Raw genomic sequence first — 141,964 nt, 5'->3', positions numbered from 1 at the left:
GACGTGACTGAAGTGCCCAGCTGGAGACAGCACACCCCAGGACCTGTTCATCCAAGAAAAGACATCAGCAAGTGGACCCATCTAATCACTTGGATTAAAGGTTTTGAAACGAAGACCCCTGGCCTTTCAGCAAAGGGTCCCAGCTGGAGGTTTGATGGTGGCAGGAGCTGTGCAAAGGGGCACCTTCCCCACTGCTCAGGTGCCTGTGGATTCACCCGCTGTTGCTTTCTTAGAGATGTGCTGTGAAGCCTGTAAGCAAAACAAGCCTGGAGTTCAGTGGTTGTCCGTGGTTGCTCTGCAAAGACACTGCAGGTCCTCATGGTCCTCTGTCGTTGTAGGACACGAAAGAAAGATGAGAGACTCCAGATATTTCAGAAGGCAAAGAGCATAGAAAAAAGGCTTTATTGTCTAATTCTTACTACTTTTTACAAGGTGTTCCCATACAGACTTAACATGATCAGTGAATAGGAACAACACCTCTCTGACACCATTGGTTAAACCAGAGAAAGAGCAAAACACCACCTGGAGAAAGATTGTTTTGAGAAAGGAGAGTTGTTCGCCACGATTGTTTTGAGAAGAAGCTTTCTTGAGAAATGTTTCCTTGGGGAAAAAGTTAGCAGCTGCTAGCAGGCTAAAAATCTCTCAGACCCAGAAATATCAGGCCCACAGTCCTCCCCTCCCTACGTGTCTCCAAATCGTGCTCATGCTAATGAGTGTGATCCTGGCCCCTACAAAAGGAGTATCCATTGCACGGACTCCATTAGGCTGTTGGGCAGCAGTGAGGTCAGGGAGGCTGGTGGGAGGTGAAGCTCCTTCATTTAAAAATGCCCAAGGAAGGGTGACCCCGGCAGCGCCGCTCTGCTCCGCGATTGCTCCAAGGACGGCGGCGAGGTAGAGACGAGCAAATCAGCTATGAAAATTATACCCTTGCCTTCCCACTTAGGAGAACATTATCCCTGCACCCTGGCAGAGAGGTCTGGCTGATGATAAATGGGTGCTAATGGGAAGGAGGGAGTAGATCTGCCAGTCATGGTTTGTGTTACCCATCCCTTCCCCAGCTGTGCGGGGAACCTCCGTCCTCTCCATCACCCGGGTGAGGAGAATGAGAGGCACACCTGGGCACACAAGGCCCCCTCTCATTCCCAGGGAGCTCCTGACACCACGGATTTTGAGACCTGCGTTTTGGATGCAGCTCACCTAAGCGCAATTAAGCTTTTTAATTAGTAAAAGCTCATAAGCAGCAGTGAAGGAACATGTCTTTGGCATTTGCTCGCAGCGTGGTTTGTGTGTCTGTGCTTTGCAGCTCAGCCTCGCTGGGGTTTTGGTTCCCTTTCTCTGCATGACTACAGCAGTATCTTTCTGCAAATTAATCTATTTTAGTGCTTTTTTTTTTTTTTTTCTGGAGAAATTCTCAGCATCAAAACAAACGTGGTGTGTGGGTAAGGGAGTGATGAGGAGTGAGTTCTCTCAGATGATCCTCACCGTGAGCAGAAAATGCCTGAATTTTTGTACAGTTTTGGTCCAAATCTGCATCTCACTTTGGATGGGATTAGCCAAACCAATCCCTCCAATTCCAGGACAAGTCGTAACTCACTGAAAAAAAGAAAAAAGGAGCAGTTACTTTTTTCCTTTCTCCTTCACTAAGCATGCAAACCCCATTCTTTTAACAATTAGTCTCAAACATGTTTTTTCTCTTCCCATCTATTATTCCTTACCTGAGTAATCTCCATCTGCTGTGTGGTGCTTCTTAGATCAGACATTAATGTATTTCTCAAAGGTAATCTTTAAATACCCAGGCAGATTTTTGTAAAGGGGAAGATGTTACTGGTCTTTTCTAAATAATTTGTTTTGAGAGAGGAAAGGTTGTATGTATTTATTTTGAAAATGCAATAACATTTTAATGAGAAAATACAGCGTTAAATATATTTCACATGTGTTTGTTTCTCAGAAAACTCATATTGTTCAGTCCTTGGGTGGAAGCCAAGCACTTGTAACAGTTACCTGGCATGATGTGGCCCCGTGACAGAAAGTCTAATGAAGACTTTCTTGATAGGAATGTAATTGTAAAGAAAAAAAAATGATTAAAAAATTGGTTCCAGTGCTCTGTGATCCAAGAGTTCATTTGTTTCCTCATTCATGCACTAAACAAGTCCCTAATTAATCTTGAACCTTGGAGAAAGGAGACTAGATTGGCATCTTCTGAATACGAACGTACTTCTCATTTTGGAAAGTTTGAAGAGGCTCTTAAGCATTCTCTTTTAATGGTATTTTTGCAAGGGTTTAAAGTGGCTTCATTAGCCTGCCAAAGCCACTAATTGCATTACCATATTTTTAAACTTAGGAGATTCCTTTAAAAAAAAAAAATTAGATTAATTTGCTGGCTGAAAGCGCCTGAAGTGTTCAGCGACTGTCACGGTCCTCAGCTGGAACCAGCATGGCACTGAGCAGTGTGTGGCTGCTGGGGCTGTCCCCAGAGGTGCCACCCCTGCTGTCCCTCCTGGGCAGTTCAGGCAGCAGGATCTCTCACCCCGGACACGGTTCTGCCCATGGAAACCTGTCTGAATTCCTGCCAACCTCGGCACCCGAGCTGGGCAGGAGGAAATGCTTGTGCAGGGGCAAAGCTGTGCTGGATCTGTTTGGGGTAGAAACGCAGAACCAACTGATCCCTTCTCCCACATCAGCTTTAGATGGGGAATAAAGATCTGATTGTGTTTTAACCATCTCTTTTCCATCAATGGGGGATTCTCAGCAAAAGCCCCCCCAGCTCTGGGGGTGCAGCCCACTGCTGAGCGCTCACCCTTCCATGTCCAGTGGCCAAAACCCTCCTGTAAATCCCTTTTGGAGGGAAAGTGGCGGCGCTGATTAACTCCGGCCCCTCCGTTCCTCTGTGCTCTGAAGTGTGAAAGGGATCGAGTCAAAGCCTCAGATGGAAAGTGCCAGCCAAGTTCAAAGTGTGGCTGTGTTAGTCCAGCTGTTCTTATTACAGTAAATAGGCACCTGAACTGTAATGAGGTCACTCCCCTGGATCTTGCTTGTGTGCGGCCCCAGGTGGCTTATCTAAGGTAATATGAATAATACGAACAAGATAAGATAAGGCTGTTAGCCCCAAACAATATTATCAGCCTGTGATTTTAGCTGCCTACCTACTCCATCCTGACAGCGAGGGATAAAAGAAAACCTAAAACCGCAGCCTTGGAGACTTACAAAAGCCTTGTTAAAGCCCGTACAAGAGCGAGAGCTCCGAGAAGAAATATTACCCTGTCTGGGGGAAGGGGGTGGAGGAGAATCAAGGGCACCAAGAAGGAAATACAGCTCACGGTTGAGGGAGTTGGGTTTTTTTTGTTGGGTTTTTTTTTTTTCTTCCTTTGCAAATGTGTTCTTGCTCATTTCATTGTGAGCACCACAATATATTATCAGCTTTCGCGGAAGTGAAGAGTCGCCGAGGTTTCATTAGTTATGTTTATGCCAATAGAAATAAATCTCTGCAGTCATCAGAGCAGGTTTGTTCATACACCCGGGCCTGGCTGGGGAATTTCACTGGCCACATCCCCGTTGTGCTGGTGGAGCAGATATAGTTTGAGATATACTTTGGCCTTATTGATTTGAAGGCTTCTTCATTACTTCTCCAGCACTGCAGATCAATAGCCATGCCTAGAGCAGCATAATAGATTTTTTTAAAAAATCAATTAAACAGAATATTTTTAACAGGACCTAGTGCAAAATTCTGTTGCATTTCGATATGTGTGTTTTAAGCCTTGCTGCGTTCACCTGCAGACCCTGATGCCTTGCTAAGGAATGGGAGTCTTTGTTCCAGCATCCCTGTGCTGTGGTGTTCAGCCTCCAAAGGAGGAGGAATGACTCAAGATTAGAAACAAGAACCACCCAGCTTTTCTCCTTTGAAACCCATATTCATCACTGCAGCCTCACCAGAAAGTGAAATAATGTTTGTGGTCTTGGCTCAATCCCCAGTGGACAATAATTCAGTTAAAATATACCAAAATCTGTCATGCTTTTTCCTTGCTCCGTGTCTCTGAACACCAGGAGATGAGCTCCTCTTAAATTAGCTTTCATGCTCGAGGGGTTTCCTTGCGCATGCAGAGCCTGATCCTGTCCCCGCTGGGGCTGGTGACAAATTCCCTATTGATTTTGGTGGCCCAGGACTGGGGTCAGGAAGCAGAGGGGCCGAGGGCAGCCCTGGGTCTTGCTGCCATCCCCGAGCTGGGAAAAGCAGCTGCTTCTGTCCTGGGGGACTGTGGAGGTGCTGCCTGGCCCTGGGACTGGCTGGGAATCTTCTGTGGCAGATTTTTGCAGCAGTGCAAGTGGTTAACACGGTATAACAGAGGCAGGTAAATCCTTACAGGAAGGAAAACACTCGTATTTCAGAGTCTTTTCCCCAGCTGAAGGATGCAATGAAGGATTCCGGTGATGTTCTGAATGGTGATGCTCAATAAGAGCTTTTCCCAGTCACAGGTCCCTCAGATGGGGACACTTACGGTCACCTCCCAGGCAGCCAAAACCAAATCTCCCCATCGTTATTCCTCCTTCTCCCTCCTTCCCACATTTTCCAGCTCCACACCAGCTGCTCTGGGCTGCCTCAGCCACTGGCCACTCTCCCACCGTTTCTCCCTAAACCCCAGGTTGAATTATTTCTTCTAATCATTTGCATGGCAAATGACACAGGTGGGTATTTTCAGAACTGGCCTTGTCACATCCCAGCACAGCAGCTGCAGCCACATTGGGTTGGTTTGGTTGGAGCCTTTTTCCTTTGAAAAATGCAAATATTTGTGGCCATGACCCCTGATGCACTTGGAGCCGCAAGCTGTGAGGGTTTCTCAGCGATCCAAGCCAGGTCTGCGCATCGTGGACACTGAGGGCGAGGTGCAGATCCCCCTCCCAATGCCTGAGTCCATCACCAAGCCAGGCTGCTCCAGCCCCATTCCCAGGGGATGATTTGGAGGAGGCAGAGTACTCTGCACTGCTGTTACAGGAACAGCTTGTTGGCCAGGCAGGGAGCTGAGAGAGGCCCATCGGATCCAGCCAACTCCTCGGATGTCTGCAGCTGGGAGGTCTGGAAGCCTCCTGGTTTTCTTCTTCCTGTCATCCACTCGTGTGGGGGATGTGAGAACCACTTCCAGAAAGCCGTGTCTTTCCCTCTGCTCCCATGGCTTTTGAGTTTAAACATCTCATGCAGTCCAATCAGCTTAAAAACACTGTTTAAACCTGGAAAGGGGAGAGAGGCAGACCCTGAGCACAGGGGTTGGATCCCACCCAGCCCATCACAGCCCAGACAGCTCCAGTGGAAAGGCCAGGGAGGTGTTTTCTGTGTGGATGTGAGCTGGGGAAGAGGCAACAGGGACAGGGAGCTGCCTGGGGCAGTGGTGGTGGCCTGGGGGCTGCGGCAGGGCTGGGCTGTGCCAGGTCTGGGCGGCAGCGCTCGCACACGCACTCTGTTCATTCATTTTTCATGCCTCATTTTCAGACCTGCCTGATTTATGGACCTCATTCTTCCTTCCCCTTGGTTTAAATTTATCTTCGGAAAACAAAGCCGGCGTTTAGAGCAGACCTTCCCTTCCCTTGAGATGGAGAAGCCTGAGCTGGTTTAAGGCCACCAGCTTTAACCAGGGCACGAGGGATGTCCTGGGGACCTGGAGCCTCCTGGGTGAGCAGCTGCCCCCAGAAGTGATGATGGCCCTGCTCCAGGTCCAGAGCAGAAAGCCACCCCGTTTGCCAGCAGCTGGGCTTCCCTGGGAAGCACCAGAGCTGGAATCTGCGGTGGGCTGGGAAACCAGGCAAGGAAAGGCAGTGAGACAGGGAACACGGAGACAAGGGGGGTGGCTGGGTGTTGTGGGGATGAGAAGTCTCCTGCCCCACCTCTGACGCTGCTCCCGCTGTCCCGCCAGCCTCTGCTGTCCCCACTGACCCTCAATAACCCAGCAGGGACATCGCAGGGGCTGCCCCGGCCCTTCCCTCCCACCGCCAGCAGGGCAGCTCCAATTCCTGGCCGGTGCCAGCAGCTCACTTGGATATCCCGCCCTGGCACAGCTCCTCTGGAATTGCCCCATCAGCCCCTGGACTGGGAACAGGCACACATCACCCACCTTTAGCCCTCATGTATGTCACACAGACATCCAGGGAGCAGAGTGAGGAGCCGAAGGGCTCTGGATTAGAGGGAAAACACAGCCCGTGGGGCTGGGAGGGGACTTGCAGCCAGTCTGTGATGGTGGCATTGCTGGCGCTGAGCTGCTCCCTGGGCAGCCTTTCCCTGATGGCTCAGGGCCACCTGGGGTTTGCCTTTTCCACGCTGCAGGGCTGAGTGAAGTCTCCGGCCCTTCCAAGGGTCACCGTGATCCCACAGCATCCTCCTCTGCCGCCAGCTGCAAAGGTGTCAGAGCTGGGGACAGCAACTCCCACGGTGGCACTGCCCTGGCACAGGTCCTGGCGTGCCCGTGCATCTTCCGCCGGGCATCACTGACCTTCCCGTGGCCTCAGCAGCGCCAGCACTGTGGGTAATTACTCAGAGAGCTAAGAAAAGACCTTGTTATTAGGAAGATTTTTTTTTTTTCCCTCTCCCAGTTATCTTTCAGCTAATTTTTCCCCAGTTCTTAATTTGCGCCTGGCTCCTCGGAGCCGTTTCAGATCTGTCAAGTGCTCTCGGTGAAACGCTTGTTTTTGTTTGACTAACACGTTCTGGGGGAGGGGGCCGGCGCTGCTTTGGAAGAGCCGGTCTGTTTGCTTTGGTGATAGCAGTGATATTTGGGAGAGACAGATGGAAGGCACTTTTTATTTTCTGCAGACACTTTATGATCCAAGCTGCTCATATTGTATAAGAGAGGCCAGATGCCTTGTTAATTCATAGACATGTTTACAGCATGGAGCTTCTAATAGGTGAATATGAATACTAAATAGTGATTAGTGCTTGTCTGACAGACGTCTCCCTCCTGACTGAAATTGGATCTAAGTTTGACCTTTGGTGAGGGAGGAAGGTATTCTGGTATATTACAAGCCTTTTTTTTTTTAATATAAATATCTCTTCTCTGCATGTAGAAAGACAAATCCTTCACAGACAAATCCTTTTTCTTCCCACTGAAGGATGTATTTGCCCTAAAGACACGCCAGGCTGCCAAGCTGGCCGTGCCCCCTGTCCCCTTGTCACTGTGGAAATGGAGGGGGAACCCTCTGGTTGAGTGTTAGGAAACTGTGTTAAGTGGAGGGCGTGAGTCCAGCGGTGCTTTAGTGCCCTTGGGTGACACTTTGGCTTTCTGAGAGGGACTGAGGAGCACCATGGCTTTCCTCCTGCACTACCAGGCTTTTCTGGGATGCTCCTGGTTGGACAAAAGCTGGTGCAACCCCGTTGATGTCTGTGCAGGAGGAGAGGCTGGAGCAGCAAACCAAACACACAGGATGGAAGGGTTATAGACAGGAGAAGGGAAGGGCAACGGGGAGAGCAAATGATTAGCCAAGAGACTTATTTTAAGAACAACCCCATCACTGCTGGTGGAAGGGGCCACCAACTCTTTCAGAGTATGGACCAGGGTGCCAGGACTCTGTTCACCTCATCCAGGGAGCTTCAAAGCACCTCCCTGCAGGACCCAGAGCTTCATGCACAGGGAAAACCCTTTGAGGAGCAGCACCCTATGTATGTTAAACTGTCCTGGATGTGATGTGACATCCAAAAACAAGAGGGTGGCCAGCACCCCAGAATGGGAGCGATGCTCTGGCATGTGGCTGGGCTGCTCCGGAGGCAGCAGAGGTGGGGGAGTGGAAGAGAAAGCAAGGAAAGAAGAAACAGGTCTCAAAAGCAGGTATTATTTTGGTGAACTGCTCTTTAAAGACAAGCAAGCACAGACTTCTCCTCTTTCCTTGAGGAATCGCCCCCGTTTGGGGAATTGCAGACTGTCTATGGGAGGACTGCAAAGCTGAGGGAGAGCTGCAAGGGGCTGCCAGCAAGGTCCCCACACTCCGGGGCTGTGTCCCTTCTCCCTGGGGACTGCTGCAGTGGCACCAAACCCACGGGACCTGGGGGACACAGCAGGGCACCTGCACAGCCCCAGGAATGCCCCAGGTGACCCGTCCAGGGCTTCCCAGGAGCACCCCCTTGACTACCCCGCCTCTGTTACAGGGACCAGGCACTTCCCAGCCTGCTTTGGCTGGAAGAGCTTTGTGATGCTCAGAAACCTGGTGGGGCTTCGGGAAGAGGTGAGGGTGCTGGGGGAAAGCTGGGTGTGCAGCAACACAGCTTCCAGGCTTTATGGCTGTGCTGAGCAGCCGTGGTGAGGGGCACTCCTGTGTCACCAGCTGGGCGCATCCAGCTGGAGAGATGGTCCTGAGCCAGCAGGAGAGCAGAGGGAGCCTGGAGAGCAGCCAGAGTGTGGAGTCAGGGAAGAGGGGTCAGGCCCTACATTCCCAGCCCGGCTTCCCACCCCCAGCCTGGATCGCTTCAGTATGGTGTCCCTGCATCACCAGAGCATCCTTTAATTGATGTAAAATCATCTCATGGCCAGTCAAGGCACTTTTAAGGCTACTTTGGGACAGAGGGACCGGGTATGGATTATCACCCAGGAGCCACCCCACTAATCTGAGTGGGGCTGCACCCAAGATAAGGGAGACTGAGCTCAGTCCCTCAGTCACCCAGGGTGCTCCAGCTCCTCCCAGCACACAGCAGATCCCAGCTGGGGCTGCTCATTGTTTTCCACGGTTTCCCAGGTTCTGGTGGTGGCAGGCACGGGCTCCCACTGGCTGTGTGGGGCAGAGAAGGGCCTGACTCCTGCCACAGCCCCACTGACTGAGAGCACATCAAGGCAGAGCTGCTGCTTCCTCTGGAGATGCAGCCCCAGCCTGCTGCCTGTGATCACGGCTGGGCGCAGCGCTTGCCTCGACTTGCTTTCATCCCTTTCCTTTTCACTTCACCCTTAAAATTAGATATTAAGTTTATTCCCCAATTAGACCAGGAGAGGATAAAATGTTTGGTTTGGGGGATTTTTAGTTTTATTTTTTCTTTTAAAAGCTTGCTCTTGCTGTGAATTTATTGGGTATTGCTGACAGCAGAGGAAATCCTGCGGTTTTTGCTTTCCCTGCTTGTTGTTCAGATGTGAAGGTACAGAGGATGCCTCAACCCTTGAGTGAGCTCAGCTCTCACACGAGGCAGAGAGAGCACAAGCGACTGAGCAAAATCAGTCCCTGACTCTCCTTTCTGATCTCAGCCTCCCCTCTGCCTGGACTGGGAGCTGAAGCAGGAGTGTGGTTTCGGCAAACAACCTTAAAAAGTAAATTGCTTGCTCTGTGGACTGAAAATCACACTCCTTCTCCTCTAACCAGCTTCTCTCTGCAGGGAAACAAACTGATAAATGAACAAGGGAAGAGACCTGGCTTCGAGAGCTTAGCAAAGCAAGAAAGTAGCAGGTCATGGAAGCTGTTCCTGCAGGTTGGTGGGGCTGATGCTCCTGCCCTGCTCTCACCCCAGAACCAGCCTCTGTCTCTGGAGAGGAGGAGAAAAGGGATTTACCACATAAACCACCATTAAGGACTTTGCTTTAGGTACCAGCTGAGTGCACTTTGGTGGCCATAAGCCAAATGATGTCTATCTATTATGTGTGCATGTATGGAACACAGATAAGCTTGTTGCAGGTTCTCTCAAGGCAGGCTCTGCCTCCTCCCAGCTGGAAGGGAGGGAAGGAACCCACAGCCTCTTGCACTGACATTAGTGCCTGTCCCAGAGCAGGCTCCGTGGGCTGGTGTGGGGCTGGTGCTGCCAGCTCAGGAAGGTCATGCTGCCTGCTCCCATCCCAGAGCTGCTTTGGGTCCAACCCACACCCCTTCCCAAAATGATGGTCTGGCAAATTCCAGCACTCAGCTGGATGGGACAAGGAGGGTCTGGCTCCAGGGCAGAGGTGGCAAAGGGGCTGCAGGTCTCGCAGTGATGCCCTGCATGTATTTAAACCCCCCCAGTCAGCAGGCAGGAGGAATATCCTTTGCCTTACCAAAGCTCAAAGTGACTCCTCCATTCTCTGCCTGTGACATTTCCAGGGGGGCCCTGGCTGCCACGCAGGGCTCTGGCTCTCAACTCTGCCAGAAAAAATGATGGTGTTTGGAGCTGGGGGTTTGGCTCAGACCCATCTTGAGCAATATTGTTTCTCTTGTTTTCGAAACCATAATGCACTGCACTTGGTGGTGATGTCAGGTACTTGTGGATTGTAATTACTGTGTAACCCAGCAGCCTGGAGAGGGATGTCTCAGGAGGGGCAGCCTGAGGGGAAGGAAACTTAGTCCTTTATGAAATGCAGATGTTTTTAAAGGGCTATAATTAACTGGACTAGATGCAGAGTATTGCAGACATAAAAGTTTAACAGGCTTTTGATTTTAAATATTTGCTGTGCACTTCCAGGGGTCACAGCTCTGTAGTGCACGAATTCAGTCCTGTCCGCGCTGCCCTCAGAGTCACCCTTGTGCTTCAGGTTCAGACCTTGCCATGGTGGTTTTTCTCTTCCACCCAAAAACTGAGGAGCACCTAAACTCTCTGTGCAGGGCTGTGTCCCTCAGCTCCATCCCTCGACATGGCACAGGCTGGAAACTGCCTTCAGGATGATGCAGAGAACCAGGCAAGACGGGCAGCATGGAGAAGAAAAACAAAACCCCCCAGCGCTCGTAGCTGAATAGGAGCGAGCTCTCCAACCCCAAGTTATGAATTTTGTCAATGAAATTAGCCAACAATGTTTGGGAAAGAATAAAAATAAAGCAGTGAGGGCTCAAAGAAAAACTAGCCGAGCCCTGGGAGTGAATGGGGGCTTTGTTCGGGCTCTGGTCCCTTCAATAGGCAGCCTGAAAGCCGGTGAGTCACGGCACTGCTGCCCGGGCGCGGGGCCTCCCGGAACGGCCAGGGGGAAAATCCGCCTCGCTCCCATCCCACAGGCTGACCAGCAGCAGAATAAAGTTAATTTACTGTTAAAGTTAATTTGTTGGGCGAGAGAAGGGAAACGAGAAGCGCGTTATAATAAACGCAGCAGCAGAGAGGCTGCGGGAAGTGTGTCCGAGCGAGGGCTGTCCCTCGTGCCCGGATAACGGGGTCCCTTTGTGGCTTTGGGTGTCACTGTGCTCCAGGGCACAGCCCAGAGATCCCAGGAACACTCTCCGCAGGGAGAAACCACCTGAACACGGGAACGCCCTGGCACAGCAGCGGCGTGATGCCGGGGAAGGGACGCGTGTGAGCCCGGCCACATCCACGGCTGCGCTTCCTGGTGACAGCCCCGAGCCTGGCACCCGAGCCCCAGCCCCGTGTCAGCCCCAGCCCCGTGTCAGCCCCAGCCCCGTGTCAGCCCCAGCCCCGTGTCAGCCCCAGCTGGCCGCCAGCCCCGAGCGTGTTTTGGGGGCTGCAGCGCAGGCAGGGGCCGGCAGCACCTTCGGCCACGGCAGCTGGGTGGGCTCTGTGGGGCTGCGCCAAGGGGCGCATTCCCAGGCTGTGGTTTCATCCCCGTCCCTGGCCACACACCCCAGCCTTTGGAGAGCCAGGATGTGCTCCCTGCACAGAGCTGTGAGGGCGAGGATAGCACGGGGAGGGGGGGAGCAGGGACCATTTTGTGCCAAACCGCTCCTGCACATAACGTGGGGTTCTGCAGCGCGGAGCCCTGCGCGTGGTTTGGTGGGAGTAGCTGCTGTTTCCAAACAAAGGGCTCCTTTCTTCCCAGCAAGCAGAGGTAGCTGGTGTGAGCTGAATACAACCTGCCTCCAGCCTTTGTTCCGTGCTACCTCGCCCATCCCAGCACTTGGTGCTTGGAATTGGAGAAATGTAGAGCAGGAAAGAGACGGTCCATCCCCCACGGGGCTCAGAGGAGCTGTCTGGCTTTGTCCCATCACTTCATCCGTGGCCTTTCCCAGAGCCAGGGATGTCCCAGCTGAGGGTGGTGGCCTTGCAGGGTGAAGGACTTCCCCCCTGGCACTGGCTTGCTGTGCCGGCAGCCGTGCGAGCACCTGCCCTCAAGCTCCTGCCCTCCCCCCGTCGTGGCCCTGGGCACGCCGCCACGCTGCCGTGCTCTCAGACAGGCACAGCTTGTCTTGGGAGGCGGCTGCTGAGCAGGGGAATTAGGGCATTGCTGGGGCTGCCCGGCTGGAGACCGGGGCTGCAGCGGGGGGAGCGCGGCAGCGGCACCGCTCAGCCCTCGGAGGTGGAAAGTGGTGCCAAGAGTCAGTGCCATGGGCTGGTGTGGATGTCCAGGCTGTGACCCTGTGCCATGGACTCGTGTGGATGTCCAGGCTGTGAGCAGTGCCACGGACTGGTGTGGATGTCCAGGCTGTGACCCTGTGCCATGGACTGGTGTGGATCTCTGTGCTGTGAGCAGTGCCACGGACTGGTGTGGATGTCCAGGTTGTGACCCTGTGCCATGGACTGGTGTGGATGTCCAGGCTGTGACCCTGTGCCATGGACTGGTGTGGATGTCCAGGCTGTGACCCTGTGCCATGGGCTGGTGTGGATGTCCAGGCTGTGACCCTGTGCCATGGGCTGGTGTGGATGTCCAGGCTGTGACCCTGTGCCATGGACTGGTGTGGATGTCCAGGCTGTGACCCTGTGCCATGGACTGGTGTGGATGTCCAGGCTGTGACCCTGTGCCATGGACTGGTGTGGATGTCCAGGTTGTGACCCTGTGCCATGGGCTGGTGTGGATGTCCAGGCTGTGACCCTGTGCCATGGACTGGTGTGGATGTCCAGGCTGTGACCCTGTGCCATGGACTGGTGTGGATGTCCAGGCTGTGACCCTGTGCCATGGACTGGTGTGGATGTCCAGGCTGTGACCCTGTGCCATGGACTGGTGTGGATGTCCAGGCTGTGACCCTGTGCCATGGACTGGTGTGGATGTCCAGGTTGTGACCCTGTGCCATGGGCTGGTGTGGATGTCCAGGCTGTGACCCTGTGCCATGGGCTGGTGTGGATGTCCAGGCTGTGAGCAGTGCCATGGACTGGTGTGGATGTCCAGGCTGTGACCCTGTGCCATGGACTGGTGTGGATGTCCAGGTTGTGACCCTGTGCCATGGGCTGGTGTGGATGTCCAGGCTGTGACCCTGTGCCATGGACTGGTGTGGATGTCCAGGCTGTGACCCTGTGCCATGGACTGGTGTGGATGTCCAGGCTGTGACCCTGTGCCATGGACTGGTGTGGATGTCCAGGCTGTGAGCAGTGCCATGGGCTGGTGTGGATGTCCAGGCTGTGAGCAGTGCCATGGACTGGTGTGGATCTCTATGCTGTGAGCAGTGCCACAGACTGGTGCAGATGTCCAATGCTGTGAGCAGTGCCACGGACTGATGCAGATATCCAGGCTGTGACCCTGTGACCCAGTGCAGACTTCCAGCTTTGACAGGGCTCTCCTGTGGTCCAAAACTCAGGTGTCCATATTGCTTCCTCACCATGCCAGCCAGTATCTAATGAAGCAGAGAGGCACCAAGATCGTTTCTGGCTGACACATCACTTGGGAGGAAATTTTAATGGTTTGTTACAGTGTTTTAAAATCTGGGTTAAGCCCAGAAATGGCACAGCAGAGGTAGATGTCAAGCAGCAACAAAACGGTGCCATCTCCCCTTCCCAGCTGCACAAGGCCATGTTGTGACCAAAGCAATCCTCCTTTCTGCTCCAACCACCTTTCCGGATTTATCATTTTAATGTTCTCTGGGCCACCAAGCCCCACAGCTGTAAATTAATTTTTAAAGTAATACAGGTTTTAAAACTTCCATCTGCTTTAATGAGCTTGGGGGAATCCTGTTGTATTAAAAAACATGCATGCAATTATTTTTCCATCTTGGGTTTCACCCGTTCCCAGCACCACTCGGTGATGACATCTTCTTCCCCTCTCCAAAGTGTTTTCTTGTGATAATGTGGCATTGTATCCTGATGGTGTGTGTGTTTTGCTGCACGTGGGCAAGGCTAGAGAGGACTTCTCTAAGGACGAAGCAGTATCATTAGCAGGTCCCTCGGTGGCTTCCCAGTCACCTTTCCATTAATCCAGTTCTGCATCACAGAATTACGCAGCGGCTAATGAACAGCTCCAGCGCCGGGAGCCTGGAGGTACCGCATTAACCGGACGTCTCTTTGAACTGCCTGATTTCTGGTGGGAAAACTTCATGGAAAAACGAGACTGTGTTTGTTTTCACAGCCTTCTGCATCTGTTTTTAAATATTTGCTCACAGTAGTTCTGGGCTTTTCTCTCTCTCTCTCTCTCTCTTTTATTTTTTTTATTAGCAATTAGCCTAATAAGGCACCTTTTCATTGCTTTGCATGTAGATTAACCACTTCAGAGAGTACAAAATAAACATTTTGCAGTGCATGCATGTATCTTCTGGAAAAGATGAGTAACTTGCTTCCACTGAGACAAAGTCCTCTTAACATCAGGGTTTTGCTCTGATCATTAGTGCCCGAGATTTTTTTGTTGTTGTTGTTTGTTCCCCTTTATTTCCCCTAAGACAATTCCTTACAGCGCCTGTTAACCTGAATTTTTAACACAATTAATTCTTATTTAGCCAGTGCATTCAAAATTATGTTCTTTATAAGTAAAAAATAAGTAGCCTGAGATTGTGCAACTTCCTTCTGGTATTTGAGCATTTAGAAGATGCACCTCGATCAGCCTGGCTGGCTCTCAATCGAACCAGGAGCACAACCAGTGAGTTGCTTTGCACTTTGTGGAGACCCTCCTCTAGTCCTTCTCCCCCGTATTTGTAGGATCTAAACCTTTTCCTGGTTTCTCTGTAGATGTGCCCCCTAAGGATGTGTCCCCAGGATGTCCCCCAGGATGTGCTTCCAGGATCTCCCCCAGGATGCCACCCCAGTATGTACCCCCAGGCTTGTCCCTAGGATGTCCCCCAGGATTGTCCCCAGGATATCCCCCATAATATGCCCCAGCATGTCCCCCAGGATTGTCCCCAGGATGTCCCCCAGGATTGTCCCCAGGATGTCCCCCAGGGTGTGCTGGCGGCCGCCGGCTCCTCGGGCTGCCCCGGGCACGGCCCCAGCTCTAATAAGATCAGTGCCACGGCGCGTTCCCCGAGCAGCGGGAACAATGAGCCTCTGTCCCACACGCCGCCACAGTGAGAACGAGAACCAGGCCAAAAAACAGAGAGAAAAAAAAACAGGAGGAGGGGAGGAGAAAGATCTTCATTTCTGAGCGAAGCTGTGCCCGTGTTCGCCTCCTGCCTGGGCGAAGCTGAGCAGCTCAGTGCCGCAGCCACACCATCACTTAGCAGGGCCAGTGTGGGCTTTTCCATTAGCCACCCCTCTCCAGGGACCCTCCGCTCCTCTCGTGCCCACGTGGCCCCTTTCCAGAGCGGGTGACAAATTCCACATCATTGCAATGGAATTTGCTTTCGCTTCCAGAGATCCTGGGCAAGGCTGGGTGCAGCAGGGTGGTCTCTTCTCTGCTGGCATCTCCCGAGGGGGGTTTGCTGTGCTGCCCCGGGGGACAGGGAATGCCTCCTCCTCCTCTTCCTCGTCCCACGAGCAAATGGGGTCAGTGGTCCAAACATGGAGGATAACCAAGCTGTGAAATGGAGGTGGATACATGGACACCACACTATCCTAAATCGTGAAGTCACAGAATGGTTTGGGTTGGAAGGGAATTTTAAAGGTCTCCCATGGGGGGGTTGGAACTACTTTTGCTGTTGTTCCATTTAGGCTTTTGCCTAGATGACAGCTGCAGGTTCTTGGGGAATTTGATCTTCCTCCCACTCTCAGGGCCGGGACAGGCCCAAGGTTTCCTGCCGAGCTCCTGGCCCTGCTCCAGGCTGGCTCCCCTGAACACTCCTCACCCTCCAGGAGCGAGGCCACAGCAGAGCCCAAGGCTCTCAGTGGGACAGCAATGACCTTGGACCAGCCAGGCTGTGCCAGCCCCACAGGATTAACAGAAAATCCACTATGGATTTTCTTTGGAAAGGGTTTTAGGGGAGAAGCTCTCAGGATAAGGTCCTTCCAACCGGCAGGAATCGTGCTCTTCCCTGCTGCTTTTTTGCCTAAATCTTTCCCCTGGGCCAAGCAATTAGTTGGTGTGACTCAGTGCCTTTGATGGAGCACTGCTGATTTACACCAGTTGATGAGCTGCTCTGATTTTCTTACAGAAAATCACAGTTAGGCTGTTACACTTAACCTGTACTAAACTGTGCATGAATGATTTATTGTGAACTTCTCATGCAAATAGCATTAATAGACTCTGTCATACATAGGAGAAGATGCTAGAAGATTACTAAAAGCTGCTGCACTTAAAAAATGTTTCAGAAGAAAATAATGTCTTACATTGTATTACCTGAGAAATCCATCTGATCTCCCCTTGAAACACGGACATGTGAGAGCAGTGTGAAGGTTGTGCTGCATCGTGTGCAGTACCTTGAGGCTGTAACAGAAAAACTACAAGAAGTATTTTAAAGGAATATATATCGATACCCAGAGCTGCATTACGAGCAGGGAGAGAGCTGTTTTCCTCACGCACAGCGTTCAAGCCGCCTCGTGATCCAGGAGTGTTTGATGACTTCAGGATCAGACTGCAGAGAAGAAACGAACCAAAAGCGGTCCTGTCTAATTAACTGAACATATTTACATGTGTAAAACTCTCCTGTAGTCCTCGTAATGACTAATGCATAATTATGCGCAGACAAATCCCCACAGTAAACACAAATATTTTTGTTTGTGATTATTTATCTCAGGAGAGCTTGGCAATTTGTCAGGGCTTTGCTGAGCTTCTCAGCTGAGCTGAGTGAGGTGTGGGCAGCAAGTGACTGCTGTGGTCACGCCGGGAGCCCTTCCAGCCAGGCAGCAATAAAGGAGGGCAGCTTTGGGCTCACAAAACGCCTCTGCATTGAGAAATGTAGATTTATGGAGTCACAGAATTGTTTAGGTTGGAAAGGACCTTTAAGGTCGAGTCCAAGCATTAGCCCAGCGCTGCCAAAACCACCACTAGGCCCTCGGCACCACAGCTACACATCTTTTAAATACCTCCAGGGACGGTTTGGATCAAAACAAAGTATTTTGGGAGTTTCATTCCAGTTCCATGGAAATACTGTGATTTCTCCCAATTTTAGGCAACACTCACAACCTTTTCATTCGACAACCCTCTCGCTTTCGTGCTGTCTCCCTCAGTCTGCTGGGATGGAACAGGCTCATGTGTGCTCATCTTGTCTAGATGTTACCAGGTGACGTCTGCCCACAGGGAAAAGCCACGTCCTGGTGGCTCTTTCCTCTGTCCACATTCACTTATCTGAGCTGCAGGAACCAAGAGGGTTTTGTACTTTGACTTCAGATTTTGCTGTCCTGGCTCACCCCAGGGCATTTCAAAGCTCAGCTGCGGGGACAGCCATAGCTGAAATGTCCTCTACTCAGCCCATGACCAGGGCCAGTTTGATCAGCCCTGATGCCCCTGATTTCAGTGGGCACCTGTACCAGAAAATCCATCATGTTTTGAGTGTACACAGCACATTGCGGTGGTCTGGAAGGCTGTGGGAAGGAGAGCATGGGGCACCATCCCCAAGCCAGCACTGCAGCAGGGTACAGGCAGCTGTGGGAGTGCCTGCCCCGTGCCCTGAGCGTGTGTGGGAGCTCTGTTCCACCCCACTGGTGTCACGTCTCCTCCTTGACCTGCCATCCCTCTGCCTGGGAGCTGTGTCACATCTCACCCCTGCTCAGTGCCTGCTCCTGCCTGAACCCTCCCCCAGGGCCACCAGGTCTGCTCTCGGAGCCCTCTGTGCCATGTCATCCTAAGCCATCGAGCCAAGCAACCCCCAGTGATAAATTCATCACTTAGTCACTGGCTTTCCTCCTAAAATCCTCTTCAGGGAACAATTCTCTCATGTCTGATACAGTGACTAATTGATAACTTTCTTTAAGGGGACTGCACGATAACTTTCTTTAAAGCAGTATATTATGATCAGTGGGTTTTCCGAGGAGTGTGCTGCTCTCTTAATTCTCACCTTCATTATTTTAATACCTCTGTAAAATGGATTTCTAATGGATCTCTATTGCCATAAAACTTTAGGGATGGTGGGTGGGTGTCAATAAATTCTTTGCAATTTGAGCAGCTCCGCCAGCCGGGTAGGGAGCAGAGTGACAGGCTCTGGGGAAAAACCAGGTCTTGACTCAGGATTGCAGCTTCCAGCGGTGTGACCTTCCCTGATTTGACCCCGTCCTGCTGTTTCTGAACACCTTGCAAAACTTCATTAAGCAACATGACTAGTATCTGTCACAAGCAATTCTTTCTCTCCCACCTCCTCACCCCAGGGATAAGTCAAATCAGCTCTGTCAGGAATACAGAAGCTGCCCCAGGTACAATCCAACCCCAAGTGTTGATACCTGGTGAGTCTGTGCAGAGCAGCAGTCATCACATCACAGCGTTTTCACCCAAAGTTCCCAAGGCAGGCAATTAAAGTACATTATATTGGCATCAATCCCCTTCAAAATGTCCTCTGCCACCGACAGAGGAGGAAGGCAGCAGCCAGGATGCCCAGCTTAACCAAAGAAAGAAGTGGATGTTATGGCCCTCTAAAGGTTTTACAGAGGTCAAATTATTCCCATGTGTATTACCCAGAACACTGGGAAAAACTCTTTTACCACTGAGCCCATCACCTGGTCTCATAAAAACTGCCCAAGAATCTTCTTTCTGTCTCATCCATATGGGCTATCACAACTCATTTTTACCTTGAACACTGAAGCTGCTGGCCCAGCAACTGCTCAGAAAGGAGCTGCAGCTGTAAGCATTCTGCCATCCTTTACCCTGAAGAGCTCCCAGGATTAGGAGGTGATGCCCACACTCGGCACGTGTGGAGTAAAGAAATTCTCTAACAAAAATGTTGGAGGCTGAAATCCGTTCTGTTGCTCCACTGCCAGCACTGGATGACTGACACGTATTATAAAGTCCAGCTGCAAAACCCCACCAAAGGCTGGTTTGTCCTAAGGAAACGGTGTTGGGCTGCCACAGGCACTGCACAAACCAGTGTGGGAGCAGTGCCTGGCCCAAGGGCTGGGGTTTGGTTTTGAATTTAAGTGTTTGCAAGTTCTTTCACCACTGCTTTGATAGCTGGTGGGGTGCTAGAAGGTATTCTCCCTAGCCCTGGTTTCAGAAGGATTTTCATCCCTTAGGTGTTTCTTGGGTGCAGCTGTTTGAGCTGCCAAAAAAGGTCAGGTAAATACAGCAAATTAACCCTTTTGTGGCCTGGCCCCAACTCTGCTTTTTTTTTCCATTGGGGTGAGAGACTTGCAAACAGGTAGGAAAACTAAAAGCACCTTGACTTTTGAGCCCATCAAGAAAACAGCTCCAGTGCTTCCCATACGTGCAGGAGGCTCTGTGTGGGGTGAAGATAAAAATCTGCAAGCTGAAGGAGACTTGGAAAAACCTTTTTGGGAAGGGTTCTATTCAGCAAAGAAGCACTGGCAGCTTCCTCCCAGTTTATTGAAATGTTGGGTAATCAGGGGTTTTTCCCTTTCTGCTGCAGGATTTTTATTACAAACACTTGGCTTGGTGCCCCTGTCAGTGCCAGAGGTGACAACTCCAGTATTTCACTGGGGGTTTGCGTGCTCAGCAAGGGTTTTCTGTACAAAACCAGGGTTTTCTGTTACATTTGCAGCCGTGCCTGGATGATGAGCACTGTCTGTGCCACTGGAACACTCTGTGTCTTCCCTCTGCTTGTTCCAGCCCCCATATACCAATAAGTGATGACCTAAAAAACAGAGGAAGAGAGGCTGATTAATGGCAATACTTTTATTCTCAGAAGCACAATGGGAAAATTGGATCTTGGCACATTCCTCCAGCCTACAGACTTTAACTCGAGGTGCCACGTTCACAGGTTTCAACCTCTAAACCATTGCTTCCTCTCCCCCAAAATAAGCTATGGGGTGAGCTATGGGGTGGGCTATGGGGTGAGCTATGGGGTAAGCAAACCCTGGGCTCTGAGCCTCTGTTCAGGGCAGATTATGTATTTATTGTAAAACAGCTATTGATAATAAGCAGAACATGTTATCACTGCTGCTGTGGCAGGCAGGGTAGGCAGTCATGTGCTCCTTGCTCGCTTTTTGGCCTCGGGACACTTGTGTTCCTGTTTGTACAATAGCTCCGCTTGGAGAGAAAGAATAAAAAATACCATGTTTTCCCCCCCTGCCAGATTGCTGTTTAGCATCGTGCTACATCTCTCTCGTGGGAAATACAGGTTAGAGACTCTCGGGCTGGGGAGGGAATCAAATCCAGATGTTGTGCTTTCTGGGCAAATGTTTCAAGTATTTGGTTGTTACACACAAAAAAAAGGGGAACCAGCTCATCCAACACAGGAAAAGACATGAACTGTCAGACTCCTGTGATGATGCTCACCACAGTGGGTTTGTGAAATGTCTGTGCCAGACATCAGGAGTACCAGGTTTTCAGGAGCCATTTCCACTTTGGGCCAGTGCCATGGAGAGGACATGTCATAGCTGGGTACAACCACTCTGATGTGGAGGTGTCACAGCAGGGCATGGTCCCAGCAAGTGGGAGGAAAATGTGGGGAAAGAAACATAAGTCATGAAAGTGAGTTTTTCCAATAAAAAAATGATGTATAAGTCCAGTGCAGTTCATTAATGTTTGAATCAAAGACCTTTGAGGTCTTTTCCAATTTAACAATTCTATCATTCTATTTAAGTGTCCACCCTCAAGACATAATTGTGGTAGAGTGGCCAGGAGGGATGTGCTTGCATCTTTCCGAGCCGTAGTAAAAAATGCCTTGCACATTCGTATTTTCTTTGGAAAACTTGGGAAGAGCCTGTGTTATCCTGGATCCTGGTTTCCTAGAGTGAGCCTGCCCTTCCGACCTACGAGCATCACCTCAGACAAGGGAGAGCCTTGTAGCATCACTTTGCGTGGGCTCTGGGAAATCCTGTTCTGCACCAGAGACCAGATTCTCCTGAAGGAATGAGGTTGTTTCTGTCACTGGGGCATGGCCAGTGCTCGAGTCAGGCTTTGACATTAATTTTGTGTGCGCTTGTTATTGCCAGGTAAGAAATGCAAGAAGTGCTTGGTGATGATTTTCCACTCGGTTGGATGATACAAAACCAAGCAAGAGGTGTCAAGTCTACGGTGGGGGAATATTTTGCCCAGGTGTGGTTGAGCCACCCCAACACAGCCCTGAATGTGTGAAGACCTTTGCTTAGCTCAGCTTTGTCACCCTCAGCTGTATCTGTGTGAGTGCCTGGCTCTTTGTGCTCAAAGCCACCCACCCAGCACACCCTGGGAACACTTTGGTCACAGCCCTTTGCCCCAGACACAGGCACACTGGGCAAAGTGGAGGTTCACAAGGCAGCAGCAGAATTCCTCCTGCTCTGCGAGCACTGAACCGCTGGCATCATCTGTCCCTTTTCTTCCCCTTCACACCAGCTCACATCTGTTCTTACTCACGTGTGACAAAAAGCCACTACCTGAGCGCTGGGGGGAAGGAGAGGCTTCAAAGGCAGCAGCGGCCGCCGGGAGCGATGGCTCCTGTGCTGGAGCAGCTCTGGAAAAACACAGCTCAAGGAGAAGCCTGTGCCCTGCCAGGGTCCTGTCAGCTCAGGGCAATTAGGGGACAGATGTACCATGCGTGGTGACAGCAGCCACCAGCTGGTACAGAGCCTCAGCTCATGGTGTTGGGGGGGCAAACCCACCCGGATCTGTGCAAGCCCCCAAGGAGAACAAGCAGGGGAGTGGGAGGGCAAAACCCCAGTGGGAGACCAAAGTAAGGGGGAAAAAAATTACACTGGATAAAGCCCTGTATTCAATGGTAAAAGAGCTCAGGTAAGACAGGAAAAGTTTACTGGAATGTTGTTTGTATCTGTTAAGGACAGTATTTTAGAACAGGGGTGTCAAGCACAACGGGCTCTCTGTGTCTGTGGGGCTGTGATTATATCACGCTTTTGATGGTAATTTCTCCAGGGCCAAGGAAACAGATTAGTACACAAATCACTTTCAGTTTTATTCCATTTTGACATTTCAGGGTCTCCAGCAACTTGGCATCACTCTGCGAAAGCCAGAAATATTTGTGTGCTAAAAGTGTGGTTTGAATTACAAATATTTCAACATTCACAACACATAATTTAGGGAACCAGGAACATTCCTCGGCACAATTGCCAAGCAGAGCTTTTGGTGCAGGGCAGCCTCCTGTAGGTGCATGATGAGGATGTTGTAGCACAAGCATGGCATGTGGCTTCTTCTGCTCTGCCTCTGGAGTGGCTGGCTTATCAGGAGAGCAAAATCTCCTTGGAAAGCAGCAGCGTGAGCTGCTACAGCTCCGGGCCGGGTTGGGAAGGAGTCTATAGGTGCTGACCTACATTTAAGTCAGGAGAGTGAGGGGAAGCTGAGCTGGCCCTTGGGATGACACGAGGGCATTTTCCCTCCAAGCCAGGTCTGCCACCATCCTGGCGTATGAATTCACTCCCTGTGAAAGGTGCCAGACTGACATTCAAAATATGGGGGTGGGGGTGGGGGGGTGGAAACCTTGTTCTTAATAATTCTCTCTCTTCTTTGTGCTGATGAAGTACAATGGGACATTTAAATCTGATTTTTATAACATTTTGCATTGCTATAGATCACAGTCTGACCTGGAGAAGACACTTTGTTCTGACTACAATGATCTGATATTTCATATTTTAGTAATTTTTTTTCTTTTTTTTTTTTTTTGTCTTCCCCGTAGTGTTTCTGTTGCATTCTGGCACAATATGGGCTCCCTCCAGTGGTCAAGGGGCTCCGGGCTCCTGGCGTCGCTTGCCCAGGGGCTGGCACTGGGCGGCTTTAAGGCTGGCATCACAAATGCCAACGGGAATGATACCGGGGCTGTGCTTCTTTCACCCCAAATCCCGGGCTGTGTGCCATCCCACCATGCCAGCCCTGCTCTCCAACCCATGCTCCATTCAGATTTAAGTGAAACGGGCTGAGCAAAGAAAGATTCAGACTCTGAGTTTCCTTGCAGTTCCCAAAACGTTCGCTGCAGAAGGGGGAGAGGAAACGGGAGAGGAGAGAGAACCGGAGATCTGAGGAAAGACCCAGACACAACAACTTTGAACAAAAAATTACTCATTTTTTGCATTCCCGTGGTGTTTTGAGACCAGATCCTGACTTTCTCCTGACAGAAACAGTCACTGTGGTTATTGTGGGGGACAAGTCAACCGCTTCCACTTTGGAATGTGACGTTTCCATCTCCCCTCCCCGACGTGCACAATTCTCGGCGGCTCCCCGGGCTTGCTCAGTCACAGGCGCATTTAAAATACCGGGATTATTTTGGAGGCACTTGGGTAGGATGGGGATCCCCTCTGATGGCCAAGAGCCCAGCAGGGCTGTGCGGGAAGGTGTCCTGGAGGGCTGGGATACCCCGAGAGTGTAACCCAGGTGTGTCCCTGCAGGTGTGTGCTCACACCTGGGTGTGCGTGCTCGGATACTCACAGCCGTGCACACCACACGTGCCGGGCTACGGATGGATCCAGAGGGATGGATGTTTAAGGCAAGGGGTGCTGTCAGATGGGGGGCTCTTGGCAACTCGGGGTGCAGCAGGAATGTGTTTAAGCCCCCTTTTCCACCCCCGCAGAGCCCCAGTCCGCGAAGGTGTGTGAGGAGGGGTGAAGGCACCGACCCCCATTTGCACGGAGGGGGGGTGAGCCCCTCTGCACCCCTTTATAGCCCTTTGGGGGGTACACCTCTGCTGCCACCCCCACGCCCATGGGATGTGAGGAAGGGGTAATGCCGTTTGCCCGGTGTGTGTGTGAATGCACCGACACTCATTTGCACGGGGCTGGGGGTGAAGCCCCTCTGTACCGATTTCGGGGGTGGGGTGGGGTGGGGGGGCACAGCTCTCCCGTCCCCTCCACCTCCCCGCGGGGGTGCGCTACGGAGGGGTGAATGCTCCGACGCCCCTACGCTCGGCTGTGTTTGTGTGCGGGCGTGTGAAGCCCTTTCGCAGCCCTTCCGGGGGGGGCACAGCCCCTCTACACCCCTTTGGGGGGACACATCTCTCTCGCCCTCTCTCCCCCTACCCACGGGGGGCGGGTTGCGGGTTGCGAGGGAGGGGCTGCTCGCCCCTGCCGTTGGCACGGGGGGGCTGTGCGTGTGTGAAAGCACCGGCACCCATGTGCCCGGGGTGGCGGTGACCCCCCCGCACCCCTTTGGGCTGGGTTGGGGGTGGGGGAGCACAGCCCACTGCCCCCTCCCCCCCGCGGGGCGCGGGCTGCGCGCGCGGCGGTGGCGGGAGGGCGCGCGCCTCCGCGGGGGGGGCGGGGAGGGGGGGGAGAGGGAGCAGGGGGCGTGGCCCGCGGCGCGCGCGCGCGCGGCCTCGCCGCTTGTTTGGCTGCGGCCGCCGCGCTCATTTGCATATCGGCGGGGGGCTCCCCCCGCCCTCTCCCCGCCCGCGTCACGTGGTCGGAGGGGAGGGGGGAGCGCGGCACTTCCTGTTCGCGGCCAGCGCGGGAGGGGGCGCGCGCGGATCCGCCCCGCGGTCTCGCGCTGCCTGGCGGGGCTCTGTCAGTCAGCGACAAAATGGCCGCGGCGGCGGCAGCGGCGGCAGCGGCTCCTCTGCTCCCCAGGGCGGCACCGGCGGCAGCGGCGGCGGCGCGGAGGAGCGGGGGACCGGCCCGGCAGCACTGAGCCCGGCACCCGCCTGCACTGCGAGCGGACGAGGCGAAGAGCGAGCGGGAGAGACGGCGAGAGGCGCTGCGTCCCCCCCCCCCTCCCCCTCGGCACCCCGGCGGAACCGACCGACCCTTCCCGAGGCGCTGCTGCGGCTCCCCGGGGACGCGCCGCCGCCTCGGCTGCCCCGCTCCCCGCCGACGCCCGGGTCCCAGCTCCTCCCGCCGTACGCCCGGGTCCCCGCCGGATCCCTGCGGAGGACACGGAGAGAGCCGCGGGATCCTCCCCCCGCCTGCCCGCGGATCCCGCTGCGAGCCAGGCACACAGACTGTCGGGTTTCCCCGCTCCCTCCTCCCTCCGTGAAAAGACTTTGCTGGATCCTCCTCCCCGGATCCCCTCCCCGCCGCTCGCTCCTTCCTGCGGGAGCGGCTGCTGGATCCTCCTCCCGCCCCGGATCGCCCGCGGGGTCCCTGCGGAGCCGCGGACCCTCCTCCCCTGGCAGAGACAGCGCTGGATCCTCCGCCCCCCCGGAGCTCCCGGCGGGATCCTCCTCCTGCCCGCAGCCCCATGTGAGACTCCGCATCCCCCCGTGCCTCCGCGCTGGTGTTTTATTTTGTTTTTTCGCCCTCCTCCTCCTTTTATTTTGAAGGGGGGATCCATCTTAAAACTCTTTTTCTGGATCCCAGTTTCTCTCTTTTTTTTTGGGTTTTTTTTTTTTTTTTGATTTGCACTTTTTTTGAAAAACCCTCAGATGCTCCTCCATGTGGACTGAGAACCCATCAAGGCACACACACGAGAACTCATCCCGATCAACTCCAAATCCTGGCTTTTCGTGGGTTTTGCTGCAACACATAAAAGCAAACTTGTATTTAAGACACACTCGTGCAGAAATTTAGCTGGGGACTTGAACGTGTATTTTGTCTTGGTTTCTTGGTCTTGGTTATTTTTTTTTGTTGGTTTTTTCTTTTTTTTTTTTAATTTTTGCTTCACTGGAAATCAAAAGCTTGTTTTGGAATTGGACCTGCTTTTGCTGCACTTCTCTGGGCTGGATAACACTGAAGCTCTTTGCTTTTCGACTTGGATAGTGTTTTCCTGTTGATCTGTTGGGTTTGGTTTTTTTTTTCATCTCCTGTGTGGCAGACTTTTTTTTTTTTTTTTTTTTCCCTGAGGGGGGTAAACAAACGACGAAACAACAACAACAAAAACTTAATTTTTTTGGCCGTGTGAGATTTTTTTCGTATTCATATTCGTGAAATTACGGGTACATTTACAAAAAATTAAAAAAAAAAAAAAAGAAAAAATAAAACTAAGAAAGGAACACGTCAGAAAGACCCCTACACGATAGACAAAATAGTCACTTGTTTCCTTACAGCAAGACTGAATCGAAAGCTGCCAAAGAGCCCCATAAAGAAAAGACTAAAAGGTAAGAAGGGGTAAGAGCCTCTTAATGCAGGCACGGGAGAAGTTAACAGGGGAAGAGACCTGCAGAGCCGGTGCATTCCTCCTTTTTCATAAGTCTAAACTAGGTTGTTATTATTATTATTAAACTGTTTATTAGTCAGCGAAGCAAGAAACACCCCAAAACACTTCAAAATCCAGTTTGTTTGTGTACGATTTTTCGAAAATGTAAACAACCTCCTTTTTTTGTTGTTGTTATGGTGGAATTAATTCGCTGTTTTTTCTCCCTCCGGAATCGCTGTTTGGCCGCGAACAGCGAGCAGAAAGTGCCATTTGCGAGCGTGTTGTGCCGCTCAGACATGACATGAAGGGAGCTCCTGCTGCAAGGCACGGCCGTGTGCTCTTGCTTTAGAACTTACACGTGTGAAAATGATCGCGGAGCGGCTTGGAAATTATCCCAGGGCTGGAAAATTGTGGGCATGGCCAGCAGTGCTGCCCTGTGGGCGAGCGCATGAGCTCCAGCTTTGTCCTTCATGGCTGCTTTCTCTTAAATGTTAAAATATCTAAGAATTGGGTTGTTCTTCCCCTTCCCCGAGTAATGAGGTTGTGGGGATCGGCAGTAATTTTCTCCTGAGTGTTCACAGAGAGATCTTCCTCTGAACCTGGAATGTCCAGGGGGAGAGAGAATATTAAACAGAGTTTATTCCTTTAACTGCGGTGCAGAAGGGGAGGAAAATGGGGAGGGCTCAGTTGTTAACCTGAGAAATCTTGAAACGCTGGAAGTTTATTAATTGTTCGAGGCTTCTTTGTTTGTATCACAAGTTTGTGTCAAAGGTTAATCTTCTTAATATGTAATTAGTTGAAGGTTCAATTATGGGATTTATCGAACTCAGTTGGGTTTTCCCCCCTCTTTTCCCCTTAAAAATAATACTGCAGGTCTTTGTGGCCAGTTTATTTTCTGCTACAACTCGAGTGTATCTGCGAGAAGAGATTTATTCAATTATTCTAACAGCCAGTTTAAATTTAGAAATAATCTTTGGGACGTCATACCCGTGTCTGTTGCATATTTTTTCCCTCTCGTTTGCATATGTATGTATCTGGCGAATTATGCTAATTTATGTACAGAAATTTGCCGTGGACATTAGGCCGGTTAAGGTAATTAAAATTCCAATAAATCCCGCTGTTATTGGGCTGGCCGGTGGTGCAGAGCTTTAAATCAGGTGGTGCCGTGGACCTGAGGACAATGCCGGAGCGGAGGAGCAGGAGAACATCTGCACTGCTGCTGGGAGAGAGAGAGGCATGGCTTCCAAACCCTGCCCTCCTTCCCTGCGGTGGGTGGGTTTGGTTTTTTGTTTTTTTTTTTTGGATTCCCCAACGAGAATTTAAATGGAGTTTCCTCTCGGATATTACAATTTATTTTTTTAAATAATAATTTGGAGAAGGTGGTGAGGAAGGTACACGCAGCTTCTCCCTGCTTCCCCTGGTGTTTTCCAAGGAAATGGAAGAGGTGACTTGCAGTGGGTGCAGCCTGTGCTTAACGCCTCGCAGGGTTTCCCAGGGCCGCGGTTCCTCGGGCTCAGGAATCCCGGGGATGTCTGGCTGGCTGCTCCCGTGTGTTAATTCGTCAGCTCAAAATGGTGTGCTGAGGAACTGCCCTCGGATGCGCTGGCGTCCTTGCTCTGGCTTCTGGAATTCTTTCCAGAACGTGAAAGCATCAGTGGATTACCCCAGTGAGGGAACTCTTTGAGCCTTTTTGAGCTCGGTCTGCCCTTGGTAGCACTGTGGTGCGTTTTTGGGTGAGATTGCCGAAGCCCAGCTGGTGGATAACCTCACCTGGCTGCTTCCTGCAGCCCGGGACTCAAGTCTGGGATAAAAAGCAGTAGTAAATCAGATTAATTCGAACTTTTCCTTTTTTTTTTTTTTTTTTTTTTTTTTAGGGAAAATCGGTGCTTAAGGGCACCAGCAATAGTGTAAAATAATGCCTTGTGTGTGCCTTTACCCTCATCTTCAAAGGGGAACGGATCATTTCTGACTGGAAGTGATCTGCCTGGCTTCAGAGATGAGGAATGTTCATTACAGTCCAGCCCCCGGAGAACAGGTGCTGCCACAGGGAAAACTGCTGCAGCCAGGACTTGCTCCAGGCTCAGAGGGATGGGGATTAGTAGTAGGGGCTGTATTTTAAGCAATATTTGGTACTTTTGTCTAAAGGTTTTGTTTGTAGCAATGAAAGAAACAAGGCAAACAAACCTTTTTGTTGAGGGCTCCTCTGGATTGCAGCAGGAAATATTTAGGATGTATTAACGTCCCTGTTCTGTGTGTAGATTCCCATATTGACAGTTGTGAGTCTGGGTCTCCATCAGACCGAGAACTGTTGTGTTACACGTGGGTGGTTTATGTGTGCTGTACATCAGCTTCGCAGCACATGGATTATTTTGGAGCTGTCAGTGGTGCAGGGCGTCAGTCCCAGTGCCTGGGAATGTCCCTGTGGGCAGTTTTGGGCTGTGCCACTTCCCCGCTGGCCACGGCAGAGTGGAGTTTGCTTTAGGACACTGCCCTTGGGATAAAAAACATCTGCGGACTTGGAGGTTCACCCTCAGCCACAAAATCTGTCTCTGATCACCTGTGAGTGGATGGGTTTGCCCGTTTCAAAGCCTGCTGGACCTTGCTGGGATCAATGAAAACCCCATCTCTGCCTTAATTTCTGGTTTCTTTTCCAGGATTTGTCTTTTCTAATAAGACAACACACTCTGCTTTTGATGAGTTGAGATCTTTCACTGATGTTTGAGGGAAGTAAGGTGATTTTGTACTCTTTTCGCTTGAAAGAAGTTTTTGGGAAAAAAAAAACGAGATGAAATTTCCTTAAAATGAGAAAAACGTAATTGGGTTTAAGACTACTTTTAATCTGAGGATTCTTTGTTGAAGTTCTCAAAGCTCCCATGTTCCATACCTTGCCAAGTATGGATTAACAATAAAGCAAGATAAAGTGAAAGGTTTTGCCAAGCAGGAGCTTATGGTCTGCTTGTGTAGTGGAGCAAACTGTTGCTGAGTGGCAAAAGCATAGCTTTAAATTAGTCTCGAAATAAACCCGCTTCTTTTTCAGTTTTTCATTCACTTGATTCAGAAAGGCCGGGAATTTTACTGACTGAGTTACTGCCTGCTGTTCACTCCAAATGACCTACACTTGTGATGCTCCGTGCCGCGGAGACTCCTTTTCTCTTTCGTCTTCCATTTACTAAAAGCCCAAAGGCAGCGTTTACTTTCAGTTTTAGCTGGGAAGACTTAACCAAGAGCGGGGGATGTGGGAACGGGTAATATGTTAACTTAGCAGCTGGCCTCGCCGAGATAAACATGCGCTTTTCCAAATGCTGTCATCTGGCCCCTTTCCAAAACAAGCTGAAGGAGGAGGTCAGGGGTGGAGCCATTCGCTGCTTCAGTAAAAAGAGGCTTTCATTTGGAAAGAATTGCCAGAACGTATTGACTAAAAGGACTGCAGATTTAAAATGAAATGACCAAACCTTTCCTGACTGAACTAAATGGTCTCTCTTGATGACTTGAATTTAAGTGCCTTGTTGCGGTGCTGCTTCTCTGTGAAGGTTCAGCAGCTTCAATGCAGAGTGCATATTTCTGCTTTTTTTATTTTTTTTGAAAAAAAAAAAATATCAGTGCTTTATGTAAGATTTTGAACATGACAACTGATGAAAAAATGTATCGTCTTTGGTTACAGTAGAGACCTGCAACACAAAAGTGCTATTGTTTTAATTGTTTAAAATTCAGATTACAAGATAATGGTAATACCATTAGAAGGTTTCCCCTTGGCCTAGAAGCTGCAGGTAGGAGTGTGTCGATCCCTCAGTATTAAAGATGAATGATAAGGAAACCTCTTAAATGCCTGTGACGCTGCAGTCTAGCCAATTTAGGATCAGCTGATGCCTTCTAGTGATAATGGCTTGAGGTTTTCAGCTGTATTATGAAGATATCAGCCAGGGCAAATAGTGTTTAGAAGAGAAGTATACTTTATTGAATGGGGAGATGATCTAGAAGTGACAGTAAATTGCATTGCTAAATGATCTATGTGCTCTCCGCCGTCTCTTCACTGGCAAATGCTGTTGGTAAAATGAAAGATGGTTGTTCTTAATGTATGAAAGCACAGGAATCAAAGTATTATTTGATCTCCCTGTAGGAATCTGGGCTAGTTAGGAAAATTGTCAACCGAAAGCACGGCTAAGTTGTACATCTTAAATGCCAGAAGTAGATGGATTTAGGCTTATTTTATCATTACTTAAACATGGTTAACCTCACTGTGGATTCCCAAATACAGTTACAGCTGTGTACTTCTGCAACTTCATTTGTGCACCTTCTTACCTTGTCACTGATGTGTTTTAAAATCTCCCGCCCCAGATAAAAGTGTCTGGATTTGATGACAAACAAACTGCCTGTTCTTGCACAGAGCAGCCACTGTGCTCTTCGAGGTCGTGTCAAAGATGGTGGAAAATGCAGCACTACTCTAAAATATGCGTCTGATTCTTTTGTCTTTTTTTTTTTTTTTTTTGGAAGAGCAGCATGTCTCTCTCTTCCTCCCAATAAAAAGGCTTCTGTCAACTGTAGGCATCTGTAAAATAACTGTGGCTGTTCTTGCATCTCAGGGTTCAGGGTACCAGGCAAATCTGAGTGAGTTTTGGTCTCAACCCCGGGTGTGAATCAGCGCTGTGATTTTTCAGCACCGAGGTCTTGAGCGTAGTTGTAATTCAAGTTCCTAAAATATTAGAAGCCCTGACGGTGCTGAGGTCTGGTTTCTGGAGCTCTTCCCCGTGGGTTTGCAGCCAAGGATGGCTGAGAGAGAGAGCAGTTATCTGTGCTGCAGCAGTGATGGTTTATGGCTGGGTGCCCAGATTGTCTGGCTTTGCACACAGCTTTATAGTTTGCCTTTGAGGGCTGTGGAGGAGGTGGAAGTCATTTGTAATAAACAGCTATCTGCAGCCTGCTTTTTCTGGGGTTTGAAATGTACAGCCATTTAAAAAATCGCAAACTAGATGTACATTTACTTAGATAGCAGCCTGAAACTTCTATGTTTTAGGAACTCAGTTATGAGAAATGGAAACAATTGCTTATTGCTTTGTATAAAAAATACCGAATATTTATCCCTTGGATGTTTGGGCTGGTTTTTAAGCTCTGCATTGCTGGGCAATGAGGATTTTCAGGTGGTTTTGGGTTTTTTTGTGGTTATTTTGTTTTTTTTTGTTGTTTTATTTGAGAGAAAAATTGACTTGTCAAATCGGTTGGCATCCTTTGTGGTAATTAAGCCCCAGAGAAAAATATGTGTATATATCTCAAAATAGTTATCATGCAGCTACCAGCTATAGGCTCATTTAGGAAAAGATAACAGCCAGCCCCCCCTTCCACTGCAAGGAAAACAACCACCCTGGGCTGTGTTTAGTGGCTGCCCATGGGTGTTTTCGGAGGGAGATCCATTCTTCCCTCCATTTCTCTCCCCCCCAGCTTCTTGTTCATGGGGTCTGTGCGTGTTTTCCCCATGCTGATTTTTCTGAAGGGATGGTGGTGCTGCCTTTGTTAAGGTCTTGCCCAAGAGAAGTCTCTTAGAATGGCATTACCTGATACTTCTTAGCTGTGCTGTTTTCCCTCCTGCTCCTTTCTTCCCTTCCTGTGTTCTGCGTGCACAAAGTCTACAGTTTTCTCTCTCCTCCTGCATTTCCCAGGTTTCCTGATGGGAAGTGGGAGAGCTTTTTGTTTTGCTGGAGGGATAGCACTTGGATGGCTTGGATACATTCTGGGTGGTCACTACGTCCACAGATCGATTGTTAGTCCGGGCTGACTTCTGCCAAGTCTATTTTAAGCTCAGCCAGAGATATCTGTGTTGTGTCAGTCCGATTTCAGTCCTGCTCGAGCCTCCGACTCGCAGGTCTCTCAGTTCTTCAGAATCGCAGAGTGTTTTCATGGCTGATGCTCACGTCATTCATTGGTGCTGACAATGGAGATCCTTGTTTTTAAACAGTGGCTGGTTAGTGGTAAACAAAAGAGCATCAGCCCAGTGCTTTAACACAAACCGTTCTAGAAAAAAGGGGCAGTTCAGGGAGAATGCCAAGGAAGAGAAAAAAATCAGCTGTACAGATGCATAATGTGCTGACTGCCATTTTCCTGTGCTCTTACAAGGTCATTAATAGACCATAGAAGGTGGTCTTGGGGGTGTTGGTGATGTTTTTGCGGGAACTCAGTTTATGTTCTCAGTAGCCTTGAGGATGATCCTGCACATGAAATACGAAGCTGAAAACTTTAGTGGCACTGCAGGCATAACCTAACGGAGGGTGTGTGTTAATCAAGTAACTCTCTTTACACAAGTGTGTTACCAAAGTCAGGGGCAGGATTCCTCATTATCCCTCTGCCAACGTCGTTCTGTTGATCTGCAGGTCTCGACTTCCCTCTTCCCTCAGTGTTTTTAATTGCGCTTACCAAGTGCACAAACTTACTTAACAGAGGAGAATTGCTTGCAGTGTTTGTGTTGTCTGAGTTTTTACCACATCATCAGCTTTGAAATGGGTGCTGCTCTTGAAATTCTTTCTCTTACAAAAGATGCCCCGTCTCTGCAAATCTCATCATCCTCGTCTCCTTGTGCTGTCATGGCTGGAATGCTGTAAGTGCCCAGCACTGTACCTCATTCCTGTTTTGTGATGCAGAAAAAATTGCTCTTAGTTAAAAATAACCTGTTGGCATATGTGTGCTGTTCACATCTTCCTGCCTGGGAAATTATTTGGTTTCTCTTTGCTGATGTAAACAATAATGAAGTACATGTTTATCCTGAATCATTCAAAAATAAATTAATATGGAAGATGCAGCATCCTCTGATGAGGAAGGAGGAGAGCCTAGTGGCAGCAAACTAAATGCTATTTAATGTTTTCTAGTATGATCATAATAAAAATATGTGTCTGATCCAGTTGTGGAGCTAAATTTGGTCTCCCACAGTAACAGAACTGCTGTTGAGGAGCAGAGTCTCTGTATAAATAGCACTGTTTCAGGTGAAAGATTTATTATCTGGGAATTAGTGGAGCTTGGTGAATGTGTAATTTTTACTATTTCAATTCTTCTGATCAATCTCATGGAACTCAGCCTCTTCACTTGAGAAAAGAATGGTCCGAGTCAGTCTCATTACACCAGCAGTGCATTAGAGATGTCAGTCTTTATACTCTGCTGCCACATTTACATGTAATAATTGAATAAAGCAATGGTTGGCTTAGTGGATGGGTGTTTACATAATGATTTGCTTAAAAAAAACCCCACTCAACTTTAATTTTTTCTTACATTTGTGAGAACGAAATGTGCTTCAATGAAATGTCTAGGTGAAATACTGCAGTGATGACAAAACTCATTGCTTTTGAAGCCAACAACCCAGACTGATAGATGTAATCTATTTTATCTGGGTGATATTGCGACACTGATAGTCCCAACTGCACTGAAACTGTGCTTCCATCCTCCCCCATCCCCAATCCCTCAGTCAGCATGAGCAAGAGCTGCTCTTTCTGGAATTCTGTCTGCCTCTTCTGATCAGATAACATACTTTGAGACGTATTGGATGCATTTCTGAGAATATTTGCTCCCCTGGGTATTTCATGCACTAAATGAAGGCATAAAATAGTTACTGCTAAGATCATAATTGACCATAAATTGATTTCCAAAGTGGTATTTACTGCAACTAGTTTTCCTGTCCTGGAAGATCATTTATGGCTATTTCCTTTCCCCATCTCTCCCCCACCCTGTCTCTCCTCCCCCCTGGAGCTGCTATTCATTTGCTAAGTTGAGAAATGGGTGATGGCCCATTCTGATGCTGGGTCTGATATTCTAATTTATGCTTTTACTATGGAAAGTGGAGAGGAACAGAGAAGTTTATTTATTTCCTTTAAGTTCATCAGGTTTTAAGGATTACCCTTTCAGCAGTGCAGAGTTAATCTTTTAAACTCTGGTGGGTTTGTAGAAGGAAAGGTGCTAGCATGGATTATGCTGTTTCCTTAGTTTTGGGTGATAGGATAAATCTTTAACTGAATCCAGTTTCCAGCCTAAAGATAGGTACAGAGTAATTGTTTCTTATCTTACTCAGATTATGTTGCCATCTTAATTTTCAGAACAGCCTTGCAGCTGAAGATGCAGTGGAACAAAAGCTTAAAAGCTTCAAAATGTATTAAAAGCTTCAAAAAGTATTTTCTTTAAGTTAGATGATGTGATTATGGTGAACAGCGTGTTTTGATTTTTGTGGTGAAATACTAGGAGCGCATAAAGTGCACAAACCGGGTAGATTTTCTTCATTTGTGTTTAAACTTTCACGAATTTGCAGTGCACAACTTTTAGTACAGTTTATTAGTCTATAGCGTGTTTTGTCTTCCTTGACTGGGATCAAATTTGGTGTTAACCTCCTGCCGGGAATTCCAGGACCCCTGACATTTTATTGTGACTCTTGATTAGCTCACCAGGGTTCCTGCTAAGAATTCTTCTTTCATTCATTTGATAAATTGAATTCCCTATTCACAGTGCCTTTAAATAGAATGGTATTTGGAAAACTTGGAGACCAACAGCTTGAATGTTCAATGAGCTCACTCAGCAAATTTAAAAATGCAGAAGAAGGAAATGATGGCTTTGTGTATTCTTAAATCTTCTAAAAGAATAAACATCTTACAAAAACTTAGATCTCCATCATCATACTTGCTTTAAGTGTGTGGGGGTGTTATTTCCCTTTTGGTTTCTAAGACAAGGAGCTCTTTTGACATCTCTTTTCCCTTTTTCACCTTGTTTTGCCTTGTTGTGTCAGGAGCTGTGCATTCACCGTAGCCGTCCACGTGGGAGCAGGTGCGATGAGGTGACACAGGCAGAGCTTCCCAAGGCACTGTGTGTGTGGTGTGGTGTGGAGAGAGCACCTCATCCATCCCACCCTGGGCTCTGCAGCATGAGGAACGGTGATGTTATTTTTTTCTGACTGTAGATCTCGACACAGCTCTTCCCCATGAGGCTGCTGTCCTTTGATTCCCCCATCCAGGTCTCTCCTTGAGCTTCCTGGGGTCGGGGCTGCAGCAGTGTCCCAGCACTTGTGTCTCCTCAGGTGACACCTGGGGATCTCATTGCTGTGCTAACAGAGGCCCACCCTCTGTCTTCCTAGAGATTGGCTTCTGCAGCTTCTGCCACACGTCTGGGAAGTGATTTTAGTGTCACAGGAAAGCGTGGGCTGAAGGGGACCTCAGGTTATCCCAGGTGGCAGATGAGTGTCCAGGTCCAGTGACACATGTGTGTCTGGGTCACTGCTGCTCCTCACTGTCTGCTGCTGTGTGTTGGTGTTATTCTTGGCCGTGCCCGGTGCAGTTTCCCTGCCTGTGGGTAGGAATGAGGGCAGTGTGTGTGCGTTTTTCCACTGTGCCTGTGGCAGGAAGTCTGCCTGAGGAGAGGTGTTGCTCACCTTCCTGGGCCTGTTTAATCACACTAGAACCACTCATGAACGTGGACATGTGTGTGCCTGTGGCTGCTGTAAACTGGAGGTCTTTTGCTGAGGATGTCAGCACTGCCTTATTCCCAGAACAAGCACAAGAGTAGCGCAATAACATGCCTGTCTTCAGGGGAAATTCTGTTTCCTGCCTTGTGATGCTGTAGGTTGTGTTGTCCAGCCCCACCTGTGTGAGAGCACCAACCTGATCTTCAGCTCTGGCAATAAATAAGTTCACTGTGCTTTCACCTGCTGCCGCCAAAGTGATGGGCTCAGAAATAATGGAGTCCTGGCACCTAACTGATGGAAGGGAGAGAGGAGGATTAGGTGTATTGGAAATCCCTACAGGCAAAACGGTGCATGGCTGTAGTTACACAAACTTACTTTTCAGTTTTTTTCAACAGAGGAGCATAAAGGCTTTTCGCTGTGCTTGCTGGAGGGCTCTGAAGTTTTACTGCACAGTGCTGCCAGCTGTGGCCTGTCCCTTCTGACCCCACTGTCCCTCCAGGATGACAGGTGCCTGACTGGCTCCACCAGCCTCTGTCCCTGGGAGTGGTCAGCTCTGAGCCTGCGTGGCAAAACATCCTGTGGAGCTGCTGCTCCTGTTCCAATTTCCTGGCCTCCTACATTGCAGTGTCCCTGTGCAGCTGCCCCAGGAAGCAGTGCTCCTCTAAAGTGTGCTTGGAGTTCAGCTAAACAGAGCCAGCAGCTTGACTGTGGGTTCCTTCTGCTCCTGGGTCAGCTGAAGCGACACTTGGTCAGTGAGGGGGACTGGCACAGGGCTCTCATCCTCTGAAGTATTTACAGAAACCAAAATAGCCAGCAGTATCTGGAGAGACAAACACGCCGTGCCCTTGCTGAGCTGCTGGATTCCAAAGCTGTTTTCCTTTGTGCATTATGTCCCAGGAAGACTGGGGCCGAGCTGTGGAGCGGATGCCAGATCAACTGCTGGTAACTATCATCAGGCCTGGGAGGGAGGCAGTGCTGGGAAAGTAAATCTGGTTATCTGCACTCTTCACAGTGTGTAGCTTAATTTTTCCATCAGTCCGTGTTTGCTGGGGGGGGAGAGTTGTTTTTCATAGTGTGTTTCTTGCTGGTTTTAGCCTGCTTTGAGTGATGAATTTAATGCAGGTTTTTTTGTGTGTGGGGCTTTTTTTCTCTTGGTCCTTGCATAGCCTGGCAGGTGCCCATGGTGGAGTGCTTAAGGTCTGCTGGGGTGTTGTCAGCAGATTGAGGGAGCAAATTCTGGGATGGTTCATGCCTGAAATGCATGAATGAGTGAGGTTGGGTGTACAGCATTTTAGTCCCTGCCCAGATTTACCTGCTGACTCCTTGAGCTGCCCTACACCGGAGCTTGTATGCTCACTAATAGGCCTGCACTGTGGAGAGCAACACCTTCACAGGAGAGGGGATGTAACTGTGTGGTGGCATCCCTGTGGGATTATCTACGTGAACCTTTTCATGTGGATTGGAGCTTCCATGATTGATCAAGTGATTGTCCTCCCTTGCTGTGCTTTGATTGGCGTCCTGTGTCTTGGAGTGCAGTTATCAGATTCCTCTTAAATAAAACGTGGCTGGATGATGAGTTCCAAGGGTGCAGTTAATGCTTTCCTGCTGCATGGGAGCAGACTGGAGCCAGGCTCCACCTGAGGCAGGGGATGGTGTGAGTAGGAAATCCTCTGCAGTGACAGTTCAGCTCTGCAGATCCTCTCTGGTGTGCACTGCTTAGAAATGAAGGGGAAACACAGATCTGAAACATTCCTGCTTGTACTCCAGTGCTCTCGTCAGTGCCCATCCCTCTCAGCTAACACACCAGGGGAAACTGGAGTGTTAAACAAAACCAAAAGGAAGTCTCTAGATGAAAAATAAAAACTGCAAGCCCTGCAAACATTTCCTAGGGCTTGGCAGTGCTCAAATAAGGGCTCTTCAAACTGCTGGCTTACCAGTCATAATTCATCTGCATCCTTAGTTTATAAAACTTCTTCTTCTCTGGAATTTCCTCCCTCTTCTAGTCATTGGTAATAACCAGTAGAAGCTGAAACAAGGTCAAGTCAGTGTGCTTTTGAAAAATATCTTGAATTGAATGATAGTAACTGCCTGTTCTGCTTTATTTTTGTTCTAATCTAATCTGCTCGAGTGGTTATTTACCTTACCTGTACAGAAAGGAGGGTCACAGTAAGTTAGTACTGGGTGAACTGGAAACTTCCAGTGGGAGCCCAGGTCCTGCAGCACACACCAGCTGGAATTCTCCTTTTCTCTCCGTGGGATCCTGCCAGGATTTTATTGCTCTTCAACCAATATTCCAGAGTGGCATCTTAGAAACGGCCTGTGCTACTGCTGGAAACGCAGCCTTGAGACAGAGCGTGGAACACAGAAGCCCTTTCTGATCCTGGAATTTCTGTTTCACACGTTGTAGGAGCAGGATTTTTAATTTAATCTCTTGGACAACCTAAAATCTGCCTCTGCTTTGACCAATTTTAATTGAATGTGTTGCTTTTCACACCACGTTCTCAGCCAGTGCTGTAATGTTCCTGGTTGGTTTTGAACGGCAGCTACGCTCTGCTCCTGCAGAGTCTCCAAATTTGGTGGAATTTCTAAGTGACTGCAGGAATCCCGCTGCTGCCCCTGTTCAGGGGATCAGTTTTCTGCTACACACTTCAAGACAAGTTCACCAGCAACTGGAGGTATCAAAGTCCCAGCCCACATCTCTTAGCAATGGATGATATCTTGATGTTTCAGAGGAAGGAATCCCTTGTCAAGGCAAATGATCTTTTAAGGAGGGTTAATTGCAGGACAGGGACATAACTGGACAGTGAGAAGCCCCAAAACATGGGACCAGGAAATCATAAATGGAGGTCAAACGAAAACTCTCACTGAATTTCATCTATGACTCCCCACAGGAGCAAATTTTGCATCCAGACTTTTAAATCACAGGGTGTAGTTTCAAGCTGTGTGCTCACAGCTGTATGTGGAACTGTCCCATGGACTTATCTTGTCCCTAGTGGTGTGGCTGGAGGCTTTTCCCCCACTAATTCCCTGGAAAGGAGATTGTAGGATTTCACTTCGTAGAAGCCTCCAGTTCCCTGTCTAATTGTTTTTGTGTCTAGGAGTCGCTGTGGCCTTGTAGCAGTGTTGCTTGATAAAAAAGAAATCTTCTTTTCTTTTTGTTTTTTTTCCTCTTGTCTTCTCCAAATGTCTATTTATGAAGACTTGGTATGCATGTTAATGTTGGGGTTTTTTTAAAATGCTTCGGTGTGGAGGATTTTTCTTTACGCCTAATCCAAATCTTCTTTGTTGCAGTTTAAATTCAGTGCAACTTCCCACAGCTCAAGGAGGAAGATTTTACTCCGTGCTTCTCTACCTCTGTCTTTAACACCTTTTTGAATAACAGGGTTGCCATCTCTTTAAATTAAGTGAATCCAAGTCTGAGGATTTTTCCAAGGGCCTGTGGTTTTTTTTTATTTCCTTGGTGCTGTTTTCTGGGTTCTCTCCAGCTAACCTGTGTCTCTCTTGCTGTAGATAGTCCCAAACTGGACACAGGGCAGCAGCTGATGAATTTCTGACCATCTGTGACATTGTTGCTTTGCTTTTGGAGTGAAATCTGCTGGAGCACCTGCTTTTTTTCCTCCCTAAAACTGGTGTTCTGCCACTTGTTCCCCGTGCTGTATTGATGTAGGATTTTTCCTGCCAAACGTGGTACCCTGCACTTTTTCTCACTGATCCTCTACCTTTTTTTTTTTCCTGCATTTTGAGTTCATCAGGGTGTTCTGAATATTGTCCCTCCTTAATCATTTTGTGGCTGTATGACTTGATATATTCTGGAAACTAAGTAAGTGGACACATTTTTCCAGCAGCAAAGTGGTTAATAAAAATTTTACTGCCGAACATGTGGCACACTGCAGTGAAAATTCCTGGTCAGGTCCCTGCCTTGTGGGAGGGGTTTTGTGGGATTTTATTGTAATTTTGTTATGTACCTTAAAACTATTAAATAATAGTTCTTAAAACTATTAAATAGTAAAGCAATCATATTCTTATTAACAAAAATCTCCATGTGGATTGAAAAGTCAGTTATGTGGTTTGCTTGCATCTCTTTCATATTTTTCAAAAATACCTGGGACTGTGCTGTAGGAAAAAAAAGCAGGCTTCTTTTCTCCTCCACAAATCCTTGTTAGCTCTTGCTGATGTTTTTCTCTCTTCCCTTTTAAGTTATATGCCCAGTCTTTGCCCTCTGCTGCTCTTCCAGAGTGCCATCCATCCACCTGCTCGTGCTTTAAGGTAACCCGCAGTGACTGAGACACGGTTGTTCCTGTGGTCAGGCCCAGCCAGTGGGGAAACATCCCATTTCTCTCAGGAGTTTTTAAGCTGTTCTTGCCTTTGCTGGCCTGATTTCCTCTTTGGAGCGGTAGCAAGATGTTGAGCTCCATCTCATTTTTTTTTCCCCTGCCATTTCATGTGAGTTTTCATCTCAAATTTTGGGAAAAGGGACTTTTAAACACATTTCGGGTGTCTTGCCTGGAGCTACGTTCAGCAGCCCTTTGGGAAGGAAGCCAGAACGGACCATTGCAGTGCTGGAGGTGGAGATCCTGGGGCAGGAGCAGCCTGGCTCTGGGTGCTTTGCTGCCCCAGCTTGGCCAGAGCCCCCTGAAATCCCTGGGAGAGAGAAATCCCTGGGAGAAAGAAATCCCTGGGAGCAGTGTTGTCATCCGCGGGCTCCGCACCAGTGCCGGCGGTTGTTGGCCATCTGTTCCCCGCTGACCTCTTTAGGGAGGGCTGGAGCAGAAAGAAAAGTCCTGTCACTTCAGCCCTCACAGGGTCATCTGTCACTGCTCCCCCTCTTCCCACCCACAATCAAAAACTAATATTTCCTCTTGCATATTAATGAGGCACTTGAAGGTTGGTTTGTTGTTTGCTTTTTACACGCATGGTGCTCATATTTTTCTGGCCTTTCTCAATTTGTCCCCTTGTGTTTGTGCTGCTTTGTTTTGTTGGTTTTTTTTTTTCATATTTCCTTCTTATTTATTTGACCTAGTTTTGCATGCTGCTTTCTTTTTTGAGGTGATTGGAGAGCTTGTAATTAGGGACCAGCTTGACTCTTCTTGATTAATGACTGAGCCTGGATATCAAGGGAACAAAGCTGGCACTTTAACAGTCACACCAGCTCCTTCCCTTCACCCATATTTACTCTGGAAAGGTCACAGGGCCGGGCCCCGTAAAGATGAAGCAGGAAACAAAATTAGCAATAGGCAAATAGAGAGTTTTAGTTTCTCTGTTCCATCTCTTGTGAAAACAGGGATTGCTGATGCTCTGTGAGCTCTTGCCTTGTGCAGGATTTCTGCCATGCATGTGGGTATCTGCATTGTTGTTTAGATTCCTGGTGATTTCCAGGAAACAGCAGCTGCCTCTTCGTACGGGACAGTGTTGCAGGTGTCCTTGAAGGAATCAAAGCCTGCCTTTCCAGAGTCTGATGCTCTTTTTTTGATGTTAATTTTTGATCCCATTTCATCACCACCCTCCAAACTGTTTTCTGCCTTCAAGATTTCAGAAATTTCTTTCTTACAAACAGATCTTGAAGAATGTCCTAAGTAGTAATTTTCTTTCTTTCTGTTTGAAACTGTCTGATACCAGATTTGGAGAACTTGTCTTTGAGAGCTCATGTCTGTGCTGTCCAAACCCTCTGTTACCACCTGGAACAATGCATGGATCTGTTAATTCCTTCCCCAAAGCCTCCACAGCCTGCATTTGGATGATTATTTGCCAGTCCCAATTTTAATTTAAAGATTTTCTTTTTGTCCCTTTTTTTTTTTTTCTCCCCTCCCATCATCACTGTTAGGAAAAATGCCTGTGCAGGGATGCACAATGGCCTCTTCTATGGTGAGGGAAGACAAAACCAGAGCAGTGCTTGAGCAGTTGTGTGTAAGTTGTAGGATTCTTCTGTCAGTAAGAGCAACTTCCACAAGTGTCAAGGGAGTTTGTTCCAGCATAAAGTAGGATTTAAGGTACAAGAGGTATCTTGGAATTAAAGTGTGGTGGCTAAACCTGACAAAGGCATCTGTAGTCAAAGATCAGGAATGCTGTGCTGAAAAGGCAGTTTTCCTGTGTTATTAAATAAACCTTTAGGATATTGCATATACAACAGAATTAATGAGGTTGTTGAGGTTTGGAGCAGGGTGACATAGAATGATGGCAGAGACAGGTCTCTGTTCAGCCCTCAATTACTCTAAAACACTGTGTGGGCAATAATACAAATAGACTCTACCTGCAGGTTGCTGAAGACTGTTCCCAAAAGGAATATTGCAAAATGCTGTCAGAATGTCCCCTCAGTGCTGACCCACAATACCAGCTGTGCCTTAAGCTGTGGAAGCAGTCCAGCTAGAAAACTCAAGTTCTAACTTAGCTTAAAAAATAAATCAGCCTAGATGTGTTAATTTTTGAAAGGGATTAATAAACCTTTCAGCAGCAGCAGCAGTGACAGGCCAGAGGCACAGCGCTGGAGTTGTTGTGCCTGTGACCTGCGGCTCCTCTTGCTTTCCTGTTCAGAGCGAGCTCTTTAAAGATAACCTTGGGTTAGGCTTGGATTTCATAAGCGATTTGCAATCTGTGAAAACGCCGCTTCGTGCTGTAGTAAAACTCCTCGCTCATAAAAATCCCTCCCGACTCAGATCCATATGTAAGAACAAGGCAAACTCCTACAGGGATATTCTGAGCCACTCCTGCTTTAGAACATGAGCTTTGTATTCAGAAATGTTTTAGCGTGTTTCCTGCAATAAAGATTAAATTGTCGCTCAGGAAGTAAAGCTGCAGCATGTGCCTTTGACAACGTAATCAAACTTTATATAGCCATGTTTTTATTGTTTTCCTTTTGTTTTGCTCTTAGATGACTAATTCGTGCCTAAAAGTGACAGCGAGAGTTACCATCTGAGAGGCCGCTTGGAGCTTTATTTCTATTTTAAGCATATTTAAGGCACATGTATTCAGAAAGTGTCATTATGTAAATCAGTTTGGAAAATTGAGCTCCATTAAAAATTACAAGGATCATTTTCTGAGCTAATCCGAGGCTATTTTAATCTCAGAAATGAAAAAAAAATAACCCCACAACCGAACCTCAGGTTTTTTGTGAGGAGTGGTGCTTCTACCTCTGACGTTGCAATTGCTGTGCTAGTACGGTAAGAAAATCCTTCGTGTTCTTAGCGGAGCAAAATGTTTGCTCTTCTTGGATTTGGAAAATCCACTGACGTGATGCATTGCCTGGAAACAAAAATTGATAGTGGAGTCCAGTGTAAGGAATGATTTTGGCAGTGGTGAAAGTTGACCCCCAGGGTTGGACACTTGAAAGGTTTGGTTGGACCAGATGATCCTTAAAATCCCTTTCAACCTGGTATTTTAGGAAAAGAACTTGATATTAAAAAGAGATGAGGCCTGACAAGGAAGATGGGTAGTTTGTGCTTTTATAGCTGAAAGAAAACTCTGCATGTTAAGCAAAGTGGTGGTGGTGGTTTGTTTCTGTGTGTGGTTGATTTTTATTTCTGTTTTTAAATACTGCCCTGAGTATTGAGGGGGATTTAAATATAACTGTGGTGTTGTGGAATTGCCGTAATGGTGTGGGGTTTCTTAAGTACTAGCGAGAGGAAACCAAAAAAGTTTCTCATTTTACATGGACTTGTTTCATTCACCTGCTTTCAAAAACGAAAAAAGGCTGAACTTCCTCTGGCAATAGCGTGGCAGCTTGGGGGAGTTCACTGGAACAGGCCCTTTGTAGAGTCTGCTGTGACTTGGGTAGGGAGCGCTGCAAATGAAGGGACTGGATGTTGTTTCTTTGTAGTTACTGAGGTCCTGGGGACTTCTGTTCTCCTCCGAGCTAACGGGAATAAAGGCAAACCTATTACAGTTTCGACTCCGTTTCTTTTGGCAGCCTAAGTCGTCACTTTTCGCAAAGTCCTAGAAGAGGCCGTTTAAAAGTAGAGTTTTTCAAGCACCTTTGTCTTAGGCGCAGTTTACCCAGAAATGCAAATCCCCAGCTGCAGTTGCAGGGGGCAGATGTTTCCCAAACCTCACCTTACAGTACGGGGTTTACAAGGGTGGCCCTTCGGAACTGGCATTAGCTGAGCAGGTGGTGAATTTTGGGTCGTGACAGAAGGCGGATCAGTATTTAAAAAACAGATCCCCGATGGCATTTCAGCTGGCTGGGCCTCCAGTGGTGCACCCGGAGCTCCCAGATGTGCCCAACCTCTGGCTGCTATTCCAGACCCCGGCTCTTGCCTTATCTCACTCCTGTAAATAATCTGAGCGCTGTAAAGTGGCTAAAAAAAAGGCACTAACACCTAAGTTTAGAGCTGTGAACTGCTTGCTGTGGCGTTTATAGTTTGGGGTGAGACAAGGGAAGGGAATCTGCTTTTAATTTAGCCTGGAGCTCCGTGCAGGATCTGTGTAAGCGTTAAAGCATCTGCAGTGGCCAGGATCAGTCTTTTCAGGCAAGTAAAAAAGCCAAATCCCAGAACGCCCCTCAGCACCGAAATATCAAAAGGCTACAATGTTCCTTTTGTTAGAAGAAAGGGAAACTATGTAGGAAAACGCAAACTTGTTAAGAGGCAAAATGTTTCACGGTGAATGTCTGAAGACACAATGTGCAAAATCTGAAGGGAGCAGTCTAACACATTGTGGCCGAAAGAGAGAGAAAAAAAAGTTTTGTAACTAAAAAACTCTTTTTTTAACAACAAACAAAAAAAAGATCCAAATAAAGAAATGGGAGAGGGGGCTGCAGGCTTTGGGAAGGTAAATGTAAAGCAATAGTAAATTAGGCTAAAAGTGGTCTTGAGGAGTAATAGGACGACTTTGAATCTAATAATAGTGATGGTCATGGCTTCAGCCCATCAGAAACAGCCTTCTCGGAAGATCTGTAAGGCTGATAAATGATCAGGACCTGAAGAGCTGTCAAGGAAGATAAAGTAGTGATAGAGAAGTAAATGAATTATTTGCATTGGTATTTATTGAAAAGGATGTTGGGGAGGGTCATTGCTGTAACCATTTATTTCAGTGATGGACATAGGAAGCGGAGAGAAGAAGGTTTCAAGTAGGTTTTCTTCTCGGTTTGGAATGATTCAGGTTAATTTTTAATCAAGGTGATACTGGAACAATCTTGTTTTGCATTAATGCAAATTCTTCAGCTAGAATTTATAGGATGAACACAAAATATGATTATTGGAATTCATCTGGGCCTTAGTTTACAACTCTAGAGAACAAAATTGACGTGTGTGGAAAATTAATGCAGCATGTGTTTGACCGAGAAGAGAAAAATAGTTGCAAAGTAATGTACTTGCTCATGATATTCAAGGTGTGTTGTGAATCACAGCTGCTGAAAGCCAGCAGAACTTGCATTAATTACTTGGGTTTGTTCCTTTTTTTTTTTTTTTCTAGTTTCAAACTTTCTTTCCCTAAAATATGCTAATGTTGAGCAGTACTTATGAGTGATTGTAGAACGAGGTTCCAAATAAAAATCTATCCTTTCTCTGAATTCTTCCTGCCTGCTATTTTATTTGTTGTGAGTTTCAATTTTGGAACAACTCTTTTTTAGTGCTTTTATTGCAGCATTAGTGGCAGCCTGTTTTAGACACAAGATGGAGAAAGTTAGCAATGCAAATATGGATTATTCACCTTCCTAGAGAACCTTCATCTCACTTAAAAGCTCTTCCTAACCTTTGTTTTTATCAGGGAGAAAGAACAAGAAACACAAGAAGAGGAACATTTGATGGAAGAAAAGAAAAAGAAAAAGCAGGAAGAAAAGAAAAAGAAGGAAGGTGCTCAGAAAAAGGTTTGTTCATGTTCCTGTTGGAATTGATCAGTTTTAAATGTGAGTGTGGGCACTGATGGTGCAGCTTCACTTGTGGGAGTGAGCCTGATAACCAGGTCTGCTGTGAAAGCTGATAGTGTGGGGGGATTCAAAGGGATGCTGGACAAAGTCACAGAAATTAATTCTGCTGGGTGCTCCAGGGTCCACAGGCACAGTGAGGGCCCAGAAAGCCTCTGACCCTCCGGAGAGGGAAGGCTGGGTGGGTGGATGGGGCTGCTGCCCTCTCTTGTCATTCTTTGCACTGCCCCTTTGGCATCTGCTTCTGGCTTCAGTCAGACAGAGGTTTCCATTCCCACATTCCTGTCCCATGGAGTTAAACTGACATTCTCTAGTCCTCAAATGAAATGAATACCTAATTTATGTAAGCAGTTTCTGCAAAAAGTTAGGCCTGCAGCCCTGTAATTATTAGGTATAGTTTGCAGTATTGACAAGTTGTTGATTTGTTTTGTTCTTCTCTTCTTTCAGGCTGCTGAACAAAAAACCAAAGGTAAATCCATGTTTATTCTTTGTGAAATGTTTGATACTTTTATAAGCTTGTTTAAAAAAGCGTGCTTGTACTTTTGATTCATTGTGACTGTTTAATGAAGGGTGTATGTCTTACTAGGATTGTTATGTTCCTAAAGTTTTATTGGGATTCTCAGCATAAGCTTTGGCTTATCTTGCTGGGTATTCTACAGCAGCCTTTTGACAAGAATATATGGATTAATTTTCTGTGAACCATAACACAGCATGTGTCATCTCTTTTGTCAAGACAGATGCAGTTTTCCATTTAGTTGTTAGTAGTTATTTATCTGTTTCAAAGACAAGTAATTGCCCCTTTCCCCTTGCACAATTCCAACTCAATTTAATGTGTAAACTCAATTCATGGAGCTTGGGAGAAATGACTTCCCCCGCTGCCACCACTGCCTGTTTTTCTTTCTGTGTGGGTTTTCTGCCTGGGAAGTGAGTGGAGCTGGTTTGCAGCAGAGGTAAGGGATGCCTTCGCCTTTGGGGGCAGTGGGCTGCCAGGTTCCCTAGGAGAAAACTTAGTGAAGCTGTGGCTTTCAGAAAGGTGAGGAAGAGAGGCAAGGTAATGGCTCTCTTCTGCAGCCGATGGCTTACAGATCTTTTTGTGTCATCTGTCCTTTGATTTGAAGAGTTCTGAACCAGCTCAAGTGCACTGTCATTTATTGGTGGGTAATTGGGTGACAGGCAGGCAAGTGAAGCTTCCCAGAGACCCAAAGACTGAGAGTTAGAGAAGAGCCAAGCTTAACATAAGGGGGGGACTAAACAGCTTACTGTTCAAACACTTCTTGTGATTTATACAGCAGAAATTAAATATTACTTCAGTGATATGAATTCAGAAAAAGAAGTAATAACTGCACGATGAAGGTACTGTAATGGTAATTTATTGAAACTCTGTTATTTTCTTTCTAAGTTTTTCCTGTGTAGAAAGTGAGAGGTCAGAAGGTTTTAATTTGGATTCTATAGCATCTGCACTGTGTGATGTCATGTAGTTTATAATACTGGATTTTACTTTCAGGAGAAGGGAGCAGAGGTATGTGTGTCCCACCAAAACTTAGGTACATACAAGACTTTTGGAATTAAGATGCATGAGAGCAATTTCTATCTAAATGGAATATTTCTGTTTTCACAGGATTGCTTGTTTTGTTCTCTGTATCAGCTCGCTTCTGTGTGAAAAGGTTTCACTGTTCTATAATGGATTATAATGACTTTTTAATATCACAATTCAGCAGCAGATGTTTTTGCTGTCAGGGTAACTAAATTCATTTTCACGTGTTAATGCAGTGGCTCTTCATTTCTGTTACTAGTGAGACACGGAGCCTTCTGCTTTCCCTCTGTGGGATGTTACTATTTCTGTCTCTGTTGTGACAGCTTTGCTTTTAATTGCTTGAAACTGCCACGTTTAAGTTTCTAGTTAACAACTTCAGTTTTTCAGGTATGCTTGTGAGTTTGTTCCTTTCAAATTTAGGAACTACATTTCTCCATCTGTTGGATTTTTTTGGTTCGCTATCCATGTATTTAAGCATCTTTTATCGCTATAAAATATGAACCAGGAAGAAGACAGCAGTGAATGAGGATAGTTATGTTAGAGATTGAGCAGCTTTGGCATTTATTGTTTCATCTGCCAGATGCAGCGATGCAGCTTTTTGTTGTTCAGCATCGTTGGAAGGGGGGATCTGTCCTACAGAGATCCCAAACCTCCTGTTCCTGCTCAGGGTTATTTACAGTCCTGTGAGTGACCCTTCTTTGAATTTCCTTTGTCTTTTCAGGCTGCTCTGCGGAAATTATTTATTTCCACTTTATAGTGCAGATCCTTACATTTATCTTCAGAAGGGATGTGCGTGAGCTTATGAGAAGTAGCAGGAAATTTCTTAGAATACAGAAAATATTAATGGGAGGAAAAATCTGACTGAACTGTTTTCCTACAATATTCAGAGTTGACTGTAAATTTTATTGCAGTGCTGCACCGAGTGCTTTATTTGGATACATTTTCAAGGTTGAGTGACACATGCTACTAGAACTGAAAGGTAACACAGGGATTATCGTTGAATTTAGTTAATTTATTTCCTATCTGGGACACAGCAATTGATTTAGTTGTGATGACAGGATGGCACAGTAAAACTGAGTGAATGGACTGTGGGCAGGATGTATTAAATCAGAGATTAATGCTGAACTGGAACTGGATATGTTGTAAAATGTGGATTTTGGTAGGTGAGATCTTGATAAATACGACTTAACAGAGCTGTTTGTGGTAACTTTAAAAAAATTGCTTAATTTTATGTGTGTGTCACTGAGTTCTGCAATTGGGTTGCCATGGCAGTGAGAGGTGCTTGCACCAGTTGGGTCCTAGCGGAGAAAAAGAAATCAGACGAGTGCAGGTGGGATCTGGAAGGGGTTTTCAGTTTGTTTTTCAGCTGCCTGGGGCAGGCTGCTTGTACAACCCCTTGTTTGCTCTCAGCAGCGTTTGTGGAGGAGAAGGCACTTTGCTGAAGTGGGTAGAAAGGGCCAGGTGTGGGGCTTGAGAAGGGAGGGAGGGTTTTTCCTTTCCTCATGTGCTAGAAACCTGCGCTCTCTGTCACAGAGGTGTGGCCTTGCTGTCCTGGCCAGTAATAAACTCGTGTGTTTTGTGCATCAGCTCTGAGCTGCTCTGGGCTGCTGCAGGTTCAGTCACTGGTGAGGCCTCAGGAAAGAGAAGGGAAGCAAGAGGAAGGAGGTTTCCTGTGGGGGTGTGTTTGTGGTGTGCTGTCAGCTCAGTCTTGCTCCGAGGCCTCAGCCCCAGCTGAATGTTTCCATTTGTGATGTGGAGCACAAACCCCTTCCAAAACAAACACACGTTTCCACCCTTAGGGGAAAGGTATGTGGCTGCTGCTGGAGTCCGGGGCTGGGAAGTGCTCCCTCGCACAGCTCTTGCATCCACTGAAATAAACTATTTTTTCTGTTCAAACAACGATTCCAACCCTTTAAGTCTTCTCTACATAACAGCTCCTTCAGTTTCTGGTTTTTTTCTTCCCCTGCAACATTGTTTGCCTGAGTATTTTTGTGTGGCTGAATCTTTTATAAATACCCCGTTGGCAACAATTCTAGGGGATGTGTGAAAGGAAGAAAGATGGGTGAGCTGATAAAGACCTGAAATGTTTCTCAATTACTTGAAAACAAATGAAAGCAGTCTTCCTGTTCAGCCGGAGAGAAGCACTGCAGAATTAGATGAGGTGGGAAACGAGCAGGTTTTTATTGCACATTGAAGTAGTTGTTCTTTTATGGTAATTCTTTTGTGAGCAGAACTGTGGAGCACAGGCTATTAGTGTTTATTTTACATGTGTAAACTCTTGCCAGTTTATGTGCACTTGATCAAGAAACTTTGTGTAGGAAGGCTTTTCTAATGAAAACATTCGGCTGTAATTGTGAGCTCTGTTCTGGATGGTAAAGGGTCACTAGTATGGGAATGGCTGTTATTTAATAACTACAGGGGCTTTAAGGGAGCTGTGCCTGTCATAAATACTACCAGGGTGTGTTTTGCTGCCTGCTTCTCTTCTAGCCAGCCTCCTGCAGGTTTATGATCAGCACAGGTGATCAGTGCCCTGCCACCTCAGCTGAATGCTTTTGTTTAAAGCTGAAATAAAAAGCTCAAGTGGTTTGTTACTCAAACATCTACCCTGGTAATTGAAAGGCAAAGTACCCATCCAACCCTCCAGCACTAGCTGCAATAAAGGTAAGTGCTAAATCTGCAAACAGAGAAGTAAAAGCAGTTAAGTCTATATACCACAGTTAGTCTAACATAGGAAGTATTTTGGTAAATGTTTTGATTAGAATGTTAACTGGAAAATATTTTTATCCCTTTACTGTAAGGCAGAGATGGTCAATCTGTGCCTCTTGGACCTCCATGATCCTTGTAGGTGTGTCTGGCCTGGGCCCAGGAAGGGAGAGATGGGCTTTCCAGGGGGAAAATGGGAATTTCAGCTCACTGCTGGGGGTTGATGAAGCCGGATTGCAGAAGCTGGAGTGGCTGCAGTGATCCTGGATTCAGCAGCCTGTCCAGCAGTGCCCTTCCTCTGTTCCAGTGGTGCAGCGGCTCCTGAGCTGAGCATCATTCCCTTCCATCTGTGGTCTGCTGTGGAGCTGTCCCCTCCCCCGGGCTGTCTGGGCTGTGTGCCTTGGGGCTCCGCGGAGTGTGATGGTTTTAATATGCAGCTCGCAGAGTCACGGAGGTTGTCTGCAGCCTGGGAGAGGATTCTGCCAAGGTTGACGCTTTCACACGTTTTATTTTGGGGGACTGAACAGAAAACATTTCACAGTGTGCTGGGTAAACCATTGTGGTGTCACAAATGTTGGCACACTCCCCTCAGTTTATCTGTTATCCCACAGATGTGGTATCTGTATTTTTTACCTGGAAGAGCATGGTCCACTCTTATTAGAAAGGGGAGTTAAAAGGTAAAAAAGAATGGATGAAAATATCTGAGATCCCATCCCCTGCTCTGGCATTTCTGTTGGGATGACAGGAGTAGCAGCATACCTGTTTCCAAAGTTGAGTTATTTTCATTTCCATATCAGCCACGTAGATTATTGCATATTTTTAAATTGATTCTTCACTTACCCTGCCCAAATGGGCTGTTAGAATGTTCTCTGCCTGTGCTCGTGTGTGCGTGAATCACCTTCCCGTAACCTCCATTCTGCTCATACAGAAATGGAGGTTGTGTATATTGATAATGTGCTCCTTCTGGCTGTGGTAGATGTTACTGATGTTTAGTGGTAGTTCCAGAGGAAAGAAGGGAAAATGAAACTTCTTAGAGAATCTCATCAGGGTTTTAAGTAGAATTACAACAGCGTGTAACACAGTCAGTCTTTTCTAAAAAGGAAAGTCTTGAGTTTTTCTGGTTCGTGTCATATTGTTGTAGGAACCAGCAGAGGCTTTTTCCATAAGATTAGAAAATGTGTTCCAGCCTACAAATCAGGTATGATTTACAACAGATTTACAACCTCTGACTCATTTGAGTATTTATAGCTTGTGCTTGAATATCTGCCTCTGTCATCTTGTTAGTTAAGTGCTGTGTTTGTACTGAACTGCTGCACATTGTAGTGACAAAATGTGCCATAAATCATCATTGCAGAAGGAGGGGGAGCACTGCAATAAGTTCTTCAATTAGATCTTAATATGCAGTCACTTGATAACTTAATGATAACCTGTGGCCATACGTTAAGGCTTTGTAATACAAAAATGTTTTCTTTTTGATAAACGTTATCATGGGGGTGTTTTGCTATTATAAGTATATTTAAACAAACATGAATTTGTTCATAAAACCCACTGAGATATCACTTCTCTGATAGAGGAGTAATTACCACTTTACAGCCTGCACAGAATAGAGGGTGGAGGTAATTTGTGAGTCCAGTACTGGGTGCAGAGGAGTAGGAAATGCAAAAAGATTGGAGCAGACAGGAGGAGCAATTTGCACAGTCAAGGAGACAAAGCAAGAAGGATGAGCTGGGAGAGCTGGAGTTAAATACTAGAGAAAAAAACTTTGATTTCCTACCTGCTTTTCTTTCAAGTGAAGTGACTGTGACAGGCAGCAGTTCAGTGGTATTTAATAGGCTTTTTGCTCTCACAAGTGCAAGGAATATTCTGAGTATCTTCAGCATTACCATTGTGAAGTGAAGGAGGAAAGGTAAACAGTAAATGTATGAATAATCTTAGGTAAACTTTATTTGGGTTTGTAGCTCTTTCTGTGTGTGTCTTGCTGGTTTGCAAGTCAAAGGTGTCCAAGGAGAGATTTGCATTGAGAATTGGTGTCAATTTGCAGGGGAGAGGGTTTGTCAGGGCTGGACACCCTGAGCCCTGCAAGCAAACACTGACAGCTCTGAAGGTTTAAACCTTCTGTAGCTCCTGGGAAGCCAGAGATTCCCCAGATTTCAAAAAAATGGTCTTTTTAGACAACACGCCAAAGCAATTAGTACAGGTTTTTTGGGAAAAAAAAATATCTCTTAAAGAAAAACAAACATATAACACTGGGGTTATTTGGAAATGTAAGAAGTAACCATGAAATATATTCTTCCTAATGTGCTGCAAGCCTGAGCTGGATTTTAAGCTGCCCCCTCTGAGGTGCTTCCATGTCCTTGCCTGGAGCTGCTGCTGTTTTGCTCCAGTAGAGCACCTCCAGTCCTGGTCGGTGCTTGCCTTGTCAGCTTTGCAAATTCCTCACCTGGGAATGGAAAAGTAGGTAAGGGCTCAAGGAGATCCTCCTGGTGCTCCTCAGGTAGTTTTAATTCTCCTTAGAGAAGGTCTGATGTAGTTTGCTGTTAGGCAAATTTTATGTGTTCATAATATAAATATAGGCAGAATATTGCTTTTTCTGTTTCCTCAGGTAGGATTGATATGGGTTTATTAGGTTGAGGATGGCAAAAGCCTGACCTGTAAATATTTAGTTCTAGAATTAGATAAAAATAGGAGCTTTCCAGCACAAGACACAGTTGGTTAAAAGCACTTGTCAGATGCTCTAGGTTATGAGGGTTGATGCTCTGCTTGAAGGCAGCAGGACAACATGTGCATCATCAGATTTCTCTTTACATTGGCCATTGTCAAATGCATTTCTAGCCTAGGACACTATCTCTCCAAGAATACCCTTTGAAGAGACTGGGTAACACCAGCGAGGCTTTTCTGCTCCACACTAATTGTCAGGGTGCCCCTTGGTGGGAAGTGCTCTCAGATAAATCCCAGTTTGCTTTCTCAGCAACTAAACTGCCAATACAGCTGTTGACAACTGGGTATTTTAGAAGATAAATTTTAACCCAGCTGCACAGTGATAATGGTGTTGGTTATGATCAGGCTGCACGCTGGGTTATGGGTATTCATCTGCCCACAGTGGGTTCTTTCCTCCCTGCTGCTGTTCCCCAGTGCAGTGTGTGGAGCACGTGGGCTGTGAAATGGCCAGAGTGCTGCTCTTTTGGCATTGCAGCAGCTCAGGCATTGGCTAACGCTCGATTCTTCTGCCAGCCTGCTTGTAAAACAACCGTTTTCCAATTATCAATAGAGTGTTGTCTGATACTTGCCCTCCATCAGAGCATATATACCCCGGTGTTTCCTTTGTAAGATGCCATTTTTATATCTACTGATAGCAACAAACACTCATCCCGCAGCTCCTCCCCTCCCAGCAGAGTCTGAGATCTGTTTCCTTGGAAGTGACTTTTTAGCACAGCTCACCTGTTCATCAGTGTGCTTCTTTGTCCCTTTACTTTCTGAACTAAAGTCTGTTGTTCGCTTTTATTCTTCTTCTAAAGAAACATGTCCACAAAGGCAGTTTCTTCTCTGTCTTGAGGCCTGGCTCACGCAGGTTTTCATGGAGAAGGCAGCTAACAATTTCCCATGAAAAAAATGACCTATCAGCTTTGATTTATCTGCAGCGTGCTGACCACTTTCCATTATTAGATTATCATCTTGCTACCTGGAGGAGGCTTGTAAGGCATATAAATATAGTGTAGATAAGATCTGCAAACTGTGAGCTGGAGGAGAGGTTCATCAGGAAATGTATTAGCTCACGTTGGTGATGATTGTTTTGAGATACGTGCCGGGTTTCTAAGGTTACCTGATCCCTTCCTTGGGAAGGATGAAATCCACTTTGAACTGTAACGCTAGTTACATGCTCCTGGAATAGTTACTGTACAAATGCTGGAGAGGGTTATCTTGGGAAGAGGAAGGGAATGAAAACGTGTTTTTGATTCCTTTACACTGTGTGTGAAGCGTTTGGCCTGAGGGACCTTGTGTTCTCTTGTTGACTGTCTGGTGTTGACATTCCTCTACCCTGAGAACCCTTGGATTCCCTGTGTTTTGCTAGATTATTTTAATGTTTTTCCTGAGTTGTTAAAGGTGGTAGCCCATACTTTACAAATCCTACAGGACTACTTAAAATGTCTGTTTAACCAGCTCACGCTCTGGTAAACGCTCTGGAGCTTCTGCTCAGGTGTGCATCGTGCACCTGATCCTTCAGGTTATTCCTGAACTGGTTGAGGCAGTGCAGTGTGCATTAGCATCCAGAGAGGAGGTGATTTTCCCTGCGGGCGTCCTGCCCATGCTGAGCTGGCTTGTGGGACCTGTGTTTAGCAGCACCACCAAATGCCTCAGAAGCTCCTCAGCCACCCCAAGCGTGGCACCCACTGTTATTACTGCTTGCCCAATGGGAACGGCTGTACCTGGTGTGACTCAGGCTCCTGGTGGCCTCTTCCCATGCTAATTCCCATGCTAACAGGAGTTGTTCTCTGTTTTATCATAGTCTTCTGAAGACCTGCCCTCCTGTGTCCAGGATGCTATTAACGTTTCAGGCATCATCTCTGATTTGGCTGCTGTTGCTTTTTTTCATCAGTTTTTATGGTGACTTTGCACCTTTAGGAGGCCAGACAGGCTCTCATCAACTTCAGCTTTCAACCACATATTATTAGTTACTAATCTAGAGAACTGATGATTCTTCAACGCTCAAAAATTCAAATGCCACCTTGAGGTCTTACTATCACAGGGCTAGATATATCCCTTTGGATGAGCAAAAAGGGATGGTCTTAACCCTCTCCCCTCTCTCAGACAGGCCCAACACATGTTCTTGCAAGATGCTTTGATTATTGTTGGAAGGGCATCTACATATTCAGCCTGAAATTTTTTTCCTATAACTTCAGCCCCTTCTTTGTTGGCTGCTTGGCCCAGGAGAGCTGATCTTCCCTTCCACTGCAGAGGCCTTTTTGTGTCTCCTGGGTTTTATCTAACAGCCTGTCTGGTTTTCCCCTGTGCTAGTGTTTCCAGGCTGTTTTTCAAACTATGATAAATTATGTTTTTCTTCTTTGGAAGTCCTTCCAGTTAGTGCAGAACTATTTTTTAAACGCAACATCTGTATGTTGTGGTTTAAGCCCAGGCGGGAGCTCAGCCCCTCGTTCGCTCCCCCCGGCAGGATGTGGAGACAACTGGAGCAGTAAAAGTGAGAAAACTCGTGGGTTGAGATAAAAATAGTTTAATAAGTAAAGCAAAAGTCACACACACAGGCAGAGCAAAACAGGGAGTTGATTCCCCACCTCCCATGGCAGGCAGGTGTTCAGCCATCCCTGACAGCAGGGCTCCATCACAGGGAGCAGTGCCTGGGGAGGACAAACACCATCACTCCAAACATCCCCATCTCTCCCCTTCTCCCCCAGCTTTATGTGGTGATCGTGACACCATCTGGTGTGGCATATTCCCTGGGGTCAGCTGTCCTGGCTGTGTCCCCTCCCAGCTCCCTGTGTCCCCCCAGCCTCCTGGCTGGCACTGTGGGGTGAGGGGCACAGACCTTGGCTCTCTGTGAGCGCCCTCAGCAGTGATGAAAACACCCTGGGTTATCAGCACAAATCCAAACCACAGCCGCACTCCAGCTACTGTAAGAAAATTAACTCTGTCCCAGCCAAAACCAGCACACTGTGATTAGAGAATTATTAAGTAGCCTTTGGGTTAATCTGTTAACCTGCTGCTGTGTACAAGTAAAACCTAAGGCTCATTTATTTTCTGTGCCTTTCAGGCTCACCCCATTTCGTAGCTCTGTAATCCAGGCTGTTGAGAGCAGTGCTAATTCTTCTCTTTCACTTTTCTGTCCCTAAACTCAGCTTGCTATGAGAAAATCCCAAATTTCAGATACCTTATTCTGCAAAGACCTCAAATTGATCATGTGCAGTTTCTTCTTCACTCCCCATTTCTCTTGTTTAATCACTAGCCAGTTTCCCCCTGCAGGCAGTCCCCCGAAGAATACATTTAAACCTATTCCTTGCTTTAATTTCCCCCGAGTTTCCACTGCAGTTGTTGAGGCTTGATTGGCAAACCATGAGAGCCCTTCCTGCAGGTGCTGGGGGTGCCAGGCTGTCCTGTCCTGCACTGGCAGTTCTCTCCTGCTGTACATGTGAGCACCCAGCATTTCCTTTCTCTACAGGAGAAAGTCTTCAGTGTGAAACAGGAAGAAAATAATGTGTTCAGTGCCACCTTTCTGACATGGGCTCCATGGTAATTCATATCTTGCTTACAGCTTCCATATCTTGCTGCCAGTTTCCAAAAGTAATAAACTAGTTTTTTTTTTTCTTCATTGTATAGTTCTCTCTAATCTTGTCCGGTGATCACTGTGAGAAATCAAATGAGAGGTCACCTTCAGCCTCCTCAGTCGTTCAGCTCTTCCATTCCAGAAAAGATCTGTGGAAGACTTTGTGATTCGGTGCCTTATTATGGCTGCTAAGACTTGAAAAAAAATTCTAACTTAAAATCTGTGGATAGTGACTTGGATGTGTAGTAACATTGAACACTTAAATCCATAATCCCATTTTACTGCTACCTGGAATGTAGGTGGGATGTTGAAGCTCATCTTGTTCCACCCCACGAAGTTGTCACAGCATTAACTCACATTTGCTGGAGATTCAGGGAATGTTTTAATCCTTATTTATCATATTCTTTTCGTGGCAGTGCTGCCTTTCCCCTGGGTGCTGAGCTGGTGCTGGGGCTGACGTCATTGTCACCCTGTGGCCAGTGGCAGATGTGACAGCTCCGTGTGCTCCCTCTGCTGTCGCCAGCTGCCTTCTGAGCACAACCACTGCTTCTTCCTGGAAACTGGATAATGGATAAAACTGCATAATGGGGTTTGTGAGTCTGGGAAGTGATTTTTGTTAAATAGCCCCCGTTTTTGCCCAAAGTGTCCTGGTGTGTTATGAGTTAAAGTCAGGGTCGTGGGGACAGCACAAACACCATCAGCTGGCAAATTTAACTTTTTATTTACGTGAGCAACTGGGAGCATCTTAAATTTACCTCCGAGCTGTTCTGTCCTCCACAGTGCAAGAATCTACTTTGAAAAACAAACTTAATAATGCATTGTTAGATAGATCTGCAAAGCCATTAGAGGGTTGTTATTTTTGTACCCTGCCTAGGCACACAGGGTGTTTTCCTCTGTTGGCAATTGGCATCACTACAAGATATTTTCATTTTTTTTTTCTGCAAAAAGCAGAAAGGAAGCTCTGTGGAAACTGGACGTACTCACTGAAAGTGTGGAGTTTCCCCATAGTGTGAGGGAAGGAAGGATCTTAGGTTATCACTTATTAAACCAAACTGTATTTCTCCTTAAAATGCTGGTGTTACTTCTTTTAGCTAAGTCTAAGCCCATTTCTATGAAATAACTGTGTGCAATGCATGGGGAGTAATTAGTTATTCCTTCCTAGTGAGGGGAAGACATGTGTCTAAAATAAACTGAGCAGAATTTTTGAATTAAAATGAAGTAATAATATTAAGTTATTATTAGTAATCTTTATTAAAACATCTTTAATTTCTTTTAACATTCATGTAATAGAATCTGATTTACTGGGAGTGGCATTTAATTAATTTAATTCAATTTAGGGAGTTAACTCTATTACATATTAGTACAGAAAATTACCTCTGAACAGTCATTTCTCACTGGTGACATGCAATAAGTTAATTTAGCTCCGAGTTCGTTTGGGTGCATTGTGAGTTCTTGGTGAAAGTTGCTATGGTGACAGCCCCATCACCCAGGGCTGTCACTGGGAGAACAACCCCTCTGGAAATGTGGGATGGATCCTCTGGGCTTGTTCTTCTGCTCAGTGTGGGTGCTGGAATGTTGGGGAGAGCTTCCCTGGGCTTCCCTGGTGTCCTGCACAATGTGCTCAGCAAATGAACTCGCTCTGGGTTTTCTGTGGTTCCACCTTACCTGCAGGGAAATGGTTGCTGAACCCCCATCCAGTTTTACTCTGCTTTTCTTTAAGGAGTTTTCCTGAAGAACCTTAGTAGGAGAAGGTCTGTAAACTGCTGGAACTGCTTTCTTCGCGTTTTTGAATAATTTAAATCGTGTATTTCAAATGTGGCATTAATGCACGGCGGCACTGGAGACATAAAAAATCTGTTCAGCTTAAACTGAATTAATGAAGAGTTTGCTTCAGATTCGGTGTTGAATCAGAAATGAGGAGTTTGCTTCAGACTCTCCAGATTTGACTGTCAGGTGGATGAACTCAAACTTCCAAACAAAAACCTTCCAGGAAAGAGGCCAGCATTGAGAAGCTCATTCAGAAAAACACTATTGCATATGAAATGTCATGTTTAGGTTTAAAAGGACATATTAAAAAACCTGAAATATAATTTTAAAGTTCAGTGTATTTTCTTCCTCCCCTCCCTGCAGATCTGTATGCAGACTTAAACACTGCTTGGTTTGTTTTATCTCTAGAGCATGACTTTAATTTAATTGTGTTTAGCTGAATAAGGGATCACTCTTCACTTTGGGCTTCAAGTTCTTCTCAGCTGCTCCTTTCTGAAGGCAAGAATGACATTTTCATGCCTTTCAAATGCTAGGAACTGCATCCAAAGAAGGATGTAGAACCCCAAACAGGTTTTTATTATAGAAAATCTGTGAAATTTTATTAGTGCAGTCCCCTAAAGTGATAACAATGTCTGTATGTTAAAGACCTACTTGCTCAAAGCAATGATTTTCAAAATAATTTAGTGAAATATAAACGAACACATCTTCAGTTATCCTAACAAGGACACAAGATTTTAACACCTAAGGCCAAAATATTTCTGGATTGCCTTTCATTGAGTTGGCTCCTTGCACAATTTCTCAGAGTGATGCTACCTGAAACTTGGAATAAATCCACACTGCCCAGGAGTGGGGGAGGCTGGTCCATGCTGGACACTCTGTTGGCTCTGCTTCAGTTTTTCCTGCTGACAGATTTAGTGTGATAGCTCAGATAGCTCTACCCTATCTTTAGAGCTGTAGTATAAACATATTAAGTCTTCTTTTGAGCCAGAATGTGAACTGGAAGGGTTCTGCCAAAATTACAGAGGCCTGTTACTGGTTGCTCACAAAATTGTTGCTATTTTAGTGTCGCACATAAAATATTCATTTGGTACCATAAATGTCCATGACAGGAGGGCCGAGGCTTTGTGTTTGCACAGGCCTTTAGTCGGTGTGACATGTGTGCCCAGTCCCATGATCCCAGCAGCACAGGCAGTGTCACGCAGCATTACGCTTCCTCTCTGAGCAGCAGCCCTGTCATCTGCGGGCAGTCACAGCGTGCTTCCATGGATATGTCTGAAAGGAGTTAAACATCACTGCAGCCTGCTCCTCCAAACCAGAAATGGAATACCTGGAGGAGCTGTGTTTCTGGTTTCCAGGAGAAAAATGTGCCTGTGCGTAGTGATGTGATGTGTCTGGGCTGTTTGGCCTAGGGTTTGTCCATACTCTCCGGGCCTGGGGCTCCCTGGGCACTGATTTAGGGCACACAAAATCACACAGGCTGCCTGCACACCTGGCAGCTCAGAGGTGTCCTGCACACACTGATCTCCCTACCCGTGTTAGATAGTGATCTCTAAATACACACTGCCAATTTCCAGGCATTCCAGAAAACAGCCAGAGTGTCAAAGTGGGAAAAAAAGGTTGTACCTGCTGTAGCATGAGTGCTTAGCATTCCCAGTTGTTCTGGGTAGGATGCCAGCACTGACTGTGCCCTGGGACACCCTGAAAACTCCAGGAACATCCACCCTTCATGGACAGACCGCGGGTACAGACATACTCCAGGTGTGATAGAATCTGTGCACTGTGTGCCAGCCCAGAGAGATTTCTGGCAACCCCAGGTAGAAATGCTGGGGATGTGGGGTATCTTTACAGTGCCCAACCACATCTGTATGAAACTGGGAGCATTTATACTGGGATTCACTCTCCAAGCCCCACTGTAGATCCATCACTGTTCAAGGTGAAGGAAATTCCAGGCTCTTGTATCCAGTAAATCAGTGGATACTGAGGCTATCCTCATTTTCAATTTCTCAGCAATGTACTATTTATTGGGGATTTGCATATTTATCTGTTTGTGTGCGTGGTTCAATGATTGAGTTTCTGTTGTTTAGAATATTTTCTCCTCAGTCTGTGCCTGGAAGTGGTCTGTGGAAAAGAGGAAGAACACGTCTGGTGTGATGGCTGTGCCATTTGTAAATTTGTTTTGAAAAAACTCTTTTGCATGTGAAAACTGTGTAAAACATTGTCTAATGAGATTAAATGCACAGAGTCGGTTTAAAATTGAGGGATTTACTTCCTGGCTCTGCCCAGACTTCTTCTGTGGCTCTGTATGAAGTTATTTAATCTGTTATTGTATGCTTGAATTTTCACACTTGTGGTGCTTGTGGTGATGATGGTGTTGGTTTTGTGTAATTTAACTTTAAGCTGTTTCCTGTCTTCTCTTTTATTGTGTAGTTCCTGCTGGGGGTACCTTGCCTGGAGGGTTTGGAGGGTGAGATGGGGGTGAAGGGGGGAGCACATGCCCATGGCTGGCACCTGACATCCTTTGCCGTGTTCCCGAGTTGTTGGGGTCGTGTTTGTGGTGTTCTCTTGTCCTGTTGGCGGGACAGAACTTACTATGTTTCCCTAGTGGGTCTTTATGCAATTAGTTGGTGGAGTTCAGATGTTCCTAAATACTCTGGGAAGGAATACAAGATGTGGTTTCTCTGTGAAGAGTTCTGAACATTCTGTAGGAAAGTCTTACAAAACCTAAAAATATTCTGCCAGGATTTCTAACCTCTCGCTGAGAATCCCTCCCTTAATTCTGAGCTGCCCTCTCACTTAAATTTTACAGTAGTAATTTTCCTGCACCAATTAATTCATCTCAGCAATGACTTTATCTCCCTCCTGTCCTTTTCAGACAGTTGTTAATGCTGTTGTTTCTTAACATTATTAATAGGAATGATTAAAAGCTTCTAATAGTTTCATTATTTTCCTTTAGAATAGCCAAGATCTCTTCCTAAGGCCAGTGTGCTTCCCTGCTCTGGAGGTGGGAATTGGCTTTGCAGGAATCTGAGTTCCAAGTTAAATATGTGAGGATGTGTTAAAGGAAATACGCCTGTGCTGAGATGTCAGAGGCTTCAGGAGTGAGAGCAGCTTCTAGTTAGGTGAATTCCTTTATTTATTTATCTGTTGCTGTACAAGGGGCAGCACTTGGGCAGGTGTGTGTGCAGGGGGATGCACAGGATGAATCCCGGTCCTGGCGTTCCCAGTGTCGGAGAGCCCTCGCTTGAGAGGAACCAGATGAATTGTTAAGTCTTGAAAGTTACCATCTGTCATCAGTTCACGTCCTGCAGGAATGCCGCTCTGTGAATTTATAACTGTTCCGTTGCCCACAGACCTGGTCCCTAGCTTGGGCTGCTGAGTTTGAGGCCTGATGTGTGCAGTCCAAGTTCTGCTCATCAATTAGCTGATGGCAAACCCCATGTGTGTGCACTCAGAGCTTTCAATAAACATGAGAGAGTTTGGCTTGCAGTGGGAGAGCGTCGTATTTGCTTTGGATTATCAATCTATTGTTGATGACAACCTATCAACCTAATTAGCTGTACCATTTTTAATGGCACAGCTAATTAATTGTGAATTTAAAATTAAAATTATAATCAGTGCTAACATGGAGGAAAGCAGTGAGGAAAATATTAGAACTGTTAAAAAGTGTAAGTATTCTTCACAAGGTTGCTGCGTGTGAAACCAACCTGAATAGTGTAGAATAGGACTGAAAAAAACCATAAAAATATATGTTGAGTCACCCAAAACAGGTTTTGTTTCTTTCTGTCAAAAGAAGTATTTGTCACCCTCTCTGCTGACAGATCTGAAAGAACAAAATGTAGATGCTGTTCCAGAAAGGGAAACAAAATCTTGTGTCAGAGCTCTGAAGCCCTCAAGAATCTGTGTTTTTTGTTAGGAACTTCTCCAGCTCTTAAGAGAAAAGTTCAGTTTGTGAGTAGAGCTGGGCTCTGACCCTGCACAGAAGTTCTGCCTCGGGGTGGGCTGTGCTGGGCTTACACTGAGGATTCGCCGTAGTGGTGAAGGGATAAAACGTCACTCAGGATCGATACCGTTTCAAATTTACATTAATCAAGGACAAAATGAAGAGGATCTGCAAGTTGGGCTGGTGAAGAGAGGCCACATCTGAAACTTACTTAAAAACCAGCAGAAGCTGGGGGATGTGCTGTGACTATCAACCTGAGGGAAAAAGGATTTCTTTGTCATGGCTGAGGGAAGTGGGAGAACTGAGTAAGATGGATTTGGAGCTCTGCTTTACATGTAGAGTGGTAGAAAATGTGCTCTAAAGGTTCTTGAAAGGTCATTTATTCCATCCTCTTGCCCTGAGACAAGATCACCAAACCTGTATCATGTCTGCAGATAATCCTTAATCATCCTTATTGTTGGAAATGTAAGTCTAAATCTCCCTGACTGCCATTTAAACCCAGCAAGTCTTGTCTTATTCACTGTGGGGTGGAGCAAATTATTTCATCCTCTTTCTTTGTATTTTTTTTAAATTTGTGTACCCAGTGTCTTGTAGACAGACTATTCCCTTATCTCTGACTGCTGTGGTAGTTCCCATTTCCAGATTCTCCTTTCCTTTGTGCCCTTTTCAGGTGCTCCAGCTCCATCTGGAAGGGAGATGCTCAGCTGTACAGACAGGGAAGGCTTTGTGATGCCAGGCTCGACTAGATGGCTTGCTGGGTGTTTATCCCATTCCACTGCTTGGCTCTTTACAATCTTCTTGATTATCTTTTCCTCCTCTTTGGTTTGTGATCTGCTAAAACATTGCTTCTTTTTCTGCAGAACTGCTGTGAGGCGAGTTGTTTGCTCTTCTGCATTTAATTCCTCCTGCCTAACGCCGTGACTTTCCTTATTGAATTGTAGTAGTTTTGTCACATCTCTCCTCCAGTTCCTCACTGCTGAGCTCTGATCCTGTCACACAGCGATCTGACCACCCCCATCTTCCTTCTCCCATCTTGGTGTCATTTGCAGATTTAATAAGGATATTCTCTAGTCCATCATCCAGCTGTTAACGAAATATTGAACAGCGTAGGCTCGGATCAAGTCCCCGTGGAATCTCTTCTGAAACATATTCTGTTTTGACAGCAAGCCATTGATTCTCCCAGAGAACATTTCAACCAATTTTACATTTTGCTCACATTTCCCCACTTTGCTTATGACAATATCAAGTAAGAATGTCATTTCAGCAGCCATTACATAGTTAGGATACATCGAGTGAGCTTTGGCTGGTGGGACATGGGTGGGAAATGTGAGCGAACAGACAGAACCTGTTTGAACTGAGGTGAATGACTGGGTCTGAGGGGAGGGAGGAACAAAGGAGTGTCTGGGTAGGAGCCAGGGGTCAGCTGGGTTTGTGGATGCATTGCTTTAGAGTCAAAGTGGAGGTGGGGAGTGAAGCCCTCAATGCTTCTCTATTTCATATCTTTGCAGAAAGCCAGCAGTTAAGAAGGTGAGACCTTCTATTGCTGAGAAATCCTAATAACTGATTTGGAAGTTTTCCATGAACTTTGCAGCTTCCCATCAATTCCTACTCTGACTTCCAGTTGCCTGGCAAAAAAAAAAAACAAAAAAAAAGTGTAGTAAGTACGAGTTGGTAGAAGTGAGAAGTCTGTTAGGAGAAGTGGGTTATAGATGAGATTTTAGAACTGGGGTGGTGAAAGACCAAGGAAGGAAATGTTGTAAAAGACAAGAGAAGAAAGTGCAGAGGGAACATCAGGAAAAGGAAGCAGAAGATGCTGGACCATGGTCAGCTGCGAGGGGGGAAAATGAATTTAAACCAGGAGAAGACTTTATTTGTTCTGAGTGTTAGATAAATGATATCATCAGGAATTGGCCCAAAGTCAAGGCATTTCTTTAAATAAATGGTGACAAAGTTCTAAAGCCACCATAACATGTGTATTTTTACTTTTATCACTCACTGTGGGCTTTGATGTCAAACAGCAGCTTCTGGTTACGTTATTAAAGCCGTTATAAGTTCTGGGATTATCTTGGCATTAGAGTGCAGGGGGTTTTTTTCCCCCAGAAGTTCATTATTTTGGGGGAAGGGATGATCCAGGCAGAAAACTTGGCATTTTATGTGTAAAAACATTAGAAGTGGGTTTTATGCAATAGCTCTGAGCACCTTTGCTGTTGCCAGCAGATGTCACTGTGGATAGCAAATCCCAGCACTTAGGAGACAAAGGAGGTAATTTGCTAAATGAAAATTCAGCCTTTGAAAGTAGATTTTGGGAGGGGGGGGGGCTGTCAAGATTTTTTTTTCCTGCAACAGACTTCTGTGAGCAAATAAAAAATGGGTTTCTCCCTAATGAGGACTTGTGGTTTTGCCCACTCTAATGCTGTGTTTTGTGGCTGTCTTCCCCCGACTTGGGTAAGTTCCTGGCGCTCTGTGTGACCTCGGAGGGGGTGTCTGTGGGATTGTGCTCCTCTGCTTTATTTGGAAAGCCTTTAGTGTTTGCAGGGAGCTTTAACCAGCAGTGGATGTGCTGCAGTGCGTGTGTGTGCGTGCAGGGAACTGGCCGTGGAGGAAGTGGCTTCATTAAGGTTGATTTGGAGGGGGGAGCGAGATGAAGAAAAAAAATTGCCCATATGATTGGCTGGGAGAATAGCTCTGAATTATGGGATCCATCTGTTTCCTGTAATGAATTCATAAACCCATCAAACAATGACCTGAACGAATTGCTGAAGGAAAAAAATAATACACTGGCATGATATGTTTAACGCAGTGAGGCATTGGCATTGTATAATCAAAAATTCTCCTCACATCCAGCACTTTGTAATGGAGCTGCTGTGTTTAATAGAAGCTGTAAATAAATCCTGTCACAGTAGCAGCCAAGAATGCGTTTCTGGGTTTAACTGTTTCTCTTCTGGAATGTCTGGTCCTCGAAGGCTTTAGAAATGCAAGTTTTATAGAGCTGGAGTGGGGGATTCTGAAATAGCGAGAAATGTTAATGAGGTGAATGAAAGGAAAAAGCTGCCATAAATCAGTATTATGTGGCTTAACCAGTTTCTTTCATTTATGCATGTTCTTTCCTTATGTCATAGAAATGTACTTAAAAGCTATTGTTGTAATTGAAATCTGTTAGACTGATCCTATTCATTATATTAATAAAATCCACCTACAATTGCTCGTAACACTTTTTTATGCAGTTGGGATTCCCGAGATTGTAATCATCAAAAAGCATATGGAGTAATTATTGGATTTGTTTGGGTAAAATTGGATTAAGAAGTTTAGATACCATTAAGTACTGATAATTATTACAAGCAAGCTCATTGTTTAGTGTATGTACGGCTCGGAGTGGAGAGTAAGCAGATACCCATCACAAACATCTTAAGAGCAAGAAATCGCGAGGCTTTCATTTTACGCCTTTTAATTGTATTTTTGCAAGAGGCTTTCCACTTAAATGTTTTTGCTTTAGCTCTTTAATCACGTGCTGGTTATGAGAATCACTGGGTGTTAAATCCTTCCCCCCCCCTCTCACGATTTAAACAACATTTATCGCGCTCAGGCAGATCTAGCCGTAAGAGCTGTGTTTTAATTCCCGGCTCTGCAGCAGCTGCCCACATGCCATTAGCCGTGCCAGTGGATTCCTTGCAGGTGAAAGGGTGGACAGGGCTGTTCCTGGGGGCTGCCGGGGCTCTCTGTGGGTCGGCAGCTCTGATTAAAGGCAGAGCTGGGGCACTGCCTGCGGTCAGCTCCGGCTGCTCTGCCTTTGTAGCCCGAGTGTTCTGCGAGGGGCACCCATCGAGTCCGGGTGCAGCCCTGCAGGGAGGGGAATGGCTCAGGGCTTTGGAAAGATGCTCTTATTGCCAAGATCACCAGGCAGTTCATGATTAGGACATCCGGGGCAGACACTTGGAACATTTGGTATTTCTCACAGTGCGTAACGAGTGAAAATTGCCGGTTAAACATTGCTGAGGATGGCTTATGGAACGCAGTCCGTATTGTCTTTGTAACGTATATCCTCTAAGTATTGTTGCTGTGTTTGAAGTGTAAATTCCAGCCTGGTATGAAGCTGGAATTTAGGGCTCAAGCCCATTCGTGTTACGTTGTTCACTCTTCTTGCTTTATTCCCTGTCACTGGTGTAATTAAACAGTTCTTTTCCAGCCACTGTGATTTGTAGACACGGTATTCTTGCAAGAGCTTCCATTTAAGTAGTCTTTAAAGAGATTTTGATGTACAAAATAAAAATTACTCCGCTGTGTTGATTAGAGAAAGGACAGTAGCATGAATATGCAGAAATATTTTAATTCTAAAGTACAGTGGTATTTTGATTTCTTTGTTCTTTTCTCTCATCTGTGATTCAGATATGTGCAGGGAACATTGTCTCAAACACTGGGAAAATGGGTTTCTCTGGCCTCACCTCTCTGATGAAACACCTTCGTTAGTTTACATTAAACTGAAAAGTGTTGCCTATTCTATGACTTGCAGTAGTGATTTTTTTTAAAAATAAACATATCTATATGCACACCTTTGGAAGTATTAGATGTGATTTATATGTGCACAATATTGAGAATATAATGCTTTTTAAAAAGCTGCCTGTCATGCTCTCTGAAATACGTTTCCAATTAATTAATATTCCTCATGAAAATCTTTGGGCCAGACAAATCCCGGCTCTGCTGGCATTGTGCCAGTGAGTGGCTTCCATTCTCTTGTCCTTTTCCTCCTCTTCCCTGGCATTCCCTGTCATCTGCTGGCACCGGGGGGTGTGTGCCTGGCCTGTCAGCTGAGCTGGAGAACCTCCCTGGCTGCCATGGTGGGTTATTTTTGGTTGATCAGCCTGTGTCTGCAGTGCTTTGGGTGAACCTTGTGGTAAATGACTTTGCAGAAATCCTGAGTCCTTCAGATCTCACTGTTTGTAAATGTTTGCGTCTCTGTGATGGTAGTGGTAGTAGAGGTAAATGCTTACGTTGCTGTAACAGTAGTAGCAGAAGCAATAGGAGCTAAAATAAACCCATTACAACGAAGTCGGGCTTATTTTCTATCACGTGAACAACAGATCTATTTGTATTGTGGAAACAGAATAGTTTTCACATCCATGTTGAATGCGCAGGTTTGATGTTTGAAAATAATTATTCCGCATTCCATGACACTTTCTATCTACCTTTTACATTTCAAGGTAAGGATAAACTGTTTGTTTCCAAAGGTGATTGTGTATTTTGAAAAGCTAAGGAAGGTTTATCCTCTGCTCTTCAGGTAATTGTGGTACTTCAAATTTTTTAATATACTCAGAGTTCCTTTTTTTGTTCAGGCAGAATCACAGGTGAAATAATTTAGGTTTCCAAAACAAAGATCTTGGAGAAGTGGAGTGCTGATGGTTCTGTCAGATTTTTTGGCATATTTTTTGCTTGGTCAAGTCCCTGCTTGCTTTGAACCCACCCTCGGCATTCCCTTGGTGCTGTTCACTGCTGCAGCTGTAGAAGTTGTTGTGTTTTCTGGGTGTGTCAGAGCCTGGAGAGAGGCTGAGTGTGGATTTATAGTGTCTGTGACAGAGTTCAAGCCACATTTGAACAGTGTTCTTGGGCACAAGGTGTCTGTGACTCTTGGGGAGGGTCCTGTGCCAGGCCAGCACCTGGGTGATGATCCTAGTGTCCCTTCCCACTCAGCATATTCTGTGACTGTGGATCAGCTGGAATTTTGCACTTACTGGACGTGGCTGGTGGTGAGCTGGAGCAGTGCTTGGTTCTGTTCATCCCAGAAGCTCAGGAAGTTTCTCTGGGTGACCTAAGAGCTCTGGCAGCTGCTGCCAGGTGAGCTGAGCCAGGGCTGCCCTCCCCTAGCACTCCCTCCTGCCTGTCCCAAAAGGACCTGGCAGTGCTGGTCACTCGTGCCGGGTGTGCAGGCACATTCCAGGGTGGCCTGGCTGGCTCAGTGCAGGCTGGGTTAGTGTGGGGGGTGTCAGATCTATGCCTGGAGTGCAGCTGGTGACTGGGATGCCCCAAGAGTTTGATGCAAAGGGTTGGATAAAGACCACGAGAAACGCAAAGTTTGTGTGAGTGCTGAACAAGCTGGTGGATCAGGTCTTTTGGCTTGTTTTTTTGGGAGCTTATCAGAAGCCTGAAAATGTTTGTTTTCATGTCTGTAGACCCTGGGATTTGATGTTAATATTCCCAGGTTGCCCCCAAAACTGCTGAACTCAAAAGGCAGTGGGGGCTCAAGGTAGGTGCAGCAGGGTGCCACACACTTTAAATTCTGTTCAATACTGAATTTTGAAAGCTTTCTTTCGTCCTCCCTCCTGTTTTAAACCATACAGATGATATGTTTCAGTAGGGCACAAAAGCTTCCAGTACCATCACAGAAAGTGAACCCACACAAAAAGTAACACACTCTGCCAACTTCTCGGTGGCTGCAAAACATCCGTTCACCAGTTACAGCAAAAAAAAAAAACCAACAAAAAAATCCCAACAAAACCGACAACCCAGATCGTTTTTCAGATCCTAACCCAATGATTATTGTTTTCTTTTTACCCTAGTGCCAGAACCTATTAAGACCAGTTTAAGCCAGCCCCAACCTGCCGGTACCGGTACCAGTACTTCCACCAGCACTCTCACCAACAGCAGCAATGGCAAGCGCGCGTCTGCTAACGGGCAGCAGCCCGCGGCGTCCCGATACCTGCCCCGAGAGGTGCCTCCCCGCTTCCGCCAGCAGGAACAGAAGCAGCTCCTAAAGCGGGGGCAGCCACTGCCCGCCGGGGCTCTGAGTGCCCCCGGCCCGGCGCCGGGCACGGCAGCAGCAGCGGGAGCCAGCCCTCCTCCTCCTCCTCCTCCTCCTCCTCAGCAGGGAGCAGCGGGGCAGCAGCATCCCGGCAAGGCTCAGCCAGGTAAGGGCGGTGGGGCTGCCTCCTCCATCCACTGCCAAGGTTGTTTTAAACTTCTATTCTCAAATTCCAATCCTCAGCTATGACTCATATTCTGGCACAATGTGCTATTTCCAGCATCCACTTGTTAAAGATTTTGTTGTTTTGTTCACGTGCTTGGAGCTATGGGGTCTTGCTCCAGTTTGGTTTTTTCCATCCCCCCACCCCGTGTTTCTTTGGTGGATCTTCAGGAAGTGTAAATGTTTACTGATGATTCTTACATAAGTATTTTAAAATTCCATTTTTACTATTACTCATATTCTGGCACAACGTGCTATTTCCAGCATCCACTTGTTAAAGATTTTATTGTTTGCTCACGTGCTCGGAGCGGTGGGGTCTTTCCTCCAGTTTGTATTTTTTCTCCCCCCTCTAGTGTTTCTTTGGTAGCTATAATGGATCTTCAGGAAGTGTAAATATTTAGTGATGATTCTTACAGAAGCATTGGTAATTTGGGTATTTACAAGTTGTATCTATCATTCTGATAATTTTAATGCTCCTCGAACAGTGTTTTGCATGTTTGTAAATAAGGAATAGGAACTTAGCTTATGTTCTGTTGTGACATTTTTATACCTTTGCTTGCTTATGTTCTCAATTATTATTTTCACCTTAGAAAAGAATACTGTGGGGAAAGTAGTTGAGTGTCTTAGGCCTTTCTACCACTTCATTCTGTCCTTTGCGGGTCACAGAATGGTTTGAGTTGGAAGGGACATTAGGGAACATCTATTTCCAGCCTCCTGCCATGGGCAGGGACACCTTCCACTAACCCAGGTTGCTCCAAGCCCCGTCCACCCTGGCCTTGGACACCTCCAGAAATCCAGGGGCAGCCACAGCTGCTCTGCGCACCCTGTGCCAGGGCCTCACCACCCTCACAGGGAAGAATTCAATCCCAATAACCCATTTAATGCTGCCCTGTGCCAGTGAGAAGCCATTCCCCCACGTTCTGTCACTTCAGGCCCTTATCCCAAGTCCCTCTCCAGCTGTCCTGGAGCCCTTTTAGACACTGGAAGGGGCTCTGAGCTCTCCCTGGAGCCTTCTCCAGGTGAGCACTCCCAGCTCTGCCAGCCTGGCCAGAGCAGAGGGGCTCCAGCCCTTGGAGCATCTCCATGGCCCCCTGGACTCTCCTGCTGGACACTGTCCTGCTCTCCACCCTTGTGATGTTGGGAGCCCTAAAGCTGGACACAGCACTGGAGGTGGGAGCTCAGACAGACACACAACCCTTCTTTGGATGTTGAGGAATAAGTCTCTTAGCTAACTTCATTTTCCTGCTGGTGTGAAATAAGCAGCTCTCTTCTTATTTGCCCTTCTGTGCTAGAGACGGTTTGAGTTTTGCAGTGGAGATGAGCTCAGTGGTGCACATCCCCTTTTCCATCTCTGTCTGCTTTGTGTGGATGTCAGGCAAAGCAGGGACTGTTCTGGCATACCCATGGCTTGAAAAAAGTGATCTGGACTAAATCATAAAGGAGGGGTTTGATATCTTGTATATTAGTCATTTCTGTGTGATCTCAAGTGTTGCTCATTATCACTCATTAGCGCTGTCAAACATCACAAAATTTGGATCTGAACTGTCTGCAGTTTTTCCCTTTGGGCGTTAGCAAATCTTTCACTGTTTTTGCTGCTGAGCAGAACTACAACAGAGAAAATTCTTTGGTGTTGTCCTTAGAAGTTTTAGTTAGATAAGAGAATAATCTCTCTCTGAAATTACAGCCTCTATGGTTGTTGAAATACATTTGAAAATATCACTCAGCTACTCCCCAGAAACCCAAAACTGAACATACAAAATGAAACAATTGATTATTTATTAAAATGGTTCTTTTTTAGAGAGGGAAGAGGTTCTGCTTCTGTATTCTCAAGTATTTGGCTTTAGTGAGATGGAAAGTAATCATTTCCCAGCCATTCTCTAACTTTTCTAACAGCAATCCTCATTGCAAATCTCAGTTCATCAGAGATGGTTCTGACAATCTTGGCTTCTTCTGGATTGGGAAATGTTTGTTAACTGTCAGACTAGTGTTCTGTGTCAGAGATCTGTTTATTATTTTATTTTCAGAACTCTGGCACCATAGAAATCACAGCATATCCTGAGCTGGAAGGACCCACAGGGATCACCCAATGCAGCTCCTGTCCCTGCACAGACCCCCAACAATCCCACCCTGGGCATCCCTGGCAGTGCTGTCCAAAGGCTCCTGGAGCTCTGGAGCAGTGCCAGCACCCTCTGAAGGAAGAACCTTTCCCAAAATCCAACCCAAACCTCTCCTGGCACAGCTCCAGCCATTCCCTCAGGTCCTGGGGAGCAGAGATTGGAGCTGCCCCTCTCATCTTTATTTATGTGGGACACACAGAGCAGGCAGCTGAAGTGGCTCAGGCTGCCTGAGGGTCAGGAGGTTTCTTGCAGGCATCGTTGTAGATGCATCTGAAGCATCTGTGTTTGAGTCTAATGAAACAAAGGCCACTGTAAATCATAACATAACTCATAAAAGAACTTTGCTTGTAAGAGTGTAGTACAAGCTGTCTGACTTTGATCTTGCCAGATGCATTTCTACCTTGAGGCTTTGGGTTTTTTTCCCCAATTCCTATTTTAACTTGCTGTATGTGTAGTATATCAGGCAGTCTGGCGACCCTCAGCAGATGTTTTACACTGTTGAATTAATTCGGGTTTTTTTTCTATTTTTTTGCTTCTTTTATGTTACCATTGGAAAAGTTCAGAGTACAGTAAAAGTTAGTAGAAATTAGAGGAAAAGAAACAGTTCAGCAGCTTTTCAGCTTCATTTGATATTATTGCCCCAAACAAGTTAACCCAGATCAAACTCTTAGCAGGAGTGTTACTTAGCATCATAATCATGGAATGGTTTGGGCTGAAGTAACCTTAAAGCTCATCTCATTCCACCCCCCTGCCATGGGCTGGGACTCCTTCCACCCGACCAGGCTGCTCCAAGCCCCGTCCAGCTTGGCACCAGTGTCTCACCACCTTCAAAGCGGAGAATTTCTTCCTAATATTTCATCTAGACCTACCCTTCTTCAGCTTACAGCCATTCCCTGTGTCCTGTTCCTCCATCCCTAGTCCCAAGTCCTCCTCCAGCTCTCCTGGAGCCCCTTCAGGCACTGGGAGGGACCTGAAGTCTCCCTGCAGCCTTCTCTTCCCCAGGCTGGCCATTCCCACGTCTCCCAGCCTGGCTCCAGGGCAGAGTGGCTTCAACCCTTGAAACCCATGGCCTCCTCTGGCCTTACTACCCTCTGAGTAAATCATTTCGTCCTCACTTCAAATCTAAACCTGCAGTTTTAATGACTCAGTAGTAGTTTGTCCATAGAGTCAGGATTGTCCTGTTGCTCTTTACTCTGTAAATTCAAAACAAAAGGTTTCAAAGGCACCACGAGATCCGCACGCTGACCAGACCCCTTGGAACAGGATCTTAAACAAGCTAAATCTTGGTTCCCTTTTTGTCTGCTGACACGAGGTGATGTTTTGAGATCTCAGTGATAGCCTTTTCCACACAGAAAGAACTTGCTGAATTCTGGAGCTCACGTAGTTCTTTCCAGCAGGTGGAGCATCAGCTCATTTACTGACTGCAGGCACGGGAGGAAAAAAATAAATGTCCAGCTTGGCTTCTAACAACAGCAGCTCTGTGCCTGGCTGCCCTGGGAGGCCAAGGGAGGAGTATGTCTCTCCTGAGAGACCTTTGTAGCCATGAATTGCACATATTCACAGCCTTGCTCAGTCTCTCATACAGGCTTTTGTTTTCCTCTTGTCGAGCATAAAGAGCAAAGAAGTAGGAGAGTACCCAGGGAAGGCCAAAGCCTTTTCCTTTCAGCTGTTGGGATTTGAGTGACTGTTAGATTTAGGAAAAAAAAACAGGGAATTATGGTTTTTTGTGAATATGAAAATGAAGAATTTTAAACTGGAGGATTCTCACTAAGAAATACTACATTGAAAGGAAGCTTTTTGCCATCCTCCCCTTAGCATCAGTAGGAGTTGTTTTCCTTTAAATGTCTGTCTCTGGTTCCCTGGGTATTTCATTTACTAAAGAGTCTTTGCAGGTAAAAGTTCTCTGGGGAAAGGATGGGAAGGAACAAAAAAAAAAATCAAACCTGTCCAGAAGAGTCGGTGCTCTAGGCACCTGAGCCACATGTTAAGAGGAATTTTGTCTGCCTGAACAGCACCTGCACTGTGGGAGAGGGATCCCTGCAGGGGCATTATTGGGCATCCTCAAGGTGTAAAGGCAGTGATGCAGCTGTGCTCAGGTTCCCTCCGTGTCCTGCCCTGTCCAGAGCCCCTCAGACCTGGGCTGGCTTCTTTAGGCTCATCATGAATCACAGCAACACCTTTTTTAAGGATGACCTGGTGGAATCAGAGAGTCAGGATTGTCCTACATGGGCATCTTGTATCCAGAAGATGTTTGATGTGAATTCATGTCTGTAGCATTTCTTCTTACAGTGTCATATCCCTTCAGATTTAACTTGTAATTTATGCATCCATGCTCCTTTCAGGCCTTATTTATAACTACCTGGGTGCAAGGAATACTGTTAGAGAGTCACTGCCAGTCTCTCCACTCTAAAAATCACACTATTTTATCTCTTTATTCTCTTATCAGCAGCCCCTGTTATCTACTGCCTTGGCCTATCCAAAACACTTATCAGAACTTAACTGCAATGTCATGAATTAAAAAGGATGTTCTGCCAATGTAAGGCAAGTGGGAATTAATGGCCACTAATATATTCTTTGTCAGGTTTATCACCTAGAAATATCAGTGAAGTGGATGAGAGTAGGGATTTTTTTGTTTCTCTCTTAAGGTAATCTCTAAAACATTAACCAGGCAAACTGTTTTGAAATTAAAACACTTCAAAATGCATAAAGTATTTTAGAAATCTTACCCCTTGAAAACAGTCTTTTATTCATTGTTAACTATAATGGAGCTGTTTTCTGAGGTACTTTAGAGTAGAATAGTTATTTGTCTGGAACGTCTGTCTTGAGCTACAGAGCTTGTTCTTGACCTGCCCCCTCTCTAATCCTTTCCAGGATTACACTGAAGGAAAGCTGTATCTCTAATTTATGAGCAGTATTCTATTATCTGGTCTAGTGTGTTATTTTTAAAGATGGGACTCTTTATCTTTTCCCTCCCCAGTTTAACTCTACTAAACAGGTGAGTAGTTACCTTCCCTCATTAAGGTGTGAGGCATTTTCCCATTAATTGAATTATTGGAATGATCCTTTGCCACGTAATCTAAAAGAATTAGGATGATTTCTGGAAGCTACCATGGGAGGTTAAAAATAACAAGTAAAAGAGATTTCTTAGTTTCTTTACAAACGATGAATTTTATATAGGAGTCTCCAGGCAACCAGTGTGTTTGATGATTATTAGAACAGAGATCAAAAGGAGTAATCAGTTCTCCTCCAAGATGCCTTTGACTTCCCTGAAATTCAGCAATGTGAAACCACCATCTGTCAACTCAAAAACAACCTACCACGTTCTGCAGGAGTCAGGGTGGAACCTGGGCCCATCTTTCTATTGGCAAGTAGAGTATTTTGCGGAACGGATCCATATTATCTGTTTCCAAAGTCCAGAAAGAAATGAGGGCAAGTAACTCCTGCAGTAATCAGAATGAGTAAACACACCAGCATTGTGGGAACTCGAGTTACACTTTTTTTGTTCTGTCTGTTGTTTGTTGTGAAGTGAGAATTTGACAGCAGTTACAAACAGAGATTTGTTTCTCGCGTGTGGGCTGATGCCAGATTTTTGTGCTGAACTTTATTCTTCTTTTCTCTGGAGCTGGAAGGTTTATTTTGCATTTGAAGGTTTCTTTAGCTGCAGTTGAGGGATTCATGCTCATGAACATGGTGTGGTGTGCACCTCGAAGTGGGCAGCTGGCAGTTGCTGTGGGCTCTTCTGTGACAGGGCAGCTCTGCTTATAATCCCTTTGTATTAACTTTGGGTTTGCTAATTTTTTAGGAAGCAAGATTAAAATAGGCTGGTTACTGTTAAAATCATGTCTGACAATACTCATTCCAAACATCCAATCCTTTAGCTGCAATTCCTTCAGAATTCCCTCAGACTGGGCAATTTTATATGGTTGTAAAGTCAAATTTGGAGAAAAGTTTTAGGGAGAGATTATCATGCCTTCTAAAGCCAGTCAATAGAGCTGGAAAACGCTGATAAGCTTTGACATACAGTTGTTCCATCAGATCCAGCAAAGTAATAGAGAGCCTCCTGCTAAAGTCATGCTTGAAGAATTCAGCTTGAGCTCATTGTGATTTGTGATGGCTGTAGGTAAGGCGTGCATATGTGCCAAGGCAGTTCTGAAATATATTAATAAAGTTTAATTTCAAAAATCTGAAATAAGATTTAGCTTGATCTCCTGGAGGCATTGCAAACAGGCTGAGCTTTGACAAACAAAGCACATGTGAAAAGTGCTTTTATGGAAATGATTTGCTGAACTTCACCTCTTTGGGCCCATATTCTGCAATTCCATTAGCAGCATATCTTTGCTGGCAAGACATTACTGTGTTTTTGCTTTTAGTTGGAAAGTTACACAATTAAAACCAGAAACTTTTAAAATGGATTTATTCTGGATCTCCCAGAGCAGGGTTTTTAATATGTAATAGTTAAAACACTAAAATCTTTAAAGTAGAATTTACGTAATATTTATTTATTGTGTTTGCACACATCCTATGTATATAATTTCACACTTTATATAGAAAATACACTTAAAAAAATTGTTCTCCATAATACCTGGATGATGTGCTTTATGGTGTCATGGCTGTTGCTCTCAAATGAAGAAAGCAGCATGGAAACACAGGAATTGGCTCTTCATGCTGCTTCAGTGGAAGGTGACTGTATATGACAAACACACAATTCCATCCTGCCAAGAAACTCCTGACAGCTTCAATCCTTACTCAGCTCTGTTGGCCACGATTTGCAGAGCAATCCACTGCACAGCTCATCACTCTACACACATTTCTGTAGCGTGGCTGTGGAAGAGTTTTCCTACTACTGGGGTCAAAACATGGGAAAAATCACCAGAATTTGGCTTGGTTACATTTTTTGCCACTTGTCTCACTCGATTAGTGCTGTAAGGGGATGTTCAGGTGTAAGGGGTTATTGTGTTTCTGTCTCCTTGTGTTGTTTCTCGGGGTTTTGTTTAGCATTTGGCAGCACTTGATGTGTGATCTGTGGCCCTGGAAATCAGGCAGCGTTCCCAAAGGTCACGGGTGCTTTAGACAAAAGTTAAAGCATCACACAAGGCCATAAATGCAGCGAATAATACAGAGAAGGGATCTAACCCATGGTTCTGTCTCTTGGATGATGAACATTTTCTGAACTGCAATGTCAGGGAAGTTGTGGGAAGTGAATCTCAGCTAGTTTAGAGTTTGTGTCCCATCAAAATTTTCAAAACCCCCTTACAATGCTTTGAATACAAGGCAGTGGCAGTCTCTGTGTAGCCCAAATATAGGCATTAGGAATGAAAAAATATGGTAAAAACTCATCAGTAAACTAATCTTTGGAACGAATTTTTCTGTATTGTGGATGTTATCTGACATCAGGCAGCAGAGCATGAAAAATAAATCTGCCGCTTCAAATCTCTTTGACAGTGATTAGAATTTTGCACGGGGAGAAAGAGAAATAGGAATCTGTGGAAGGATAAATAACTGAGGTGCTTTAGTAGTTTTGCTGTTCTCACTTTCAAAGAGTGGGGCTGTGCAAAAACTCGATGGCTCAAGGGTGGCTGCTTTTGCTTCAGGAGCTGCAGAGCTTTGTCCCTTCTCCTGCTTCACTGTGGATGGCTGTGCTGCAGGGACAGCCAGGGACAGGAACTGCCCAGGTGTCTGTGAGGAAAGAAGGGTCAGGAAACAGCCTGGCAAGGTGGTCAGATGTGCAGGGGGCAATTTTCTGACAAAGTATGTGAAGAGACCAAGTAGCAGGACCTGTCCTGATGGTGGAGAAGTAAAAGGTAGAAAGTAACTAAGGTCAAAGTGACCTGGGAATAGGTTTGAGTTTAGTCCTTGGGAAGAGGAGAATGTCCCAGATTCACACTTAATGTCATGTGCAAATTACAGGAAAGCTGAATTTGTACAGCTCAGGAATCGTATATAATGCTGTGAGAAAGAAATAAAGACATTTGTAGCAGTTTGGAGGGAAAAAAGCCCCAAAGAACAAAAAGCTAACTCTTTCATAAGTCAGTCGGTAGTAAAAACAAGGTCAGTGAGACAGAGGGAACTGATGGATGGCATCAGGAACACTTTAAATACCTTTCCTCTTCATCTGTAAACTCAGAACTAAAGCTACAGCAAGTTAGAGCACTTCAGGAAATAGAGTTTCCATTTGTCTGGAAATGATGACATTCATGGTAGGCCAAGCAGAGGATGGATTGGAGCAATGTGGTCACTTCAAGAGTATGAAAACTACAAAAGAGAAAAAAGCCAACCAATGTTAAGAGGTGAGAAAGTTAGAACTGAGGAAGTGTAAATCAGTCAGAGTAACTGTTAGAATGATTCTAGGGGGAAAAAACCCCAAAGCAGCCATTTCTGTGCATGTTTTACTTTTCAGGAGAGAAACTCAGAGTCACTGAGGTTTGTGGAGAGCAGGTTATGCCAAAAGGGATAGTTAAACAACAGCCTTCAATAAATTTTTGATCGAGACCAACTGGAAAAGAGTTCTAGGCAGCTCTTAGAAGGGCAAAATTACAGTATGGAATAGTGGTGACACAACTGTGTAATTGGATAAGAAATAAAGAGCTAGGAGAGTTTATCTTGGCCAGAGCAGCTCTGTACCCAGAGAGGGGTGTGTGGGTCTCACACTGCAAAAAGAGGGATCTGGTCGCAGGGTAAACCTGATGAATGTGGTAAGAGGAGAACAGTCACTGAGGGGTAGGGGCAGCACTGATTCCTGTGGGGCGTGTGGGATAAGGCCTGTGAACATTCCAGCTGGAGGTCCTGTGCTTCAGAAGGAACTTGGAAGAAGCAGAGCAACGCAACAGGAATGGGTAGAGATCGTGGAGGAAAGCCTTGCCAAGAAGGAAAGAATCAGAGCTCCTGAGTGAAAGGAAGATTGGAATTATAAATGCTGAGATACCTAAATCTTGCTGCAGGGAAGGAACTGATACCTTCTGTGTGCCTGTGATGGATCAGATAAGAAATTATGGGCTTAAATTTCAACAAGGAAGATTGAGGGTGAGCATTAGGAAAATCGTGCCGGTATGAAAGCTGTCTTGAGAAGTGAGATAGAGCACTTGGGAATGCGCAGGCTCCATTGCTGGAGGCCTTCCTTGCTGAGCTGGGATAATTTCACCTCGTGTGTGTCAGGAATAGTTCCTTAGACCGGGTGAGTGGGCTTCATCACCTCTCAGCTCTCTATTTTTAGTCTTCAGGTATTATTAATTGGGAATTTCAAATTTATGAGACGCATTCCCCATCAGAGTTGGTCCAAGATAGGATGGGAATGGATGTGCTCCGCCAGCACAGTTGGTTGGAAGCTGCACTTGATTTGGCTCCCAAGCTTTTTTAGTGGGCTCTGACTCATTTCTTGGGGTTCTTTGCCTTTCTATGTACCCTGCTGGTATAAAAAAAGTCCTTTCAATAGGTGCCCTATATAAGTACTTGCCTTGATAAATTGAAGTTGACTATAGGAAGTTTGTGTTCTTTGTAGGAAAAATACAAGGAGCCCAGTTTTGATGTATCATTTTAACTAATGGAAATTTCGATCATCTGTAGTTAGTTATAGAGGAATACAATATACCACAACAATGGTTCCACTTAAAACTGTTCTTGCAAAATTGTCTCTCGAGCCTAGTTCCTGGGTGCATTTGAAATCATTTTCTGAATAGAAACAAAACCAAACAGGTTTGATTTCCATTTACCTGTTGTTTCTGAAACGAGGTAGAACCCGACCGGTATCCAGCGACTATTGCAGTGAGAGAGAGAGAGAGAATAAAAGTCTTCAGGAGGAAACCAACTATTTTCAGGAGTCCTTCAGTGGAGCAGTTCTTGAGCCAAGAATAGCAGCAGCGATTTGTGCCTCGGTGGTGGAGTGGCAGCGACCCTGAGAGTGTGGCCGAAGGTTTAAAGAGCCACCGGCGTGAGATCCAGCACCGAGGGGCAGCACCGCTCCCACGAGCCCCTGGCAGGAACCGAAACAGCAAAGTTGAAACGTGCCCCATTTCCCACGTCATTAATATGTATTTGGGGCAGGTAGGAGGGGAAATAATCGTAAAGGAGTGTATTAGACGTGCTGGAAGTTTGTGCGAATTAGCCTTCGAGATTTGCCTGCGGGCACGGATAAAAAAGCCCTCTACGCGCAATCTCTGAATTTATGACGATCTTCAGGCCCTAAAAACGTAAAGCTGACCCCATTCTGCTCACTCTCCGTGCTGCTGTGCCTTGGAGGGAGCCGAGGCTCCCGGCCCAGGGTATTCCAAGATGGTCGGTCCCGCTGTGCAGGCGCAGCCAGCGCCCGCTCCTGCCGCATTGTTCGGGCAGCTCTTCCCTGCCTCTATAAACAACTGCGCTGCTGATTAATGCGCTCGCGTTTGCCACTTAGAGCTGGTTTAGATAGAGGCAGGGAAGTCATTAAGGGCTTGGCAGCAGTCCAGGGTACATCTGGGACTTGGGAGCTGCCGCTGGGGCAGGGAGGAGGGCGGCAGGCGGGAGCTGGGGCAGGGGAGAGGACGCTTGGCACTGGAAGGAGCCGGGGCGCAGGGAGAACGAGGAGCTGGCACTGGAGCAGGGAGGAGGGCGATGGGCAGGAGATGGGGCTGGGAGAGGGAGGAGGACACCAGGCAGGAGGCAGGAGATGGGGCTGGGAAAAGGAGGAGAACACCAGGCAGGAGGCAGGAGATGGGGCAGGGAAATGGAGAAGGACACCGGGCAGGAGGCAGGAGCTGGGGCAGGAAGAAGCAGGAGGATGCCAGGCAGGAGCTGGGGCAGGAGGAAAGAGGAGGACTCCAGACAGGAGGCAGGAGCCGGGGCAGGCGTTCAGCAGCGCCCGCGTCTTCTCTTGGCTGACTTTCAAAAGCGGCAGAAAAGCAGCTACGGGCGCTAATTGTAGCTGGGTCCTGAAGTGAAAATGTTTTGTGACAGTTGAAAGAATTTAAAGAGGAAGGAAGATCGGTTTAGTGTCAGCTGCAATTAGATAATCAAAGCTTAAAAATCCTGCTCTGTTGATACCTTCACCTAGAGCCGGGGAGCGGAGCTCGGGGAAGGGGGAGGAGGGCTGTGCGTGGAAAGGGCATTTCCATAGCCAGTGCAGCCGAGGCCCGGCCGGGCTCGCAGGTTGTCTGGGCGCGCGCTCGCACAGAGAGATTTTCTTGGCAGCTCTACAGGATGAGGCTTACACTGTACACAGCCGACATATTGAAGCCGGGAGCCCTGGAGAACGTAGAGGCAGGAGTAGAAACAGCTCTGCACACAATGTAGCGTCTCCTAGGATGGTTGGGCGGCTCCTTTCTTCAGGTATTTTATTACCCATCAGCCCTTTTTAGAGCCAAAAAAAGAGAGAAAGTAACCCTAACCCTGAGAAAATAGCATCTGCTTCTGTTAAATCAATTTATTACATAACATTTCAGCGAGAGAGCAGCAGCACAGCGTCCTGAGCTTTTGGCTGCGTTTCAGGTTTGATAAAATGGCGTCTTCGCAGCAAGCTGCTTGTAAAGATATGTTGCACTGAGCAGAAAAATGCAATGATTTGGTTGTTTTCTACTGCTGCTTTTGTGTCGGAGAGGTTAGCATTTAGTGGAATCTCTGCTAATAATGAAAAACCTTGTTTTATTTTTGCTTGTTTTCTTAATGCATTTGAAAGCTTTCAGCATCAGAGGGAAGGAACTACGTTTGAATGTCGTAGTGCAGAAAATGGAAAGGGGATAACAGGCTTTTCCCCTGTGTGGGCTTAGCTATGGTTTAGTTTTAAAATAAATAAAGCTGCTTTATTCGATGCTTCCATCTCTTTTCTGCTTTTCCACATTATGTGTGCTGTGCAAGATTTCAGCTTCCTCAATCCATGAGACTTGTTGTCAGTGAGCTTTGTAGGGGCTTCAGACAGATACCAGTTTTCAAATTTGTCTCTATGCCTAGAGCTGGATGCAGCAGGTAACCTGAAATGTTAACACTACAGTGCCCATATTCTCTGCTTTTATTATATTTTGTGCTTCAGAATAGATGTTTATGTCATGGTTTCTTTGTGGAATTAGGCTACATTTGATTTAGCACTTAAAACGTTCCCGGCGATTCCTATTTAATTTAGATTTGGAAAAACTCACAGTGTTTTAAAGATCTACTCAGGTTGAATTGAAAACTATATTATGAAGGGGGGGATAGAAAGTAATTTGCCCTTTTTTCCCTCATATTCTGACTCAGGATCACTAACCTTTGTGTGCCAAGGAAAATCCCCAGTGGGACTGTCAGTGGCCCTTGGGATTTTTCTGTGTTCCGCAAGTCAGAGCGGGGAGCACCGTCTGTCATCTGTCCTTTGGGCAGCACAGGGCGAGCCAGGGGGTCTGGCTGTTGTTACGTGACGGACGTGGGCTGAAAAACAAAACGGGCAATAAGAGAGGAGTCACTGTTAGATCTGATTTAAAATGGGGTGAGCACAGTTTATTACTAATGTTCCATTAAAAGTGTCCCAGGCGTTGCCATTTCGTACCCGGTCTGTGCTTTGGTTCCAAAGTCAGCTGAATGTTGTGTTACAGTTGGGGAGACAGGCTTTTACTGCCCAGCATTTGAACTAATTACTGCAATGGAAGCTGTGAAGATACAGTTGCTTTGAACTCAGCTGAATAAAAAAAATTAAATACAATTGTAAAGGAGATTTTCAAAGGAGGAGGGAAGTTTGGGGTCAGTTGCTCGTGCAGGCAAAGTATTTTACTTTTCTAAGAAATGCATGCAACAGCTTCTCCCATTTCACTCTACTCACATTTTGCATTTGTAATCTATGTAAGCACTAAACTGATTTTGCAACTAATTATTCATTACCCAACACAGCCAAAAATGTTTTCTGTTTTTAATAAGTACTGAATTGAAGCTGGTCAAGTATGTTGGCTACAGTACGTAATAACACCGGCAATCTCCTCCCACCCTATTAAGGATATTATTTAAAAAAAAAACCAGCAACCCAAAACAAAACAACCCCCTCATGCTATTGCTTATGCTGATCAGAGCTGTGCATTTTTCAGGTCATGTGTATGGTTGCTGTTGGACAGAAGTTCTGTGCTTGTTAAAAACGAATTTGAGCCATTATCCTCAAATTAATATTTCCTTCTTGATGGCTGAAGGAATGTTGTTGATCAGGGGAACGATATTTTTTTAAAAGATGCATAATTAAGATTTTGAAGCACAAAGTATTAATTTAAAAATGGTTTTCACTTTGTGGTGTCCCAGCACTAGGTTTGCTAACAGGGAATACCTGTGGTTCCTGTTTCTTGTGCCTTGTTTACAGTCTTTGCTCAGCTCACAGAGGAGGGATAAAAATGCTTCTGGTGGACTCAGTGCTTTTATTTCATATCTTTGCATAAATAAAGAGGAACCAATTCTTAAGAATTTTTAAAATGGGTTTCCCATTTCAGTCTTAACAACTTTGAAAAGGAAAGAAAATACTGGGAATTTCTGTGAAGAATTAGTTTCCTAGAAAGTTGGAGGAAATTTGCATTTCCAAAAAAAAAAAAAAACCAACCCAAACAGAAAAGTTCTCTAGATTTAGTTATATAAAATATTTTGCATTCATTATTTATCCAGAATGTTTAAGGTCTTTACAGATTAAGTAAGACTGTCTTACTCGTTATTTATTTCATAGCAGAAAGCCCTTTTTACTTAAAAGAAAATGGAAAAATGCCCTTTTGTTATTTGCTTCCAGAGACAAGAATATAAAACTTTCTTCAGGATCTGTATTTAAACTCTTGGTTTGTCTGACAGCAAAGCCCCGGTTTTTGCAGGTTTCTGCTCATTTTGTGAATTTTTTCCCCGTTCTCTTCACCTGTCCTTTTTCTTAGGAGCTTTATGGCAGCAGCCTTTGGTGTCAGAACTGATTGTTCCAGTGGCTGTTAGACACTCCGAGGTTGTGGCATAGCTTTTTCTCTGATTTTTGAATCCGTGACTTGAGGATCCCGCTGCCTCCGGAGCAGGGAAGGCACAGCACAGGATCGCTGATTTCACATCCTCTACACGGAATTATTGTAATCCCTGCCAAAGTCACCACTTTCAGATCAGCCCGTGGTTATTGGTGAGCAAATCGTCTGAACCTGGGGAAGAGCGACTGTGCCCATGGGACAGGAAAGGGAGCACCTGGGTTTGCAAAGCCTCGGGAAACCCAGGGGTTGGAGCTGTGTGTTCCTGGCAGGTTCCTGCCTGGAATAGCTGTGCTCGGCCGAGCCCAGGCCTTTGGCCGTTTTCTACTCTTAATATGGACATCTCTTGGGTTTTATAGTTCTTCTCCATCATAATTCTCTTTCCTTCTTGGTTTCTCTTACTGCTCCTCAAGATCTGGTCTCTTATTTAACAAATTGTTCTGCTCCCTACTCTCAGCAATCATTCTAAGCTATTTTGTCATCTTCAATCCCACCCCTTCCCTTTATTCTGTCTCCTAAGTGCTCTCAAATTTGAGCGCTGCTTTAACCACCATCTTTGGGGGAGACGAGAAAGGAGCTGATTAAACAAGCAGCTCCCTTTCATCTCATCTCATCTCATCTCATCAGCCATGGCGCTGTTCCTGTGAGTGTGGAGACGTCCTGGTGCTCTCCTGATCCTCCTTGCCCAGCACAGCTCTGCTCAGGCAGCACCATTGCTCCCCCAGCACCCGCACACGGAGCTGAGCTTTGGGCTTTGAGGAGACCTTTCACTGGAACAATGTATTTCCAGCCACTTTCAAATCCTTCTGTCAAGGCTCAAACGCAGCCCTGAGCTGCACCACCCACAGGGTTGAAAAAAATCTCGTATAACTCCTCTTATCTGATTTCTTGGTTGCCTCAACTTCTTATCTTCTGGCCTGGCCTGCTGCTGCTTTTTTCCCTTTGTTCGTTCCTACTCTGCTAAGAATGTTCCTCGGCTCATTTCTCTGACCCTGCTGACCCTTTTTTAAGTCCTTTCACAGCCTGCCTTCCCCTTCCATGTCTTATCTGGGATTCTGGTCTCTGTTTAACACCTGTGTAGCAAATCTAGATCGTCAGGTAAATGTTCAACCTGCTTCCTCAGCTCTGTGCTGTAGCAGTGGCTGTATCCAGGAATAACAGGATGCTTTCTTCCTTTCCCCATTGCATATAGAAGAAGGAGTCCAGGTAAATCCAAGTGGTTCTGCTCATTCTTTGAGATTTGGTCGTGCACTCGTCAATTATTATGGAAGAAATTATTCCCTGTGAGGGTGGTGAGGCACAGGGTGCCCAGAGAAGCTGTGGCTGCCCCATCCCTGGAAGGGTCCAAGGCCAGGTTGGACAGGGTTTGAAGCAACCTGGAGTAGTGGGAGGTGTCCCCTGGAATGAGATGGTTTTTAGGGTCCCTTCAAACCCAAGCAATTCAATTTTATCTGATTATTTAAGCCTTTCCCTGGTATCATGAGAAGATAGGTGATGAACTAAGAAAGTTTTCCCTTCCTTTCGCTAAAATTCTTTCTTCTGCTTCAATTAATTTAAATTTAAAAAAGGAAAAAGCAATCTGGGTCGGTTCAGCATGTATTTCTTCATCTTGCAAAATCTTCATAAGGCAACCAAGTAATGACCTTATAAAGCTACAGGTGAAATGTGTGAACAAGACTTCGTCAGAGAGAGCTTTTTCTCATCTTGGGAGTAATTTCTGCAATATCAGAACACCTCTAATTAGGGGAGCTAGTTGCACCAACATATTTGTGATTTAAATTAATTCATATTAGGCATTCATTGTTAACAACTTGTTTGGGGAGATTTGTTGCATCCATCTTCCCCACAAAAATATTCATTTTATTCACAAAGAGTAGAAGCCATTTTTCAGCAGATTTAAAGCAAGTAAAAATAATTGACATCCAAAATTTTTTACTTTGATATCTGCAAGCAGTTGAGAGGAGCTCTTCTGCAGATTGTTTCCCGTACAGATCTCTTGGATCAGACTGAAATACTTGTCAAATTCCTGTCAAAAGAAAGTAAGAGAAATTATCTACAGAGCAATTGGGATGGAAAGTAAATGCAAAACCTTGCCCAAAGCTTGTGTTCTTAACATGAGACATGTTGTGCCTTCCAGTTTATCATCATACTGTGGCGAGCAAGCAGGTGCTCAAGAGCTTTTGGTGAATTTTTTGGGTTAGTGTCTGTGTTTGAGGATGTGACAGTGCTGAAAAGGGACAGCATCACTTTTCATTGGCTTGGGGACACAGGGGATTGTGTGTACAGATGCAAAATGATGTTTAAACCACAAGTAAAGCCTGTGAGAGGTAAGTTTCCTGACAGAACTGTCAGTTATTTAGAGATGCCCAAGTTCTCTGCTAAAATATACATTAGTGGTGTTTATAATTGGCACCTTACAATAAAGGTTGCTGTCTGTATTTGTTTCTTTATTTCCAGGAAGGTTTACAAACCTAAATGCAGTATGAATTTAGTGTGTTGTGACGTGGGTCTGTATGTAATATCTCAGGGCAGACAGACATTTTACATTTCTTCATTGGATGCTTTTTCTTTGTGTTTCTCTGAAGAATGAGAATTGAGTCAAAAGAAATGGTAAGAGTCTGCTAGATACTCTTCTGTGTTTTCTCCAAATTTGCTTTTGGACTTTTCACGTAGAGTAGTATATTTGTTCTTCTTATTTATTGCCTGCTTATTATTTTTACTGGTACACTGGGGGCTAAAAAATACTTGCTCTGTTCTAAAATGAAATTGTTTAGTTATTTTAATTGAGAGTCTCGCCAGATTAAAAGAAAAACCTCAAACAAATTAATATGAGCATCGTGCTCCATTGTAGTGAGGAAAATTGCTGTATTATGTTGGAGAATGTACTCTAAATTTGAGCAGAATGTAGTGTTGTAACTAGTGATGTAAAACAGTGCTTAATAGAGGGCTTTTGCAGTGCTTGAACAGTGGACTCATTTTTAACCTTGGATCCTTTCAGATCTCAGCCACAGTGGATTGGGAGACCATTATGAGAATTCCCACTGGGGACAGCAGCCCGCTTTCAGGAGTGAAGGCAACTGCAGCTGGGATAAAGTGATAATAGACAGGACTGACAAGGAAGCGTGGCCTTCCATTACCGGAGCTGAGACTGAGTCTGCCTCAGAATGTACTACAGACACTGACTCTGCCTCCAACTGTGGCTCAGAGAACAGTAGCATGGCTACAGGGAGTGCCCAAGGCAACTTCACTGGACATACAAAGAAAACTAATGGCAATAATGGCGCCAACGGAGCACTCGTCCAAAGCACTTCTAACCAGAGTGCCCTTGGAGCTGGTGGAGCAAACGGCAACGGCAGCTCGGCCAGGGTGTGGGGGGTGGCTGCGGGCTCCAGCTCTGGCCTAGCTCACTGCTCTGCCAGTGGTGGGGATGGAAAGATGGACAACATGATGGGAGACGGTAGAAGTCAGAACTGCTGGGGTGCTTCCAACTCGAATGCTGGCATGAATCTTAACCTTAACCCTAATGCCAATCCAGCTGCCTGGCCTGTACTTGGACATGAAGGAACTGTGGGAGCAGGCAACCCTTCCAGTATTTGCAGTCCAGTCAGTGCCATAGGTCAGAACATGGGCAACCAGAATGGGAACCCAACAGGCACCTTAGGTGCTTGGGGAAACTTGCTGCCGCAAGAGAGCACAGAACCACAAACGTCCACTTCTCAGAATGTGTCTTTCAGCGTACAACCTCAGAACCTTAACACTGATGGACCAAATAACACTAACCCCATGAACTCTTCACCAAACCCTATCAATGCAATGCAGACAAACGGACTGCCGAACTGGGGGATGGCCGTGGGCATGGGGGCCATCATCCCGCCCCACCTGCAAGGCCTTCCTGGTGCTAACGGAACAGCGGTTTCTCAAGTCAGCGGGGGCAGTGGTGAAGGAATGGGCAGTTCAGTATGGGGGATGTCCCCGGGTAATCCTGCCACAGGAAACAGCAATTCTGGGTTCAGTCAGGGGAATGGAGACACTGTGAACTCAGCATTAAGTGCTAAACAAAACGGATCCAGCAGTGCTGTGCAGAAGGAAGGAAACGGAGCGAACGCGTGGGACTCGGGGCCTCCCTCCGGCCCCGGGGTCCTGGCGTGGGGCAGGGGCGGTGGCGGGGTTGGCAGTGTGCATTCTGGAGCCTGGGGCCACCCCAACCGCGGCGCCAGCAACGGTGTCAACGGCGAGTGGGGCAAGCCCCCAAACCAGCATTCCAATAGCGACATCAATGGGAAAGGATCAACAGGGTGGGATAGCTCGAGCGTTACCAGTCCGAATCCTGCCATGCAGCAGGGCAATGAACAAATGAACTCTTGGGCCAAAGCTGCAGCGTCTGGCACCACGGCTAGTGAAGGAAGCAATGACAGCGGTGGGAGTCAAAATGAAGGCAGTACTGGGAGGGAGGGGGCTGGAGAGGGCAGAAGGAGAGACAAAGGGATGATAGACCAAGGGCAAGTTCAGTTGCCAAGAAATGACCTTGACCCCAGGGTCCTGTCCAATACGGGGTGGGGACAGACCCCTGTGAAGCAAAACACTGCCTGGGAATTTGAAGAGTCCCCAAGGTCTGAACGGAAGAATGACAATGGAACTGAGGCCTGGGGTTGTGCAGCTACTCAATCTTCAAACTCAGGGGGGAAGAACGATGGGTCCATCATGAACAGTACAAATACCTCTTCAGTATCTGGGTGGGTCAACTCTCCACCGGCAGCTGTTCCAACAAATACAGGTTGGGGAGACAATAACAACAAAGCACCAAATGGCCCAGGGGGGTGGGGAGAGTCAGCAAGCTCTACTACTGTTAATAATGCTGCTGCTGCCAAAAGCGGCCACGCGTGGAGTGGGACCGCAAATCAGGAGGACAAATCACCTACCTGGGGTGAACCTCAGAAACCCAAATCTCAAAACTGGGGAGATGGACAGAAATCAAATCCGAGCTGGACTTCGGGAGGTGGAGACTGGACAGATTCATCATCTGTTCCTGGACACTTGGGTGATGGGAAGAAGAATGGATCTGGATGGGATTCTGATAATAGGTCGGGGTCTGGCTGGAATGATTCCACAAAGTCTGGGACCAGTGGGTGGGGGAATGGCACAAACAGCAAGGCTAATACAGGTACAAGTTGGGGGGAATCTTTAAAGCCAGGCCCCCAACAAAACTGGGCTAATAAACCCCAGGACAACAATGTGAGTAACTGGGGAGGAGCTGCTTCTGTAAAACAGACGGGGTCAGGGTGGGTTGGTGGGCCAGTGCCAGCCAAACAAAAAGAGAACTGTGAGGCAACTGGCTGGGAAGAGCCATCTCCACCGTCCATTCGCCGCAAGATGGAAATTGATGATGGTACCTCAGCTTGGGGCGACCCAAATTACAACAACAACAAGACTGTAAACATGTGGGATAGAAATAATCCTATAATTCAGAGCAGTACCACAACCAACACCACCACCACTAGCACCATTATCAGCACCAACATGGTTGAACCTCAGCCATCGCACCAGTCAAGTGCCCAGCCGAACCGGTCCCCGCTGCTTGGCCCAGGTATGACAACAGTTTTGTGAAGTACTTCATAGAAAAAGGGTTTATGAGATGCTTTCTACCTGTAGCAATTGCTGAATGCTGTCTGTCCTGTCGCTGTCTTGGGTAGAAATCTTGTGTCTATGTCCAGAACAGATTTATTCCTTTACTCCGAAGCAGTTCTGTCTTGAGGACAGAATCCATGGAACCTCACGCAAATTTCCATAATACAAATGAATGTAAGAAAAGTTTGAAACAGTATTTGGTCAATAGCATGGTAGGTTCTTAGATTGCGGATCCGTATTTATTTTAACGTCTCTTCCATAGTTACTTAACACCTTTTAATTCAGCCTCTGAGAGGCCGGGGGGTTTTGGCAAACCTTTCTTCTGTTATTTGTCTACTGTCCCACACTGCACAGGCTCAGTGTGTGTTTAGACAGTCTGCATCTGTTTCTTTTCTGCAAAACATCTCTTGGCAACAGATGTTTGTTAACAATTGCATTAATTTAGGCTGCTGCCGTTTCTCTGTCCAGTTTGTTGTCTTTTCTGAAGAAACAGTTCTCAGGGGTCAGGCACGGGCAGCACCCTGGATTTTGTGTGGTTCTCAAGAAGCAGGACTGGTTCAAGATGTTAATATCCAGGGTGGTGGTGTTTCAAAGACAAGGTTTTAGGCATTTAGGAATTTTTCTAATGAAAGGCAAGGTGCTGTTGTAGGCAAGCAGTATAAATAAAAATGCATAAAAATAGGAAAAATGCTTAAAAGAGAGGCATTTAAATAAAAGTTTCACTAGCAGCCCGTATCTATATCATGACCACAGACCTCTCCAAAATAAATCTAATCATGCAGTACTCTTTCAAATTCTCCACCTGAGTTTTATTTCCAAGTTTTTGTTTCATCGTGATCATGGCTAAGTACTGACTTTTTACCCATGTTTTTCTCCAAGTGGGATTTGTTCTCACATTCCCATCCTTTTTCTCTTTGATGTTTTGTAATGATTCAGATTTGCTTTAATGTCTGTGTAAAAATAGTCTTAACGTTCCCCACTCTGGTCAGATATCTTAACAGTAGAGGGTACCTATTTTAATAAAATAACATGCTCCAGAAGGAGAAATCTTTAAATGGCTTTGGACTTGGTCAGCCCAACATATGTGACTAGCTTATTTAATCCATATTTAAAACTTCACCCATGAAACAAGAATTCAGATTCCTGAATTGCGATGCAAGTATGAAAGTGGATTTTCGGTTGTTTGGATGAGGTTTTGTTTTTCGTTAAGGTGATTTTTGGAGAGGATTACATTGGTGCTTGTAAAACTGTTCATACATACACAGCAATGCATTGTTAATGTTTTTCAAATAATTAACACCTTTTAGAGGAAAACTTAACAGTCCCGAGCTCTTCAGATTTTGAAAACGGATTTTAAGAGCTGGTGTTAATCTGCAGTGATTCCTCTGGAGAATGGACAGTAGCAAAGGAAGGGTTCCTTTGAAGCAATGTGTTTACATATTCAGAAAGCTGCCTATGAACACATGACCAACCTGCTCAAGCTGCCCCCTGACCAGGTTAAAGTGAGTGTTGGGCTTCTTGAAAAATGCGAGCTAGAAACATTCTAAGACCTTTTAAGATAAGTAAATCTTTTATCATCTCTTTCGTTGTTTTGTTTTTTTTTTTAATTTTCCAAGATAAGCAAAGCCAGTTCTCAGAATATACTTAAGTCAGCATGCAAGAAAGTATGAAATGAGTAAAAGTGAAGACAATTTAAAATATGGTTCTGATATTAAAATTTAGATCCAGTTGTAGCAGGCATAAATCAAACCCTATTTTATGTATTTTTGCTCCGTACACCTAATACAGTACTAGTATAAAGGCCAAACGTGGAAATATTTTGAAGGATTTTTGTCTAAATGGAAGCAAGGAGCAGCCAGTCCCTTGTGTCTTGAGCTCTGCCCGTGTTTACTTGTGACTGTGCCAGGGAGGGACCATTCCTGTGCTTATCTCACACGCCGGGCAGCCGTGCAATTCCGAGTGATCCCGGTGACTTCCCTTCCGAGCGCAGGAGGCCCCGTTTTCCCAGTGCAGGCAGCACATGGCAGCTGCACAGCAACATCCTCATGGTCTGGGTGGAAATGTACACAGACCTGAAACGTCTACAAATCTTCTCCCATCTGGGACTGCCAAAACACGGGAAGCAAGTAGTGAGTGTCTTCCCTCCCACGCAGACAGGGCTCTGCACTTTGGAGCTGTGCTGTTTAACTCTTTTTTTCCTACTCCAATCCCCTCTCCACTTGGCTGTGCATTTCCAGCCTCTGCAGTGAGGGAGACAAGAATCCTGTGAGCAGGAGACTTCTGCAGTCCACAGCCCAAGTTCATCCAGCAGCAGCTCCTTTCCATGCAAAGCATGGTTGTGCTATTGGAGCCACAGTTAAGTGCTCATCTAAAATCATACAACTCTCAAGCTCCGTAGTTACCATGGGCATTTTGTCACCTGCGTGGGTCATGACGTGCTCTGCCAGTCACATTCAGGGTATATAATGAACAAGGAATCGTGGATTTCATTCCTCTGTGAGCAGGGAAGAGTGGTGCAGATGGAAGTTGTCACAGTCACGCGTCCTGCGAGCAAACAAGTGGGTTTTAATTTTACTGCACAGCACCAGTTTAGGGGTTCACAAAGGAATAACAGTCCCTTGTAGGATTGAAGTTTATGCTTTATTAGTTTGGAAATAGAGGCCAAGTCGCAGTCTTGTTATTCAAGTTGTCACCCATCCCCAGAAGTTCTCCAGATCCTTTGAAGGCAGAACTGAAAAGCCGTTGATGGGAAGCAGATGTTGGTAAACACTTGCTGAAAATGAAGAACGCTCCTTGGAGTTTCATTTTCCATTGGAGAAGAAGGGGTAAAAAAGAGGGGGGAAAGGGACAGATAATGTGGTAGATACAGTTCTTCCTGTATCTGCTCTTTCTTGTTCACAGGGCAGTGGTGAATTGCTTAGAAAGAGGAGCAGAAAGCTGGTGGGTTTGAGTTAGATGGGAGTTTAAATTACTTGTGCATAATTCTTCCTAGCACTTCTAACTCAGGCAGCTTTGATATGAGGGGAATAAGAAGTGAGAAAAGGTTTTGGAAACAAAAATGATTAAAAGAGATTTTTGGATCCCAAACAGCATCAGATCCTCCCTCCAAGTGCTGAGGAGTGGGCTTGATGCTTTCCTGTTCTCAATACATCAGGAGAGCCTGGCAGGGTTCCAGCATCCTCCAGCTGAGGAAAGAAACAACAGGAGATAACACAGGCTTCCCTGTGGGGATTGTAGGTCACAAATTAAGGTCTTTGTGGTTAGTAGAGAGCGAGGAGCTTTAGTTTTAAAAACCTGAACGGAGTCTAAGTTCTGAAAGCTCCAAACATCTCTGTCCCTTTTATAATCCTGTGCCACTAAGCGGCAGCTCGCGTGACAGTGTTTTTCTTGCTTTGAACTTCCATCAGAATGGATTTGAAAGCTGCTCAGCTTTGGGCTCCTTTAGGGTGCTGATGTGAAAACCTAAAACCCTCGGGTGGGTGCTCAGCCCGTGAGCAGCCAGGTTTCAGGGGGCAGCCAAGTGATGCTGAGAGAGCTGCCCTCGATTTTCACACGAGGCTGATGTCGCTGCCGAAACCCAAATTGGAGCTTTCTGAATGCTCAGTGATGAGCTGGAATCCCTGTCAGAACTTGAGGATTTGAAAGATTAAGGGTTGTAGGTGGCTCTTAAATGTACATATAAAACCCAGAATAACGAGAGTGTAATTAGTAAACAACCTCTTTTCTGCCTAATATCTTCTTTTTTTAATCTATATAAGATTCTAATATTTTGGTTTGCCTGTATTGTACTCATGTGCTCTGGTATTTATCACGGACCAACAACTTGAAGGAAAACAATTTCTGCCATCCAAATAGCTATAGGGTTATTTTGAGGGAAAACAACTGCATCCTGCCACAGCTTAGTTAACATTTCACTTTCCCTTGAGGATTTCCTGTTGGCTGTGGCCCAATGTTAATTATGTTTTTATTTCTATAAAACAAAGCTCTGCCAGTGTGTCCATGTTTATTACTCACTGTGATCTTTTAATTTCTTGCAATTCTAACAGTGTTTAAAAACTTCAGTACTAAAACCTGACTTTTTTTGCCAAAGAAGCCTTTAAATGGAGCAGGTTCTGTTGTGAAACAACATTCGTGCAGGTCAGGGTGGGTTTTAAGGAACTTTTTTACCAGGAGAGCATAAATCTGTATTATTTTCATCAGAAGATAGGAAGTTTTCTCCAAGCAGAACTTTTTGAAAACGTTTGGTAGCGTCAGGTTTTGAGACCACTCAAAGGTCTTGGTTCACCTTCCCAACAGCTGTGGAGAGTTTTGCATTATTCATTCAAAAATGTAACTTTATTCACCTTTAAACTTTCTAAAACAGAATTATCTGGAGTCATAAAAAGATAGCTAGAGACAGTAGCATTGGGACAGCAATATTTACACAGAGGGAAAACAGGTTTGCAATTGAGAAGTGCTCCAGAATTTACAGACAGGGTAGTTTTTGCAGTGCACAGGTTATTTCTCCAGCAGCCTTCAGCTTTTATTTACTCATTTCCCGCACTTAATTTTAGCTGTTAAGATAGTTTGGAAAACGTTTTTTTTGAAATTTATTTTGTTTGCTTTTACGTACTCGTATTATTTTCTGTTAATAAAGGCTGGTTCCCTCATTCTTTGTAATCCTATAAGATTTCCTGCTTACTGCATTTAAAAGCACTTAAAATAATTTGGACACTACACGTCTGTGGCCTTTAGTGGAAGTTGTTGAATTTATAAGAGCAACAGAGGAACCAGGTGTTTTTGAGGTTTTTATTCTATAACATAGCACACTTGGGCTTTTTAATATATGAATTGTGTTTTAAGGATAATTTTATAAATTGAATTAAGTAGTTTCCAATAGAGGTTGCATGAAGTCAGGGAGAATTTGTAGTCTGCACTGTCCCTGTTTGCAGTCTGGTTGGTGCTGGAGAGATGTTTTGTTTTCTGCAGTTAATCTTTTTCAGCTGCCAATATGATTAAATACACACACTTGTCTGCCAGTTGCCTCCTGAGTAGTGAGGCAGAAATTCAAATAAAGCCTCCCTTAGATAAAGTTGGCTTGAAGATACAAGCAGGAACCTTGAAATGAGCATTTCAGGTGCAACACCAAGGAAGCTGTCATGTTAAGTACAGGTTCATTTAGGTGCATCTCTGGATCTGCCAGTTTATCTTCTTTACACACCTTAAAATAACCAGAAACGTAAGGTGCGTTGCTCGAGCCTAAAGCACGGTATTTTTGCTTCAAATGGAAATCACTTGAATGAAACAGTGACATTTTGAATTGTTTCAGGAGCTTGCTTTAAATTCAGTGCCTCTTGCTGGTAGAGAAGGAGTTTTATGAAGCTCCAGCACACCAGTGGAGAGTTTGGCCCTGGGTTGTGCCATCTGCACTTGCATGAGAGAGAGCTGCGGTGTCTGAGAGAGCTGCAGTGGCTGTAAGGAATAGAGCCTAAAGTAAATATGTAATGCAGGAACACACAGCTCTGGGCCCATCTATTTGATTGTTTTCTCTGCCAGGCAGTGTTTGAGTTGTTGGCAATGGATGTTGCTGCAGGTTCTGGTTACAGGAATTCAGTGGAACTCGGTGAGTTCTGCAAGGACTTGTTGCTATTGTTTGGTTATTCCAATGTATTTCAAGGTACTGTTGGACACTCCCTTGCCATTGCCTACCTATTCTGGGTGTCAATTTGTGGAGAAAATGCTGTTCCTGCTTTTTGAAACCTTTCCAGAGTATTTTTACAGATACCATTGTGGAGCGAAAGAAAAGGAAATAGTGCTGTGGCAAAGCAGCATCTGGTCATTCACTTACAAAATACTCGTCTTAATAAAATTCATCTCCAATGAGGAGAGAACAAGTTCCTGATTTAGCAGCCTAATTACCAGTGGAAGTTTTAAGCAGACTGAATTCTACAATATTGGTTGAGATCTCAACTGTCATTTAATGGGATGTAATTTTATTTTACAATTGTAGAAAAATAGGTTAGTGTCGGGTGCCTGTAAGAATTTTGTCTTCTTGCTCGTTGTGCATGTTTACAAAGTACCTTGAGCTCCATCTGTGATCCAAGTCCTCTCTCCAGAAAACCTCTGCTAACGGTGGTTGTGAATTCAGTTTCCCCTTTTGCTGTGTTGGTCAGTGTTGCTGTGTAGGCTCAGGAGCCCCGTGGCTGTTCCTGCCACGTTCAGCTGCAGGGCTAAAATCGTGTCAGATGGATTTAAGCGCATTACATCCAAGCCGAGCCAGACTAAGGCTGTTTCTTTGGAGTAGCTTACGTCTTCCAGCGAGCTAATGTAATACTCTGTAGGAAAACAATGCCTTCTACCTGTGGTTTTATTATGGATCCTAATTGCAGTCTTGATTAGTTCCCCTTAAAATAATATTTATTATAATGTAGGGGTTCAGTGGTGACAGATGGGGAGGTAACCATGAGCTGTAGTAAAAGCTTTAAGGGATGCATTCAGCACAGATAATCTTCACTCAAAGTGGGAACAGTCAAACAGCACCTTACTGCCAGGGCAGGAGAAAAGAGATTTTATAGTTTGTAAACAGTGAAAAGGAATTAAAATAGGTTAAAATCTTTCAGTTAAAGCAAGGCCCAGTTCAGACAGGGGTCCTGGTCTCTGGAATGGCCCGGGGCAGGTGGGAGCAGCTGCTCCTTGGGGGGTGCTCACTTTGCAGCCTGGTTGCTTCTGGCTGTGGAGAAAAACCCTTTTTCTGTGTTGACAACTTGGCAGTAGTATTGAATTAAGAAAAGACTCTTGAGACCAAATTCAAGGGATTTTTTAAAACATACTTAACTACAATCACTGTATGTACTTACTGGTTCATGTTCTTTCCAGAGAAACTCTTGAGTAAAATTTGAAGTTTTTTGGCATGATTTGATGGAGAAACCTTTCCTCTCATCACTGTTCTCCTTGCCTTGCTCCAGCAGGCTGGGGAGAGATGCCTGCTGTCCACACCAAGAGCGAAGCTTCCTGGGGAGAGCCCTCCTCCCCTTCTGCTGCAGTTGATAATGGCACTTCGGCGTGGGGGAAGCCCCCCAGCAGTGGGACCGGGTGGGGAGAGAATCCTGCCGAGCCAGCAGGGACCTATGGAAGAACAAACGCTCCAGCTGCTGCCCCAGCACTGTGCAAACCAGGTACACACAGGGCTGCCACTGTCCTGGCAGGTTTGCTTCTGCCACTCCTGCTTTTCTGTGCATTTCAGTCACAGGCTGCCTTCATGGTTTCATCCTCAAAACTGTGTTAGCTGTGCCAAGGCCACGTTAATCCAAACACCCAATTAATTCGAAAACATGAGTATAGTGCATGTGTCTGTAAATTTAAAGGAGAGGGTAGTTTTGTGTCTTTGGAAAGCAGCAGAGCTACAGGTGCAGGAAACTGTGAAACTGCAGAAGAACATGACTAAGACTTAAACCCTTGATGTCTAAAAGAGACCTGTATTGGGATGAGAAGCAGTGGAGAACAGCCAAGATAGAATTGATTCTGGTAGGAAAAGCAACACCTGAGAACCACTAATCATAACAACCTCCTGTGGGGTTAACCTGAGTGAGTGGGTGTTTTCTTCAGCCATTAAAACTGTTGCCAGGTTCAGGAACATCCTGAACTATTTCCTGCTTCGTGATTCCTACCCCGTGGTATTTGATAAATATCCTCCGTCTCTGAATGTCCTGAGGGCCACAATGATTGCTTTTAGACTCTTCTTTTGGCTGTTGAGGTTGCCTGGAGTTTTGCTCCTGCAAAATACCATAGTGAGATGTAGTTAGAAGTCCCAGAAAACATAAAAAGGAGGAGTAAGAGCTCTTAAGATGAGTAATCCCAGTTTTAAGCAGAGTAAACAGAATAAAATGGACTGAGGTGACACAACCTCGTCACTGGATATGAAGCATTCCCTGCAGCCCACGAGCTCCTTTCAGATTCCATTCTTCGAGATGGGAATGAGTTTCTGAGCATTAATGACCTGGAAATTTGGTTTGTTCTTGGAAGAATGCGGTAGGTAAAATGGCGAGATTCCTTGAAAGCAAAATAACACTTAACAAGTGTGTGCTCATACTTCGGTCCCTTGTTCCTAGGAGAGTGAAGTGGCCATGACCACAGATCTTACTGGTTCTGGGAAAAGCAGGACTTGCAGTTGCTGGGTATTTTCTTCTCTAAGTACTTAGAGAACTTTCTTTTCTCTTGCTAGCTTCAAATAAGACATTCTTATCATTTTAATGCCAATTAAGCTATTTGATGAACCTCTTTATCTCTTGAAAATACTCATGTTAGCACATTGGATGTGGCACAAAAGGCTACTTCTGTGAAATTTGCAGGAAACTGAATAAGATTTTTCTTCTCCCACTTTCCCTCCAGCTTCAAAATCTATGCAAGAAGGCTGGGGCAGTGGTGGGGATGAAGTGAATCTCAGTACTAGTCAGTGGGAAGATGAAGAAGGAGATATGTGGAATAATACTGCTTCACAAGAGAGCAGCTCCTCCTGTAACTCCTGGGGGAATGCCCCGAAGAAAGGACTTCAAAAGGTAAGACCAAAATAAAGACACTCTCCAGCAAGAGCGGAATTAGTGTAACGTTTGCAGAATAAGTTTTCACAAATTTGCTGGTGCATTACACCTGAAATTAAACCTCTGACACCTGAACAGAAGCACAGCTTGCCACTACAGTGGTTCAAGTACAGCCTACCTTGTTTCCAGGGGAAAAATGGGAGATCTTTTAATTTAAGCATGTCAGATGCTTCGGGAGTTTTGTTGTTGTTGCCTTTGTTTTCTCTAAGTTTTATAAGCTTCCATGTATTCTAAAGAAATGATAATATATTAAAAGAAAGAGGAGAAGGTGTTAAGGGGGTTTTCACTCTTCCCATGCTGGTAGAAAAGCAAACAGTAGTTTGTGATGGAGTTCTTTAACAAAAAAAGCTGTTTTCTATTTGTGAGGACGGTGTGTGTGTGTGTGAGAACAAAGCGAACTTGTGTTAATGCTGCGCTCAACCGAGAACATAGACAATTGTGTGAGGAAATTTTCCACTGCACAGTCTTTATTTCAGGACAAGGCCAGGCTGTAACTTAAAGGAATTGGGAATGCATTTAGCCACTTTGTTTGTTATTCCATTAGCCAACAGTTAGGCCGGTGATTTGATCAAGTATGGTTGTTTCTTGTACTGTCCGCAGCCCAAAACAAATCCGCGCTTGTCCCTTGGTACTTTCTGGAGAACTGAAAGGAAGAGACTTCTTAAGGATTTTGTGATAGAAAAGCTGCACAGAGATCTTTTAAAGGTGTTTATCTAGACGCTCTTGTTTGTTTTTAAGAAAATACACTGAGTAACATTCTTAACTTCAAGGTTGCAAACTTGTTTTTGGGAATGTTTTTCAGGAAGTGTTGTACTATTTCAGCTTTATTTCGTTACATTTTTCTGCCAAGGATTAAAATGAAATACGTAAATTCAAAGGTGGCTTTAATTCCGTGGCCAGCAAATCAAATACTAAATAGTACACTGAACACCTATTCAGCTGAGATAAAATTTTACACTTTTGGGGGAAGAGAATCGTAGTCGCGTTACTCGGAGGGTTCTTCAATACTTTCTGAATTAATGTACTAATACATCTTTCAGTAGCATGTGTTATTAATAAAAACCACTTACCATTTCTTTTATGTACATCTCACTACAATGAACGTGGCAACCAGCCCATTAATGGAATCTCCCATTTATTTACTAAGGGCATGAAGACATCTAGCAAGCAGGATGAGGCCTGGATCATGAACCGTCTGATAAAACAGCTCACAGACATGGGCTTCCCTGTGAGTAGTGCTCAGCCAGCACACTGTGCCTTAGCTTTTAGCTTGTCCTTCTGACTGTGGCTGTTTCAGACTGTAGCTACACCAAGATCTTCAGTCTCCAGGCCGGGAAGTAGGTCTGACCTGCCTTTAAACACACACTGTGATTTCAGAAATCTGCTGTAAACCTATGCAATGCTCTGAGGTCAACTGGGGTTATCCTTTCCATGAGGACATTTATAGTGTTTTGAAGTTCATAGTTTTATAACAACAGGTCTTACTTTGAACTGCAGTAATAATCCCCTCCCATTCCTCTTTTTTTTTATAAAACAGGTGAAATGTGAGTATAGCTGGGTTGTTTCTTAGAGAAAGTCGTATCATTGTGGTATGTGAGTTGTTCATGGAAAACAGGAAGACATTTAAACAGAACAGTGTGTTTCACCTTGTAGAGCCAGTACTTCCTTGACAAACTGAAATACCTGAATTGTGGGAATTGCTGAAAGCAGAAAAAAACACACAGAGACATTATTTAGGCTGCTGAGTAAACATTAAACCCAGTATTTAAGAGTTGTGTGTGTTTTCTCAGGTTACTTTGAAACCATATGAATGTGATTACTTTTCCTCTTAACAAATTCCTGTTTTTGACAGAGAGAGCCAGCGGAAGAGGCCTTGAAGAGCAACAGTATGAATCTCGATCAGGCCATGAGTAAGTATCTGTGTAAGTAACTTTTTTGTCTTTAAAGCAACACAGGAACCCTGCATGATTCTGAGCATTTGATTCTATTCAGACCAATTGGATTATATTTATTTCCTTGCCTTGCTTTTGTAAGCAAGGCATATTTCTCTGAACTGCCGTTGGCAACTTCACTCTCTCTGCCTCACCTTTCCCAATATATTTCCCTTCTCTGTGCAGGTGCTCTGCTGGAAAAGAAGGTGGAAATGGACAAGCGTGGAATGGGAGTGACCGACTATAATGGAATGGTCACCAAACCCCTTGGCTGCCGCCCACCACCAATCTCCAAAGAGTCTTCCATGGACCGCCCCACCTTCCTTGACAAGGTGAGCTCAGCCAAAGGAACGTGCTGCACAAGTCAGAGTGTGCACAGTGTAGAAATATTGATGATTCTCACTGTCTGCTCAGAAAGTGTAGAAAGAAATTCGATAGATACGGCTTTATTCCTTTTATTGTCTTTCTTCAATCTTGGGGGAAATTCAGTCCTTGTGGAAAGGATCAATGATTTGATTCTCACATAGAAATAAAGAATGATCGTCTCCAGTTTTACACTTGAAAGGAATCGGTAACACAATGGAACTAGAAATTATAAAAAAAGGAAAAAGAAAAAATGAAGCACAGGAACCTTGTTACTCTGTGAGAGTCCAGTCAGTGACCCCTGCCCAAATTCACAATCAGGCAAGACCTAGCCCAAAATTTTCCCAGAATTAGGCTCTTAATTTCTCTTCTTTTAGTTTTGAACTTCGTAGAAATTTCAGTGAAAGTTCTGTACCTAAATAGGAAGGAGGAGCTCAGGTGTTTTTGTTGTCTCCGAGTAGACAATGCACAGTCATAAATAGCTCCTCCAATGAGCTTCCCTTTCTGTGGTCACATATGACACATTTTACAGTACTGTTTAAAAAGGCTTCAGTAGTTTGTGGTGTCCAGGATTCAAAGTGACTAAAGAAAAGAATATATGGAGAAGTGCAGCCAGGTCTTCAGTTGGAAATGAGATCTACAGCCTTGACAGAAAGTCCTGCAGAAACCTACCAAATCACCTAAGACTCCCCCTGAAAATTATTGATAAGTAAAGAAGAACCTCAGATGTCATTCTGTGTTTCCCAGGTTATTTAAAGGTTCATACAGATGGGTGGTGGAGGATTCTGAACACAGAAATTGGTGTTTTTGACAAACTGTGCTGAAACCAATTCATTTCACATGAGCTGTGTACAGGCTGTGAGGCAGTAATGATATCCACTCATATGAAGTTCATTCTTAGCCATGGCAGACTTTAATGAATGTGTTAATTGAAGCCCACAAAAGATGCATGCATGGCAGTTAGCCTTTCCTTTTCTTGGATAACAATACCTTCAGCAGTAAAATTCTTGCTGGAGAGAGAGGTGCAGCATGATGCATAATTCTGGAAACATATGTTAAACACAACTATTGAGAAGGGAGTACTAAAATCATTAATATTCATACAGCAAGTAAAATCTATCAGTCTAGGCATAATCTGTCACAGTGACTTGGCTCTAACAAAGGAAATAATCCCACACTGTATTTGTTAGCTATCACAGTGTTGAGCAACTTGCTAAGTGAATTAAATAAATATCGTTTCTACTCTAAGAACACGGAGGGGTTTTTTTTTCCCTCAAAGAAATTCTTTTCCAGATTTACAGCTCACGCTGTAGTAGAGCAACTTCTCCAAAACCTTTTTGCCCTTGGAGGTCCCGTTTCAGAGTATAAGTCTGGAGCTGTCTTGTTTCTGCTTAGGTCATCCTCAGTGAGGAACAAGCTCTCTACACAGCTGGACAGAGCACTCCAGCCAACAGTCCTCGTTTCACTTATTGCTTTAGCAAGTCATCATCCTTTTGTTGGCTTTGCTGAGTCTTCAATAAGTTCTGCAAGGTTCCTTTTCATGAAGTTGTAGTTTGGGTTGGTGTGCTCATTGTTACCACTCTCTCAGCCCACCTGAGCATTGAGACTCCATCATTTTTCTCTGAACAGTTGAAGCCAGCACTTAGTATTTTTTAAACTTTATACATTTGAGGAGGGAAAATTTCCAACCCTGACATTTGCTTTTGGACCCACTGAACTCCCTGTTCTCTCTGGATCAGGAGTGGTCTGTGCAATTCAACATCACCTTTGAGTGTTTGCTTTCTCTGCTTGCTGCAGGTGCCCTTTATTCCGTGTCACACCGAGTCAATCTTGGGCACTCGGTGCTTTGTTAATTTATTTTTTCTCAGGATGTTATCTTGACCTGTAGCACCATAAAAAGACGAGGGAGAAAATCCAGTGGCCTTGAGGGAATGAAGATGCAGCCCTGATACGTGATCTCTCACACTTGGTGGCAGCTGTGCTGTGCTTAGGTGTCAGGTTTGCCTGAAGATGTTACCTGGTGTCTTGTGAAGCCATCGGATTTGTACGAAAAACATGTCAGATTTTCCTGGAAGCATCCTTAAAATACCAGAAATAAGCCTAGAGAAGGGGTCTTTTTATCAAGTGTAGAGTTTGGCATGGAACTCCGAAATTCTCACCTTGCAAATGAAGTCTCCTTTTCCCTACGCTCATGATCAGTGATCAGCTCCTCTTCTCTACTACTGCAAAATTCAGGTCTACAAGCCTTGATGCCTCTTAGCTGCAATCCTGTTCTTCCAAAAATCTTCTCACTAGACCTTTTTCCTTGTTTCTGATTTGAACATAGTGTTTGTCGGGTTTTTTCAGCCTCATCCTTCACATTCTGAGCCCAGTAATCTCTGGGGACTGTGATTGGTTTTTGTCTTTGGGACTACAAGTAGGATATTGTATTAATATGGAGAAACTTCTTTTAGATGTCGCAGTTAGATAATGATCACTATAACTTCAAAGTTATAGTTTAAATTCTTCTTTCCTGCATCTCTGCTACCTGTGATCCAGTGACTGAAACCATTTTCATCACCCCTTGTGTGATGAGCGCTTCTTTTAGTATTGCATTTCCTCCAGGTTTTTTTGTGCCTAATTCCTGTTTGATTTGAAGGTAACTTTTTTTAAAATGAGAATTTATTACTTTAACTTCCTCTTTTAGGAAAGGATTTTTTTTTTTTTAAGAAGTCAGTGTGTATTTTCTGCCAGCTACTTCTGACTTTGTATATAAAGACCTCTGGCAGATTCATCAGCCTCTCTTCTGTCTGTTGAGACATTTTGATTCATGAAGTGGCAGTTGTTGGCAGGTGACTGCCAAAGTGTCCAGGCATCTTCTGCTAAATTGTCCATGTCTCATAGGGCTAAAAACCTTAGAGTAATTCTGCTTGCATTCTGTCACGTTTGGTATATGAAACTATTGTTGGAGACTTCCCAAAATCCTAAAAACCATCAGTGTGGTGCTTTGTGTTAGATAACTATAGCAGGAAACACTGCTACCAGTAGGATTTTATGGTTGTGTCAATTCCCTTCAAAAAAGTTCAAAGCAGCGCTGGATTGAGCATTAATGTGATGATTCAATTTTTAATTGAGTAGCCTGAGGAAGAAGTGTAACTTAAATTTGTAAGAAAATCACTGAAGAGGAAAGGTTAGGTAGAAAAGATTGTTCTTCAGGAAACAATTATTACATAAAGGATCCTGAGAAATAATGGGTCAGAAACCACTGTGAGCAGTAAAATTGTCCTCTAGTCTGGCTTGAAAATGGCTAAAGGGTGCTTTAATTTGACCAACTAAAATACTTCATGTTAAATGAATTGAGTTCAGTTATAGAGCACAGCTGTGTGCAGCACAATGCAACAAGTTCCAATTAGATAAAATAGAACCAGGTGAATATGAACAAAGTGTTATAGACTTAGACAAAGCCATTTGCTGCAATTCAGCCAAGGAACACACTTGTGAAGGAGTCTGGAAATGAAATGCCTGAGTCTCCAGTGTGGCTTGTCCTCCGCCATCCTTGGCACTGCCTCTTTCCAAATTGAGAAAAAATAATGCCAGTAAGGCAAGACTTGAATAAATTTGGGGGGCAGGGAGGGTCTTTCATGGTCAGTAGGTCTGTTCATGTTGCGAACAATGGCATCTGAAGGGGAGAACGAGCACAGAGTTTGAAATTATTTTCCCTTTGAAGGGGGAAGGGTAGAATTGTAAACATGTGTCTGTGATCTAAAGAGAAATCCTTGAACCTGTTACTGTCATGCAAGCTGCAGTTGTTTGTGGAGTGTGACTGATGTCCAGTAGAATGTAAAATATCTCGAGCTGAAAGGCCTTGGGGATATCATTAGAAAATGTCAGTGTCCCCCTCAGGATAGTCAGATAGGATGTCAAGTGTCACTTTGCCTGATAGTAAAGAAACTTTTCCTTTGCATCAAAGGAGAGCTGTAGAAAATGCGTTTTTCAGGATTAACTTAAAACATATAATTCACTGAGCATGCTTGCTGCATTAGGTCATCAGTTTGGGGATGTGGTAAGCAGACCGGGCTGCTTTTTGAACAAAGGAAGTTCACCAGTATCTCACAGTCTTCTGGGGCATTGAATTTATTGTTTGAAATAACCTAGTTCCTCACCTCTTTAAAAAGCCTTTCTTTACAATGAAAATACTGCCTGAAAAACAGCAGCCCAGCACATTGCAAATTAAAGCTTTTTCTCTCTGCCTGTTTTTTTGGAGCCCTACTTTGTACACAGTGTTATTTGATCATGCTTACCGCAGGCTTCCCAGACATCAAAGCACAGTTTGAGACAGAACTCAGAGCCCCACTGAAACGCCAGCAGAGATCTACCTGTTTGATTTGGGGCTTCTGTAATTTATTTTATTTTCTGCCTTGCTGTTTGCCCCCCGTGGGGGCTGCCTCCTGTGCAGCCCAGTTAGCGGAGGGGGCTCCTCCTGCCTTGCTAAAATCTGCCTCCTCCTGGGCATGTTCAGGAAGGCTGTCCAGCCCATATTGTCATTGCTGGGTTTGATGGTTTGTGTTCACTGGCTGCCTTGCAGGGTAATGTTTCAGAGTGGGGTATTAATAACTCAGCGCTGTGTGAATATTGAAAGAGGCTCGTGTGTCTCCGTCAGGAGAGGGGATTAATGGAAAAATGGTTTTTTTAAGAGCAGAGCTATGATGTGGGACCAAATCCAGGCTGCTGTCTAATAAGCTGATGTGGCCTTTCCCAAGTTTTGGGTTTGTTAAAGCGCTGGTTTATGTCTGTGCTCCGCTGCTGGAGTTTTCCAGACGGACAGAGGGCTTCCCTGAAATGTGCTGGGCCTCTCCCCCTTCCACCTTTCAGTCTGGTGGAGAAGAAAGGAGGAAACCCAAGTGGGGAGGAAACAATGGCCACATGATAGCTCTGCAGTCAGCTGCTAAAATCCTTCCTTTCCTCTGGAAAGGTGGGTGAGGGTGATTGTGCATTTGGGGATTAAGTGCAACGCAGTTACAAAAAACAGTACCTTAATCCTGTTTCTCTCTTTCTTCTCCCTTCACTCCATGCTTTCCATTCCCTCTTATTCATCCTTTTTTTTTCTCTCTCTCTTTTTATTCATCCACTCCCTTTTCTGTCTCCATGGGACACTGTTTTGTGCGCCGTGGGCTCCTGGCACGGCACACAGCTCACCCTTTCTTTCTCCAATCAGGATGGCGGCCTAGTGGAAGAGCCCACTACTTCACCATTTTTGCCTTCACCAAGCCTGAAGCTCCCCCTTTCAAACAGTGCACTCCCTAATCAGACCCTGGGCGGGATTGCCTCAGGGCTGGGCATGCAAAACTTGAATTCTTCTAGACAGGTAAGGCTGTTGGGGGAGATCCCGAGGGGAATTTCGGCTCTCTTGGAGTAGCTGCTAGTGCCTGTCAGCCTCTTCCCCAGGAAAAACGGGTTTAAACTGGAAGTGCAGCAGCTTTGTTCATGTGAAGTGTCAGAGGAGGAGCTACCTGCAGTGTAAACATTTCACCTTACAGGACATAAAAGCACTGCCTGGTTGGAATTAGCCTGCTGATGACACTTACCCATCCAGAGGAGACTGTAGTGTTGTGGATTTATACTCCTGAACCCTGGTGTGGCTCTGCCCTCACTGAGGGGAAATCTCTTTTTTTGAGGCATTGCTAATTGTCACAAGACTGCAAGGTAGTGAGATTGCTCCCATTCATCTTTCCTGGCTGGTGTAATTATTTTTTGATGCGATGGGGACTCTTATTCCTGCTCCAAGCGTCAAGGCATCTCACAGTTTTAACAGGTGTCAAGAAAGAAACTGGGCTTAGAGTATCAAGTTAAGGGGGTGTTTTGGCCCCTGGGTAGAACAGGCTGAGGGGGAAAGAAAAGGAGAGGAGATGAAGGGTGGGGGGGAGCTGGTAATCACCATGAGAGTGAGAAGCCATAAAGTACTGTTGATTATGACAAGGTTATTTTTTGCCATCAAACTGAAGTCCCGGCAAAGATGCTAAATGAGAACACAGAGAAACCATCATTCTGTTGTGGCTCTTTATTATGTATATTCTTTTTAAGTCAGTTTTCTTAAGGCAATACTTGTCCAGCACTCACAGCCCATTAAGCACATCCTTCCAAAGCAGTCTCTACTAATAGCATGTCCATTATCAGTAGCTTTGTAAAATGACTAAGTAAAAAAACTGCTTAGCCAGCTGGAGAATGGGGTTATTGGGAGTTTAATGCCTCCATTCTCCTGTCCCTTGCTATACAAATACGAACATTTTTGGCGAGTACTTTTGATTGTTCATCTTGTGACCCTCCAGGGTTCTGCATCCTTACAAAAGCCATCTTCAACTTTCAGCTGCCTTTTGTTCAGGCATCTGTGCAAGGTTTTTGGGGTTTGGGATGTTGGGTGCACGGCAATCTTTGCCCTGCCTGATTCTAAACCTGGTTTCCACAGTTTGTATGTGCTGGTCTCTTGATTCGTGCCTGTCATAATCACTAAGAATAAAGCCTGCACAGACAATTAACACCCAGGGTATGTGCTGAGGGGAGTCATTAAGTGCCTGTGTCCCTGTTGTCCTGCTGCAGATACCGAGTGGCAATCTGGGTATGTTTGGCAATAGCGGAGCAGCACAAGCCAGGACCATGCAACAGCCGCAGCAACCGCCAGTGCAACCTCTTAATTCATCCCAGCCTAGTCTTCGTGCTCAAGTGCCTCAGTTTCTATCCCCTCAGGTCAGACAACACCTCACTCAGATGTTTTCCCTTTCTCTGGAACTCTTCCCATGTGCTCTGTCACGCTTCGCAGCCTGGCTGTGTCTGTGGTATTTGTTTCCTAGGCAGGAAGATGTGACATGGCTGAGGTGTTCTCACATGCATATCATATAATTGTTTCTGAGAGCACTTTGTCGTGCTCCTTTTTGCACAGTGGTGTTCCTGAGGAGTTTGTTCTCATCTCTTTTTTTATAATTGAGCACTTGAGTATGGTTATTATGATTGTATTAGAGCCTCTTGCTAATTTTTTTGATAGTTCATGGTATTGCTTCTGGTGATAGTGGCATTTTCCAGCTGATGTGACTCTTCTTAATGGCTCACGTAGTTGCCACTGCTAAAAGTAAATGTACAGTGTATTTTATTTTAACACTCTTCTCTTCTTTAGGTTCAAGCACAGCTTTTGCAGTTTGCAGCAAAAAACATTGGTCTCAGCCCTGCACAGTTAACCTCGCCAATTAATAATCCTCAGCATATGACGATGTTGAACCAGCTCTATCAGCTGCAGCTGGTAAGTTAAAAGACATGGCAGATAAGCTCTAAATCAGAATTGAAGGCATGAAGATAAAATAGGAGGATGACTAAATTTTTAAATGACATGACAGATCTTCAAAACAATCAGCTGCTGATTTCTTTGGTGAAGTTTCTTTTTAAAGAAACACAAATCTTTTTCTTTTTTTTCTTTTTTTTTCTTTTTTTTTTTGCCTTGGGCTTTATAAATAGTCGTTTGTGGAATAATTATCCTTTACAGCTGATCAGTGGAACTAAAAGTCAGTTGTCTTCCTACTGGTACGAATAACACAGTGTGTTCTCAAACAGCACTGGGCTGTGTGTTACATGTCAGTCGAAAGATTAAACTGGACACGTGTGTCACACCATAGTGAGAGAAATCGTGGCAGTGCTCATCACCTGAGTGAAGAACTTCTTCACTTGCCTCACTGAAAAATAAAGTGTAGGGTGAATTTCCTTTCATTTAATGGAGCGTATATTAAACAGGTCATGTGATAAGAACTACTTCTGTGTACTTTTGCCGTGTTTGCAAATTTTATATCTATATTTTTAAATGCATATGAAAATACTTAATTGGATTTTAAGAATATTTTAAAAAGAGATACTGTGAACTCACTATTGGTGAGGGTTGAACACGTGGCAGACTAGTTCAGTTGCTGGTCTCAGCATGCTAGTCAAACTCTTTTATTAGTAACAGTGTTTGATAGTGTTACTCATTTCTGATTATTTTCTCTAGTTTTGAGGAGCACAGCATTATTCTCATAATAATTGGACAGTACCCAACCACTTGAAAAATACCTGTACAGAATTCCTTTGGATTTTGAATTCATGTGTTTCAGAGCGACTGACTCTGAAACAAAAAAATTTACTGCCAAGCCAGCTACTTGAAAATTGTGGATTTTTTTCAGGAATAAAGCAGCACAAGTGATTTAACTGCAGAGTGTTGGCAGAACTCAAAATGGCCAAACCAAAAATAACAATTAGTATTTATACTATTTGTTTAATATTATAAACCACCATTTTAATTTTTGCTTTGCTATAGTTATTTCAGAAAAAAATAAAGTAGGCTCCTATCTTTGATGATCATCTTTTGCCACGTGGACTTACTACCTTTTTTAAGAAAATGAGCGTGGGACTTAAATAAATGTATTATAAAATACATTTGCGACCAATTATTGCTGTTGCTTCATGGAGTGTTTTGAGAACATTGCAGAGCTTGCCTTTTCTGTGTTGTGGTGCAGCAGAGCAGCTGAAGGGTGCGTGGTGAGCTTGCTGTGTGTGCCGTGTCTGACCTGTCCCTGTCCCCGCAGGCGTACCAACGTTTACAAATCCAGCAGCAGATGTTACAGGCTCAGCGTAACGTTTCCGGACCCATGAGACAACAGGAGCAGCAAGTAGGTGTCCCTGCCAGCTCAATCTCTCCTTTAGGGTTTGCTTTCAGTAGCTTGGAGAGGCTCAGTGACGTTACACTAAAGCAGCTAAAGCATCCTTAAATCAGGGATGCAGTTGGTGGCTTGAGTGCTGGACAGGGAAGGTGCTGAGTGATAAAGCTGATCCACAGCCTTGCTGGAGGAAAGCTTTTCAGCCCTTTAATGCAGCCGGTTTGTGTTTGTAGGGAGATGCAATGTGTTACTTCACTGTAGAGACAGGCAAAGAAGTGCAGTGTGTGTTTTGTGGGTTGACCACTGACAGTGTTTGTTGCTCTCTCCCTGCAGGTTGCACGTACAATCAATAACATGCAGCAGCAGATCCAGCAGCACCAGCGCCAGCTGGCCCAGGCCCTGCTTATGAAGCAGCAGCCTCCCCCTCCACATCTATCTTTGCACCCCTCTGCAGGCAAATCAGCCATGGATAGCTTTTCACCCCATCCCCAGGCTCCCGGCCTTCCTGACCTGCAGACCAAAGAGCAACAGTCTTCACCGAACACCTTTGCTCCTTACCCTCCACTTGGTGAGTGTCCTCCTGCAGCAGCTGCACACAGGGACTCCATCTCCTTCATTCACATCTCAGGATTTTGCTCCACAGTCTAACAAATACAGATTATATATATATATATTTATATATATGTTTATTTACATACATTTATTTATTTATTACATAGCACTAAAATGACCTAACAAAACCATGCATATGTGGTAGCTGTATCTGCTCACCTGTGTTCTGCCTGCAAATATCAGAAGATTTACCTAATTAACTACTTAGATATGTTGCTATTTATGAACTAAATGTGAATCAACAGCATCACATTGTAAAATAGACAAATGTCATATTGATAAACAGGAAAATCATCCGGGAAAAAGTCGTGCAAAGTCATCTTTCTGCTGTAGTCAGCTCTGGTGAGGCATCAGTCTTGGTCAATGTATTTCAAGAAATACATGGATCACTTTGAAAGAATGCAGAAAGATTGTAGGGGAGGTGATTAAACGTTTCAAAAACACAACTGTTAAAGAAAAAAATGAAATCCTCTGCTCAGTAGTCTAAAAAGAAGATTTAAGAGACATGCAAGAATCTTCAAAAATGTAAAGGAGAGCTAAAAAGACGTTTTCTTGCATTTCCTAATGCAAGAGGTAATAAATTTGAGTTGCATAAAAGGAGATCTCGTTAGACATTAAGGATCACTTGGTTTAAGCAGAGTGTAGAGTACTGGAATAAATTATTTAGGAAGTTCCTGAAATCTTCTTCACCGGCATTTTGTGCTGGGTTAGACGTAGATCTGTCAAATATGATTGAAGTCAAAATAATTGGTAGGGCCTGGATACAGAGTGAACAGAGCAACCTTTCAGACCTGTTTGCTGTGTGATTGTTTGATGTATTCTACAGACTTCCTTTATGACATAAAGGAATTAATTTAATCTCTTTGTGCCTCTCTTTATGCTGGGTACAATAGTATTGCCAAGCTTTATCTGCCATGCAGCAGTTAAGAAGGTAATTCTGACTGCTGTGGTGAGCTGTTGTGGCTGGGAGCATCAGAAGGCAAAAAAGATTTGTGAATTAAAGGCCTAAGTCTGAGAGGTTCTTATGATATCTCAGCTTTCTGTGATCTGCTAACATTCAGGATTATATATCAAAAAAGACCCAGATTCATGTCACAGAAACATGTCAAAATTATTCTCTAAATAACCGTCTGAGTGATTTTGTTCTGTGTATACAAAATAGAAGCCCAGTTAGTGCAGAACCTGCTCTGATGAACAGCAGCTGTTTGTCTGACCTTTAATTGGTTCCTTTTTTGGGGGATTTTTAGCAAAATGAAGTGGCAGACATTGGGGGGGGGGGGTTGCTGAGGAGACATTAGGAATATTTTGCCTTAGCCATGGAATGGTGCCAACTGGTTTAAACACAACATTCCAGAGCATTCTTCCGAGACAAGTGAAGAGACTGCAAGTAGAAACACTGACGGCTTTAAAATATTATCCCTACATCTTGGTTCCCCCCTTTTTAGCAAAGTTTTAGCTTTTTCTGAATTCATGGGAGTTCTTTTGGTGTTCCATAAAACCAAAAGCTCTTGAAAATGCGTGTTGAAAATGCCACACGCGCATACAGATATCTGAAAATCGGTGTTGAGCGATTCCTGCAGCTGGATTTCAAACACAGCTTTTCAATCCCTCAGTATAGGATGGATGTCTAAGGATCTCTTTCCCCCCCTCACAGCTGGACTGAACCCGAACATGAATGTAAATAACATGGACATTACTGGTGGTTTGTCAGTGAAGGACACTTCTCAGTCCCAGTCTCGCCTTCCTCAGTGGACACACCCCAACTCAATGGATAATCTGTCCAGTGCTGCTTCTTCGCTTGACCAGAACTCCAGCAAGCACGGTAATGTCCCCTGGCACCCCCTGCCAGCCTGGCTTTTGGTGATTTCCAGCCACAAGGCAGTTGGGATTATTTCTCTCATGTTCCCTTTTTTGTGTATGTGCTCACAAGTGGTTGGGACCGAGCACCTCTGAGCCCGTGAGATTTTATAAATGATTTCTGCAGTGAAGGGCTTGCAGCTGTCACTCCCTGCATGCAGTGTAGGAATGGTTCTTTCACTTGTTGGATTTTGTTGGTGGGGTCATGGAGTCCAAGAAAAACAAGCCTTTAGTGTTGGTGAAACAAGTCCCACAGTCTTCTCCCTATTCCAGACCTGCAGTACCTTCAATCCAAAAATACTTTACACTGGCTTTCTCCCACAATTTTTCATCAACCTTTCCCTTAACAAAGGTATGATAGAGGACACAGTTAGTCAGCCTAGAGTTAGGGACACAAACTTCTTACTTTTCCAGAAGTAATTGCTAATCTTTTTGAACACCAGTATCCCTAATGCCTCCAGTATCCTGAGCCAGTTATTCCTTTATTTCCTGTACCAGATTTATTCATTTAGAACATAGGGTTCTGTTAACTTTATTATATCCTGGATTTTATTATGGGCAGCATGAATTATTTCTTCTGCAGCAGTTTTTTATTCTGCAAGTAGCTGCACTGCTGATGCCAAATTGTTGTTTGATAGTTTGTAGGAACATGAGAACAGCCATTTCAAATCATCCATCCTGTCAGCACTGAATGCCTAAGGAAGGATGAGATGAGATGAGGGATATTCCTTGGTATGCTGTCTCAGCAAGTTCCTATTTACCATCAGTGTGATGATTTGAATTACTTAGTCTTTTTTGGCAGGAATTTAATGCTGAATTCTTTAACTTGGATGTCTAGATTGTACCAGCAGTGTGTCTCTCAGCTGTAACCCCTGCTAAGGCTTCAGATGCCATTAAGCTTGGCTTACTGAGATTGCATTTTAGTTTTTTTTTTATCTTTGTAATACAGAAAGAAAAAGAAAATAATAACAAAATATATCCTGATGTAATTCCATTCCCACAATCCCCATTTCACTCCTTGCAGGTGCTATCCCTGGAGGTTTGAGTATTGGTCCTCCGGGAAAGTCCTCCCTCGATGACTCCTACGGCCGCTATGATCTGATCCAGAACAGTGAATCTCCTGCCAGCCCACCTGTAGCTGTTCCTCACAGCTGGTCACGTGCCAAATCCGATAGTGATAAGATTTCCAATGGCTCCAGCATAAACTGGCCACCAGGTAACACTCTCCAGAGCCTTGGTGTTGGACTGATGTCCCTAAAACGCGTCGTTGGGTGGGTTTGTTGAGTCCTGCTGCTGCCCAGGAGCTTTGGAGAATTATGACTTCACATATTTCTCTTTTTATTGTGTTTGGAACAGAGTTTCACCCAGGAGTGCCATGGAAAGGACTGCAGAATATTGATCCTGAAAATGACCCTGATGTTACTCCTGGCAGTGTTCCAACTGGGCCCACCATCAACACCACGATCCAGGATGTGAATCGCTATCTGCTCAAGAGTGGAGGTAAACACACAACTGGCTTCCACATCTGTGCATACTTTCTTTTCCCCTTCCAAAAAAGGATTGACCTCATTTGTTGTAATAAAACATATTTTTTGCATGTGCTCCTAATCTAATAATGCTTCTGCTCGGAACTGTCACTGACTATCCAGAAATAATTGTTTTAGAAGAAGGGATTAAGAAGTTTCTTGTTTTCCATGGGAATGTAAATATTTTTATATTGGAAAAGGATGTGAGATGTAATTTAAATTTCTGTGGTCACTGGAAGTTTTTCTAACCTGTATCTCACATGGTTTTGATCGAGATTTTGCTCTCCACACTGCCCACCCTCTTCCATACACTTTGTGAAATTCTCGGAAGACTCAATACTAAAGTTCCACAGTTGTTGCTGAGACAGCAGGCTCCTGGTACACTAATTAACTGTAGCTTTGTTAGAAGATCAATAAACAAAATAAATTAGAACTGTTTTATCTCCAAAACCATAAAAGAAAAAGACTGGGAATTGAGTCGTAAACTAGTATTTCCCAGTGCTATTTCCATTCCTTTTGTCTTGGCAGTGCTTACTTCAGAATAAGAAGGGAATTCTCTAAAACAAGAAAGCATTGTGACTGTGCTGCTTGTTAGCTACATGTGCTGGAAGTTGATCAAGGGAAAGGTGGCTTGGTTAATTGTGATCTGGGTGCCAAAATAGCCAAGTTATCTGCACTCTGTCAAAACACTGCAGTTGGCACAGGAATAGCATCGTCAGGCTGTCCAGAAGGACCTGTCAGGAGTAAAAATGTGGGGTTTGTTTGAACAGTTACATCTGTGATACCAGCACAGATTGTAAATCAGGCCTGTCCTTGAAGTGGGGGTCCAGCTCTGGGCTTGTTACCTCAGGCAAGGGATGTGAAACAATGAGGGAAAGGAATCCAGAGTGTTCATTGCCTGCAGTGGTTTTGGTTGCCTCCTAGCAGTTCTTTGAACTGAAACATGAAGTATTTAACATCTGATGACTCCAAAGTGCTTCCAAGGGGAAGGGCAGGTTTGAAGTTACAGAAAGAAAAGCTGTAAGATGTAATTCAGTGACATTTCAGATACAGTGTACCCACGAAGTGCTCCTCGGGCCAGAAGCCTAAACCTACAGAGCTGTCCCTGTAAAATCAGATGATCCCCAGTGCAGGTCTTGCTGCTTTAGAGAAGGAACTTTAGCTCTGTTGGTGCATAATCTGCCTGTGGAATGAAGAAGTAACTCCTCTCCTTAGACAGGCTCAGCAGAGATGGTCTTTGCAGAAGTAAACAGGCCCTCAAGAGGTCAGACCTTCTGAAAAGCAGTGCCTGGGGGGGTCAGTGTGTGCTTCTTTCCCCCATTAGCTTTTTAGCTTGGTAATAATAGAATTTTAATTAAAAACTTCAGTTGCAGAATCAGTTTCTTTATGTTTGTGTAACTGCAGCCTGAAGCACAGAGCTTGTGCTGACAGAGCTGCTCCCCACTTAGGGGGTCAGGCTGTGTGGTGTGCTGTCCTTGCCCTGTGCACTTAAAAACAGGCAAAACTTAAGCTTTTGGGTCAATTTTTGCTTTGCCCTGTTTGCAAATGAAGCTTTGGAGGGTCAGCTTCCATGAGCTGAGTTGTAGCCACGAGGAATCAGGACCGTTTTCAGCTCTGTGGGCCTTTGAATCTGCTATAATTCTATAGTTCCTGCCTGGGGAATAGATTATTTCCAGACAGGGCCTGATACAGAGTTCTGTTGCTTGAGGCTGATGTCTGTATTGGTGTCCCTTGGAGCACAGAGAGTCTGGTTGAGGTAAAGTGTGGTTGGTTGCTATCCCAGTTAAAAACAAAGCCTGTGATTTTTATTGAGCTGTGAGGGATGAGGTTGTCCTTTTACTTCCTCCCTTCTACCTCAACACAGTGCTCTTTGCTACAGAGCTCACCTATTTTTATGAAACAGTTAAAGATGTTTCGGTATCACAGCCCATCTCTGTGTGTCAGCAATGTTAAGTCACCCAGGATACACACTTGGTTTTGTTGGTGGCTGGAGAGAATACTTTCAGCTCTCCTGGTCTTTGCAATGAAGATTTTTGATTTTGTGTTCAGTTTCTTTCATTTGCTGCCAGTAAGGAAATTGTACATATGCTTAGACAGCTGCTCAGATTGCAAATGATTTACTGAGGTGGTTTTGTGCTATTTCATTTATGTTATCAGTTTGAGAAGAGATTGCTGAAATATATCTTTGCTTTTACTGAAAGTCTGCAAAAATTTCAAGATACTTGTGGGCATTAGGATGTAGGGGAAGTGTTTACGTTGGGTAATTTAGGACAGATCACCTGTGGTAAGAGGATAGTTTATCATACACATCTCTGCTCATCTACAGTTGCCATTGCCCAAGTCAGCTGGCAGAGGACCTTTCTAAATGAAGCCTGTTCCTCTGAGATTAAACACTTTTAACACTAATTTTTTGAGTCACGTCTCATAAAAGAAATGCAGAATTTCCCTTCTGCACTACAGTTGTTCCTGTGCCAGCTTTCTTCTCTTTCCTTCTAAAGACTTCTGCCTCACTTTCTCACGCTTCCAGTAACATTTCATTCCTAGACTTCAGAGCCCAGTCTAATTAAGGAGAATGCCTTGCATGGTTTGTATTTGCACACAAAACAGATTTGCTTATGTCACACCAAACTTCATTATGCCCATCTTTCTTAGTTGCTTCTCTGCTGGTTCTGCAGGGTCATCCCCAACATCATCTCAGAATGCCACGCTGCCTTCATCGAGTGCCTGGCCGCTTAGTGCCTCCGGCTACAGTAGCTCTTTCAGCAGCATTGCATCTGCACCTAGCATTGCAGGTACGGCCTTTCTGCTTCCACAGCTTCTGCATTCCCAGGAGAAGGCCCTAGGGAGTGCTGTCCCAGTGCTCCCAGGAGTGCTGCCCCAGGCAGGAGTGTGTTTGCAGCCCTGTGCTAGGTGGCAGCTCTCCTGTCAGCTCTGCGGTGGGGACGTGGTGGATGGTGTGCCGGGGATTGTGCTGAAAATTTGATTGATTCCGCTTGGTGTCACTCAGTGCTGGCATCGAGATCTTTAGGGGGAGGAACACTGTCCAGAGCCTCAGCACAAACAGACCTTTCTGGGAAGAGCTGACGTGAAATTTGTGATGTTTAAGATCTCGCTGTTAAAAGTGAAATATCTTCAGCTCAGAAAAAGCTTCAGTTGTACCTCCAAGGGGTACTTTTTGCGTGGCTCTGGGAGGTTTGGGGCTCTTCAGTGTCTTTTAATAGTCAAGCCAAAGCTTGATGCTCCCCTATATGGCTGAGCTTTTAAGTGAGCTAAATAATTACCCCATTTCCTTTACTGAGCTCTAAATTCTGGGGCTTCTTTTTGCAAAACATGGAAACTTTGCTTGCAAACTAGCTACCTAATTATGCAGTTTGTCTCATTATGAAATTGTGTTGGGCTGTGTAGATGGATTAGATAAGAAAACGCTGATCCACTGAAACCCCTCCACTTCTCTGAAGGTGCAGCCCCTGGGTCAGGCTGCAGAATGCAAAACAAAAAGGGCTTGTTTGGGATGTTTTCCTCCAGTGAAAGGAAAAGAAAGGAGCGGCTTGCTTTTCTTTATCTGCCATGCATTTCTGCTTTATTTGCTGCGTTTTGTTTTGTGTTGTTTTTTCGGTTTTTGCAGTGTCATCTAATGTTTGTGTCACCCCCACGAGAAGCAGTGTCATAGCAACACCTGGTCTGTGGTGCTGTGCCTGTATTTTGTGTCCCATCACAGGCTGGGCAGCTCTGAGCTCTCAAACTCAGACTTGCTCCTCTCCTCTCACCATTTTACACTCATTAATGTCTTCATTGTCATTGTCAAATTATTTTTGTCGCTGCGGTTTGCCAGAAGATGGGAGAGCGGTTGCCCTTTCACTTAAATTGTTATGATCCAATATGAAATAATTGAATTAAACGATTTAGATAAATGGAGGCAATTTAGGGAATGTGTGTGTATGTAACTGAGTCCGTGATTTTGCAACTGCTAAATTCGGCTTCGGGACTCTAAAAATTACTCAGTGCCTGCCTCATGTCTTACTTAAAGGACTGATCCAGTATAAAGTTAAATCTGCCAGTTGTAGTTCTATAAAAATTCACGAGATCTTTGCGTCTTGGACTTTATCAGACCAAATATTTTCTTGTCCTCTGCAATCAGCATCGAAGCATTAGGGCAGCACAGTCAGAGCATCATTTGCTGGGGCAGAAGATGCAGGGTTGTGTCCCTTTCAGTCCGTTCCAGCCCTACATGTGCTGCCAGTGTTGGTAACAGCAGGACTGTGCTGTGACAGGGAAATTGGGCTCTAATTGCACAGCACGTGTTGGTATCAGGAGGAAAAGGCAGGGATGTGTAAGTCTAAAGGTCAATAAAGATTTGTTTTGTCATCCATTATTTAAATCAATTCAGTCTGCCTCTCCGGATGCTCTACTGTGTCTGCTGTTCTTGGGTTTGTGTTATTTTATAAAACTTTGAATTGGCAGGAACAGCAGTAAGAGTTTGCAAATTGATCAGGGAAAGAACAACCAACAGCAGGAAGTTATAAAGACTGACAGGTTGTGGTGTGGTCTGATCTTCTGAAGACTTAGTTTTTCTCAAAGATACTTGGGAAAAAAGCTACAGGTTGCTTCCAACATTCAGAAATAAAGTTTTTGTTGGTCTTTGATCTTTAGAATTTTAATAATGCATCAGAAGAATATGGATATACTGAATTCTTTATATTAGGTAAAATGAGTTGTGTAAGAAAAAGTGTTTAAGTCCTGTTAAACCTTTGAGAGAGACAATCTGGAAGTGTTTGATTATAATTTTTGGTGAAATCAGATTTCAAATATCCATTTTCTGGACTTTTTTTTCCTTGTATTATCTTCTACAAAAAAACTAAACAATAGATTTTTCAAAAGGGAACTTGGATGTCGCAGGTAGTGTGAGGTTCACTAAACACAAAAGTACTGGAAATTGTGAATAGCGGTTTAAGTAGGTTCAAAAAATACAGGTTTTATAGCACTGGATGGTACAGAAAGTTGTTCTTTTCCGCTGAGAAGCTGGGAGGATGTAGCCCATGACACCCATTACGTGAGGAATACCCAAATGTTCTGTTTTCCTGTTGCAGGTAAACTGTCAGACATCAAGTCCACGTGGTCCTCTGGCCCGATCTCTCACACCCAAGCCTCTCTGTCCCACGAACTCTGGAAGGTACCCAGAAACACTACAGCTCCAACAAGACCTCCTCCAGGCTTAACCAACACCAAGCCATCCTCCACGTGGGGTGCCAGTCCCCTGGGCTGGACCAGCTCTTCTTACTCCTCTGGTACTCACAGCTCTCTCTTCTGCCTTCTTTTTAGCACTCTTTGCTTCTACTCTGCCTGTGAGGCTCCAGAAGCCAGAGCTTTAGCACAGCTGGAGCGCTTCTGTTCTGGGGGTGCATCTGCTGTCTCTTTATTTCACTTTGAATAAGCTGTAAATGAAGCATCTTTCAGCTGGTGATGGTAGGGATTTTACATAGGAACTGCCCAATTTGTTTAACTCCCAGCTAGGATTTTTTTCCCCCCAGTTCCTTAATTTCTAAAAATGTCTTTGTAACATGCGTCCTGTTCTGTGGTGTGATCTAAGACTTTAGGGGCAGCCCCTGGATTTATTATGGAACACAGGGGTGTGGAGCATTCAGCACCTGATGGCGTTGCAGGGCCCTCAGGGAATGCCTGTATTTTTTCATGCAGGCTCCTTTTTTTATAAGCCTTTGTTTGCTTTAATTCAAATGTGAGAAGCCATAGATCTGGCTATATATTTTTATATATATATTTAGATATCTCTATCTATATAAATATAGATCTATGTGCAGGTATTACTCCTATTTTATAAAGCTGTTTTAATAATCTTCTTACACTAAGTTGAGAATTAAATGTACTTCCCTCTTCCTGCCATTTATTTTGGATGTTTCTTCACCAAACCCTCACCTGGAAGGGCAGATGAAGCTCCTCCCAGGATTCTCTCTGGAGCACCCACAGGATCCACTGTGATTCTCAAATGCCACTCATAAATATCAAGCTTGTACAGCTTCTTACTGTAAACCACCAGGCTGTAAAGCACCAGGCTGAGGTTGTTAGAGCAGGTTTTGTTGGTTATGTCCTTGTATCTTCAATCAGGGCATTGTCAGTGCAGAAATACCTGTTTTGAATAAGTCATACACATTAATCTGTCGTTGGCAGGAAAGCAGAGTGCTGCAGTGCTATAAAAATCTTTATTAGCAAGCAGCAATCCGAGCTTGGACATCAGAACTGCTTTTAAAATGTGTCTTCCAGATTAATTCTAATGCATCCCGAGGATCCAGTTTGTTGCAGTGCCATACCTGCATCTGTTAGTTCCCTAATAGTTACTGTGGGAGTATGAAAAATGCCACAGATCTTTGAAATGTAACGAGAGCAGCTTTTCATTCAGCAACCTTTCCCTTCCAGGGGAGGCAGTAAATCAAGATGTGAGGAAACTGCTGTAGGATTTGTTTTCAGCAGCACTGAGGCTTGTTAGTGTGTTGTGATTCCAGATCAATTTGCCTGTAAGGTGCTCTCCAGAGGCCGTGATCAAATGTTTTGTTGTGGAATTTGTGTTGCAGGTTCTGCATGGAGTACTGACAGCTCAGGGAGAACAAGCAGCTGGCTGGTTCTTCGGAACCTCACCCCCCAGGTAACTGGAACTGTACAAAACTGGGCAGCAAAAGACACCTGAATTTAAGAGACGATGAGAGCAACATTTAGCAGCTGTGACCGTTTGATTAATTTGAAAGAAGAGTAATTATTCTGCATTTATTACAAGTATCTGTCTTCTGCAGGGAATCTGTTAAGTTTTCAAAGTGCTGTCAAATCGAGTTATGAACTTTCAAGCCTGTAATTAGTCATTCAGTGGGCACCATTTGTGTGTGTGTAAGTTTGGAGGTGAATGATGTTGGAAAGCACATACAGACATGTAAAATCTGATTTTCCTATGGGTTTTTTGGGTTCTTCTCATACATCTGTCACATCCTCTACTTGTCCTTCACGGTGTCATTCCAAAGGAAGAACATAAACCACAACAAAGCCTTGGATGCAGACATCCAAATTAATCTTGGGGAAAATTTAATTACATTTATGAAGTGTGTTTTCCCTTTGACTCATTTCTGGATTTCTATGGACATCTAATGATAAATATAATTTGTATAACCAAATTAGGGAAAATTTGTGCACTGGACTGTAGGGAATTCTTAAAAAGACAGGATGTCTCCCTCAATGCAGAGAGCAGTAAGTGTATAATTAAGTGCTTCTTTTTTCCTCTCACTTGTACTCACTCTTTAGCTTTTAAACCCCTGTTAATGAAGCATTTAAGGTGAGATCACAGTAGCAGAGGTAACCTTTGCTGCCCTTGCCTCCCCCCAGATCGATGGTTCCACACTGCGGACACTGTGTTTGCAACACGGCCCTCTCATCACATTCCACTTGAACCTGACCCAAGGGAATGCTGTGGTCCGATACAGTTCCAAGGAGGAAGCAGCCAAGGCCCAGAAGTCTCTGCACATGTACGTTTCTGCTCCCTCTGCCTTTTGTTACAGAGCCGCTTCTAGCTCAGAAAATATTTTCTTGGGCATAACTGATCGCTGGTTACTTCAGTCTTGATTTTCAAGATTACGTAATAAGAGAGATAAAAAGTTAATCAGGGCTAGATACTGAATAAGAGGGCATTACAAAACTTTATTCAGCATAAATAATATCCTTAGGACTCAGCTGTAAGGCCACAAAGACATGATGAGGATTCCAAAGGAAGCTCAGGGAGAGCACAGGACAAGGTTTTAGCTTTAGAAAGAAACAGAGAGGGTAAAACAGTGCTAAATAAGGAATGTGTTCGTGGTGGTCACCTTTTTTTTAAGGAGTTATGAGAGAAGTGTATGACAACAAAACCTCCTTTTTAGGAGTTTTAAACTCCAAGGTGCTAATTGGCATGGAGGCTGGAGAATTGGAGTGATGGAATCAGTGCCATTGGGAAGAATGAAGAGTACAGAAAGTGATGTTTCAGGAGAATTACTTGGGTATTTCGAGTTGGAAAGCAATATTGCATGAGCATAATAGAAGTACTGAGGCAGTGGGAGCATCGTTTGGCTGGAGAGCTTCTGTCCTTATTCCTGAGGAGGATTGAGGCTCCAGGATGTGTCAGTTAGAGGAGGTGGTCTCCACATGTGTGGATTTGGGTGTTTGTGGGTGTAGAAAGGTGGATAGAAAACAGGACAGAGCGGGCTTGGTTGAAGAGACAGGGATTGCTCAAAGTGAGTGGATGTGGTAGGAATTTTCACTTTGATTTCAGAATTGTCACAGAATTGCTTGGGTTGGGAGGGACCTTAAAGCTCATCCAGACCCACCCCTGCCATGGGCAGGGACACCTTCCACGATCCCAGGCTGCTCCAAGTCCTGTCCAGCCTGGCCTTGGACAATTCCAGGGATCCAGCTTCTCTGGGGACCCTGTGCCAGGGCTTCACCACCCTCACAGCAGAGAATATTTTCCTGCTATCCCATGTAACCCTGCTCTGTGTCAGTGTGAAGCCATTCCCCTCTGTCCCCAGTCTCCATGTTCCCTGGAAGGCTGCAGTTGGGTCCGGCCGAACAACCCCAACTCCCTCAGCCCTTTCCCGACAGAACATCCACCAGAAGCGCTTTCTGCCCCCCATACCTAACATTTTTCCTGTTCCCTCAGGTGTGTCCTGGGCAACACCACCATCCTGGCGGAGTTTGCTGGTGAGGAAGAAGTGAACCGTTTCCTGGCGCAGGGGCAGGCGCTGCCGCCCACCTCCAGCTGGCAGTCCAACACTGGATCCACGCCCAGCCGCCTGGGCTCCTCGGGCAGCTCCCACGGGCTGGTGCGCCCCGACGCCGGCCACTGGAACCCCCCGTGCCTGGGGGGCAAGGGCAGCAGCGACCTGCTCTGGGGAGGGGTCCCCCAATACTCCAGCAGCCTTTGGGGTCCCCCCAGCGCCGACGACGGCAGAGTCATCGGGAGCCCCACGCCCCTCAACACCCTCCTGCCGGGGGATCTGCTCAGCGGAGAGTCCATCTAGGAGACCAGAGAGAGAAAAAAACGGAATGGAAATAACAATCATCAGCACTAAAGGAAAACAAAAACAAAAACAAAAAAATTTAAAAAAAAAAAAAATAAAAGAAAAATTTAAAAAAAAAATTTAAAAAATGGTAACCCTTTCCAGTCCCGGGCTTGATGAAGAATCCAGCTTTAACCCATGAGACTGGCAGCCCTCCTTAGTACCTCTGTCCAATATCGAATCCGAAACTGCAGAAGTCCTTGTGAACTGTTCCCTGAAACAGTATGGGCTCCTTTGGTCAGTGTCACATGCTAATGACAGGTTTTACTTTTTTCATGGCTTTTTTTTGTTGTTGTTGTTGTTGTTGTTGTTGTTTGTTTATGTCGTCTTTTTATGTTTGTATGGTGATTTTTCAAAACCAAGTATAAAAGCTGCTTAGAATAGGTCTATCATGAAGGGCACTTTTCAGAATTTGGGCTGGAAAGGGTTATTTTATCAACTGGGGGTGGGGTGGGAAGGGGAAATGAAAGCCTATTTAAATGAGCCTGTGACTATTATGCACATTACAGAGGCGGACCCAATAATCAGAAAGGGTGAAGTGTGATATTTTACCATTGGTACAGAAAAGTGACGAATCCCAGTGGCAACTCTGGACTGTACAGGTTGAGGGGGGGGGAGGGAGGGCAGGGTTGGGGTATCTCTGTGTCCACTACTCCCATGGATCTGCCTATGCACATTACCCTTGTTTCATTACTTTTTCATGTCATTTTTTTAATCCCAAAAAATATAAAAAAGTTTAAAAAAAAGGATAAAAAAAAATCAACAAAGAAACAAAACAAAAAAAAAAAACTTTAAAAAAAAAAAGCAACAAACCATATCAACATGCAAATACTTGAATCCAGCAGGCCAATAACAAAATGTGAACACTTTCTAAGTTGAATTATTACACTTCCAGGTCAGCATCAGTACACAAAAAACAGGCTCTAAGAATTTTTTTTTTAAAAAAGTTCAGACTCTATGTTTTTGTTGGGACAGATGTGAGTGAGTGTGTGTGTGTGTGTGTGTGTGTGCTCACGTGTGGTTTAACTCAACGTGTGAAGTTTATTTCCTTTGGTTCAGTATAATGCTTTTTATTTGCTCATTGGTCAAATGTTTAATTGTTATTAGCTTCTAACTTTGCACTGAGTGTCCGCAGCCCTTCTTGTAGCTAATCCTGTAATGGTAAAAACACACACAAAAAAAAAAAAAAAAAAAAAAAAAAAGAACAAAAAATTAAAAAAAAAAAAAAGAACAAAAAAAAAAAAAAAAAAAAGAGGAAAAAATTAAAAAAAAGGAAAGAAACTGATAGAAGGGGCCGGCGACAATTCACGTGTAAATGTTTACTCAAGGACTCTTATTGCATTTTAAAAATTACAGTGTGTATCTCTGGAGAATAATATGTATATCTACCTTTAGCGGCTTTTTATTGTGGACTAATGCAAGAAAATTATTACCGGAGTATTGCACCATTTTTCCATTCGGAATATAAAGTTTAAAAAAAAAAAAAATACTCTTGTTGAACTGTGGCCATAGATAATTGTAAAGAGTTGATAGTTCCCTTGCAAGCAGGAACAGAAACAAGCACTTGGACATAAGTTTTGACTGCTTTTGGAGGAGCCAGGAGTTTTGGCTCCCACCTGTTTACAGACCTTTTTTTCTCCTTCAAACTTTAAAATAAAAAAAAGGAATTTAAAAAAAAAAAAAAAAAAAAGAGAAAAAACAAAACAAACAAAAAAAAAAAAAGACTTCCATCGTAAAGAAAACTATTTTCAGAATGAAGATATGCTACTTCAGAGCTCTGGGATTGAACAGTGTTGTTGTATTATCCTTTTCTTTGGCCATTGCTGTGTACTATTTTTGTTGTTGTTTTCCTCCTCTTCGTCAAAGTGGCGAAAACTTTGTGATCACTATCTTGCACATGGTGGAAGATGTCTCAGGAAAGCCGGGTTTCCCGAGGAGCAACTCCACACCATTTCATGTATTTTTAAAAACCCAACTCCTAGCACTGAAGATATTATTAAAAAACAAAATAAAATAAAAAAAAAGACAGTAAGAAAGAAGAAAATACCTAATCTAATGTGTAGCAGTTACATATTTACCAAATAATGGACTCAAAAGAAATAGATGTTTGAAGAGTGCTTTATATATTAAAAAATCGCTTTATGTTTAAAAAAAGATCAATGTTTTTGATTGTTTTGAAAGGAAGAAAGACAATGGAATAACATACACTTCAAGTATGTTTTAAAAATTATATGAACATTGTGCTCCCTGCCTGCTTGGATCAGGAAACTTGTGCATTACATTTTTTTTTTTTTTTGGAAGATTAGCTTTTTAATGGTTTTATCAGATTTAAAGGGTCCTGCAAGATTGCAAATTAACAAAAGCTGGTTTTATAGAGGATCATGAACTATGCACAAACTGGGTTCAAGACTTGTTTGTTTTGTTTTGTTTTGTTTTTTTTCCTCAAGTTTTAGTAGTGTATTTAGCTGAATAACCTTTCCTCAGAGTAATTGCATCTCATTGCCATTACACGCCTCCTACATATATATTTTATATATATATATATACACACACACACTTATATAAAATATGTATGTGTGTATGTGCGTGTTTACATACAATTTTCCATGCTGAAGTTTAGCATTGAGTTGTAGAAAAACTCCTGATATTTTCAAATTGGGAATGAAAATTTCTGTTGGAGGGGTTGGGGAGGGGGGGGAAGACAATGGGTGGGTTTTGTTTTTAGGGGCTTTTTTTTTTTTTTCTTTTGCCTTTTCCTTTTGAATTAAAAGATGTCTGTAACTCTGAGATTAAAAAGAAAACCAACAATTGTGGCTTTTAATGTTTATTCTCCTCATAGAATGTGATTGTTAAAAGAACATGCACCGAAAGTTGCTTTCAAGAGTACGAAGATTCTTTGAAACTTAATAAATTGCAGTTTTTTCTTGGCTGTTGAAATAATGTGTATTTTTCTTTTATGCAGGGGATACTAAATATATATATATATATTGTTAAATCTGTGGAGGTATTTCATGGAAGGAGTTTTAATTTTGAATGAGAATGACATGTACAGCCAGGCAAACCCCTCCTGTTGTGGTCACCCCTCTGCTCTCTGCTGGTGACACTCATGAGCTTTTCCATCAACGCTTTGCACATCTCATCCAGGAGCAGCAGAACCCATTTTTTTTGTGTGTGTTCAGATTCTGTTTTTCTCATTTCTCCATGCCTTCAGGAACGCAGTTGGTGAGTTTGTTCCCCCCTCCAGCCAGGCTGGAGGCTCCCCCAGCTCCACCCCAATTTCTGGCCCTCGATGTCTCTATAAAGTGCTTCTGATCTTTTTGAGGTGCGCAATAGCCCCTAAAAAGGGGAGAAACGGCAAACAGTTTTCATGTTGGTTTGAGTTTAGGAAGATGCTCACCGCTTGAAGGTTCTTTTTCCCTGAGGCACAGGAGGTGCAGGGCTGGGGGTTCCTGGGGAGCTCCCAGCCTTGCTCCGTTCCCTGGGGGTGATGCTCAGCAGGGCTGCCCCCAGCCCTCAGGGGTGTGAGTGTGTCCAGAGGAGCTCATTCCCCCAATCCCTTTGGGGAGGAAAATCTGGCACGACCAGCTGGATTATTGAGAGTTGTTCCCAGCCCTGAACCACCACGCACGCTGGAACTGGGATTTGTCCATGAGCCACAATTCCATAGGAAAGACCCCGTGGGGCAGTTGGGTCTGAGTTGTGCTGGGAGATATGATACAGCTTAAAACACTCAAATACCACTTTTGGGGGTAACTTCTGTTCTGGAAACAGCGAAAATTCCCAGTCTGGAGCCTGTTCTGCCAATCTGATTGATCTGGCCCCAAAATCACACAGCTGTTTTTCACTGGAAGCTGCTTTCCCCCTTCCACCTCCTTTTTTCTTTTCTTTTTTCTTTTTTTTTCCTCTTCCAGCTGTTTGTAATGAAACTTAAAAGAGAGTTGCCTTTTCCTTCTCTGATTCTTTCTTCGGTTTGTGTTTTGTTGGGCATTTTGTCCTTGGCAAGGAGGGCTTTCAGGTTTGGTGTCTCTGGGCTTCGTTGCTAAGACATTGAGGTCCCTTGTGGAGTCAGAAGTTTTATTCTTCCATGAGGTTGGCAGCAACATCTTTTTGTAAATCAGATGTACTCTTAAAATTCAGACACATCCCCCCGTGATGCATTAAAGGAAATTTCAGCTTTTGGCCAAAATCAATCTTCTAGTGTTTGTGTAGCTCTTCTTTTTTTTTTTTTTTCAGTGTCATTTTGCTGCTTCGATGCTCTCCAGTATTTCTTAAATTGTAAAAGGAATCTCCTGATGATCAGGATTCACCCTCTGGCTGCAGAATCTCTCCAAGGAAACATTTTTAACACTGTGTTTTTCCTGTTGTGTTCGCTTTACCCTCCATGGCACCTTCACTGCATGGCTCCCTGTCTTTAGGCCAAGAGAATTTCTCTTTCCTAAGTGGTCTGAAACTGTCAGATTTCTTAGTTCTTTGTCTAGTTTGTGGGTGGCACTGGCAGAGCAGATGTTTTGCTATTCTCCAAGGAATATATTATTGTTCTTGCTAATTCAATATATGATTGTGTATGTGAAGGAGCTTTTTAATTAAAAACACAAACAAAAAAAAAAATGTACGTGGCTATCTGTATATGTTAAGAATGACTGGAGTTGGAAGAGTCTGGAATTGGAAGACGTTTTAGGATTTGGGTTGCGGGCAGCTACAGCGTGGAGCTCAGGTGAGCTGAGCATCCCCTGAACTGCTGCCGAGCCCCGTCCGGCTGTGCTGCTCTCGGAATGTCCCACCCCGGGCCCGGGGACTTTGCAAGGAGCTCCAGGAACTCTCGGTGTCACCTGCGCGGGGAATCGCGGCTCCGGCAGCGCTGGAAGCGCCCGCGGCTCCCGGCACCGTCCTTGTGTCGCCTCGGCGGCGGCAGCGCACCCGCGAAACCTCAAGAGCGGCAGCAGCCGGCTGTGCTGTGCCCCCAGCTCCCCCCTGCCCCAGCCCCTGTGCCGGGAACGCCCTCCGTGTGCCCTGCAATCCGGGACTGACCCCAGCACCCGGCCCTCCGTAGCTTTCCCGAGGGAGGACGGACTCACGCCCGTGTTCTCGTGGGCTCCAGGTGTCTTTCATCCATCGCTCAGGTTACTCTGCCAGCTCCATCCCGCGGTGACCCTGGTGTCCCCACTGCTCCCCTCTCCCTCCCTGGAGGATGTTCCATGGATAGGAGATGACATTTTGTCCTCTGTGTGCCCCCCGTGTTCGTTTTTTTTAACTGTCCCATGTGCTGGAAACGAGTCGCTTGTAAATTTTACTCTGATGAAAACGTGGTCCCGGTGCAGTCGTGATTTCAGGGTTATTCAAGTGGTATAAAACACAAAAAGGTGGGACATCGCTCTGCTTTCAATAAATGTGGTTGTTAGTAAAGGAGGTTTGCCTTGACCTACCTGTGGGGCTGCTGACTCCTGGGAGAGGCGTGTGTCCCCCAGCTCTCTGTCCTAATGCTTTATGATTTTAAATGTTCATTTCGTTCAAGGGGTGGTCTTGCTAATATTCACAGCTGTGGCAGATTCCTCTGTAATTTTTTCTGTTGTTCCACCTCCTGGATCCTTTGCCCGCTTCTTAATTTAAATGAATTTGTTCTTCATTTATGCTGAAAACACGCTGAGGCAGGCTGCAGGCTTGTGTGACTGATGCTGCTGGAAAAGAGCAGATTCTCTGTCCAGTTTTGCGGTAGGCCTCCTTGTTTTGGTTGCAATATTCAGGCTTTACAGTAATGTTTTAATCACAGGAGAACCTCACAAGAGCAGGAGAAGCTCGTGTTTTTGCATTATTTTATCCGATTTCACGCAGGACCCACTTTTTCTGCCTTCTCCTGCCTCTTGTCTGTGTCCCTCCCATCTCTTCCCTCCCTACAGATGACAGGGCGCTTCTGATAAAGGCAGAGGAAGTGATTATTCCGCAGGTAAGGAGCGGCAGCCTCTGCCTGTGTGAGGTCTGTAAATTGCCTAATTAGAACTGTAATCCCAGTGGGAGACTGAGCAGGAGCAGAAAATACCTGAAAGACAGAGGAGGGGACAGACACCAGCCCCCACCGCTAAGCTGCCCTCCCCTCTTTGCTGGGATAATCACAAATCCTGAAGGAAAAGATTGCAAACAGCTTAGATCACCCTGTGATGCCTTTACCGATAAGTATTTTCCAAAAAACTGCCGGGATTGTGTTTCCCAGCACAGTTCCCCAGCTGCCTGAGCCTGCAGCATCCAAGGTGGGATGCAGCTGGTGTGGGGAGGGTGCTGGAGCCCAGGGACAGGGCTGGAAGGAATTGCACAGGGACCTGCCTGATTTACAGGGGAGTCTCATTTCTGAAAGCTAAAAGTGACTCAAATTTAAAAAAAAAAAAAAAAAGTTTTCCCTGCTGGCTCAGTGATGCATTTCTCTACATCACTGTGTAAACATGGACATGCAGTGAGGAGCTTCTGGAGCTGTGTCCAGCTCACTGTGTTGAACTCTCATCCTTTATTTCTTGCTCCTCAGCTTTCTCTGCCTCTTGGATTGTGAATTGTGGGTTCCACAGTAACCTGGCTGAGATCACAACTGGGAGTAGTTTCAAAATCATTTCCCAGGCTGCTTCAGCACCTTTCTTGGAAAAATCCCTTTTCTGGGGGTTCTTCTGAAACACAAGACATGACACTGACCCCTTGGGACAGCAGAGGAACCCAGTGACTCCGGCCTGGGACAAGTCTTTGGACACCCCTTGGTGCCGCTTTTGAGCACAGACATTCAGAAACTCAGACTGGGCTTAATGGAGAATAAAGCTTCAAAACTCTGTCTGCAGCACAAAAGTATTTTTTGTTATTTAGTGAAAGTTAAGCAGAAAACACTAACACCTCACAATATGAAATTTAAAACACAGTGTAGGTAATTTTTCTTCTGTCCTTAATTGGGGTGGGACAGCAGGAAAAACAAAGTATTAAAAAAAATAACTCAGTTATCAGGAGTCAGTAAAAGGTGAAGTCTAGTTACAGACATCTCACAGCAGAGAGAGTGATCCTCATGCCCTTACAGCTCAAACACTGATTTTTGATCTGTTTTAGAAAATTCAGGTATTCTAGGACATTGGAACCCGCTGTGGGCACCGGCTTTTGATGAGAAAGGAAAACTTTCTGAAGCAAGTCTAAAGGGAATTGGTTGAAGTCTCCTTTTCTACTTGGACCTTCAACAAAGTTAGGAGGCCAAATATCACATTTTTCAAATGGGGTTATTCTTAGAGTTCATCTAAGGTGCAGCATTCCCCTGAAAGAGCAGAAATTGATGCATTCTTAAAAGGGGTCTGCTGGTTTCATTGTCAGTGGGACCACAGAGAGATCAGCTGTGTGTCCAGCTTCTGTCCTGACCTAAGAGCAGAAATACCAAATCAGAGCATTTATCAAGTCTTTTACGTTTTTCTTTTTACGTATTTCTCACGAAAACCTCTGAAAGTTCAGGGTCTGCAAAACAAGAAATGGTTATCAGCACCTTGGCATCTCCCCATGGGTTACAAGACTGCACTATAAGGGACATCAGGGTTTCTACAGCACAGACAACACCGGATTCGGCTGCCCTGGGATTAAGGCCAGAGCCAGAATGGGGATGATCAACTCTGCAGTGAAAAGCTGGGAAGTCACTGCTTAGAGCGGAGCTTCCCGCGTTTTTGAAGGAGCCACTCTGCTCTCCAAGGCTCAGGGGGAACACTGCCCTTCCACGGCTCGAGGCACAACTTTGTGCCAGGGGAACAAACCCCACTTTTCTTCTCCTTTTCTGCAGCAGCCCTGTTCTAGGAAGGCACGACCACGAGCCAGAGGGTCAGAGCTCTCCCGAGGGCTGCCCTGGATCCTCTGAAGGATGCAGGGCATGAGCAGAGGTGTTTGCAGAGCAGCTGGGGCTCCTCACTGGAGCCTCTCGATTTTGAAAAGCCTTTGTACCAAGCAAAGCTCAGCGCGCTGAGCTTTGAGCTGTCAATTAAAAGGCAAAGGACTGTAAATCCGCTTGCAAACACTTGGAGCCCTGCAGTGGGAGGTTCCTTGAGCTCCTGCAATCTGTTCTGTCCGGGGAAGAAACCTGCGGTGGCCCCATGCCTGAGGCACAGGGGCTGGTGGTCACAGGGGTCAGTGGTCACACGGGTCAGTGCTCCCAGGGGTTGGTGGTCTCATGGTCAGCGGCGGCAGGGGTGGTTGATGAGGGGGGTCGGTGGTCCCGGGGGATCGATGGTCGCGGGGATCGGTGGTGGCAGGGGTCATTGATCAAAGGGGCGGTGGTCTCAGCGGTCGGTGGCCACAGGAACCAGTGGCCGCAGAGGTCAGGGTCAGAGCAGCCCACTGTCGCAGGGGCCGGGGGTCCCAGCGGGCACCGAGTCCCCCGCCCCTGTCCCCGCCTGCAATTCCCGGTGTCCCCACAGGGTGGCGCCAGAAAGCCGCTCCGAGCCCCGGCCCGGTTGTTTTTTTAGGGGAGTTCTTTATAAAATTCTTTGTTTGGACACAATTCCAGGAGGATTTTGTGTCGCGGGGGTTCTGTGTGCTGGAGGCTGCTCTGCCGCAGGGGTGCAGAGCAGGGGGGCTGGGGCCGTGGCAAGCAGAGGGTGAGCTGAGGAGAGTGGGGCCAGCCAGGCCCATGGGCTGTGTATGGGCTCAGTCATGGAATCACCAGGGCTGGAAAAGACCTCCAAGGCCATGAAGTCCAACTGCCAAGCCCACTGCTAAGCCGTGTCCCCATGTGCCGCATCCACACGTCTTTTAAATCTCCCCAGCGATGGATCAATGGTGACTGCACGACTGCACCACTGCCCTGAGCTGCACAAACCTTTTGGAGAAGAAATCTTTCCCAATATCCCATCTAAACCTCTCCTGGGCAAACTTGAGGCTGTTCCCTCTCATCCTGTCACTTGTTAAGGGGGTGAAGAGAGCGATTCCCCCCCAGGCTCCAACCTCTTTTGGGGTTTTTCTCAGCCTGAAGCTGGAGGGTGCTGCCTGTCCCGGGTGCAGCCCTGAGGATGCTCCCGCCGCCCTCTCCAGCGCGGGGAACTCGGCGACCTTCCAGGTCTTTTCCAACCTAAACAACCCCACGATTCTCCGAATCCCAGCCTGCCGGGAGAGCCCTAATGGGGCTCATGTGATGAGGTTTGCTCTCTCCAGAGCACTCAGCGTTTCCCCGGCGCTGCGCGCCTCGCTCGGCCAAAGCTCCTGTAGACAAACACCCTTAATTACCCCCTCAACGAGTAAGCGCCGCTTTTGGGTTTTAAAATGTTTTGCTGCGCCGTGTCGGGTGTCCTCGGCGGGGGTGTCGGTGCCTCCCATCAATCAGGGCCTGAGCAAACGGCGGCGGCCAGCGCCGATTAGGCACGGCCGGGGCGGCAGCTGCTGCTCCTGCCCGCGGCCGGCGCTGGTGCCGCTCCCGGCCCCGCTCCCCGCGATTGTTTGTGCACACGCAAATTAAGCGCCTGCATCCCGCGGCCGTTGGATGGGATGTGCTACGTGATGTGGAACAGAACAGGAGGGGTCACACGGAGCTCTGCTCCCCGGGTGACGCGGGTGAGCCTGGGGACAGCGCTGGAGGCCGGTCTGGAGTGAAGGGGTCCAGGCGGGGGAAGGCGAAGGAGAGTGACAACGGGAAGGTGTTCCAGATCTTTCTGGTGTTTTGAGAACGGGAAGAGCAGTGAGTTCACTGCGATGTCTTTTGTGGAGAAAACGGCACCAGAGACCTCAGCAGCAGCCAGGGCAGCCCTGGGGTGCCGGGTGTGTCCTGGCTGCTGTGCGGGGCCTGGGATTTCCAGAGCACCCCAGTGCTCTCCCAGGAGAGCAACAGTCACCCCGCAGAGGCAGAGCCTTTGTCCCCTTGTCTCCTGTCCCAGGCCCCTCTACACATGGACACAACAACAGCTGGAAAACAAAAGCTTAAAGCTCAGCTGATCCCCGAGAGCCCAGGCAATGAAAGGCCCCCAGGCCCAGAGATGGGATCAGGAGAGCAGCCTCTGCTGCCTGGGCTGCCGCACCAGGGCAGCTGGGTGGACAGGGCTCACTGCAGGCGGATTTTCCCTGGACAGTGCACAGCCCTGGGGCCAAACCCATGGAGTCTTGCCCTCTACACGCTGGATCTCCTGTGCACTGGAGGCCTCAAGCAGCTGCTCTGGTGGCCAGAGCTCCTCCACCTGCTGCTCCCCTGAGCCGCAGGAGCTGTGAGTACCCAGGGTTACACTTAACTCCTCTGGACAACCGAGTGCTGCAGGGCAGAGCTGAGCCAGGGGGAGCCTGGAGCTCTGAATGGATCCTGCTCTCCCCCGACTTTCCCCAAAAGCCCAGCTGCCCTCTCCTCCCGGCAGGGCAAGCAGAAGGGCCAGTATTGCTCCTCTCTTAGGCCTGTGGCTGTGTGAGGTTTGCAGGGACAGCTGCAGCACCCGTGTGTGCAGGGCTCAGCTCCCACCCCTCCGTGCCCTGGGCTGCAGCTGTGCTGGGCACCGTGTCTGGGGAGGAAAAGCCATTTCACCTGTTGCCATTTGTTGAAAGGAAAGGAGCTGTGGATGTTCAGCCCTTCAGCTGAACAGACACAGGGGCACAGCTGGCTCCACACCCCGAGGGGCTTCACCCTCCCTGTGTGACCCCGGGGCCTCCCTGACCTGCATTTTCCTGCTAAAGCCGAGGCTGAGCACAGGTCACACACAGACCCCTCAGGCCAGGAGACATCAGACCTGCATATTCTGAACCCCACTCCGCAGGGTCACCTCTGTCACCAAGACATGCACTGCCGGAGGCCCAGCACTGCGGTGGGCACAGGGGCAGGGCTGACACTCGCTGTGCCTGGCACAGATCCTCTGGTGCATTGTGATATTGGAGCTGCTCTGCAACCCCCCTGCAGCCCAGCACGGCCCCTGCTCTGCCCCGCCCTGCAGCTCCACACAGCCTTGGGGACAGGCATCCCGAGGCTCCTGTCCTGCCAGAGCCCCTGCACGGCCAGCCCCAGCCCCACACCACGGCCAGGGCTGCCTGACCACGAGGGCCAAGCAAGGTGACCACAGGTCCGGTAGAGGCAGTGATGCAGCCCCCCAAATCCACAATAGCCAGAGAGGAGCTGTGCAGGTGGGGCCTGAAGCGCTGGGGATCCCTGCATCTCAACCCCACCCCTGCCCGCTCCCTCCAGCCCCTGCCCTGCCCGGCCGGGGGAAACGGGGCTGGGGGCGGCCCCGGGGGGCGGCAGGGGGCTGTACAAGGCTGGCAGGCGTTGGACGAGGGGCAATTGGTGCTGGAGGGTTCCTCCAGTGGCTCCGCTCTTTGCTGGAGCCCGGCGCTGCAGGGGCAGGAGGTGGACGAGTGGAGAGGGTCCGGCACCACCGTGAGAAGCTCCTGCACCTTCAACCTCTCCCTCCGCAGCTCCTGTGCATCCTGCATCTCCCTCAGCAGCTCCATCAGCTCCTCCTGCAGCTCCGACACCTCCTGGTGCATCTCCTGCACCTCCAGCGTCTCGGTTCCTGCATCTGTTGCAGCTGCAGCATCTCGGTCGGGTTCTCATCCGCAGAGCAGCGGCTGCTGTACCCCGCAGGTCTTGGGCTGGGGCTGGCTCGGAGTCGGGGTCCTGGAGCCGCCGGGGGTTCCTGCTCTGCCCAGGGAAGGCAGAGATGGGGCTCAGGGGAGAAGCTCGGGGGGCTCTGCCCGCCTGAGCCTGGGGAGGCTGCTGGGACCCCCAGGAGGAGCTGTTTTCCAGGCCGTACCGTGGATGCCGAGCCCATCCCACCCATCCCACCTTCCCCTTCTCACACTGCAGAGAGGTTTTCCTTCTGCTTTTAGCACAGTGCTGTGAACCACAGGGCCTGGTGCTCCTGACTCTGCATCACCCAACCCCAAACCCGCCCTGGGAGGTGCGGGACTCCTGCAGGGCCGGCTGGGCACTGAGAGGTGGGGTCGTGGAGGGGGCACGGCTGGGGCAGGGACAGCCCTGGCAGGTGTCTCCTGGTGGGCACATCCAGCCCCGCGGCGGGCAGGGGGCACCACGTGGGGTGAGCTGCCCAAAGTGAGCTGTTTCTGTTCATGCCCTGCAGGCAGCAGCCCCCTCTTCCCCAGGGGACTCCATCCTGAGCAGCTCTGCGTGTCCCCGAGGCGCTGGGTGAGGGACAGCCACACACCTGGGCAGAGCGTCGTGATGGCAGCACGAGGCTGGGAGACAGAGGTGAGGGCAACCTGAGCCACCACTGCAGGTCCTGGTGGCACCTGCCTGTCCCCCCTGCTGCCTGTCCCCCCATCTGTCCCCAGCCTCGCCCCACACCAGACTCTGGGAGGAGGATTTTGCATGTCTGGAGGTCGCTGTCGTGGCTCCAGTGCCCGCAGGAGAGGTGGCAGCAGGGTGCCCCAGCAAGTGATGCCCACGGGGAGGCTGGGCTCTCCCTGGTCCTCTGGGAAGGGGCTGGAATCCCCAGGTGCCTTCCCAACTGCTCAGGGCACCATCCTGTAGGGCTGGGCTTCTGCAAGCTGCAGACCCCAAACTGCCCGTCTCCCTTGGGTCTGGGGGGTGACTCTTTAATCCACCAAGCTTTGATATCTCTGTTTCTGGTGTGTGTGTGTGGCTGCTGAGCAGGTTAAGTGCTCGTTACAGCCAGGCTGGGCTGTGTGAGGGGAGAGTACATCGGTTCAGGGCACGCTCAGCACAGCAAACACGGCTCTTCTGTGCCTCCCCCCGTGCTGTTTATCATCTCCTTTTTACATGTTTGTGTTTGTATTCCAGTGCATCAGCTGTCTTTTAATGGCTCGTTTCTATTTTCTGTGCTCGGAGTTGAGAAGGTGTTTTTTATTGTTGGCCTCTGCTGCTTGGTAAAAACTTCAGTGGGGGTAAATTATCAGAAAAATCATAACTCTGAATGTCCTGACAGTGCCAGGGGAGGCTGGAGAGCTGGGCAGGCTCCCCCAGTGCCAGGACACTCCACAGGAGGCTGGAGCACAGAGGAGGGAAGGCAAAATGCAGTGAAAAGAGCATAAAACACTGATAGCGGGCACTGCAGCACCTGAGTGAAATACAGGAGAAAGAAACGGAGACATTTTCCAGCTCCACTTTGCAACAGTTTATTTATTGGGAATGCTTTAAAAAAAAAAACCAAACAGAGAATAGAGAAAACCAAACTGATGCACAGACCACCCTATCACATGCTCTACACCAGGTACAGACTCAGGACTGCTGGGACACTGGATGTGCAGTGGGTGCCAGAGCCCTGCCAGGAGGTTGTGGGTGCTTGGGACGAGGTGACACCGGACCTGAGTGCCCTGGGACAGCGGCACCGGCAGGGCTGATGCAGCTGCAGGTGCCCACATCTGCCAGAGCCCCGGCCTTTGTCCCCCCCTGCCTGTGCCCGCCAGCTCCCCCACAGCGCCCTGGCTGACCCACGGCTGCTCCCCAGGTGAGTCTCCTGCTTTTCTGGGAATTCCCCCTCTCCCCACACCCATCCAGCAACCAGCGTCCCTGCCAGCTCCCTGTCACCTCCAGCCCTCTCTGCTCCTGTGGGCTGGGTGGGGAAGAGGAGGGAAGGCGGGGGGAGGCAGCAGGGGAAGTTTTGGCCGAGGCAGCTCCTCTCCCCACCCAGCCCACCTGAGTTTCCAGCCGGCGCCTTCCCTGGAGCCGGCTCAGCACACGGAGCAGCTGTTGGTCTTGTTCATGGGCGGCCGGAGCGCCTGCTCCTTGGGCAGCGTCTCCCTCCTCTTGCAGAGCGCGGGGCTGAGCCTGCTGGGCAGGTTCACCTGCTGCAGCAGCTCCCTGAACACCTCCAGGACGTTCTCGTTGTCCTTGGCCGAGGCCTCCACGAAGCGGCTGTTCCAGTCCAGCTCCACCAGCGACAGCGCGTCCTCCACGGGCACCTGCCGCCGGCCGCCGCTCTCCGCCTTGTTGCCGACCACCACCATGGGGGGGGACTTGTCCTCCTTCACCTCCAGGATCTCCTCCCGCAGGCTCTTGACGCTCTCGAAGGACTCGGCGTCATCCACGGCGTAGACCAGGGCGAAGGCGTCGCTGTTCTGGATGGAGAGCTTCCTCATGGCCGGGAAGGAGTAGCTGCCGCTGGTGTCCAGGATCTCCACCCTGACCGTGGCCCCGCACACCTCGTACTCCTTGCTGTGCAGCTCCTCCACCGTGCGCCGGTGCTTGGGCTCGAAGGTGTCCAGCAGGAAGCGCCGGATGAGCGACGTCTTGCCCACGCCGGCAGCTCCCAGGAAAACCAGCCGGACGTGGTTCTTCTCCTTCACCACCAGTGACATGGCTGGCACGGAGGGGACGGGATGCTGCGCAGCTGGTGCTCACCCCACAGGTGTGTCCCTGGGTGGCCGCAGCCCCCGGTGTGTCCGTCTGTCCGTCCTCCCTGCACCGACTCAGCGCAGCCAGGGAATGCCCAGAGTGGCGTCCAAGGTGCCTCCGCTCCGCAAACTTCTCCCGTCTGCCTCGCCGCCGACTCTACAACCCCCGAGCCCAGCTCATTTTTTTATCCTGGCTCCTCTCTGCCATGTGGCACCGAGCTGTCCAATCTCTGTGGGCTGTGGGTGCCGGAGGAGGGAGGGCAGGGAGGGAGGAGAGCGGGGTGCTCCGGGCCAATCCACGGAGTTCAGCCCTGGGAAGCCGCTCCAGCCCCGGAGCACGGCAGCGCTGCATTGCTGCCGGTAGCCCTGCAGCACCTCCAGCTCCCCAAGGGCACCAGGAGCTGCCTGGTGAGGGCTGCTGGCAGCGGGGACACTCAGTGGCCATCCCCACCCTGGTGTGGCTCAAGGCCAGGGGCTGGACAGCGGCACCCGCAGCGTTTCCTGCCTGCACCCAGGGATGGGGACTCGCTTGCAGCCGGAGTCGCTGCGAACGTGCCCAAGTCTGCAGTGAAGCCATGAAATGTTTGGCTGGAGGGGGAAAATAAGCTCTCCCGTCTGTCATAACCTCCTCATTCAGCTGTCAGTTAGCCGGTGATTTTTGTGAAATATTTAACCGGAGGGGGAAATAAAATCTCCGTGAAGACAATGCAGGGCGCTCTCGGGAGCAGATGCCAGGAGCCGTGGGGAGGAACGGCCCTGACCCAGGAGTGGGGTTGCTCTGGAGGTGCAGGCTGCCCCAGCCAGGTGTGTTTGCTCAGCACTCACCTTCCATCCCACTCTGGAGCTGTCTCAGAAGCTGATTTATGCAAAGTGCAAACACAAAAGTTCAAATAAGTTTCTTCGCTAAATTTTTTTCACGTGTGGTTTGGTTTTTTTTTTTTGAGCTTTAATGCGGTTGGTTTTCTTTCCATGGCCAAGTACCATTTCCAGCATTTAGTTCTGGATGAATTTGTTCTGTCGATCCCAAAACCCTTTTCACTAGAATTATTCCTGCCTTTTAATTCTCCAGTTATTGTCACATTTTAGCCAGGTTAGGAGCTTTCCCTGCTGATCTTATTATCAGGAGAACCAAGAGATAGTATCAGGATGGGCGGAGTCCTGTCCTGCTGTCAGCCTGCCCTGGGAGAAGGGAAAGTTGGGTCCCCACCAGGACTGAGAGTGGAATTGGTGCCCAGTGCCCATCACCTGGTGATGCACCTTCCCTCACCAACATGAAGCTCTTTCTGGGGACACTTCCTGAGCCATGAGGAGATCCCAAATGTCGAGGACTGAGCCCTGGGAGTGGGAAGGAGCTGGGGATGCAGAAGATTTGATGGCAGGCTGAAAACCAGGAGAAGGGGTGGATGAACAGAGGGTGCATGAAGGAAGCAGTGATGGGGGTTTGGTGCCTGGTGTGACATTGGCACCAGTGGAAACGAGGAACTGAAGACAGCAGGGCAGGACCAGTAATCTCAAGGCAGTCTTTGGAAGCTGTTTCAAGCCAAACCCCTGGGTTTTTTAAATAGGAAAGAATTTGGTTAATACCTCTTTGTGTTTGGCTTTCGAGAGATGGAAAGGGTTTCCCACAGTCCCTCCCAGCTGCGACAGGAAAACCCTGCAGGCTCTCAGGATGTGCTGGGGGGCTGTGGTGCCCTTGCTGCTGCTCATTTTCCCAGCCTTTCATTCCCAAGGGCCTCAAACATGGATCTGTTCCATCTCAGAACAGCACCTCACTCACAGGTGCAGAAACGATGCCCAGGGTGAAGGAGGAACCCGTGGCAGGAGGGAATGGGAACCCCAAGCTGCAAGCAGCCCATCCTGGCTCTAAATCATCCCCTTTGTTGCTGGCACCCAGGGATGGAGCCAGCACGGAGATGCTGGCAAACGCCAGGCAACAGTGCCATCCATGGAGGGCTTCCATGGCTGGGCTTGGGAAGGGGACCCTGGTGCCGTGGGAGCCAGGACTGGGTCGTGTCACCGCTGCTGTCCTTGGTCTGGGTCATTTCTGCTGAGGTGGAAGTGTCCTGCTGGGTGTGGGCAGGGTGAAGGGGCAGCCTGCGGGGCTCTGAGACAAAGAGCGGTGGGCACACACCCACAGTCACACAGAGCCGGGCTCCGCATCCCCAATGATTTCTCACATCACTTGTCTCCCCTCAGTTCTCACATCTGCGCTGCTATGGTTACCGAGAGCCTGAGAGGTTTTAAATCTCCCTCAGAGCAATGGAGGATTTCAGGGTAATCTTGTTAGGAGATGAGCAATGAATATTTCCAAAGGCCTTTTGCATGGATAGCTCGTTCCCTATGAGCTTATGGCCCCTGACAGCAGGGAAGGGAAGAGACAGGGAAGGATGAGCACAGCGACTTGTTTTCCACTGCAGCCCATTGTGCTCCGAGTAACGTCCCTAAATTCTGAGTTTTTCAAGGCTGGCCAGCTTGGGTCAAGTATTATCCAAAAAAATAATTTATTTCAGTGTGTGTTTCCCTCAGGGAAGGTCTCACAGGGCCTTTATGGGCACTTGGACATGGGGCCAGCGATGGCTGAGCCCTACAGAAAAGCCCTGTAGTGACCAGGATCCATCCCCTGCGGGATTTTGTAATCCAGGTTTGGATCCTACAGCCAGGGAACGTGCTGCACCCACAGGAACTGGAGCGTGGCAGGGGCAAAGCCTCTGCCAGTGCTGAGGCAGAGCGTGCCCTGGGCTGTCCCCACAGGAGAGGGGACCGTGACGCCCCAGGGACAGAGGGAATGAGGGAATGAGGGAGGGAGGGAGGGAGGGAGGCAGCAACCTGCCTGCAAGGGAGGGAAAAGAGCCCAGAGCAGGGCAGGGAGGAGGGCAGGCAGCAGGAGGAAGGCTGAAGGGAAGACAGCAGTGCTGGGCAGGAGCTGGGATGGGGCAGGAGTGAGATGTGCGGTGGGTTTGGGGCAGGTGGGGCAGTCACATCCCCACGTTCACAGGCAGGTCTGGAGCAAGGGGCGCCTGGAGATGTTTGTGGTGTCCTTACCCCAAAGCCAACCCTCTGTGGGGCAGTGGGGTACCCCGTGGGAGGTGAGGGATGGTCCCCAGGGTCCCAGTCAGTGCCAGGGCTCAGGCAGAGCCGTCAGCCAGGCCTGGGGTGCTGGGTGGTCCCTGCCTGAGCGAAGCCCCCATGGGCTGGGCAGCCTTTGGCAGTCAGGAAAGGGCAGCTTGGGTCAAGACGCTGGAAAATGGTGTGTGGGCTGCTGCTTCCACCGTGTGCTGCTGGGGGAGAGCTGCTGCAGGGGCCAGGGAGCACAGGGACTGAACCCCTGCTCCTGGGAAAAGCCAAGAGCACTCAGCACCTGGGACCTGCTCCCCTCACAGGGCGGTTTGCCACCAGGAATGTGGGACAACGTGGTGCCTCTTCTGTCCCTGAGCCAGCCCACAGAGCTGCACTGCTGGACGGCTGAGTGGAGCTCTCCCAAAAAACCATCCTGATGTCCTGATGAGATTTGTGACATCTTTTACAAAGATTTGTTTTTGTTTCTCCTTTAGGCTTATGTCTGGTGCCTGAAAGTGAGAGGGGGAAAGGCAGAGGAGCACAGCACCCCTTCCCACCGGCCACGTGCTCCCCAGCTCTGCTGCTGCTCCCAGATGGGAGAAAGACAACTTGCACCTTCGGGAACAGCCTGTGCCGTGCCTGGCTGTGCTCTGGGGAGCTCCTATCTCAGTGCTGGGCTGTCAGAGGGAACGTGGCTCCGATGCTCTCGGCTGCTGGAGCTGGGCACTGCTCCAGTCCTGGCCACGGTGCCCCAGGTCAGCCTGCTGGTCACACACGGGGTGACAGGATGTGCCCTGGGCCTGGCCCGTCGCTCACAGGCAGTGGAGCATCACTGTGAGCGTGGTGCTGAGCAGTCTGCAGCACCGTGACACGTTCCAGGAGCCTGAGCCAGCTCCTGGAGGCTGCAGGAGCTGCTGCAGTGCTGGCTCCTGCAATGGGCACCCTCAGCACCCCTTTGCACCCCCCAGCAGGACACGGGCAGCAAGCACAGCCTGGGTGGGTGCTCCCACCCCAAACCACCCACTCGTGCCCCTGCCTCTGCTTCTGCCCACGGATAAATCCATGGTGGACGCGAGGTTGCGTTTCCAGCTGGGTTTCCCAGTGTCCCAGCTGAGGAACGAGATGAGAAGGAAGTGGGCAGGAATGAGGAACCCCACCCGGAGTGCCTGGTGTGCCCCCAGCTGCTGCCCCTCACCGCTGGCAGTGGCCAAGCAACAGCCTCGTGGGGCTGGTCATCGCTTCTCCCACCCGGAATGAGCCCAGGTGAGAACAGGAGAGGGAGGAGAAGCTGCTGCCGGTGTGGGCAGAGCAAAGGGCCAGCCTGGGCTGTGTGAGACAGAGCCGGGGCCAGCGAGGCCGGTCCTCCTCACGGCGTGGGGACAAGCTGCACCCCAGAGGGTTAAACCTGCCTCTCCCGGAGATTAAATCCCAAATGGCCTTTGATTTAGCGACAGGTGAGAGGCGAAATCCGACCCCTCCAGCTCCCAGCCCCCTTCGGAGGGGGCTGCAGCCCTCCCGGATGCATAGATGGATCAGCCACACGTGCTGATCCCGTCTGGAACAGCCTGGCACAGCACGGATCCTGTTCCCGGCCCCGCTGGGGCCACCCCGAGGGGAAAAGCCCGGCTTGGGGGGTACCCGGGGGTGCTGGCCCCAGAGAGGGTCACACAAATCCTGCTGGTGACCCCCAGTGCCAGCTGGGGTCAGAGGCAGGAGCTGGTTGAGGGCTGAGGTTTGCCCACAGCCCCGGGCCGGGGGAGAGGAGCGGGGCTGGGTTTGGGGTCCTCCGGTGGAAGGACGAGGGGGAGGAGATCCCCGCTGCCATCACTCATCGCTTCGGGCGAACTGCATCCTCATGGCACATCCGGCTGATGGGGCTCGCGGAAACCGGTGTCACCTGTGCGGCCACCAGCCCCGGGGTCACAGCTGTGGCGCCCACTTTTAGGCACAAGGGCGCTGGGAGCTGACCCTGGAATGGATGCTGTCCCCGTCATCCCTCCCCCAGATGAACTCCTCCATGGCAAAGGGATCATCTGGGGTTTGAAACCCTCCCCTGACGCCAGGCCCTTTCCTGTGACAGCCCCCGTTCCCCCCGGGGAGGGCGGGGAACCACGGACAGCCTGTACTGAGCCACCTCGGGTAACAAAATCCAGTTCTCCCGTAAACAAATATCTCACCAGGGACTAAAGGGATTTAGTGTAGCTGTTCTCGGGCTCAGAGGAGTTTCTATAACATCTCTTATCTCGCTCTGGCTGGATTATTGGCTGGAGCAAAGAGCTCGCCGCTCTTCGGGCCACCAGCACGGCGTTTCCTTGGGGGACATGGGGTGGCCCAGCGGAGCTCTCAGGTCATCAGGAGAGGACATGTGTGATGCTGAGGTCTCCTGCATCCAACCCTGAGGTGCCAAGGGGGAGCAGAGCCCCAGAGCACCCCATTCTGCAGCAGGCTGCACTGGTCCCAGTGCCTGACTCTGCCTGGCTTTGCCCACTGCAGTGGCATCGAGGAGGGAAACCCAGACCTGGCAAGTGCCTTAACCTCTCTAGACACAAAATAGGGCTAAATATTAGTGCTGGTCTGCTTGGAGGGCCAGAAAAGCCAGTAAAGGTTGATGGGGCGTTACCAGGTACATGGGCAGCCAGTTTAAACTGATTTTCTGCACTCTGGTCTGAGCTGGACTGAGCCTCCGCCATGAGGGATTGAACCCTGAGCCTCCTTCATGTGGGTTTGAGCCTCCTCCGTGTGGAATTGAGCCCTGAGCCTCGTCCAAGTGGGACAGAACCCTGAACCTCCTCCTCATGGGGTTGAGTCTCCTCCTCTCGTGGGCTGCAGCCCCAAGGCAGTGGTGCACCCCTCCATTCACCCTGAGCGCTGAGATCAAACCAGTGCACTAACACAAAGTGCAGGGGGGGTCTGGTGCTGGCAGGAGATGCCCAGCACCCCAGGTTTAGGTGACAGGAGCACAGAAGAGGTTCATCATCCATCCAAGGTGCTCCTGCAGCCCAGACTGAGCCGGGATCCTCTCTGCCAGGCTGTCACCGAGGCTGTCGGGACACTGTGCCCATCACCACAGCTCAGCTCAGCTCCCAGCAGCCGGGCTGTGCTCCCGCCTGGAGCAGTGCTGGCAGCCAAGCCTCCCCTACCCATGTCCTGCTGGCAGCACTGCTCCATGCCATGCAAAGCCAGGCAGACACGATGCTCTCACCCTGAAAACAAACTGCTGCTTTTCCTTTTTTTCCTTTCCAGAGTGCATGGAAATGTCATTTTGTAAACATCCCCCAGTGCTCTGCCTGCCCGGGGCCGCCTGTCACTGCCCGTGGGGGCCCTTCCCCACTCACTGCACAGCCTTGACTCCCTGGGCTTTCATGCCACGGTTCCCAACTCTTTCCCCAGTGACTTCTTGTCCTTAAATAACCAAATAAACTTCACATGATGGGGCAGAAGTGACCTCGGTGTTGTCCTGGATCTGAGCTGATTATTGCCGTAGACACATTTATGGTCAAACTGCTCCTTCCTTCCCAGGGCAGGAGCAAAGGACGGATCTAGCCAAAAGCAAGGTTAAAATAAAATGAGGTTTGAACGAGATTCATTCATTTTACAGGGGAGTTTGATGCTCCCTGTGACTGTGCCAGGCCCCACAGTGTGGGCTGCATGACCTGTGAGCTGGGGGACGGGGTGGCAGCTCCTTGACCGAGCCTTCAGCTGTGGAGTCTCAGCATTTTGGTCTGGCTGCCCCCAAAACCTCCCATCCTTTGGGTTCAGAAGAGGAAACCTCTGCCCACCCCCAGTCCCTGCCAGCCCCTCTCTAGAGCCACTGTCACCCTAAGAGCTCCTGACAGCCCCGCCTGGGCAGAGCCGGCGCGGCTCCGCAGCCTCTGCCGGGGGCTCCGGCAGCCGCCGCCTGTCAGGACATGTCACGTTGGTGACATATTC

At 46.6% G+C, this 141,964-nt stretch overlaps 1 protein-coding gene and 1 pseudogene across 10 annotated transcripts; one reads left to right on the top strand and one right to left on the bottom strand.

The window, feature by feature from the left end:
* Positions 1-24,696: 24,696 nt before the first annotated feature.
* TNRC6C (trinucleotide repeat containing adaptor 6C) lies at positions 24,697-123,646 on the top strand. Of its 10 annotated transcripts, none has more exons than XM_066200209.1 (24): positions 24,697-25,986; positions 45,139-45,238; positions 45,743-45,764; positions 68,062-68,409; positions 85,481-88,066; positions 95,055-95,261; positions 96,475-96,641; positions 97,284-97,388; positions 97,831-97,911; positions 98,536-98,593; positions 98,801-98,946; positions 104,148-104,321; positions 105,551-105,697; positions 106,122-106,244; positions 107,554-107,637; positions 107,959-108,193; positions 109,892-110,059; positions 111,119-111,310; positions 111,451-111,594; positions 114,296-114,412; positions 116,708-116,905; positions 118,205-118,275; positions 119,001-119,140; positions 120,307-123,646. In XM_066200209.1, exons 2-24 carry the CDS (start codon positions 45,176-45,178, stop codon positions 120,665-120,667), a joined length of 5,937 nt encoding a protein of 1,978 aa, XP_066056306.1. In that variant the 5' UTR covers positions 24,697-25,986; positions 45,139-45,175; the 3' UTR covers positions 120,668-123,646. The 10 variants fall into 10 exon arrangements, with proteins under 10 accessions (XP_066056306.1, XP_066056307.1, XP_066056304.1 ...); XM_066200210.1 differs by having other exon boundaries at positions 95,052-95,261; positions 104,172-104,321; XM_066200207.1 differs by having other exon boundaries at positions 95,052-95,261.
* A 10,668-nt stretch (positions 123,647-134,314) lies between these two features.
* LOC136299300 (GTP-binding protein Rhes pseudogene) lies at positions 134,315-135,109 on the bottom strand (annotated as a pseudogene).
* Positions 135,110-141,964: the final 6,855 nt, after the last annotated feature.

Source organism: Chamaea fasciata, unplaced genomic scaffold, assembly GCF_029207755.1.
Source record: "Chamaea fasciata isolate MVZ Bird 193981 ecotype frontalis unplaced genomic scaffold, bChaFas1.0.hap1 SCAF_19, whole genome shotgun sequence".
Classification (NCBI taxonomy): Eukaryota; Metazoa; Chordata; class Aves; order Passeriformes; family Sylviidae; genus Chamaea; species Chamaea fasciata.
The sequence above is the reverse complement of the archived record's forward strand: the minus strand, read 5'-3'. Positions and strand labels throughout refer to the sequence as shown.

Bases quoted from the DNA above. Each gene is read 5' to 3' on its own strand.
- TNRC6C (XM_066200207.1), top strand. From the start codon at position 45,176: ATGGAAGAAAAGAAAAAGAAAAAGCAGGAAGAAAAGAAAAAGAAGGAA. The intron at 68,410-85,480 runs GTAAGGGCGGTG...GGATCCTTTCAG, and splicing joins TCCCGGCAAGGCTCAGCCAG to ATCTCAGCCACAGTGGATTG. The intron at 110,060-111,118 runs GTAATGTCCCCT...CACTCCTTGCAG, and splicing joins CCAGAACTCCAGCAAGCACG to GTGCTATCCCTGGAGGTTTG.